Source organism: Poecilia mexicana, unplaced genomic scaffold (genome assembly GCF_051168715.1).
Source record: "Poecilia mexicana isolate PSO_F unplaced genomic scaffold, ASM5116871v1 scaffold_13, whole genome shotgun sequence".
Taxonomy (NCBI): domain Eukaryota; kingdom Metazoa; phylum Chordata; class Actinopteri; order Cyprinodontiformes; family Poeciliidae; genus Poecilia; species Poecilia mexicana.
Genome location: NW_028263382.1, coordinates 16246684 through 16390862, shown reverse-complemented (window position 1 = coordinate 16390862; position 144179 = coordinate 16246684). Strand labels below are relative to the sequence as shown.

The 144179-nt window shown below is 36.7% G+C and overlaps 2 long non-coding RNA genes across 2 annotated transcripts; one reads left to right on the top strand and one right to left on the bottom strand.

The window, feature by feature from the left end:
• The first annotated feature begins 29306 nt into the window (after positions 1 to 29306).
• Positions 29307 to 134063, top strand: LOC148155792 (uncharacterized). Its single transcript, XR_015765150.1, has 2 exons — positions 29307 to 29381; positions 133889 to 134063. It is a non-coding gene; the product is annotated as an uncharacterized LOC148155792 (long non-coding RNA).
• Positions 103298 to 104199, bottom strand: LOC148155793 (uncharacterized). Its single transcript, XR_015765149.1, has 2 exons — positions 103544 to 104199; positions 103298 to 103411 (listed from the first exon to the last, which is right to left on the bottom strand). It is a non-coding gene; the product is annotated as an uncharacterized LOC148155793 (long non-coding RNA).
• Positions 134064 to 144179: the final 10116 nt, after the last annotated feature.

The window sequence follows — 144179 nt, the reverse complement described above, 5'->3', positions numbered from 1 at the left end:
TATATTTTTAAGCCCATTTGTTTAAAACTCAGGTAAATGAAACTAAACGGTCAGAGGTAAATAATCCATACTTAAGAGTTCTATTACTACCTACCCCATGTCTGGGTTAGTCAATTTTTGGCTTATTTTGTAACCTTCCTCTCTCATTAGTTCACATACAAATCCCACCTCTCTCTGCTGAGTTGTGAAAATTTGATTGACCCTACCTTACTTTTTTTTTTTTTTTTTGCTTTATTTTGTCACTGGATTTTTTGATTTTTCAGATTAAGCTAGTGATTTTTCTTTTCAAAACAACTAGTGATGAATCTAGCAACTCTTTTTCTGTGTTATTGGAGACTTTTATGGCGGCAACACTCTGCGTCTCCATGGCAGCATGCAGCGTAACTGTCCTACGAGAGCAGCTGTTAGCTTCTCCTGCTCCCTCAGCACTATAGGCAGTCTCCCACAGAGATCCATCCGTTCAACACCATACCTTCACCAGTAGTCAGAGCAGAGGAGACCCATTTTACTCGGTGTCCACATTGAAAATGCATCGCGGATTTGTAAAGCTGAGTAATGCTTTTGATCAGTGCTTGCCAGTCATGATTAAACACTCGCAATAACTTCTGATTCAGCACTGGGTGGGCAAAGGGAGGGAGAGGTGGGAAGGGAGGGAGCGTAGTGCTTTTGTGCCAGAAGTGATGAAGTTGTACCAAGCTGTACTGCTGCAACCAATATGAAAATTGCCTAAGATCTAAAATAAATAAATAAATAAATAAAATAAAATGAACCAGAAACTTTAAATTTTCTCTTGAGAGCCTGCTCTCCCATATAATTTTGCCCATTGTTATAAACATCAAAACTGAGGTTGTGAGGAAAGCTTTACATTTGTGTACCATGTGCTGTATAGTCAGAATGTGGAAGAAGCTTAGATTTCAGATCTATTAAAATTCATTTTATATTGTATTGATTAATAATTTAACCTTTTCAAATCTACTACAAATTTTTCAGCTGAGTGTGTTATTTTTATTAGTTTAAAAATTAAAGCATACAAGAGACCAAGGCTATGATGGAAAAACAAAAAAAAAAAAATTTATTGTGTGAATAGACTGGTACAAACAAAGTCCTTCCTCTTTCAATAATACAACTCATTAAATGGACATTTTCATCTCTTATCCTTCCCCTAGATACATTTTTAAATGTTTTCTCTTCCTTCTTGGCCCACTGGGCTATCATCCATTATTCTGCTCTGGGTTCTGATGATCCATGCTTGTTTTTGGACTGTTTTTAAAGAGGACCTGCTGCCTTTTATTTGCGTTAAAACATCCTATTCGCAGTAACAAATTCATTCTAGCTAGTCTAGAAGATTGATACTGCACAAATATTAAATAAACCACAATTTGTGAAGAAAAGGCAGAGTTCAGAAGTCTTGATACAAAAGAATGATCACCTTTGTCTACCATGTATATCCTGACTTTTCATGCTAACCCTAGCCCATATGAAATCAGGGTGAGAACCTGAGGCATCTGTTCTTGCCATAGGGAAATATTCATACTTAAACTCATGAAGTAACAGGTAGAATGTATAATGTTTAATTCTTAATGGCTGTTTACAGAATACCATCTGGTCATCCCTTCTGTGATTCAAAAATAGGCAATAATATTTTGTACTTTTAGCCGTGCTTTCTGAAGCAAGTACCTATTTCTCTCCACTGCCAACTGGAACATCTGGAGTATTTATGTTGTTTTTTTTTCTAACTGTGTTTACTATCGATTTATTTAGTCAATGACTTCATCAGAACATATTTTTCAATGCTGACTTGGCTGCCTTCGATCATACATCTTCATGGGTTGCCGCATATGTCTTTATGCTTTCTTTTGTACTTCAGAGTTCAAAACATCAAAGGTGAGACCATGTTATAGGATTAGAGGATTACCACTATTTGCTTCACTTGAATGTTCCCTTAATGTCCATGTACAGAGCTGGTATTAATCCTTCATTCAAACATGTAATCCTGTTTAAAATAATAAATAAATCTTTGATACTCTGCCAGTCCGAGTGATTCACATTGTAGTAAACTTTGTTCAAATAAATAAAGAGTATTTTGGGTAGACTTTGTGTATTTAAATGTCTTACAACTGGGATTTGAGACAAACGGTATAATATTAATGAGTGCAATAAAAAGTGAAATAATAATAACAATAAAAACAACAACTGTTATTGTGGAACTACGTCAGTGAGATGTTTGGTATTAATGCCAGCAGTAGATGTTGCGGGAAATGAATTTCAAATTAGACAAGAGATCTGTGTTTAAATTGTTGCAGAATCTGAGATTTTATAGTGATCATCAAATCCAGATACAGGAATTAGTTTAAAATGGAGTCCTGATATTTATGAGCTACAAAAAAATATATTACATTTGAAGTGCTCTGCCATATAATTATGGGGAGAGGACGGAGATTTTATCACTGCTCGGCCTGGATAAAGATGACACTAGCTGAGGATGTGTCTCTGGAGAAAAACCTTCGACTACGGTTTTAGGAGCAAAGTTAAAGTACTTTACACTATGCTGTGTTAGAATGAGACAGGAGATGGAGAAAATGGTTGAGTCACGCTGTCTGTAAGCAGAGACATCACAGACAGTGTCACAGATGACTAAAAATGGCTGTATGTCTGCTGTGGCATGGTGTGTGCCAGTTAAGATTTCTTTTAGAGCCTTCAGACATTCCCGCTTACCAGATTGATGCTGTCAGGCAGCCTTGTGATGCCTGCTGTGAGACACACACACAGATTTTAGCATGAGACAGATGAGAAGTGAAAGCATTACTGTGGAGAGTTCAGGAGGCCTCTACTACAAATGTACTGAAATCGTGAAATTGTGGATTTTTTTTCATTAATGACAAATCCTTGCTTACACTCGTAAGATGAAACTGAACTTGAATGAATGGCAACATTTCTAAGAACCTCACCTTTGACAGTCTATTAGCTTTTTCACTTAGGATTTTCCTGTTTTAAGAAGTCAGTTTTTGTAGATTACAGTTGGGGTTGAACAATGGAGAAACTCCTCTGTCTTAATATACTGACACAAACATATCATTTCTACAAGAGTTTGGGATGACGTCTGATAATCGCATTTAACTTCAGAGCGGTTTTCTTTACCTACTTAAATTGCTGTTGCGTAACTTGTTCCTGACAGACGCATGGACAAGTTAGAATTAGCAGCAAATATCGTTTTGACATTATACATAATTTAATAAAGACGCATATTTAAAAGAATATTATACTGGCAAAATTCCATTAGCACTTAACTGTTGTGTTAATAAAGACTGGGCCAAAAATCCATTGAAGCCTCGAATAAAAGCACATTTCTTTATATAGAGAAACTTCACAAGTGGCAGCTCGTAAAGTTTGCAAAAAACCTGAAAGCAATCCAACTGAATCAAAGAACTAATATGAAACTGTGTTCAGACTCTGTAATGAAAGTCACAAGAGAACTGTTCACCAAGCTGAACACACAGCTAAGAGCTAATTAGTCAGGGAGAAGGAACAAACTGACAGTAATTAAAAAAAGACCAAACTTAAGATGATTTGCTCAGGGGCTTCTGATAGAAATAACATTTCTTTAAGATCCAAGGTACATGCTAACTGGCTTGGAGAGCAATTAATGGGGAACTACTTAAGCCTTTGTGACCCTGACTACTATTTCTACTGAAATAATAACAAACACAACATCACATGCATATGCTCATCAGATATGCTGAACAAAATAGATCTCTCAATTTATCTCTGTTTAAAGCTGAACATAAAAAGGATATTATACTGTATTTTGGGGGGATGTTTTTAGACATGAGTTTTCTTTGTCTTGGCTTGAACGGGAAGCAGGAAGAAATTGTCTCGTGAATTTCTCTAACACATAACAGATTCAGTATTGATCAGTTCGTGTTTCATGACAGCCAGTTTATGTTCTTAAGGATTAAAAATAGGGGTGTGGTGATTCATCGAATTAATTTGTGTAAGTTGATTATTAAAATTCCTCGAGGCAAATTTAGCTTCATGTGTTCCGGCTGGACAATTTTGTTGTGCAACGCTCTCTTTTCTGCCAATGAGTTGTTGACAAATTCCACATTCTATTAGCATAACATAGGGTGACCAAACATCCCCTATTCCTTGGACTTGTCCAGTTTTCACATTTTGGGTGGTGCAATTTCATTGATTGGTAATATTGTCTGAGTTTTCGTAGTTTTTCAGGGGACCAATAGGCCTCTTTAAATTGACTGGCCCAATGCATCGAATACAACAGTCTTTCTCTCAGAGCTGCTACCTAGTGGGTGATTCGGAGCAAACGGCGGTGAAGTGTGTGGCGGGTGTTTGTTTACAGGTGAAGCAGAGACATATGCAGATGGATGGAACACAGCGCACAGAAGAACCAGAAAACAAATTTCATATCACGGTCTGGTTATTGTTTCTCGGAGTCGTCTGAGTAACAAAGGACTGTTGTCCAGCATGTAAACTGCCAGTGGTACTGAAACAGAGAGATGGCAGCCTCCCTGCCATTTCTCTGTTTATCATCGGCATTATCAAACATTTTTATAATGTTTATGCCCTTAAATCTCAAAGAAATCCCTGGAGACACAACTAATTCTTGTGATGCGTAAAGATCCCCTCAGATCTTTTCATATCAGGTTATTTTGTTTTCTGTTATAAAATAAGCTGTAGCCATGCAACAGAAGTAGGACATCTATATACCAGCAAATGTCTTTTGTATTTAATGAAGTTATTTATTTGAACATCAGATGAGTGTTGTCGCGGTCTGAGCGAAATGAGTTTCTCTAAGAGAACATGCTGTGATTCAATGATATATTATTAGATCCAGTTAATGTAAACACAAACTGTGCAAGATTCTGGTTTGGATTGCTTTGTTTATGAGTCTACCATCTGTTTCAGCGTATCGATCAAAAGCACCTGCAGGGGGCCTTTTGTGGCATTTTGCCAGGCACGGCTCCGTAGGCGTGGGTTTGTGTGTAATTTCAACACCCACGGGTACACCGAACTTCATTTAGCTTCCTCTTTACTCAGTCATGCATTCTCTCTCCATTAAAATCTGTTTCATAGTATTATCTATTAAATTCGAATTGGCAACTCTGTTTACGAATCTCTTCTTCAGGATATGCATATGCTCTGCTCTCCCTTGTACTCCTCTGGTGGAGCCTTATTAATCCTGGCAGCATCTTTCAAACACGGCTTTGATTCATGTAGAACATTCCTAGTGAGCTGTGCTACATCATTCAACCTTTTGTTTTTGTTGTTGTTGTTGTAACTGGTCCAATCTTTTGTGACATGTTCTCCAGGAGGGTTTTTTTTTTTTTCTTCCCTACCTGGGAGATGAACAATGTAAAATACTAAAACACCTTATTGAACATGTTAGTCTGCTATGAATGATTAACAGGTAGCTCATTATTTCGAAATGTTTTGGACTGAGACACTAAAGTAGATTCCACTGATTGATGCGCTCTGTTGCCCAGCCTGAGGAGAGGATAATAAATGACTGTGAGCTGTGGAGAAGTTGTTGTCTCACATTCATCAATTTACTGAGTTATGTCTGAACTCAACACCTTGTAAACATCAGCTAGGCACTAACTGTGCCTATGCCTCTTAATATGACTGGGAGTTAAGTTAGACCTGTTCCATGGCACAGTGAATTAGAGCTCAGTAGGTTGACGGTCTCTTGTTGGCAGGTTTTTAAAAAGGCTGTCAGTCTTCCACCAGGATTTAATCTGTCACTTTTTGCACACTCGATGTTGTCAGTCATCCCTTTCATGCCTTCTCTCACGAGGGCTTAAGGAGTCTTATGCCTGAGTGTGACAGTTTGAAAGCATACAATAATGGCGATATAAGCTGTCAGTGCACAGTTTGATACTTAGCTGTGTACTTTTAAGTCCAACTGTTTACTCTCATGATAGTCTGAAAGCAGGAAATGATTAAAGTCATTACACTAAGAGTGTAATGGTTGTACTTAACACCTGTGGTGCGCTCCCTCTGTTACACACACATTTCTTTATGTTTGATTTCTCAGGGACTTTCACCGTGGGAATACAGCAGCTAAATTAGCATAACAAATTAATATCCAAATGTTTCACTGCTAACACGGCCTAACGGTACCAAAGCTCTTAACAACTCCTCTTTTTAAATACGTCCCCCTGTGGGGGCCTTGATACAGCTGATTGACCACTCAGCACACAGCTAATACACTGAGTAACTTGGGATTTCTATTGTTTGAGGTTGGAGTTTGTCTTTTGGATTTTATGTTTTCATATTTGACGACTTAGTTAAGCCCCTAATGCCACTTACTAACTACAGTATATTTGCAGTTTGGTGGTTTGGGGCTATGTTTACAATTATAGTGTTTTATTCTTTTTTTTTTTTTTTTTTCAGTTGAGCTTGTTGACTTGTTGCTCTTATTTTCTCAGTACTTGATACTTCTTGTAGTCACATTTTTATGTCTGATCCCCTTTCACTTCCTTTGCAGCCACCATGTTCTTAATTCCTGCTATTAGTTTTTGTTGAATGCTTCTTCTTTACCACCTGCAGTGATTTGGCAAAAGCATTTTTGTTCAAAAACTTGGCAAGAAGCATGGCTTGAAATGAGTTTAGGTCCATTAATAATTCTTCATATAATTTCAGGTAAGAAAGCTAGATATTAATTCCTGGTTTGGGGCGTTGAATGAATTTTCAGTGAAAATACTGTGCTTTTCTACAAGGCAGGTTATTGTGTCTTCGCTGACTTTAGCTTTACTTTGGTTTTATTACCAGGAATTTTATCTTTTTTACTGAGTTTATGGTTCTTATTTTCAGACACCAAAAGCATGACTGATGCAAATTCACTGCATCAATCAGTTTAGTTCCTAACCATAATCCAAACCTAGGACTACAACCAGGAACTGTTGAACAACAAAAGTTTTATTCAAATGAAACCTTTTATGGTACTTGTAATGGATCTCTCTAATATCAAACGTATATCTTTGACACAAAAGAACTTAGGATAAACCATATCTGCTTTTTTATATTATGAGTATTTTATTGATTGGCAGAACAGATGCGTAATTTAGTTGTGGTTAGGGCAAACCTTGTCACCATTTTTACTTTGTTTCCCATCCTTTTAAATACTGTCCTTTGTCTTCCTATTTGTTACTTTTTATTGGATTATCAGATGCAGGTTTCAGGGTGGCAGAGTCAAAATAATCATATTATTGTCAATGGTTTCATTTTTATTGACATTTTAGGGAGAAGGCAAATAGACAGACTGACCACTGACACTAGTGGAGATTTCAAATTATATGATACTTTGACCCCTCAAAGCACACTTGCACAGACGTTTTAGGTGGTCTGTTTAACTTGATGCCTTCTTTCAGCATTCTTCTCCTTTTATGTGTTTGCTTGTTGTACAGCGAATTTGCCTTTAGGATATTAATCAGAGCATTGTTCAATAAATGGAGTGAACAGCTGAAGGAAAAACATCTGTGAAAATGTCTCCAATCGAGTTCAGGAAGGCAATTTGAACTGTGCTGCTGCTTCACACTGGATCTGCTTCACACTCCAAAGAACATATCAAATATACCCTTCTAATCTGGGTGGTTTATTTGAATTGCAAAATGCCCCGCTTCATTCAGCATATCAATGATGGTGCAGTTGCTGCCGCTGCTGCTTCCGATTGCTTGCTTCTATTCAGCATCCACGTGTGAGCTTTGTTGTCAACATGTTGCCCCCGACCCTTTAAACATGACTTGTCTGTTTGAAATAGTTGGTTATGGGACAATTCTTTATTGTCAAATACCATTGAAAATCCTAATGTGTAACACAATATCAAAATGAAAAAAAATATATTGTAAAAAGTGTGTAAAATGAAGCCATTTAATCATAAATAATATATTTGGTTTGTTTTTTGCATTAGTTTTATTTTTTTGTAACATTAGCCTCTTTAATTGTTTTCTATAAAACTGATGTAATTATTCTGTTTTGAACAAACGCACCATTACATTACTTTTCTGATTTATTTAAGAAATGTGGGTTCATTAAGCAGGGATAAAATGAACTAAACTAGTTTCATACACTATAAGCAGTCTTCCTCAAGCTTTTCTTGTCTAAAGGCCTCTAAGTAAATAAACAAAAAAACAAAACAAGAACGCATAAAACAGGACAGCCCAATAATTTAATGAAATAAAATAAAATATTATTACTTCTGTCTTTAGTTAGAACTGGGGAGTTTGTCATAGTTTACATTAGAAGTAGTTGCAAATCAAGAAAATGTGCAGACAAGGGTTAATTAATTATTTGCTTGTGAAATCATCACTAAACAAAGAAGCATTAGTATTAATATTCTGCATCCAGTAATATACATTTTCTGTTAGGTTCCCCTTTAGGTGTTTCTACCTGATTCTACATCCAGTGTCAGTTATTCTCCTGTCTGATGCTTTGGCCCAATTGCAAATCAGGGCTATTACTGCCTACCATTTCATTAAACGCTACTATTGATTAGTCAAGTACAGCATCACCTGATCAGATCTGCCAGCTCTCTAATGTGGTGTTAGCCAGGTTAGAAAGAGGAATTGCCACAAGATAGGAGTTCACATTAACAGTTGGGAGTGGGAGAACAACTAACAGCTTAATGAGATATACATTAACAGTCCCATGTTGTGCCTGACTCACCGGCCACTGGCAGTAGCCTCAGGGCGTCATTGCTTCAATATTATGGAATAAAAATGTTTAAACTTTGAAGCTTATAATTTTCCATTTCCTTACCCAGCAGAGGGCTTGGAAAACACACTAACTTCATTAATTCATCCCCATACCTACCTATTTTCTAGTCAAGTATATGCTATGGGTGTTATTTTACTTTGACTGGTAAAAATACAAAATGTATTAGTATTTAATGCTGGTTGGACAACAAAAATGCAAAAATGATGCCCAACCCCAAATTCTACACATACCCATCATGAAGACTAGATTTATGGAAGCATTGCATTGACTGGAAAAGTCAATGCATTCGACAAGTATTCGACAAGTACCGTATTTTCCTCACTATAAGGCGCACCTAAAAACCTTCAATTTCCTCAAAAGCCGACAGTGCGCTTTATAATCCGGTGCGCCTTATGTATGGACCAATATTGAGCCACTTCAGGTCTAGCAACTACGGTAAGCAGCCGGCGACTTCATTAGAAGAAGATGTGCGCGGTGCATGCTGGGATAGTTGTCAGAATGCTGGTTTGTTAATAAAGTTTGACTGACCTATCTACCTACCGACCGTCTAGAATCAGGTCGTCTGCAGGTCATTTAGCACCACGTTCTCCACGAACATGCTGTGCGCGAACGGAGAAGGGTGACCATCGTCCGGCCACGCCCCAGCCCAGTCGCAGAAGGCTCTCCTCGCCGACCGGAGTTGGACTGTTTTGTTGATATTCACTTTAGTGCAGCTCCATCTAGTGGATGAATAACGTAACTCCATCCTCTACTCTAGCGTCCATTCTATGCGGCTTATAATACGGTGTGCCTTATATATGAAAAAAGTTTTAAAATAGGCCATTCATTGAAGGTGCGCCTTATTATCCGGTGCGCCTTACAGTGCGGAAAATACGGTAAGTCATAAAAAAATGGTACCTTGCTGAGTTCAGCTTTCAGAATAAAGGTAATTTGTATTTAGATTTTTCTTTTCCTCCTTACTTCCTTCCTTCAGTAGAGAAGTATATTTAAAGCAGATACAAAGTAAAAAAATAAATAAAAATCTTCTGAAACAAGTCACATTATTTTTTCCTTATCTGTATTAAATGCACAGCTAGAGCGTATTTATTGGCCAGTTAGCAAACAAGTGTACATACATTGTTTTTGTTTCATAATAATGTTTCTACTGTCCATTAATTTGTGTATTATTACTCAGATAGGTAAATTTTGCACCAAGGACAAATAGCTTCCACGCATGGTGTGCCTGCTCTACGGCTGAGCTTCTTGCTGTCCCCTTCTATAGTTAAATTTTAATATATTGCATATACTTAAAAAAAACATGCATCTTGTTCCGGATCAGAAATGAGATCTCCTGTGACAAATACATATGCATACTTTGTCTAATGCCATGCGCCACAATTTTCTTTTGTCTGTCATGAAGGTTCAGGTGAAAATATCCTCACACTTTTTGTCTTTATTTTGATGGCAATTCAGTGACGAACATTTTTTATCCTCCACCATCTTTTTTTGTAGTTTGTGTAACAAATGTGTTACTTGGTGTAAAAATAGTTGTTGTTCTGTTCCAACAGGGACCCATATCTCAGTAATCAATAGCAATCACTGATACTATGCCTCAAGTGCAAATTGAAACTGAAAATAAAAACTTGACATATTTTCAGCAATAGCTGGAGGTCAAAGGACTGTATATTAAGTGAATGTGTCACTGCTGCTCTTTGTAGCACACGGCCGTGTGTTGCATGTAACATGTGGCTTATTTAAATAATTTATTTCTGATCTATTTGCCACTACATTTCATAGATAATAAAAATCATTACATTCTTATTTTTACTTATTTTGACTGAGGTTTTACGTGTGCTAAAACTTGGGAGCAGGATAATACAGTAAAGTGACAATATATTTAGCATCCAGTTTTTCAATTGTCATTACGAAAAATTATATTATTATTATATTAAGTATTTTTTTTCTCTATCCTCATTTCAGTATGAATCATCTTGATGCAAATTGTCAATTCTTCCCTTCTTGGCAATAAATAGTTAAAATTAGCATTTTATATTGCTCAACTCTGCATAGGTGGACAGCCGTGTAAAATAATGTGTTTCGCATATAATTCCAAGCAGAGCAAGACTTATTCATTTCGTCAAATTCAAACTTTGTTGATTTTTACATCTCAAATTTCAAGTTAAACATTTCTTCTGTTGGTTCATTGAAGCAGCTACAATTACTGTCAGTTATCTGCAGACAGGACAAAGTTAGTAAAACAGAAGGGTCAGTGTTTGGGCACCTATAGGCACCTACATGTGTCCATCTCCACAGGGAGATGGACACCAGGGAGATCGTTTTGGGCGAGAGGTGGGATACAGGTTGCCAGTCCATCGCAGGGCAACACAGAGACAGACAGGACAAACAACCATGCACACACACACACACACCCCCCCCCCCACAGACACACACACACACACACACACACGCACACACACACACACTCACACCTAAGGAGAATTTAGAGAAACCAATTAACCTAACAGTCATGTTTTTGAACTGTGGGAGGAATCCGGAGAACCCGGAGAGAAATCACACATGCACAAAACATGCAGAAAATCCCCGGGCCGAGAATCAAACTCAGGACCTTCTTGTTGCCAGGCAACAGTGCTGATTGTACGTGTAATTGAATTTAAATAACTTTTTTGTAAACCGCCTTGAGACAACATTTACTGTAAATTGGCTCTGTATAAGTAAACAGAATTGATTTTTTTTGTTTATTCTGTCTCGAATATGTAGCAATTGTGCAGGAAATGTATTTATTTTACTAAACACAGATAACACCTGTGTTTTTTTAACAACAATATTCCCATTTTCTTTTAACCAACAAACAAGGAGAATAATGGAAAAAATAAAACAAACAAAAAAAAAACAAGAGAAACTTCAGCTTCTCTATGACTTTGGTATGACAAACAATCCTCTCAGGAAAAGCTGTTTGGAAAGACAAGGATACTGAAGAATTAATATTTGGAGCCTTTTTGTGTTTATTTGTGTGTATAGCATGTAAAACTACACACATTTCTTTGAGTTCCTCTAACAGCCAAACCTGTGTGACACATTTATGAGCCTTGTGAGCATGTTAGCCTGAGGATTTAAGTTGTCAGGCTGCAGTAGATCTTGGATGGTTACTTTCTACTGAAACCCCTTAGGCTGAGCCAAGAAATCGAAATAAATAGCCTTTATTGTCCGACAGAGAGGGAATTCAGGTGTAACAGCAACACCAAGATGGTCACACTGAAGTTCCAAAAGTGTTAAAACTAGTGGAACAGGTTGGATATAAAAGCTGCATGGAGTTAATGAGGGCCAATGGCAAAGTAAGAACTGTAAACACAAGGTGTTCTCTCTGGATATGTGAAGGTAAGAAGCTTCATGACTGATTAATATGGTTCAGGTGCTGGGAGTCCTTCAACTGCACAACCCTGAAGCTGCTTTTAGTTAAAGAGAAAAAAATAAATAAATAAATAAATAAATAAATATATATATATATATAAACAATTTCCTTCTCACCCTCCGCGGGTGGTCTCTCTCTTTCATCCTCTGAGCTCGGGTCCTCTACCAGAGGCCTGGGAACTTGAGGGTTCTCCTCCAGTATCTTGGCTGTGCCTAGAACTGCACATTTCTGGACTGAGATGTCTGATGTTGTTCTGTTTGAGCCACTACTCCAGTTTGGGGGTGACTGCCCCGAGGGCCCCGATGACCACAGGCACCACTGTGGTCTTCACCTTCCAGGCCTTCTCCAGTTCCTCTCTGAGGCCCTGGTATTTCTCCAGTTTCTCATGCTCCTTTTTCCTGATGTTGTGGTCACTTGGTATTGCTACATCCACCACAACGGCTTTCCTCTGTTCTTTATCCACCACCACAATGTCCGGTTGGTTCACCATTACCATCTTATCTGTCTGGATCTGGAAGTCCCACAGGATCTTAGCTCGGTCATTCTCCACCACCTTTGGGGGTGTTCCCCACTTTGACCTCGGGGCTTCCAGTCCATATTCTGCACAGATGTTCCTGTACACTATGCCCGCCACTTGGTTATGTCGTTCCATGTACGCTTTCCCTGCCAGCATCTTGCACCCTGCTGTTATGTGCTGGACTGTCTCAGAGGCCTCCTTGCACAACCTACACCTTGGGTCTTGTCTGGTGTGGTAGATCTGAGCCTCTATTGCTCTGGTGTTCAGCTATGCCTTACCAGTAATCAGATACCCTGCCGGAATATATATATATATATATATATATATAAATATATATATATATATATTTACTCTTATTATTTTCTTACTTTTTGTGTTATTACCGTGCAGCATTTTGGTGCTAGATGTAATAAATAAAATTGTATTCAAAATAAAGTTCACACTGGTGATGATTTACTCACAGAAAGGTAGCAGACTTCCTGGATTTATTTGTATCTGTGTTCGCCAAAGAGGACAAAGAGAAACTCTCTTAACTCCTTGTTGACATTCTCCATCTCAGAGTGTTACCTCAGTCTCTCAGCAGGTGTTTGGCTGTAGTCTAGACCCTTCTTGCGCCTTTCAGTCCAGCTGAATCTCCTCCAAAAATAACAAGTCGTGATGGACTAAAAATTCCTCCACGGTTATGGCAGATCTGTTGATTTGCCAGTGAACCGGGCCCAGCAGGCTGCGTTGTTGGATCCAACTGGGAGCTCCAAGGCAGTTTCACAGTGATACAGGATAATTGAGAGAAAAAAAAAAAAAAAAAGCTATGAGGATCTCGGTGTGTGATTTCATTTTGTGGCAAAATAATCTGATAAAAGGTTCTTTGTGAAACTTTGCCTTAGATGTAGAACAGTTTTGTTTGGTATTGGCATTTGTTTACAGAAACATCATAATACATTTAATTTGTGCTTTCAGTTGCAAGTGGATTTTATTTAAAATCTGTCCATCATTTTTGGTTCTCGTGTTTCTTTTTTTAGACGTGTATATTTAAAATATCTTCATTTACAGTGTTAAGTGTTCTTTACAAAAAGTTTGTGTCTCTGAGAGGATGAACTTGCATTATTTTACCATTGTCAATATAATACCTGAAAATGGTCTCAAAGCAACAGAAATATTGTTTATCACAATAACTGCTAGCAAAATGTATTATTTATCCAAATTTGTTAAGACCTGATGTACTGTTGCTCTATTCCAAAGTAAGCCGGGACAGAGGTTACCCTTCCAGGTGATGGCACCTAACCTGTTCCCAAACCCCTAAAGCGCAGACTAGGGTCACTTGGTATTACTGACACTCATGAGCGCTGAACTGTGGAGCATGCCATCGGCCTCTGTAATTGCTGGTGGTGGAGTATAAACTTTATTTCACGTTCTGGTATTCAGTGTTCAGTGCTTGTACCTGGTTACCAAAGTGCATTCTTCCTGCCTTCCTGGAGTGTAGATAAAGTGACAGCATGTCGCATGACTTGGCTTCTTCACCTCCTCTGTTTGTTTGAGAAAATCCTTTTGGACTTTCAACGAATATTCCTACTCGCAATTAGTGTTACAAAGCTAACTTTGATAGTTCCATTCTGAGACCTGGTTTTCGAAAAGCGCTGGTGTCAGAGACTCTGATCACAGGAGATGTGTAAATGACTGGATCGCAACAAAAATGTCATGGTTTCATGAAAGTCTATGTATATTAGCCCTACCAAAGAAAATATCCAGGAAGGTTACCATCTCTATTGTTATCTTGCCATCATTTTTTTTTTTTTACCAATCAAGGAAATTATTTCAAATTAAACAGATGATGATATTTTTTATAGGCTTCTCAGACTGAATAGGCGACCTTTGTTTGGACTGGGGTTTGTGCTCAGAAGGTAAACAGCATAAGAAAACAGCACATAAAGTGCCGTGTCTTAGAGTAGATGTTTGACAGCAAAGCTGCGCAGACTGATGGCGGCAATGGTGGGCGGCTGTGAGATTAAATGTCGTAAGCAGAGCAGAGGAACAATCCGTCTTGTGGTTGTCTATCAAGTTTTTTTCAATCAGTGTGTACTTGAGTAGAGGGATAAGGACAGACTACAGATGTAGATAAACGTTTACAGTTGGCTGTTCTTGGTGATCATGATGCTATTTTATTGTCTTCCACCTCCATTTGAAAACTATGAATATTCTCAAAACACACACTTAAGATTATAAATATTCAGAATAATAAATACCAATGTGTCTAATTGGTGCTACCAGTTACAAATTGTAAGACTATGCATATGTGTAAGACTTGAAAGTGAACACATCGGATACAATGGTCACTATTGCTTTGAATAATGGATTCCCTCTGCATGCCGAGATAGAAATAAGTTATTTCTCAACAAATGAGGGCAGTAGTCATTACATTTTTCACCCTGTTGTAAAACTTTTTTTTTTTTTTTCCCCTGGCAATCAGCAGACTCTTCTGTCCTGCCTTTGATTGAAGAATTCATGTTTTATGGTGATGGGGGTCCATCTAACCTTCATTTCTTTCTACCTTGACAGTGCAGATGGTAGCAAACAAAAATGAACATTTTCTTCTTTTGCTTTGTGCTTTGAATGCTTTCCACTGCTGAAAGATTGAAGATTTCATTGAGAAAAGAAAAACCCGCACTGTCAAAAAGCATGAAATAACTTAGCTGAAGGTTCCATCTTTTCCTTTTTCCCTCCATTATCAGTTTTGCCTTGGATTCATATGCAATAAATCAGAGTGAGCTGAAATGAACAACTAAATCTCTGAATTCTTCTGAGGAAGAGAGTCTGTAGCTTTTTTATGTCATGATATTGAAAGTGTGAGCTGCTACAGCCTCATTTTCACTCTTACTCTCATTAAGCTGAGATAATAACTGTGCATCTGCAGTGTACATAGAACTCTATCTGAATATCCATTTTACCATCTCATTAACAACAAAGCCTTGCTTCTGACATCTTTCACTGTGACCCCAGTATTTTTTTTTTAAATGCATATTAAGAATTGTGTCAGCCTTGCAGCTTTATCGTAGATTATTTTTCTGTCAAATCACTAATCATAACATCCCCGTTGTGTGCAGGTTGTACCACGGTTAGAGCTGCACTCTTCGGTTTGAGATGGAAGTTATCAGATTTTCTTCAGGTCTAAAAATGTCCACTTGGCAAAAAGGGACTCTCCTCCTCATTGTCTTCATTTTTATATGCTTTCTCTTGTGCACATTCTCTATTAGGACTCGGTAATGGGTTCATGACCCAGTCTCCAATGCAAGAGATCTGAATGTGGTTTATCACTGACCTGTGGTACTGATATTTGTAACAGCATAAATTCAGCAAAATAAGACATGCTGATTTTAAGAACAGCGGACATTCTTCTTTTTTATAGATGCTGAGCCTTGTAGCATAAAACTAAATCAATCTTAACAGTTCGCAACGCCTGCATGACAATCCCCTGTCTGAGCTGTGATGCAGGAACTGCCTCAACGACAGTAAATATGGATGTCTTTTATGACTGTGGCCCTCCAGTGCTAATGACTTTGGAAATGTAAGTCTCGATTCTGAAACTATTCTCCCATGACTTTGTCAGCAACACCATTGCAGTAGTTTCCGTCACATCAGCCATCCAGATTAATGGCCATGGGTGTGCAAGGGCTGTAGCTTCTGTGCATGCGGCACATGCTCCAAAACTTGAGCAGCCCAGCACCCCAACATGTATGTGTTGGTGTGTAAAGCTGCAGTACTCAACACTGTGCTTGTTAAAATGTATTTATTGCTGCTGTGATTGTGCCTTTTATTTATCATAGTTATTATCATAACTAAATAAATCAAATGGCACTTTTAATAATACTGAGCAATTTGCCGTGTTTTAAGCAAAATTACCTGCATGTGTGAAAGTTGGGTGTGTAGCAGCTGTTTGAAAAATGATGCCTGCTGTGGCATCTGAATCCCCCAAATGTGTATTGATTACTCATAAATATACTTAATGTCTTGTGGCAAATGATTGGTAGTTGGAAATGAGAATGTAATTTTGATTTTTATACATTTTTGGTAATCTTTCTGAAGATATGCCATGTGATGGACTGGTGACCTGTCCAGGGCGCATTCTGTCTCTGACCTGATGACCGCTGGTGATGGGCACCAGCCCCCCTCACGAACCTGCAAGGTTAAGCATGTTGGATAATAGATATATGATATGCTGAAAATGAAAATACTGAGGATCCTTTGGCTTTCAACCTTCACCTGTACATCTTTGATAAATGTCTTTTTTTGTATATGCTAACATAAAAAAAGGCTTGCGTTTGAAATGTTAGGACCTCACATTTTATGCAGACTGTTATATTTAGACGTTCTAAGTCACAAAACTCGGCATAATAGTTGATTAAGTGATTAGTCCTCTCGGTTTTTGACCAGACTGCCAACATTACTCTTGTTTCAACACGTGTGGAGATTAGAATGGAGAGACTAGATTTATGTTACCCTTTGACAATTTTTTTCCCCGTGTTTTCTTATGCAACTGTGGGAAATGTATTGAAAAGCCATTTGTCAGTTAATCAGGAGGTTTCCTGCTATTGCATAATTGTGTTATTTTAGGTAATTTCACAAGGATTTATGTCATGGGGTTTGGGACTTTTGTCTTGTTTCACTTTATTTTAGGATTTGTCAGTCTTTTAATATTGAGTTCATTCAATAGGTTTAAAATTACTTTTGGTTTACTCTAGTTTTTGAAATGTGTTTTTATTCTTCTCTGAGTTGAAGTCTTTAGATTTCATCACCTTCCTAAAATAATAGCCTAAGCCCTAAGCCATTTTGTTGATCGGATTAACTTTTTTTGTTTATTTTTTTGCATACCTCCCTCTGCCCTACATTTGGGTTCTGCTCTCAAGCCTTATTTCGGTTTCAGTATGTCTTACTTTTCTCTTCTTTTGTTTCTTAACATTCAATGTTACCTTTAGTGCCTTCAGCAGAAGGCACTCAAGAGAGTGTTTGCAAATAATGTCAGTCATATACCATTGACCCTCTACAACAGAAAATGCTGCCTTACACAGAGGTCAGAATTACCCTGTTATGTCTTTGTGCATTTAGTGAGTTTGGTGTGAATGGAAGTAAAACTGCAATGGTCAGAACATTTTAATGCCTAAACATGTATGCTTCTTCTTATGAGTAGTAGCTATTGAAATTTCTGACCAGCAGTTGCGTTGCCTGAATATTTAATGTGTTTGATGTTTTGTTTTTTTTAAAATGGTGATTGGATTTTTTGTGGTTTATAGAGCAAAGCATAATGTGTAAATTCAGACTACTTGTATATTAGCAAAATACATTTAAACTTTTTATACAAGAAGAAAGTCCTTTGACCTCCCTCCTTTCATTGTCGCTTTAACTTTGCTTTGCTAAGCTATCTAAAACTTCATTTCAAAAGTCCGGAGAACTGCATAGGGCTTCTTAACCTTAACTTTTAGCTGTAACTATAGAGAAGAGATGAAATGAAATCTCCACACAGAACCACACCCGGCACTCAGAATGTGCCTTTAATCAGTCAGTCACACTCTGAGCCTGGCTTCTTTAACCTCTCCTTACTTCATTTTCTTTTACTTTGTCTCATTGATTTCTCACTTTATTTTCAAATCTAATTTTTTTGGGGCCAGATTTAGTTTACAGTTTTACTATTTTTTGCAGTCTCACCTTTTCAGTTCTTTCTTTCCTTTATAACTTGTGACACTGTTCTAAACAGAAGTCTTTTATACTTAAAATGTTTCTCCAAAATCTAAACCTGTGCAGCGTCCAACGTAACTAACTCCCTGGAAAATGGGTAAAATGGCAAAGTTCTTTGACACAAAGCAGGACCAACTACAAGAAGAGTGTCAAAGAAAAAAAAAAGATATAGAAAAATAAAAGCAAGAAATATATCAAAAAGCAGTAAAATTATAGTAACTGTGCATTCCATCTCCATATTTAAGGAAGTATTTGATTCATCCCCCTTCAAATGCAGATTTCAGTATCAGCAGCAAACCTTGACTCACATTTTGTTTATGTCAAAGTGATCTGCAATGAAATTGGTGAGCACTGGATTGAGTTTGATGTTTAATAGGATTGCATTTATCTTTTATTTTGCTTGTTTAGTAACAACTAAACAACCTAACAACTTTAGAATGACGAGTGCTGCATAGAACAACTGTCTTGACATTAAAGCATTTGTTAAATGTTTAATACCTTAGAAAGTTTGGGTCTGCTGAACTTAACATACAAACTGCTTCTCAGAACAAAGCTACTAAGACCGGTTGACAATGACATAATGGAAAGACAATGCTGTGAAGATGGTGTCAGAAAGAACTGGGTGTAGTTACTTAATTTGTGCTACAAAATAGAAATATGTTCATGAAAAATACATAACACCACCACTTTAATAAATGGAAGTTGAATATCCATCTCTGTTGTTTTTTTGTTTTTTTTTAGTAAAATCCTAATTGCTTACATTATCAGCCTCTTCTGAAATTGTGTTATTTTACAATTTGCCTTTGTTGGAAATTTCTTCAAGTCCTGACAGATAATGCGATTCTTATGCAAAGCAGGTAATATCGTAATCCCTTTAGCCTTTTAGGGTAGAGTAAAGCTGTGTGTCATCAGCAGGGGGTCATTTCATCTCATTGCCGGTTTATCCCTGTCTCTAAAGATGACTGCTGAGACTGAGTTGAAGTATTCTCCGCTACAGAATAAAACCGTTTTGCAATTCTTTATTTTCCCCACCATCCTCAAGTTGGTGTGATCACTGCAGGAGGGATACCTGTTGTTGATCAAGTTAATCCTGAAGAAGAAGTTGATGTTCTGTCATTGAAACCCTCCATCGGCTCTGATCTAGCAACTGAGACTGAATCGTTGCTGTAAGAATTAATTAATGCAAAATCACAATTAGGGAAATCTCTTCACACTACTATTTCCCTTTATTATTTTATAATTTGAGTTAATAGAATTAGTCTAATTAGAATGGTGTGTTATTCACCCATAATCCAATCATGCCTGCTGTGGCTGGTAGATTCTTTTAGAAAATTTCAATACTGTTCAAGATTTACTGCGACTGTGATCATTGCGTATTGATCCTCTTGTGACTTATTACATGGATATGTCACAGCTTACCATAGATCAAAGCCACTCTCCCACGATTATCCACTCTGCCCTTCAGGAAGGCATTGTGAGCTCCGCATTCACAGCAGTGGCATGAGCATGCACTCCTCAGATCCCATGGAAGCTTCGTTTACTTATTCTATGTGGTGAGGGAGAAAAGAAAAACATCAAACATTTTATTTGATATATGACTGACATTCCAAGCTCTGTGTTCAGTTCAGAACTTGAAGTAGATGTGGTTTGTTAAGGTATAGGCGCAGTATGTTTATATACTTGCTTGTTCACAATTTTTAATTTTTTTTATTTTAATGCATGAGAGAATAACATAATTTTTTATCACTGATGTTTATGTGCTGAGAGACTGTGCCACCAGTAATGTGAGCTTTTGTTTAACTCTCTAACGGAAGAGACATTAGGGGAAAAAACGGCTCACAACTGTATTTTAATTAAATAACAAGGTCAGGTCTTTTCAACTCTGCATTTGATTTAGATACACTTATAGCATGTTTAACACATGTGGAACACACTGAAAAAAAAAAAAAAAAAAAAAAATAACAGGATAGACGACGGTGATATATTTTATAGCTCTTTTCTTGGCATATCGACCATTCAGCAGACTTTTACAGTCGTGTTGCAATCACCAGACAGCTTTCACAAGCGTAGACATTCATACACTGATTGGCAGGCAATTTAGGATTTTGTGCCTTTCCCAAGACATACTGACATGTGGCAAGGGACGAAGCTGGAGTTGAACCTGTAGGTTTCTTGCTCTTTCCACTGAACCACATGTAGTCAGCAAGTAAACAACAAAAAATTGTATCCAGACATTTCAGTAGGTTGTCTGCTGCAGGGTATTCTGAATTACATAAGTTGGTATCGCATAAGTTCCTTCTTTCTGCCTGGGCAGAAATTTTGGCATAAGAAACCTTTTGAAATCGTAGAAAAGACACTTGTTCATGAACAGGATCAGAGGATAATTAAGAACTTGCATAAACCACAAATTTGCTTTTAGAAGATGAAAGAATTGTCATAAATAGATGTAGATGTATAGCTTGGTATGAATTTCTGAAACAATTTATGACAAACGAAGCAGCAAGAAAAGTTACCAATACTGGTACTTGTAGCTCTTGTCATGAAATAGCATTAGAAACTGAATTCAAAGATGCCAAGAACTGTTATGCCATACACTGTTTTACTAGTTGGCAACACTTGATACTCCCAACCAGCTCCACACAATTTGGTCATTTTACCTAAAGAAATGAAGACAAGATGTTAAACAACAAATTATTATTATATGGAAGTAATTAAAACAGTCAGGTGGACACTGGGACCCAGGTGGAAGCCGTTTCCTCTTTCCTTGGGCTTTACAGTTTCTGAGCAGTCGGTCCCAATGAAGTTTTTCAGAGATATCTTTGCAGTAAGGCAGGTAAGCTTAAATTGTATGTCAAAGGCACTTATTTAAAGAATTGGAGCTGTCTGTAATTAGCTATTTCATTTGTCTATGCCATTGAATATCCTTAAATTCCAAACTCAAGAATGCTGTGAGCTAAAATGAGAAACTTAGACAAAGTCAAGGTACAGTCTTGATCATTTTTAGGAAGAAAAAAATCACAATTGAGGAAGTTATTCCTTCTAATCAAATATTACAACATTTTGAAATGAAAACGGGCAAATATCACCGTTATAAGCACATGCAAAATGCAAAATGTCAAATAAAAGTCAAAATTGTTACAAATGTTATGTTTCTCTTTTTGTAGCCTGCTGAGAGAAATTTAAATCGTAGCTATTTCTTCACAAGCTACAAAACAATTATAGTAAAACGTTCCTTCAGTTAAAAATCACACCATTCAAGTCCATGCCTTAGAGTAGCAAGGGGAATGCATTAAAAGCATTCATTAAAGCTCACTTTCCTACACTCTGATCAATTGTGATGCACGCTGGTCCAAACAAGTTACCTGACATCCCTTCCTGTGAGGTCACTTTTGAATGTCAACAGCAAAGGGGAGGCCTCATAGGCCCTGATTAGCGTGCCGGTGCACCAACACAGCACCAAGGGTTTTGTAGTATTAGTAGTCCATGTGCTCTCCACCAACAGGCCAGCTTTAACTGACATTTTAATTACCTTGTGGGGCAAATATAATTACATTGGGAGCTAAGTTTGGCTTGAGTTTTACACCTGTAGCTTTTATAGTTAGGGTTAATACTGTAAATTGCTAATCAAAGATTAAATAGATGCATAGGAGATGCATTTTTCTGCAGACATTATATGGTTTGTTCTGATTATACACTATTGACACCAGTTAAACTTTGTCTCTTTGCAAAACAGATTTTGACAATGTTGTTATAATGTTTAACCAGTTTTTTTTTCCCCCATCACATTTTATATTTGGACATTATTGAAAACTAATGCAATAAATGTTTTTTATTGATCAAAAGTTAAATTAATACAAAAATGACAACTTTTAGTTTTTGGACCCCATCCTCCTTTGGTACAAAACACAGAACATACTCCAAACTTTTTAAAACAAGGGTGAAAACTAGTGTAAATTGACAGAGCTATTAATTAGTATGTAATTTTTACATGTTTTAGATCGTTTTTCTCACATTACTCTATTTGAAAATTATTCCCACTATGAAATTTTAACTCTTAAATGTTTTTTGGTGGTCAAAATGTAAACATTTGATTTCAGTTTTTGTTCAAGCACAGGTAAAGATGGTACTTTGACCAGTAGAACTTAACACATATATTAGAAGTTGACTATTGACGGCTTAAAATCCAAACCGTCACTGACAGCAGAATGACATGAAACACCAAATGAAATGCTGCCTCTCGGACAGATAAAAAACAGAATGCAAAGTGGTTTCAGGTCAGTCTGGTGGACAGATGTGGTTAAGCTACATGAGAGATTTTACCTTGCATGGTTGCACAGAAATACAAACTGTGTGGGTGTGAAGCCACATTCACCTTTTTGTGGCAATTATCCTGCCATTTTCTGTAGAGGTGAATAACAATAACTGGCACTTTTTGAGTAATGATTTGTGCAGAGTATGAATGCCATGCAACGATGGTAGGATAGTTGTCCAACATGGTCACAACAAAGTTTATGGTTTTAATTTTTGTGGTGTTGTTTTGACTAAAGATTTCAAACAAGATACGACACCTAGTGAACTTTGTTCCTGTTGTCAAGCATATTTGAATTTCAAAAAAAGGTTACTGACAAAAGCAACAGGGCTATTGCTAATGTTCTAAAAGTTTTATGATATGTTCAAATGTAATTTTGTTGTATTTTTCTCTCAATTAAGAAATTATACTTACTCAATGTGAAGCAGAAGGTTGTTGTAGTTTATCTATAGTATATTGTTGGTCTGAATATATTCTGGAAAGTTGAAAACTGACAATCACTTGCAGGGACTGGAAGCACAATGGGACCTAAAATTATAGAGCGAGAAAAAATCTCTCGGGATTTGATGTTTCAGGGGGTTCGTTCTGGCAAATAAATGTTTGTTTATTTATTTTTTTCTTTATGAATAATAAACTCTCTGCTGTGTTAACGATGGAAGCAAACATGGAGCAATTTGTGAATCAGCTGAGACTACTGGTGCTAGTTTTGGTGCAGGAAATAGTTGTGAATTGTTCAGATAAGAGCCATGTTCACCTACGCCTTCCCCATTAACATGGTAAAAGCTCTGCCCAGAAATCTGCGCGGGGAGATTAGTGAGAATTCTGACTCAATGAAACTGCCTGTCCCTGATGTGAATATTATCAATATTTGCTCAGCTGTAATTACATTATTCTTGTACCAAACAAATACAAGTTAACTACAGTGAGTTTTTCTTACATTTTTTTTTCTCAGTCACATTATGATTGCTATCAGAGTTTTATTCTGTGTTATGAAAAGGAATCTGAAAAAAATAAATGTTATAGGATAGACCATGACAACTATATTTGTGGCGTTTCCCACTTTATGACTATAGGTTTAAACCCAAAGCCACTTTTTCAACATTGGATGGTATGAAAACTGTTGCTCCAGTTCTTTAAATTTGTTAAATATTTCACTGCAGTCTCCACAGAATAAATTACAACCTTCCTCTGCTTTTAGCTCTTGAAGAAAGAATGACCTGATTAAGCTTTTCTTTTTTTTTCAAGGGACATACATATGGACAGAATGCCATTGTTATAACTCATTCATATTTTGTCTTGCCTACATTATCAAAATATATGAAATCAGCTTTAATTACGTGTCAGTATAATCACATTAACTGAATGAGCCCTGTAAGAAAAATCACAGGCTTGTTTTGGAGCAATAGTTAAGTGGTTGTCAAGTAGGTTTTTTTGTTTCTTTTTGCTGAATTTTGAACAAAAAAAGTAACCATGTTTGGTCCAAAAAAAGAAAAATAATAATTATCCAGTGTTGCAGTGATTCCTTATTATCAAATTATACTTTGTTACCTTGATGCTTAGCATCCCTGAGAAAAAATATCCCCCAGTTGATAAAGAATGTTTTACTGGAGTTGTGACAGGAAACTGCACCTCTTCTGGTTTCACTTCACTGACTCCCCTGTACATTATAAATCTGGAGGCCCTTAAAATCATTGAATACATTTGTGTTTGGCTCCCTTATGCCACATAAAAGTACTTCACTCAAACTCAAGTCAGACATGATACTAATGGGTAATGAAACTGCGGTTCAGAGTGAATTGCTTGCAGGAAACCCAGTTTTAAGAATTTAGAATTTAGCAGATATATTGGTGGAATGACATTTTATACTTTTCATTATTCTTTCTCTCTGTCACTGTGATTCTTTCATTTACAGAAATTATTTTCTATTCTGATTAATAGTTTTATTTTTTGTGACGAGGAATCTAGGAGCAGAAATGCTCCCCTGGACTGTAATACATATTTCTCTTTCGTAGAACTCATCACACTCATCAACATAAACCACAACAAGCAATAAACCTGGAATTTATTTATTTATTTATTTTTATTTTATATTTCGTACAATCCTGTTTCAGTATTTCTACATATATTCACTTTTATTTTTTTGCATATATAGATTTTTATATTGGTTCTGCTCTGTCCTCTGTACTGCTGTAACAACGTAAATTTCCCCACTGCGGGATTAATAAAGGAATATCTTATTTTATCTTATGGAATTTTGCAATCAATACAAACTGAAAAGGGAAAATGTTACTTGGAAAGGAATAGTAGGAAGGGTATAAATCCTGGATAAATAAATCTTCCAAGCTTTTGTCCTCTGGGCTTGTGGCCTGGGATCGCAACAGGAACCAAAAAATGGGTGCTCCTAATATTTGTGCCATTAATAATTAGATCTTTGTTAAAGTAACTTCACAATGTGTGGTACTACAATTGTGGACTTGTCAGTTGTTTGTGATAGTTAAACTAATATAACGCGGTGCGTATGTTTTTTTCCTCCCATGTTGCACCCTGTTTTCTGGAAAGTGTGTTTTGTAAAACTGATCAAACTGATGAGGAAAATGGAGAAATTGTGGGTAAATGAGGTGTGGAGGTGAAAACTTGTCATGCAGAGTTCATGATGAACTCTCCATGACATTGAGTGATTCTCAAAGATAATCACTGAAAGTATTTTGTCCAAATAACACTGAAAGCATTCAGATTTGGTCTGTGTTTAATAAGGATTCAATTACTGTTATTCTTATAATAATTATATATATATATATATATATATATATAGATATATATATATATATATATATATATATATATATATATATATATAGATATATATAGATATATATATATATATAGATATATATATCTATATATATATATATATATAGATATATATATATATATATATATCTATATCTATATATATATATAGATATAGATATATATATATATATATATATCTATATCTATATATATATATAGATATATATATATATATATATATATATATATATATATATATATATCTATATATATATATATATATATAGATATATATATATATATATATATATATATATATATATAAGGGCATTACTTTTAAGCAGATTTTATGCTGTTTAATTACCTCTTGAGTGGTGCCCATCTATTTATTTTTGTCACAAACAAACTGAAAGTTTTCCACAAGACAACAGTGCTGGTTATGTTGGTAGTGGGCAAGATGTTAAAGTATTAATTAATGAGCATAGCTGTAAACCAGTTGTTCATTAGAATGATTAAGTTTCTTAAGAATGTGATTTGTAGTTTGTGGAAGAACCCGCTGTGTGAACAGTGTGATGTAAATGGATAACTTTAAATGCCCAATCTTCTGAGCTTTGTGTATATCGTGCTATACTTTTTTTCTTTTTTTAACACCTTGAACTGAAGCCTCCATACATCAGATAAAGACAGAATGATTGACAGTCTTGATCCAGGAAGTTATACATTTATTGTCACATCAGTCATTTAATTTAAAAGGCAGGTGGATTATTGATGAGACAATCAATGTCATGTCAACTGAAACAGTATTTTTGTCTCTGGAATTTGAGACACCTGTGTAAATCATCAGAAATAATGGTCTTCCTCTGGTATGTAATAAATGTACAAAGCCCTCTCTGGCACTTTAAATCTGTTGGCAAATCACCTATCAATCACTATTTGTATGGTTGAAGAGGCACTCTGACTTTGTGGTTGTCGTATTAAATGAAGGTGAGGAGGACTGGTGTAGGGAATCATGAATTACTCTTTATATGTCATATCGAATCTAAGCGTCTGAGTGTCTTTTAGCAGACCACCAGCCTGAAAGTAGCAATGCTTTCATGCTTATCACTTAAATTCTTTTTACCCTTTATTTAAACCCTCTCTGCCTTTTGCCTTTTTTTTGGTTTACTAAAGCAGTTTGAAATCAATAGAAAATGTTTTGCTTCACAGCTTTTCCCGTGATTTGTTATTGCACACTTAGGTGAGAAATGCATTATGTAGAACTGTGCACTTAAGGTAATGAGATATTTTACAGTTTCGTTCCCAGCAGAAAGGCCAAACATTAAACAAATTAATGCTTGATGCCAAGTGATGATGTTGGATTTCTAAGATGTTATGATGATAGCCGTGACCTAAGCATCAGTAAATAAGGTACCCGACGTATTTTATACACACTTTAGTATGAATACAAATAATTAGAATGGAATTTAAGACCAGTGGATATAGCATTTTGGTAATAGAGGTAACTTTTTCTATTTTAAGCAAATTTCTCAATGTGTCATGAATTGTAGTAAAGATATCAGTTATGAACATGGAGAAGTCTTTATGGATGTTTATGACAGTTGTCATGAAGTGTCATTTGGTAAATAATGACACTTTTAATGCAAAGTTGCTCTAAAAGTTGCATTGAAAGACCATTAAAAATGCCAACTTTGCATTAAATTATCATAATTTACAAAATCATACAAGGTTGGCATTTTTAATGCAAATTTTAGAGCAACTTTCCATTAAAAGTGCCATTATTTACCAAATGACACTTCATGACAACTGTCATAAACATTCATAAAGACTTCTTTATGTTCATGACGGGTATGTCATGTTTATGACAGTGTCATGTCAGTCTTATGCACACCCCTTCAAATAAAGTGTTACCCTGGCTTCAAACAATAACATCTTTATTTGATGAACAAAGCTATCTAAACAAACCTGACCCAATGTACAACTTACAGATGCATGTCAGTAAAGTAGAATATCCATTCCAGTCAGAATAGATATTTATCAGTTTAAAAACACTTATAGACATCCTTTTCAATAAGCCCACATTTCTGTATTGATCTCTATTTCTTTTGGCCTAAAATAATATACTTATCTCCTAAAAATAAAATCCATTTTCATTAGTTGAGGTTGATAAAATTCAGTTTTACCTTAAATCTTAATTCAATTTCAAAAATACTTAATTAATCCCAAAGGGAAATGAAATAAGTGATTCAATTTACTGTTTTGCTTTCTCCTATTTTGATTGTAATCTCAGGTTGACATATTTAAAACAATCTGCCTCGTGTCGACGCTTGTTGACATGCTTGGTTCCTGAGGAGCGACCACATGTCAGCCCAGTGAAAATCCTATGCGTCACCATTCTTCTTCTGGAGAAAGTCCAGGAGAAAATCTTTGAGACTAAATTACTGTGTGGCTTTTCTCCTTTTCCCTTGTCTAAAGAAAACACTCTGAACATTCTGTGATCTATTTTAAGGGGTCAGCTTTGTTTTGTGCTGGTTATTTAGTCACGTCAATGAGCCCACTCCCTTCTCACCAGGTAATTTCTCTGAAATTGTTGGTGTGGCTGCTAAGGCTAAGCCAGTGTGCAACACTTTGTTAGAGAACGGTAAAGAGGCCTTGTGAGGAGTGTTTGTCTGCTTGCTGATGGTGAGAACACTTGCAGTGTGTCCTTTCCCTCCAATCTATATCACATTCTCACTCACTCAAACTTCAACATGGGACTTTAAAATGCAGCGCTTCAAGTGGAACAGAGCTTCATTGGGCTGTGTTTTGTTGAATGGCTTTGGTATAGTCACTGGTGCTGTGCCTGTTTACTGAGCTCGTTAGCAACATCCAGTATTGTTTGCTCCTCTGATGCAATTATTGTCATAATCTGTACCGACAAAACTCCAGCTTGGATAAATAGCCTAACTTATCAGTTTTACAAACAGGCCAGACAAAAATGCCACTAAGCAACTACTTTCCAAAAAAATATGTCACTATGACTGAAATGTTTGATGCTTTGTTAGTAATATGATGGAAATGATAGTTGATCAAAGCTCAATTTATTCCATTTTAGAATAAACTCATTTCCATTCCTCCAACCATTTTGTCCTTGAATTTATTTACATAAAATATATTTACAGCATAATACCATTTCATGTTCTGTTATGTGTGTGCAACGTGATCTAATCTGCCCTTTCAAAAACTGAGATCTTCCCACCACTCTGTTTTGACATAAAATCTACTTTTAGTACCATAAGTTTGGGTGACGGCTCATGTTCTCACACGCTATACATTTTGATATGTATATGAGAGATCAGATTTAATCAAAAAAATGACTTTTAAATAACATTTGGTATGTTTTATATGCAAATATGTGTAAACTGTAACGGCAACAAAAATGAGAATAAGAGATGGAGGCATATGTTTTTCCAAAAAGTCTCAGTGAAAGATATTTTTTATCAGATAATAATGTTGTTCATTACTATACTTTCTCATTTATTTTTCATGACATTTACCTGACAAACTGCTATATGTGCAGCAATCATCAGCACTAAATCTTAATCCCCACCTAGATGGTACATATTTTATTGATTCTTGGAAGCACCTGTCATATAGTATGCACATCGGAGTCGTATTAAAGAGCGAAGTAAATATGGCAAATTAAAGTGATAAGAGCTGAAATTACACCCAATAATTCAATCAAGATTGAGGCCATCTTTAACTCAGTTGGGCAGCTTACTGGTTCATGTGTGTGACAGGAGTTCATCATATGTTGTTATAAAAATGCCATTCCAGAGGGTGGGTATTGTTAAGGAAGAAATTCCTAAAAATAGGTTAACTTTGAAAAAAAGTTTGGCTCTCTCTTCCTCTGATCCCAGGTCCTCTCGGCGGGCCACGTGTAGGCACAAGGAAAGGTCAATAGGCCAGAATAAGTTACTGATTTAAAACCACAATTTAGGCCATTTGAATCAAGACATATTAAGTTTTAAAACTAGCTTATTTTAAATTTATTTTCTCAACAGTATACACTAACTCCATCTGTTTATGTCATACAACAATCTGACACAAATAATTACTTAGATGGACCTCTCTCATTCTTTTCTCTTTTTTTTTCGAATAAGCTTATTTTTCTTTTCTGTCGAGATAGTGAGACATAAATTCAAGTCCCATTAGCCTTGTTATCACTGCTCTGATCTGCTTTTTTCCTTCTCTAATATATGAAGCAAAATCTGAATTAAGCACTCAACACAACTTAAGCTTACAGAGTAGGGTTCTTTCTCTTAAATCCCATTTACACTTGAGGATGAATCTTTAACTATTTTTCTAAAGTGTTGGAGTAGACGGTTTATTATTATTATTATTATTATTATTATTATTATTATTATAGTTCTTTTTATTGATTTCATTTTTACATGCCGTTCAAGACCCATTTTTTCTTTCTATTGTCCTTTCTATTAATCGCCGTTCCTCAACCGGACCGAAGCCAGATGTTTATCACGGTTATGCAGTTGGTGTGTTTGCTTGTGGATGTCCTCTGATCCGTATAAATATGTTTTTTTCTAAACACGTTTTACTCTGCAGACGATATGACAAGTAAAAGCTTTGGCTCTTTGTACCATTTAATAGTCACCAATTTACAAAAAAAAAAAGAAATGTGAACATTCCCATGTCTTGTTACTCCATCCTGCATAAAGATGAGCACCTGTCAGGTAAAGAGGAGGACCTGGAAGCCTAGAGATTCTCACTTAAGAATGGTTTCTTGGCTTTTGACAGGTTGCATTGTGAAAATTCTGGCTAGTCTCTCTAAACTAAACTGCCAGGGGGTGTTTATTCTGCTCTGACTTCTGCGTGGAACAGTCTTTGTTAGACACATTCTAGTTTTTGTTTGTTTTCTGGTATTAAGGCTCAGCGAATGCAGCCAGTGGGTTTGATGCTGGTCCTTATCCTTCTCTGTACTTGCCAGGCTTCTCCAGCAGTGTTACTTTTTAATAGACACAACCAGACTTCAGAATTTGTATTCCACTTTTCTTTAAAAGAGGCATCCGTGGTATTTATTTCAGTCATTTGAGCATTCAAGGGTGTTAACACTTCACAATATAATAATTTTAATCAAAAACAAATCAGGGTGCAATTTGTAGTTAACTATTTGTCTCATAATGAGTTGGGAGTCAAGAGCCTGTTTAATGTTGATTGCATCACATTGTCAGGAAAGCCTCCTTTATGCATGTGACCAGTAAATGGGCTTAAAGTCTTGTGATACAAACATGTTTCCTCCACAGCTTACTACTGTGAGAATCAACCATATTGAAACGTGAAGTTGACCTTATAAATTGTAATGAGGAAGTCTGTGTGTTCAAGTTGATTTCTCCTTCCACAAGGTGTGTTTTTTTTTTTTTATCCCAATTGAGCCCCCGCGCCCCAAAATGTCTGCGCACCCCACTGAAGCTGAGTCATGCCTGACTATATTCTTTGAATTCAAAGTTTTTGCAGTGTAGATGAACTTTGCTCTCTGGATTGTTTCTGCTGAGACATTTCAGCTGCCAAGATTGAAGTTTGTGTTCGTTTTGATTGCTTGTCATTGCGCTGAAATATATAGAGTGAGTTCATTTTCAAAAAACTGAAACACTGGAAAAGAGTATATACCTGTGTTATTAATAATCAGTTGCTAAGTTTCTTTGAAATGTCTGTCTATCTATTTGAGCACTTATATCGCACTTAGATTAAAGCAGTGCGATGTGGCTGAATGCTATCTAACCTCATTATGTCTTGAGAAATGAGAAAACATTTCCACCATCAGACTTGGAGCACTGTGGATTGGGAATTTACTTATGTCTTAATGACTAGCAAAGTCATTTATCATCCTTTCATCCTCCAGCAAATTAAAAGCTAAGTTCATAAGCAGTGGCTTAAATTCAAGCTCCTTCACAGAGTATGCAAATAAAATCATTTTGGTCTACAGAAATTGTATAATGGAAGCATATACAAAAGACATCTTACTTGAATACATCTGACTTAAATGACACATGGTCTAATTAGTTCTGATTCACCTTATTGCAGAGTGACGGGATGTGAGAGTGAGAAAACTAGAGGCTCTGATAGATTAAACACAGATAAGGAAATTTACTCAGTGGCCATTTATTTTAATTGGTATATTTATCATTTTATTCTGCCACCTTTCAATATCAATATGACAGTGTAATAGTTTACTGGGTGCAACATTTGAAGGATTGGTTTAGGTAATAGTGTGCCTTATTCTGTTTTAGTTTTTATCCGTTTAAAACTTTAGTCTGATTTTCGTAGCCATCTCCAGAAATCAAACAGTAGGTCAGAAGACTCTGGGTCTTTAAACACATAGAATACAAGCACAGACATAAAGCTGAAATTCCTGTGTGATTCTAGCATTACAGTTTTCAATAACAGAACATCAAACAGACAGGAGTAATTTCTTTGAAATCATAATTGTAGTAATAAAGCTCTGGGGTGTTATTGAACTTAATGAACCTCTTAGGGCACAAAACACTGATTAATTAGTTTGAAAAAAAAAAAAAAAAAGAAAAGACACACAATTCTTATTTAGATATTACAAAGCCCCCAGGCTTCTTGTTGAATGAGACAGTGAGAGTGCTTTTAGTCTGCAATGGTGCAATGGATATGACATATTCATGGCACTTTGTCAAGACATCACAGGAAAATTCAGTGTCGTGTCTGCATTCATGGGGCACATGTTTACTTTATGAATCAGAAGATAAAAAAAAAAAAGATATGTAATTATAAACATTATAGCAATACAGAGAAATCATGTATATAAAATGCTCAGGTTTCCATATAAGGATTATTAAAAACAGTATGGCTAAGAATTATTTTTGGAAGTTTGGTGAAATAAAAGTTTTGTGAAAATGTATGAATAAATTATTCCAGTTTTGACATACTCGGTCGTTAATGTGCTTGCTATTTAAAAAAATTACATCCACACTGATAATTTTAATGTCTTCTATATGGCTCTAATATTAAGTCGGAGAGAGATAAGAAGGTGTCTCAATGGTAATGTTGACTATTTTAAGACAATTATACACATATTTGTTGCACATATTTTATTAGTGCCAATATTACTAAAGTAGAGCTGGGGTTTTAGGGATGAATTCCAAAATTATTTTATCTTGCAGTATTTACAACTGTTTTTTTTTGTTTGTTTGTTGTTTTTTTACTCTAAAATGTGTATCTTGTTTATTGAACCTATTTAAAATTAAACTACATTTTGAACACTTGATGACAAAAGTTGAAAAACTTTGTACAAGTGGTTGTTATCAAAATAATCTCATTTTAATAACAAAATAATTTTATTCTGACATCGGGCTATTCTCTGAGATCCCTGCAGAGAGTAGACTTTAAAATACTCCCGGTAGTTTAAACATCAGTGAATGGTTCAACACCAAAATACATTGAAGACCTCCTGTCGCATCAACCTTCCTGGCAACTCTGGCAACTTCTGGATCAAGTCTACTCTGCAACCCCAGAGTCAGAACCAAACATGAAGAAGAAGCAAATCTAGAACAAACGTCCGTAAAACTGCAAATCCACTGTTAAGCTAAGTCCCTTTAAATCGAGGCTAAAATCCCACCTGACTAAAAACGGCTGGAAGATAAACATGATTGATGTGTTTTGTTGACAAAGGTTATTCTTGATGATTTTGACAAAATGTAATATCTGTTTCTTGTTTCATAATTGTTTTTGGTGTCATGTGTTTGTCATGTAAACTGCTTTCAGCTACCTTGTTCCTGAAATGTGTTATAGAAATAAACTTGATTTATAAAAAAAGATGAAAGAAAATTATCAATGCTAACTTGGTAATTTAAGCTTAAGGACAAACTGTTGAGGGTTTGATTTCTAACCTCCAGCAAAGCAATGCTAGAGGTGCTCTTTGATTTCATCCTTTTGTAGAGACACCGTTTTTAAATCTTGACTTTGATTGAAAGACTTGACATTGCTTGGACTTTCCCCTCAAGGAGCGTTAGACTTGGGAATAAATGACTTGTGAACATCTTTGATTTGAAGCTCTCTTACTCTCGTCATGTTACCATAAAATAGACTTCTTTCATATTTAATATGTGTATATTGCAGTGATGTCTGGCACAGCCTATTTCCTTTTGGAGCAGAGCATGTCAGCTGACGCACCATTTAGCATCAACCCACATCACAACTATTTTTGGCGATTTATTCCTGAGCAAGTGAAATGCATCCCCTTGCAGTGTTTGCCTGTCCACGAGTGGCATTTTGCGTTTTAAATCCTAATCACGTTTCTTCATTTTCCACTTTTTGAATTTCTCATTATCACTTCTTGGTTATGTCCTGAATGAAATACAAGGTACTTTTATGACAAGGGTCATATTTTTAACGTCTTTCTGTGCTTCCAAGGAAAGTGTTTCTCGGCACTAAAAAGACATTACATTAGCCATGTTCTTCAGTGACAGATCTTTTTCTTATACTTTACATTTTAATCACTTTAAACTTCACAATATTTCGAACAGCTTTACATGACATTTCTGCCAAATATAGGAGGGCGCGAATGCTCCTACTAATGCTTTCTTCAGTTATTAACACAGAGGATCCACCTGGGAGAAATCAGTTGTCCGTTTCTGCATGCATGGACAAAAGAACCATGCGTGTATACACTTATACCTATGGGCAATTTGGAGATGCCTTAGGAAGTTTGACTTGCAGAAAACTCCATTCAGAATAACCACAGGATGGGATTTGAATCCAATCCTTTGTGTTCTGAGGCAAAAGTGCCAAAATCTCTACCATCATGCAGCCCATGGCAACAACTTCTGGTGTTACTTATGATGTTAAAATTGCAATTAGTGTCAACCTTATGATAAAACCAAATCAACATGTGAAACGGTCGTAACAAAAAAAAACATTAAAATGAACAAATTTCCCTTGGCTATATATAAGTAATTATTTCTTAAATGTCTGGAGATGTTTGTTGCATTTGATTTGTTATTGCCTAAATTAATACAGCTTGTACAGATTATGGTCTTCACAACAAAGATTGTACTTGGTATTTAACCCCTGCTTTTTAGTGGTGCAAACATCTCTCTTAGTCCAGTTGACATCAGCACGAGTTTCCAGATAGACATATCACAGTGGATTTTAGGTCAATCTCCCCGTTCACCAATTTTAGCTCCGATCTCATTGCCGTTTTTGTGGTAGTCTTAAATTTTATTCTTGACTTAGTTCAGGACATTCTCTGGCCATCTTTTTCAGCTATAAAGACAAACTCTCATGAAGGTTAAGTACTAAATGAAACTCCATTTTTCAATTGTTTGAAAGAAAAAGCACAACTATTCAATGTTTGCTTAAGAACACTGAAACTCTTTTCATGGTTATATGTAAAATTCAAACCAGGAAATCAATATTTCAACCCTTCACGCATTGAAGCAAGGTTTCCCATTTAAATGGTGTATGTCTTTTTAAGTATAATAAAATATGGAGACACATGTACATTTCATTTGAATTCAGCTGTATACATTTGTTTTTTTTTTTTGTTTTTTTCATTTATTCTTATCAAGTGGCTCCCACTTTTGGGTTCAGTCAAAGCTTTTAACCACTTGAAATTGGACTCGGATACCAAGAATCAATGTGTTTCTCTTTTTATTTTGAAAGTAAAAAGGAAGAATCTAAACAAAGTAACCAAGAACAAAAGGATGCACATGCAGGAGGACTTATCAGGAGATGAGGAACAGCTGGATTCAACGAAGCCAAGGGACAGTTGAGAGACGGATGAGAGCAACTGTGGTGAGGAGAGGATGAAAGGAAAGAGAAAGAAATGAGAAATAAACCTGAATTTAATGAACAGAAATTAGCACTAAAGAAACAATTAATGGAATTAAAGTGAGCTTACACAAGGGATAAAAGGAACACTGGTTAGATCAGGAAATGCACAAAGAATTGATCAAAACAGAAAATAACTGAAGCTAAATGTCCAAACTATCACATGTCAAATTTAAGGCACCCAAAATCACTTGGGCACATTTAATGCATGATTCAGTGATCATTTTAACCTTGTACGTTTGGAGCTCTGATTTCCTTCAAATACACAGCATCACATTTAGAAAATTACTGTTAGCTTTATTACCTTTTTAAAAACACACATTTTAACTGCACTTTAAAACGAACCACTTGCAATGTGAATTTTAATCGCATGGTTTTAACAAATTAAATATTTGCGTCATGCTGCCCTGTGCACAAATCCTTCCAACCTCCTCTGATCTGATTTCCACCTGGAACAAACAGTTTGCTGCTTCCCGGTTGGCAGACACAGCCTGACCTGCGCTCAGCCACAGACGAGTGTGGCCTGAAATTCAGCTCGACAATTGTGATCCTGACACTCATTTTTTTTTTTTTTTTCCATTGACTCTTGAAATATGACGGATTCAAAGCCCTGATCAAACTGTAATAAGATTGCACTTAGTGTTTTGTTCCCCTCACCCCCCAATTTTACATTGTAAAACTCTAAAGTTAATTGCAAAAACATGACTGAAATTATCTTTCAAAGTGGTTAAAACATTTTCTGTCAAAGGAAACCAAGCAGATGGCCTCTTTCTAGACAAGCATGTTCAGTGGGCAGTGGATTGTTGCTGCAGTCTGTCACACTTAATATGTATGGCACAACAGCAGAAAGAAAAACTCTCCTTTAACAGTAGGAGACCTCCAGCAGACCTGGCTCACAGAGGGCAGCCAACTGACATGACCGACTAGAAACAAGACAAAAATAAAAAGAAATACAGAGGCTCCAGTTTTTCTTCTGTTGAAGAAAAGCAAAATGTTAATATAAGAAGTAGCTGCTTAGATTGATTCATAGAGGAGAGAAACACAGCTAAGAAGATAATCTCCATGTAAGACGTCAAGCCTGGGATTATTTTGGCAACGTTCCACAGATGAAAGGACACCAGTAGCATTGAAAGGGGGGGGAAACAGAACCGTTAGGTATCCTTCAAAACCTTACTACACAATCTGTTTGGTTTTGTTTTCAACTTAAATGTAGAAACTCCTATAGATAGAATTTTGCTTCTCGGGAACGTGAAAAATATCCGAGGAGCAGTCATGAGGGTGTTTCATTTTCACCTGCAGTGGAAGGGTTTTGATTATAATCGGCTGTAATTACGGACTCAGTTGGGATTGTGCATTTTCCCTTTGACTTGCATCAAGACGTATTCTTTTGATTTTAACTTCTGATCTGTATATGAAAAAAAAATCCTCAGAAAAAAACCCCTGTATCTTATTTTACCAATAATCACAGTAAATGTCGTTTTCTATTAAAGTTGTACTCTTTTAATGCTCCATCTCTCACTAACTCTACACACACCTCATTCCAAAGAACAGTAATAAGTTTTATGTCCTGTCTTAATTAGGTTATTTGACATGGTTAAATAACTGCATGGTGACGCAGCACTGTTTCCTTGCTGCAAGACGGTCCTGAGTTAAAATTTCTTCTTGGAGTTTCCATGTTCTGTGTTTTTGAGTTAGTTATGGTTGTCTGCTTTTATCACTTAGGGTGTAGTCAATTTCTTCTGTTCCAGCATCCTTTCTTATTTTCTACTCTCTCGTATTTTGAATAATTTAAGTGTAGGTCATTTTGTCTTTGTTTAGGAGATCCTGTCTTGTTTTTATTCAGCCCTTCCTTGCTGTCCTTTTACTCTCACCCTGATTTCTTGTATGCCTTGTGTCAGATTTGTAAGCTCCTTATGTACTTACTAGTTGTTAAAACGTCTCGCCAACATGCCCCAACCCAGGCATTTGGGTTCTGTTAATCCACCAAACAGACCACCTCGGGGTTTAGACCCCCAAGGTCTTTGTTTCGTCGTGTTGACCTTGTAACATAAGCAAACCACAACATCACACTCAAACTGATTAAAATCAAACCACTGACACCGAGATATGTTTCTGAATACTAAATATCTTAGAAGTTAGATTCACTCGTAGTTATGGTCATTTTAAATATCCCCACTTGGAAATAGGGCATTAAAATAATATTTCCACTTGTAAATCAGAAGTGAGAAGTAAAAGAACATTTTCTTTTAACTTTTTTGTTAAACGGTGTCCTCTGGCTGCAGTTGCAAACAAGACAAGAGGTGTCAGGGATTTGCGTTACTGAATCAGACATCCTTTAACTGTGCGGCTCCAGCCTTAATAAGAAAGGTGAAATGAAGATATACAGGGCAGTTCAGAGACTGATTTTTATTGGAAATCTGTTTGTGTCAATCTTTTTTTCCAAGAGTAAAGCGGAAAGCAGCTATACTCTTCTTCCACAATATAGAAACCAAAGACCTTCGCCAAACATTACCGCCAATATTGTGTTTGCTTTCATCAAAATCCCTGCAGAGGGTGTTTGTTTCTATTCTAATTTCACAACATATTGCAAGACGTTTCCCTCAGTTTTTCTGATGTATTTTTATTTATTTATTTTTTTCTTTTTTGGATTTTTGTAAAAATCAAGCAGCACAGAAGTTTCCTGTGCAGTGGAGCCAGTTAACTGTAGTAAAGCTGAAGTAAAGCACATACATTCAAATAGCCACACCACGACTCCACGGAAGTATTCCTTAATCCCTAAAAATGAAAGGCGATCCACTCTGTGGAAGAGTAATTTGTCTTGCAATCTGAAAGTTGATGGTTTAATTTGCAGGCCTATCAGTCTAATATTGGTGTGTGTGTCTGCGTGTTTGTGAGTGTGATTAAATATTAGCTATACAGCTCTGGAGTAGTGATGTGTAACATCCAGCACCTTGAAATCATCATCAAGAATTGTGCAAACATCATCATTTTGTATCCACACGGCCTCTATATCTGACTCAAGCTTAAGCTTTTACAATTATTTTATCTCATAAATCCGTATCATAATTATTTAGGAGCTCTGAAAATTTTTTTTGCTTTGAGAGGAAGAGGTAAAAGTAACCATAATTCTTAGTTTATACTTCAACTGACTCACAATACAATCATTTTACTGTGTTCCTTGTAATAGAAGTGAGCAGACGTCGTTCTCCAGGAAAACTGCCAAAAACCCCTTTTTATGGCCCAAATCTCAAATAACATCGTTCAATAAAGCAGGTATAACTTTGATGAAATGTTTATCTATGTCCAGCAGTCAATGAGAAGTAGTGAAGAGCCAAAACGGATTATCTGTCAATCACAAGGCCGCACAGAGAATAGAGTTTTTCACATAATCCCAAAGTCCATCTTAACTTCTTGACATGCATTTTTGTTTTTGTTGTTTTAAGCTTTTTCCGGGCTACAAAGGAAAATCGTGTGTGATACTCCAGGTGGTATCCCAAATTTGCAGCAGTCCAACCACATCTGAAGTGGACGAGATGCTGCGTTTTAGAACTTAATAAAAAAAGTCTTCGATGTAATGATTTCTTTAAAATGGGTTTCATTTTCTGTATTATTCCCTTTTGTGCCAAATGCTGACTTTGCCTCATTTGCTTGGATAACCAAGCTGTCAGTGTGAAAAATAATGTAATAAAGCTAAAAGATCAAATGTTAAGATTATCCTCACTGCCTCCTAAATCTGCTCACCGTGGGTTGTTGTCTTTTCAACCCCAGCCTAACTTCCTTTTCATCTCTTAGCCATAAAGTGTTTTGTTCATCTGCTACTTGAAGATATTCACTCATTTGACCTTTGATATATATTTGAGTTTTGCATCACCCTCCAACAATGTATTTAGCTACGACGAGTTTTAATTGTTACACCACGGAATCACTTGCTAAGTTGTTGTGTCAAATAACTGATGAGCATTTGATTCCTCTGCACAGTTTCAGGCTGGATCTGGTCAGGGACTCACCAGGGACTCATGTCTGATTATGAGTCACTATAATCAGATACATGATGATCATGGTCTACAGGTGCTGATCATGTAATGTCATCTTATAGAAATATTGTAGAAATTGTACATTTTTACAGTAAAACAGTGAGAAGCAGTTTGCTTTCAATGTAAGAGGTTTTTTTTTTCCCTCTCTGAAAGATGCGTATAGCTATTCTGATCTTACTCACTCAGCCTTAAATTTTAACACATAAAAAGTGTAAAAGCTATGCCTCAGTGATTCTGACAACTTCCAATGCTTGTGAACTGGAGGTTGTTGATGAGAAACCCATGCAAACATCAGTGTGTTTGCTTTGGTATCAAAGGACTTCATGGGTGGCTAAGTGCAAGAAAAATGTCTGTCACTGGTGCTGAAGAATATATATATATATATATATATATATATATATATATATATATATATCACCTTCCTGATGGTTTTGTTGTCAGGGTCTACAACATATTGGTGATTTCTTGTTTCAGAAAATGCTTTCTTGCCATATTTGAATTGAACTTAAGTGCTCCTAACTTTTATTTTTGGACCTTTGTTTGTTACTTTGTTTGGCTGAGAACCTTGGAAGCCGATTCACAGCTTTCCTCTTTACTATTTTCCATTAACCTTGCTCTGCTCTTTATTATTCAAGCTACAAGCCAAGTCCACATAAACTCTAGCAAGTTTTTATTTTTTACATCACCCATCCGCATTTAGGCTTCCAGCTATGGAAATTGTCCAGTTAAATTGCTGCAATATATATCTATATATTTTTTACCATATTATCCAGCCAGTGTAAACTCAGAACAACAGACATCCAGCCAAACTTCTAATGCATCCCCTGTGATTAGCATTAGGAGTGACGGCCACACTGAACGTCTAATGATTCATCTTGTTTTTACGTTGGGCAACAAACTATTCTAACAGTAACAAATATTTTCTAGTTCAGTTAATGCAAGAGTATCTCATGCCAAGAGATACAAGTGCAGAAAATATCAATTAAGATATATTGCAACTGCTAATTGGATGGAAGGTTGCACCATTTTTTAACATTTTGGTTTTCATATTTTTGGAAATGTGTTTCAATAAACCCATCCTCCAAACATTTTTAACTGCTTCGACGGATTTGGAGGTAGGCAGTCTGTTGACCAGTTGGTCTACTGGTAAATCTAAGCTAAGTTGGGAGATAGCAATGACATGTTCCCTCAGAGATCTCAATCTATCTCTCTTTCTCTCTCTCTCTCTCTCTCTCTCTCTCTCTCTCTCTCTCTCTCTCTCTCTCTCTCTCTATATATATATATATATATATATATATATATATATATATATATATATATATATATATATATCTTTCTGGATTACTCTCTCATTCTGTCTCACTTTCTTTTTCTTTCATTCTCGTTTTCTCTCTTGCATTCTTACCCAAAATAATAATAATTTTAATAAAAAAGTCTGGAGTTTTAAAAACTGGCTGTTATTTGTACTTGACTGAACTGAATCTATATCCATACGCTCATCGTGTTTGAGTGTAAAATGTGGACCCTCTAATCTAATGATCGCAGGCTTTGTACAGAGCTCTTTCCTAATTCAGAGTCACTTATATTCCCACTGATCTCATTTTAAATGATCAACTTCTCCCAGTTGTGTCTCCTTCCTTTTTTCCCTCTGGTAATATGCACTCTGCAGGCCAGCTGGAGTTAATCAAATCAATTTTTACGTTACAGATTCCATAGATCAAATGTGCTGCCAGACACCTCAAAATATTCAGCTAGCAAAGACGATTAAAGGGAATATTAAATCTCTTTTACCGTAGACCAGTTCCTTGTTGTTGTTTATATATTCAGAAATTAAAATGATCCACTCTGTTATTTATTGCTTTAACATTTTCAGGAGTGCTGAATATGATTATTCAACTTTATGAAAAATAATCTGTATCCCATTTTAAGCAACATTTTGTTAAATTCTGTTCTATTCTGTCATATCTACCATTTGAGAAAAAGCAAGCCAATCTGCCGCTACTTGCAGTACACACAGCACGCCATACTGTGAGTGCAGGGAAAAATAACGCATGCTATAATTTCTACTGAAGACTTTTGACATTTTTGGCAAATCTCCAAGACTGAGGCAGTATTTCAGAAATCTGAAATTGACTGTCTCATGCCATAGTTCAGAAGAACCTGTGAAATACGTTCAGCTTCTCTCTGATTATCAACATGTTAAGACAGAAGAATGAGTGATTAGAGAGTCTGCTCACATCCTACAGCGCAGGGGAGGGAGTCAGTAGAAGGAGAACTTCCATCTACTTATGAGAAAGATCTGAAACAGGCATCTGTGTGAGAAATGAGATCTATCCCGTGTTTGATTTAATAAGATTTGTGGCTTTTTAAATGGGAACCGATGATGGTGGAAGATGTTTGATGTGTGAAATGTGCTTAATCTAAGTGGTATTTATGTTAAAGACTTTATAGCCAAACCTCGGTCTACAGGTGCTGAAAATGTATAATATCTGCAATTGGTCAGTTTACTTTTAATGTGTTTTACTGTTGGATTAATAAAGCACATTAATGAAAATATATAGTTATCTTTTTTTTAACCTCTGCTTATCTTTCTTGTACTAAGTGATCACAAAGGATTCTTCATCCCAACTACAATCGTACATGCTGTATTGTCATTTATCAGTGAAAAATAAAACCTCAACCTCCACATATTGAACACATCGTCTCCATTTGTCACCAGAAGAAAATACACAATTGTCTCATTGATTGCAAATACCTTGAAGTTTTAGATGTGTTGTTGGTAATTGGTCGGACACTGGAGTGTACATAGAAACTTCTATTTCAAAGTAGTTTTATGGTGACAAGCACGTAAAACAACAAAGTGGAACGTTCTATTTGAGTCATAACACAAGGGCATGACCAACCACTCTCATCCTCCTGTCATTGTTATCTCTCTTACTCTTCTTCTATCACTTTACTTCCACCCTCGTATGAATTCCCTAGTGATACTACTCCTGACATTGCCTTAAACTATGTTTACTTGTGTTAACACTGCACATAAATAGTTCTGAGACGATGACAGAAAAATCGAATTCTGATAGGATGGAGGGGAAATAGGCTTTCGCAATATTGTCTGATAAGACTCTTTTGCTTTTTCTTTCTCCATTTGCAAGTTTTATAACGACCCCTGGTTTGCTTCATCACTTATTTGTATGGTAATTCAGCATTGAAACCCATCACACATTAGAACACGCCGAATTGGAGATTGGGGTTTTCTTTGAGGAGACAGAAATTGAGGCTTCCAGCACCTTGACGCGCACCTTTGTGCAAACATGTCCTCACAAAGGTCAGTTTATTACAAGTCTGTATGTGTACTCAGCGATGCACCGAGTCACACAGGAGACTGTGAAAGGCTCCATGGTGCAAAACTTACAATTGCGCTTGTATATACTTTCACACAAACACAACCATTCCCTTGCAAACTCCCTCACAGACACTACTATGATCACAGTGTCTCACACAGACTCTTATCAAATTCTCTCACATGTACACATTTTTACCAATAGTGATGTCAGCCTTAATACTACAACGGTTATCGAGTCAAAACATTGCCAACAAATAGTTGGCACGAAATCATGCAAAACAAACTAATGTTAACGCTAACGGACGTGCTATGAATTTTTGTTTATATTCGATGCAAAATGTCCAGTCAGCAGATTGGCGGTTAATATCCAGTTTGCATGAAGAAACCAGCTGAAGCGCCAGGGTGACATGGCCGCAATGCAGTGTATGACCCAGAATAATTGGGTAAACCAGCACTCCTAACTAAAGGCAGGACACTATGTATTTCTTATTCTGCCTCTGATTCTCTGTTCTGTTCTACTTGCTGTCTTGTTCACACAGTTAGAAGAGCTGTGAGACTTACTGTCCCACTTCTCACGTTCTCTGATCAACATGTTCTCACTTTTGATTTGTGAATTACTGACAGCTGGTCCATATTGATTCCAGAAAACACATGTGCTTTGTCTGACAGGCAAAGCACATGTGTGGTGTCAGTGTTACGCCACTACAGAGGACGACTTCACAGAACTGTGGCAAATTGAAAATTTCAGTTGTCATTTATTTTATGCAAGTTATGACAGTCTGTGAGATTCTCATCGAGACTTGTGATGTGAGTTGTTCTTTTCTTGTGTTTAAGATAAAAAAAAATAAAAAAAATTGTGCCCCTTTATACTTTGTCGTGTTTACATTGTTACAACACCCCTTTTCACACACTTTGTTGCTACCTATTTGTTTACTGTTACTTATCACCGCCTCCACCAGTTTTTTATTTTTTATTCTGCACAGTTTCATTTCCTGCAAATCCCTGCAGCTCCTTGTGTTTTGAAGGATTTTTATTGCAGCATGAATGTGTAGGCTTTGGTTTGCTTTTTAACCATGTGATGCTAAACATGTTTTTGGTAATGATCCTGTTTTATTTTTAGCTGCTCAGACTTGTTCCATATCATTAATAACTTAAGTCATTAACTGAAACACAAACAAGCCCATCTATCTGTTCTGTGTATAAACATGTCTGCACTATTTTTGTGTGCAGCTTGTTGTGGAAAGAAACTTGACTAAAATAATTTGCAGGTTATTTATTTTTTTATTTTTTTAGAATGTGAAAGCAAGATATACTTTTGATCAGATGATGCTTGTACATGAATTACTGTGTGTTTGCCAAATAGTGAACGGTTTCCACCATGACTGCTTAGCTCTGTGGTTTGTCTTCCTGCATTGGACTTAGCAATATATGTCTGTCAAATGAAACAGACTGTCAGTGTTCCAACAAAGGGGCTCAAACTGGCAGCGCCGGAATTGGGAAGACGTGTCTGGATTTATATAAACACAATCACAAAGCAGTGTCCTGCAACCTCCCTCTGCCTCAGTTTAACTGAGTCACTCTGAGAGCCGTCATGTTAAAGACACTGCCTCACTACAGCTGTGTAAGAGTCTGCATTGTAGTTTCAATTTACCACAGCAGGGATGTGCCAGCTGCACAGGCCCCCCTGTTCCAATCTGAGAGCACACAGGAAGACCGTGGGATTTTGTCTTCATTGTGTAAGATGGAGACAAAATGTTGGATTATTTTATACCCAACTACTTCTCTTTCATCCATTTTGGTTTATTAGATACAAGTTTTATTCATTCAAAATCAATGTGCAAAACAAGGAGCTTTGTTTCATTGTTAAACATAACAATGCTTTTTTTGAAGTGAGACTGAAAGAGTATTTCTGAGTTTGTACCACGTTTTATTTTGGAAAAAAAATGGAAAATGTGTTATTGGAAAGCCAGGCACTAATGCCAAGAACTCGTTCATGGGAACAAAACCTGAACATCCTGTTTCCGCATTTCTATAAGGTTATCTTTAAGCAATTCCTTCTTGATGATCTTACACTAAAATCCATCCATCCATCATCTTACATACTTATCCCTAGTCTGGTCTCTAGGGGTGCTTGTGCCTATTTCCAGTGGTCAGCGGGCGACAGGCGGGGTACGCCCTGGACAGCTCACCAATTCATCACAGGGCGTCTTACAGTAAAACTGAAGAATATAATCTGCAAATGATGCATTTGAACACTAATTTCCTATCACAGCAATTCAATTCTATCTTCTGCAAATATATTTTTTTCTCAGTTTGGGATTTTCTTTGGTATTTTAGCAGCTGTTTCTTCAGTTGCAAGTTAGCAGAAAACTGCCTTCACCTAATTTGAGAAATGTACTTAGGATAGAAAGAATTGCTACTTTTCCCGAAAGTAGTTATCGTCTTCAGCAATTTGGCACCGGGTCATTGTGATCAATGGGCATCCATACTCTGTTTAACACTGAAAGCAATCTTTAAAGTACTGCATCACAAAGTGGTTCATCCAAGTACTTTATGCAAGTCAGTACCCTGCAGGTTTCATCTATAATTGAGGCCACATCCTCACATGAGATGAACTTTCTACCTCTGTAAAGACAAACTTTGTTCTCTGTGGCTGGAGGGGCCATAGGCTCTCCTCAGTGACCAGTCCTTTGTCACATCCACTCGTGTTGCTTCTTGTTTTTTCCCCCTCACCTTATCTAAAGTTAGACAGCTGTCCTCCCTTCCAGTCTGGCTTCGGTTAGAGCCAGAAGGATGCCGTCGGGTGGCCTCACAGAAAGTAACCACACACAGTCTCACTCCCTCCTTTAAACCCTTTAGGTGGGACAAAACTCAGTCATTAGAAAGGTACCCTTCAGACCCTATGTTCTGTTTACTCGGTGACCTTGAGGAAACAAACAAAACAGCAATTACAAAATGGTGCTGATTTAAAATGTCGATCCTTTCTGTGGGGCTATCTGGAGAGCTTGTGTGATCCATTAGCTTTGACTTTGTTTCGGTGGTAAGTTGTGATTTGTCCAGTTTAGCTGGGTGCTCTCAGTTTGTTACTGAATTAAAATGTGTCTTTTATAGTTTGTACTTAGAAAATAAGAGATTCCCTAGGTTTGAAAATATGTGTTGCATTTTGACAAAACCAGAAATGAGTCGCTAGAGCAGAAAGGGGGAGAAAACAAAACATAAAACCATCAATTTCTGAGAAATGTGTATTTCTTTTTTTTGTTGTTTTTTTGCTAAATATAGTCGTTTAGAAACCACCCCATGCTTTAAACAGCAGTTTCAGAAGTTTTAAAACTCTAAACTTTGTGTTTGAATTCCGCTTGTTCAGTAAATCTGAGCTCTTTCGAGAAAACTCGTAGCTGATCAACATACTGAGATTTTTTTATATAGCTATTCTCACTTTTTTTTTTTTTTTGTTGGTTTTGGCAATAAAAGTAAAACAGGAATGCATGGGTAGTTTGTATCACCAACACATTATCATACCCCATCAGTCACTGGAAACAGAGACCCCAGGCAAGGTCTGAAGACTTTTGTGTTCTGTGGGAAAGTAAAAAAACCTAAACCCAGGAGATTTTTGTAGAAATAGACCATCTACATATTTATATTAGTATAAATAAACCTGTCATACAAGCAGGAGATGTGCATAAGCCCTGAAATATAATATTTTTAGCACCAGTTTAGGAGAACAGGGATATGTGGAAGGGTTTGTGGCTTAGACAAAAGCAGCTGGCACAGACCGGACAGGACTTCAGCAAATAACTGGAGTGCCTGGTGGGAGGCAAATCAGCACCCCCCCTCCACCTTCATTATCAATGCATACTGGTAATGAAGTGTCGATGAAGTACCTATTTAGAACACCCACTATGAGTAATGCTATGTATGCTATCAGCGATGTATCTATGAAGGGTACGTTGAACTGTTAGCTAGTATTCTTTCTCTTTTTAATACATAATTTGATTTATATATCCATGTATTTGATTATTTATCATCCTCTTGGTGAAATGCATGTTGATTCTGTTCTCTGTATCTCGGAAATATTGTGACTTTTGATGAACAACTGCTGCATATTAAATGTGGCCTGATGCTGAAGATGACGTTGGCTGCTGGTTTTTGATGAAAAGAAGCGTCCATGCTGTGTTATAAGGGAAAACACTTTATCCTTTTATAAAAAGAACCTATCTTCTAAAATCACCTTTCTTTTATACCTGTATGTCATCATTTCTGTTTCTTTTTCCATGGTACTTATAGTATTATCAACAGTAGCCACTCAACAGGAGCTTTTCAAAATTTCTACTTTTCGGCTTTTAGCTCCAACGAGCTGCATCACTTCTGTCTCTCCGAGAACTTATAAAGTTATGTAATTTTATGTTAAAATCAACTAACAGTTTGAAACTATTTTACCTCTGAAGGTTAAAGTCTTGGCTGTCAAAACACACATCTAAGCCAGACTTATATGTACCATCTTAAAGAATGACCTTGGAAGCAGAGCACTGAATTAAATTCAGAGGTGAAGCATAAAAGGGGGGGAAAAAATGTCTTTCTCAATTTTGATGCATAAAAATTCTCATTATTCCAATACTCTCACAGAGTCACTTGACACAAAGGAAATGTTTTCTGCAAAAACATAGCCACGGCTGTATTTGTGTATTTAACTTGTATTTTAATAGCCTTTTCTCCTTTCTCCTCTCTTTCCCACATCTTTCTGTCTTGACTTCTTTCTTGTTGGAACTCCTTGGACGGATTTTTAAATTCAGGTAAAAACAAACATTGTGTTGTGATGATTTGCATGTGTGTGTGTGTGTATACATTGTGTGTTACAAGTAGCTCATTTTTTATGTGATTACACTCTCATAAATACAGAAAGAAATTACTTTTGGAGGTGTTAGTACGCTTCCCTGGAATATATATTGTACACAAAATTTTGGCTTTTGAGATGGATATATCTATGGTTACACACACAGTTAGTGTGTGTGTAACCATAGATACATGTGTATACATAGATACATAACCATAGATATATTTCAGACATTGTTGTAAATTGTTGCACGATGTGATGAGGTTGGCAGCAGTTTACATAGTATTTGTTTTTGTTTAATATCTCAATGTGGTTGACTCTTAGTTGCAGCTTTTAGTTTCACAACTTGATTACCTGTTGAAATAACAGTTTTTTGATATTGTTTTTTTATTATTATTATTATTATTGGGATTCGGTCAGTTATATGACTCACCCCTCCAAAAAAAACTTCAAAGGAAAATAATGCCACCAGCTGTGCACCCTTCTCCTTATACATATATATTTTTTTGTTTACTTAAATCATTCATTCAGTCACTAATAAGCCTGAACATATTTTCTACTTAATAAACACTGCAGGGGCCTTATTTCTGCATTTGCTTAGGGAACTGATAATTTTGTAACACTGTGATTTATTAATTTAGAAGGATGTTCTTCTTTGTCTTGCTGTATTACCTTTTTCCATTGAATTGAGCCCCCCCAAAAAATCTAAACCATCTGCGCTGACTCCTTCAATCAAGGAGCTTTTACTTTGTCAGTAAATAAATTTAAATCTAAATTAAACATGTTATTTCCACCCTGTTAAAAAAAGTGAAAACAATCACTGCACACTCTGTGTATTCGCTCAGTGATGTATGTCACTCTCAGAATTGATTTCAAACCCGACATGAGCCACAGACTTTAACTAAGATTAATAAATAGATCTTAGTCCTTTTATCTTTCCGTTTTGTCTTCATATATAGTACATGTGATGAATTATGTTTTACTTCGTAAATATACATGACACGTCGTTCTCACAATGACACTACTCAGCTAATCTTTGTGGTTCCTGCTCAAACTTGGGAGCTGGTTCCATAAAACATGACTCTGAAATTGAACTTCCTCTCAAATTAAATAGGGAGTGTAACTTCTCCAAATTTTAGCTTGGGGGAGAAACACAGTGAGGTGAACAATAATTAAAAATCCTGACACTTAAAGGTCAGGGTCCTGTTGCTTTATGTTAAGAGTAAAGACAGCGGAGTTGGTGAACTCTGTGAAAGGAATGTGACCTTTAACAGGTGATTGTATAAAGTGAGCTGAACTTGTTTTCCCCACACTCAGATTCTGAATTGTAAACGAGTAATTGTCCATGATTAAAGTTTTAATTGCTGTCTGTTTGACATATTTTACCTTCATATGCAAATTGCTTCATATGCTTTGCTGAACATTTCCATATGTCTGCTTTATTGATAAAATATATTACTATTGAAGTTATGTTTTACTTTTTAGATCCAAATTGTTTTAAGAAATAATATGAAAGTCTGGAGTGGAAATGATCACTTTTTCTATTTCTATGTCAGTCTAGACTCTGTCATTAACTTCAGGCCTGATTGCTTTAATGTGAGGGTCAGAGGTGGTTTGTGATACAACAGTCATTTCTGAGTAAACAGAAGCTGATGATGCGTCCTTGGCTATCTGTGCGACATCATCGCCTGTGTCTTGAAATACTCTGCAGGTCAAATCTGAGGCAAACTGATGGTTTTGAAAATAAATTAAAAGTAGTCTGTCTGAGTTCAAAATCATGAAGGCCATCAGGAGAATGCAGATATAGACTGGAGAAAAATACTGGCCATGCAGAGAGGAGAGCAATATTTATTTTGAAGAGGAATTTAAGTGCACTTGTATCTATGCATGTGGCCAAGAAAGACAATGACGGTTCCTTCGATGTGTGTTTCAACCCATTCAGATTCAATATCAGTCCCATCTTTCAGATAGATGCTTTCAAACAGCTCAGTGATGTTTGTCTTTTTTTTCTCTATTTCTCATTTATATAACATAAACACTCACTTAATTTAACTTTAGGATTAATCTTACTCAAGCTACTTTCATAACTTTGAGCTTAAAGGCCGTGAATACACAGGAACGTGTTTTTTTTTTTTCTAAAATGGATATTCTGTTTCAAAAACACCTGCATCAACACGGAGACATTTCCGGAAATGTTTTCATCCTCACAGAAACACGGAGGATGGCTCAAAATCTGAGATATGTTAAATGCATTTCATGCTTTTATCCAAAGAGACTTACAAATATGGATGTAACAATTCAGTGGTTATCAAAATTAACAAAAAACTGCATGAAAGGAGGACCACTAGTCAGGTTCCGACCGAAGTGGAAGGGGTGAGTGTGATGGACAGCAGACATAGAGGGAAGTACAAAGTAGGAATTCAGTGGAAAAAGGAAGTAGATGTTGGTGTAGGAGATTCTCTCTGAATAGCCGGTCTTTAACTTTCTTGAATATGGACAGGGATCTCTGATAGCACTAAGTAAGTTATTCCAGCTTTGTGGAACAATTTATCAAAAGAGTCAGTATGATGTAGGCACTGCTAGCAGACAATGACTTGACAACCAGAGTTGTGACATAAGCCTTAGCAAGAGCATTATAGGTGGATGGGAGCCGTTCCATTTAGCACTTACGAGGTTAACACCAGTGACTTGAAATTGATACGGGCTGCTAAAGGTAGCCAGTGGAACTGCATGAGCAGAAGGGGGATTTATGCTCTTTTAGGCTGATTGAAGAGCAAATGCACTAGCAGATGTTGGACCATTTGCAAAGGTTTCACAGCGCAACTGTGAGATACATAGTTAATCTTCCGCTCTTTATGAAAAGAAAAAAAAATATAGCTTTCCTTTCGGATCAGATAACAAGTTTTTACTTTATGCTCATAATATAGGATGTCCAGGAAATTGTAGAATATTAATCTTTAACTTACTGATGTATGAGCAGGTTAACGACTCATCTGATGAGTTCCATATTCATTTAAATCATGAAACAAATTAATTCAACCAGTGTTAAAAATATGAATAAAAAATATATATTATTTGCAATTACTCAACTAGCCATTGTTTTTTAGTACTCAGGTTTTTTTTTTCCAACTGACTTGTTCTGCACAGAGGCCACTTGAGCGTTTTTTTAAATAACAGGACTCACACAGACCTACCATTGGATTTCCTTGACCCTGGCTGACAGCTTAATTAAGAATAACTTGGGGTTTAAACACTGTGCAAGTTGGACTTTATCTAATGCTTAAAGCTAATTAAAATAACTTGACTTTTTTTTCCCCTCTATTTCCAAACTTTCCACTCAGGACATTTTTCCAGACTGTGATCCATTTCTAAGAAAGCGCTGTGAGACAGAATCTCTGCAGGAAATACGCTGTTTGAGTAAAGTCTGCAGACCATGTAATAAGGAAATGTACAGAAGTCAAACATTAAATCATGCATATTTAATTTCCCCTGAAGCTGTTTCAGAGTGAACTAGGGTAAAAAGAACAAGGTGTACTTTCACAGCCACAAACTAAACTTAAGCTACATTGAGTTATAGACCTCCACTGTATGTAATACAATGCATTGTAAAAATATAAAGGTATTATAACATTTCTAATACTTTTTCCCATTATGACTACATTGCTTATAATAAACTAACACAATTTGGTTGTGTTAGTTAATTAATTTTATTTTATTTTTGTTCAGAAATAATAATAACAATAAATAAAAAACAGAAGCATGTGCCTTATTTCGTAGCAGTGTTGAAACTAGCCATTTGGGTGTCCTTCACATGCTCTATTTGTTGAAAGCAAACCCATAAAAACAACAAGAACATCTAACTGAGCCATATAATCGCAACAAGCTTTGTTTTCCTGAGGAGGATTCATTAGGAGAAGCTTATAAATGCCAGTTAGTTTTTTGTTTTTTTTTCTTTTGCCATACCTAGCAGTTTGAAAGTAGGGCAGACATCTCAGTTTTAGTCTCATATGATCCCAGGAGCTTTTTTTTTAAGTGTTTGTCATGTCCCTGAAATGGTCCATGGCAAACTGCAGGTGAAAGTTCTTGTGCCTTCCTTACCACCTTTCCATAGTTTATATATGATTGCTACTTTTCCATAGAACCAGGATTTGTGGGGCAAATAACTGATAGATAACCTCCCTGTTGCTTGAAGGGCTTCTTCCTTCAGGCGCCATCTTCCTGATGCATTCTTGGAGCTTGGATATTTCTTCTTGGAAGGTGGCTTTGATCCTCACTTGACTTGTGCCTCCTTCTGTACATTAAGTGGTCTGAATGTCCTCCTTTGGACAACTTATTACCCCAGGAGGGTATCTGATTACTGACGAGGCGTAGCTGTTGATTGCCTGCACCTTGACCTTGCCATTGAGCAGACTTCTCAGAACTTGCCTTACTCGCTGCAGGTAATTGGCTTCTTTCTGAGACCCGCTGTCATGCGTGTTTCATATGACTCACTGATTTAAATGTCTGTCTCTTCTGAATTTGATAATCTGCTGAGGAATTATTTCACCCATTTAATGAGGTATATTGCAAATATGAGCCAAGTAGACCAATCAAACCAAATAAATGCATTTAAGCACATTAAAAGGGTTTATTAAATGTCTACTATATACTGCTTGCTTGCCATGTGTGTTTTCAGAAGACTGTTTTATGTTGAAAGTATTTTTTATTTTTATTTTATATGGGAATCGGTATATTTTAGTGATAAATTTTACTCTCGATACTTAAAATTCATTGCATGCTAGTTTTATTTGATATAACTGAACATATGTAATAAATGAACTATGAAGGATTTTAAAAAATAGAGCCTCATATGCGTAATTTCATTTTGTATTGTTGACCCTGCACTAAAGGGGAATATAAACCTTTGTTTGCCTCCCAGCAGGCAGCAGATCACACATGGTGAGGGTTGAAACCATTGATTTTTGTGGATGTTATAATTACTGAGGATAGGGAATATATCTTGTGTCTTGAGGGGAGGGAAGCCATTAGTATGGTGTTTTATTTAATACTCTCACTCACCCCTGAGTGCATAGTTCCCCTTATCAACAACATTCCCCTTTCAAGGCAGCGGAATTCAAATTTTTGGTTTATCAGGGGACTCGTGAACTATAAGTGCTGCTCTTTTCGATCTCATCTAATGGCCTAATAATTCTTATTTGTTTCAGTCCTACATGACATTTTGTGTCTGATTAGGAGACTTATTTCCACATAGAGGGGAAGCACTTGTGGTTGACATTGTTGGAAAAACTTTTCAAGACATGTTTTTGTTCAGCTAGCAAATATGTTGCTATGAACTCATTTCAGCCTGGTGGCCCATACAGTGTAACTTTAACAGAAAAGTAAAGATTCGCACTAAACTTTTGAATGAGTCAGCAAAGAGTTTGAACTGGGCAGCTCATTTATAATGCTCTTGATTTTGAGGACAATGTCTCAATAGCCATTGTTAGTTATATTTTTGTGAGCTTTTTTTTTTAACAGAAAATTATAATTTAGTAAAAATTTACAACTCTTCATATGGCTTTGCAGATAAGAAACCATAAATATATCAAAGATTCATCTCTTTTTTTAACTTTAGTTTTCCATTGAGCTGAATCACGGTTCCTCTTTGTAACAACACACTGTTCATGTTGTGTTTCACAAAAAAACTGGTTAGTCTCGGATCGAGCGATTTACAGGTTTTATCTTAGGAATCACATAAGGATCAGGATCGTCTCTGTTTCGGTTACTGATCACAAATCCTGAATCTCAGCAGTGGAAAATGTTTTAGTCTGCTTTACTTGACGCTTCAAATGATAATTATATGGACAGACCCTTTGCAGTGGTTGGATTCAGTGAGGCAAATCTGCCTGAAAGAACAATGCAATAAAGCACATGGCTTTTACATAATTTTGACCTCTCTATCTGCAGTCAGAACCACTTTGTTTAATTCCAGCTCACATATCATCGTATAGATCAGCTAACCGGCTTCATTCACATCATGTCAAGCATCATGAAAGGTCAAACAGTAATTGTTTGTTGCTGTTGGGGAATTAACCTTTTTTTTTTTTTTTTTTTCTTGTAAATTTTCTTCTTTGGTGAATGAGCTGACTAAATATATATATGCTATATTATATATTTTAAATATATATCATAATTTATTCATTTATATGTATGTACTTCCATCCACAGATTCAACAGTGCAAAGACTGACAAAAAAAAACAAACAATGTCACATTTATTTTCTAAGCAGAACAGGGCATGACTCTTAAGATTACAAGGGTTAAAGAAAGGTTTAATCTGTTAGCTGTTTGATTTAAAATATCAAATTTTAATTTATGACAAGGTACCTATACAGTCTGTCTAAATAGATGGACAATGTTTACGCTCTTTCTCTTCCACTCTCCAGTTCAAAAGTTGGGTTTTAATTCCAGTCTCACATGAAGAAAGTCAAACATGCTTCCATCTCCGATGAATAAAATTTAAATATAAATCTTTATATTTGTAAACATATAAATATGTTTTCTAAGGAGCCTCTTATTATGTACTTTTTTTATAATCTGTCACCCTGTAGCGTCGGCTCAGTCCTCCACTTTGCAGCTGATTAACTGTGTAGCGTCAATTAGTTTGCAGTGGCAGAGATGCCTTGTTGTCCTTTTAGCTTCAAATCAAATCTCTCTGCACGATGGGAATCATCACTGTGACAATGTTTATGTTCCATTCGGTGTACACTTCTTTGTGTTCGTCTCTGTGAGAGCTGTTGTTTTCTCATTAGTTCACTCTCCATGCAGTGAGGATTAAATGAGCTCTGGAATATGGTCTACACACATGCGCAGGGCTCACAAAGAACACACACACACACACACACACACACATTTAACACAAAAAGAGAGCTGATGTTACAATTCATTATCAAAACAGAGAGCTTTGACGGATAAAATCATACAAGTATATCAACTGAATGTTGTTTCTTATTGATCAATCAGCGTTGCATATCAATCCAGAATGGAGGTCTATATTTTTGATGACATAGACACCAGTTTCCTTATTATTGTTTTTACATCATCTTTGCTAAGAATTAGTTACCTGTGATCATCTAATAAGATCATTGAACTTTAACCCGACATATTTCATTGTATTACTGGACTCTTGTTTGTGAGAAAGAGAAATGTTCTGATTTGTCAATCTTTTTTCTGATATTCAGCTCTACAGAGTTGCTGTTGTTCAGAGACATGCATTTACCGAAGCAAAGGGCCTTTGAAGACACCCTTCATCACTTAAATCTTTATTACCAGAAACTGTTTGGAGTCACAAATGACACAACTCGACACACATCACACAAATCCAACCATAGTTCAGTCAGTTGTTCGTATTTATGTATGTGTATAATAATCTTGGTGACATCACACGGAGATATCCAGTAGGTCGTGTTCTGTAATACAGACCTCAGGTCTCTCAGGTCTCTTCGTGCTGCTGTAGCGATTAAAATGTTGGCCAGCCAGGTATGACAGATATACTGTCCATGAAAATTATTTTCCGCAGCAGACTGTGATATTTCTTTAGAAGGTTGTAATTCTTGGTTATAATTGTGCCAACACCCCTGACAGAGTGGCCTTGGTTTGCACCTGTAGCTGGCTGAGCACTTTTTCTTAAACAATTGCAGTCAGAAGTTGCTTTGACAGGGTAAAACTTTCTGCCAGCAGAGAAGAAACCTAATCTAATGGAATAATGAGGTTTACTTATGAAATGCCTTTTCTCTTGCTATAGCTATTTGCAAACACAGGAGCAAACCATGTTAACTAAACCTCTGATGGAACAAACACCAATAGATGAATAAGTGTCTTTTATTCCCCAGGTTCTCTATTTTTATTTTTATTTTTTTTCTCAGGGTCCAAAGATATGCATACTAAGTGAATTAGAGAATATAATTTACTCCGAGGTGTAAGTGGATGTCAATGAATGCTTGTGGAGTATGACTCAGGGTTCTCAGAGTTTTCTTGGACTCTACTGGATTTGTTAAGCTTTCTGTGGTGTATTTGATCCTCACTTATACATTTGAACAGACGTATTTTATCAACTTGTTTTAGTTTAGCGCATAGAGACAGAATTCAAAAGAAACAAACAAACAAAAAAATCATAAAAGCTAAATATGTATTTGCATCTGTGAGTGAATTAAATCTTTCATACTTTCCCAACAACATATTTTAGTTAATTCTGGTGGATAAACTGCTGAAGATTTAAACACTGAGGATGAAATTTCTGCTGATCTTGGCTTGTCACCTTTGCTTTCTTCTAACTAACTGTAGAGTCTTGAAATATTCATATTATTAAAACCCAAAACCAGGTGATTTTGTAACTGTTTATTTTTCTAAACCAAACACAAATAGATTTTTATAAAAAAAAAAAAGAATAATTGTTTGTTGACTTCTTATCTCAAACAGTCTAAGATAAGATTAATGTGAATGCACATGCTGTGATACTTTCATAACCAGTCAAGTGTTGATGAATAAAGCAGATTAAAGTTCTGAAGCCTTATTTTGATCATGACAGCTTTCAGTTTTTAGTTCACCCTCCTCTTTGCCCCCTGAGGCTCTACAGCCTCCCTCAGGTGTCCAACAGGCAGCTTTGTTCTGTCTCTTTCACACAGGAACAGAACATAAAAGTGTGTTTTTTTATGTATGTCAGTACAAGTACTGTATGACAGTACAGTACTGACATACTGTCCTGATATACAAGTAGTGTATGTCAGTACAGCACTTGTACTGAAATACAGAAAGGATACACTGACTTTTTTTTTCTGTACGCAAGAAAGCTACTAAAACCAGCAAGTAATGATGATGATTTTTTTTTTAAATATGTAAATTTGGTAAATTTGAGGTCTTTCTTTCATCCAACATCTGTGTCAAAAGGGCTGTTCTGATGCATACACAAATACACATTGTGGCAACGCTAACCCTGTTTACATGTTTGCAATAAACGGCCAATCTGAATAAAAATGAATCGCGTAAACGCCCCAAACAGAAATTTGAAATTGAAAGTCTGAATAAGACTTTCAATCTGAATAAGATGCTGATTGACAATCTGAATGGCATGCATGTTCTGATCTTGTCTTTGAATGTGGCAAACTGACTGGACTGCGCATGCATGCCCTATGTCAATGTAACTAATGTGTCATGGTCAGAACTTTAAAGGATTATTATTTCCGCCTGCTCTCTCAACTTGAAGACCAAAGAGAAGTGTTGCTTAGCCTGACGCTTCATTAAAGGAGGTCTGTTATGCTTCATTGAGCAGGTTTGAGCTACACAAAACATGTTCATTAAATGTTTTGCACAAATCATTCAAGTCAGTCAGACAGCGCCCAGTGAGAGCAAGTGTTTAAGTCGTACCTGAATAACTTTCACGGGAGAATCAAGGATTTCTCAGTAGTGCATGAAAGTATCAAAGCAAGGCTTCTATAATAATAATACATTTATACAAATCTAAAAAAACCCAATACTTTCCACTATAATTGTTTTTTTAATTATTATTATTTGTCTGAAAGCATTTTCAAAAATACGTAACAATAGTCTCACACGTAAACTGAAATATAGTTGAATGTATTCTGCATCTCTGTCGAGAGTCTTGAAATATTTCTCTTTAAGCAGATACTGATCACATTTCACGAGCTCTCTTTCACCTTCTCAGGGGAGCTGAATCCATTTTCCTTATCAGACAGACAATAAGTCAAGTGACCTGAAAGAAGTGAATGAATGAAAGCAGCATGAATTAAAGATGAGGTAATGGTTGTAATGGATTGAGCAAGTGCTTTGTTGCCAAAGACTAAATGGTCTTCCTGAACAAGCTGTGAAAAAATGGTGGAGACGAGGTCTGAGCTAATAAAGAGATGAAGATTGATGTGGTTTTTGGGGTAGATTGGATAGAGAAAGAAAGAGAAAGACGGATAAAAGGATAGATGGAAGTATGAAAAAAGTATCTATAGGGAAATTACTAAGGATTGTGTTGGTGTGTATGGTTGTGAGGATTAGCCCCTTCCAACTCAAAAATGATAATTTTGGTCTTTCTGATTAAATACTTTGATTTTAGTTCTATAGACAACAGAACATGCTTCCAAAAATAGTCTCCTCATTTCTGCATTTGAAAAATTTAATCTGACTTTTTCTATTTATTTTGAATTCTTTCTTCGCCTGCACCAACATGACCTTTCATCTCACGTTGGTGCAAATTTCTCAGCAGTATAAGATCTTATATGCAACATAGACTTAATATCTTATGTTTTTGTTTATATACACGTTTGGCAACAAAACAATTTATTGGGCAAATAACTTGTTTTTATATCACATTCTTTATTTCTGGCCATATTTCTTTAGGCAAGGCAAGTTTATTGACACAGAACCATTTATGCACAAGGCTTTTATGAGACCGATCATAAACTTTCCAACTCATAAAAACTTCATATAGGTTTAAAACAAATATATTATATATAAGGACTTCCTGTTTGAATTGTTAAATCAATTATTGTAGATTTAAAAGGACTGGCTCTCATCACTGCATTCTATCTCTTTCAGGTATGAGAACACATGACATAAACTATTGAATCAATGTAAGTTAGTCAAGCTTATCCATATTTAAGAGTATTAGCTGACTAGAAATTTAAGTAACAAACCGAACTACCAAAAAATATACTGACACAAATACATTCTCCATTTCTACTGAAGAAGTTTTGGCTGGAATGACGCATAAACCTTGAGCTTCTCTGTATTCAGCCAATTCATTCTCTGAGTTTTTCATATTTGCTCAAATATGCATAGAAGAGACATGTCATCGTTTCATATCATCTGTCTTAAAAGATAAGGAAGAGGAGAAAGAAAACAAGCCCAGAAATCCTTGACCATTAATCTGAGAGTAGTTACTTGTCCCACAGAATTCAGTAATATAACCAAATCCCACTAGGCAGAAGCTTCGTTGTCTGTTGCCAAGGGGTCACATGCTGGGAGGGTGCCCCAGTATCGGACCACTTTTTGAAAAGCGATAGGACGATGTTCTTCCCCTAGATCCAGGGTCATTCCACTGAGGGCCAGTCACAGTGTTATATCTATAGGTGTTCAAACTGTAGGAAATATTTGGGTTGATCCCTGTTGACACACACTGATGTTTCCTCTAGCTTAAAATCTGCTGATGAAATCTATGTCTCATCATGAGATGCAAACCAGCACCAGTACATACATCATGCCGTTCAACAGCTATAAGTTTTTTTTTTTTGTTTGTTTTTTTTTTAATTCAGTGACAAAAATAGTTATGTGATATTGGCTAAGTAATAAAGTACATTTGTTCTTCACTTACAACATAATGTGAGAACTAAATGTAATCAGAATGGACTTGATCAAGTTTTTCCACCATATATTTATGCAAATTAAACACTTTTCATTTTTGCTTTTCTGGTTAACCTGGAATTGCATTTAAACATTTATTAGTTAAACGAGACCCAAATGAAATATGAATTAGTTAATTTCCCAATTTCCCTTCATATATATATATATATATATATATATATATATATATATATATATATATATATATATATATATATATATATATATATATATATATATATATATATATACTGTATACACTGAATTGTCACTCATTAATCTGACAGCAGCTTCTAATCTGATATCTCACTGTTTACCAGGTTTACCAATTAGTGTTTTTGTTTGTTTTGTTTCATCATTTTCTAGACATTTTCCATCTGTAACGTCTCTCTTTACTCTTGTTACAATTCGTCATCATCTTATTCACACATCCTTGACACCACAATTATATATTATTTACTGCTGTGTGGCACAAAAATTGGACATAATGTTGGTCTTGTTGGGATGTGATTGATATTTAAAATATACTGTCATGTCATGGCAATATAAATCAATTATATTAGGATAAGTTACTATAGAGAGCAAAATGGCCATTCTGATGTCCAAATCTAGACATCCAGAGATGGGCATACATATAACATATTTATTACTATAAAATGCAAACTCTAAACACACACACACAGAGGGATTAGTCGAACTTTAGAAGTTGTTACAGAGAAATAAGATGTCCTTAATCTGAATTGATTATCATAAATTATCTGGTAATTTTTTTTATTAAATAAGAACGTCATAAAAATTAGAAAGCCAGTTGCGGTCAATATTTGGTCAAGTGTTAGATTCTAGGTTATTGGATTTTTTTCCGTTGACATGATCAAAACAAACTGAGATCATGAACGTTTCTGCATTATCTGAAACATTTTTAATTTGGTGAAATATTAGTGAGGAGGAAACAATGCATTGAAAAATGACCATCAAAATAACATACACTGACAGACAAAACAAGATCGAGTGAGAGAGGGAGAGAAGACAAAGTAGGCAAAGTAAAAGTAACATCATTTACCATTTATTCACAACTCGGTCTCCTGTCAAACTTTTGTAAATTGAATGTCAGCGTTAATGATGCTTTCAGATTGTAAGTAGCTAAGCTCTAAAAGGTGTTCTGGTAATGGAGTAGTAAAGATCGATCAGCAGAGAGAGGGAAGCTGTCAGCACAGATCTGTTTCCATTAGGTCTGCTGGAAACAGAACCGATCCAGTACTCTGCCAGAGAAAATAACTTGCATTAAAGTCCGGAGGTTTATTACTTCATTCAGGATTAACAAGCAGAGGTTTAAATAAAGATTTGCAGTAATGAAGGACACAGAAGTAGTACTAAAGTGCTTTTAACCATACATTTGAAAGTACTGACACCCTCAGACAACATATGGATATGGGTAAATTTTTGTATTGTATTTGTGCAAAGTTTTATTGTTTTAACATGATTTCTGAACAACAGAATCAAACATGTGAAAAAGAAGGCTTGTATGAAGGTTTGAAGAACCGACACGGGCGCTTTGAACGATGGCCTTGAGGCCAGGAGAACTCGCATGGGCCTCTTGACCTCTGCAGAAGTCAGCTTTAGAGTTCACTTGATGACTGGCAGACAAGAGCCAGAGAGCAAGGCAGGTTTCCCTTGTTGTAGAGAACAGGAACTTGATAATGAAGCAAGATCAACTTGACCCCGTTGTCATGGAACTTGAGGACAGGAGCATGAGACACATCCCCCTGTGCCCCCTTGGAAAACCTGAAAACAGACTAAGGCAAGTTCTCCTTGATCCCCTTGGAGATCTCAGGAACAGGAACATAAGACTAACCTCTGCTGCTACTTACTCAACACCTCATCTCTATAAAAAGTCTTATCAGCCTCTCTCAAAAAAAAAAAAAAAAAACTACACAAAAGTAATCTGTTCTTCCTCAGCTGGCTCCAGTGTTGGCTGCATCATTCTCTCATAATGGTGTATATGTGCAGGACCCAAGAGGCAGGTAGAGGCGAATTAACGGGAGATATTTGATAACTCAAGGAAGTTACAAAAACAAGGTACAAAATCTAAACCCGTTTAAAAAAAAAAAAAAAAAAAGAATGAAACGCAGGAAGTCGATTGGGCAGAATTGAGCATATTAGCCAGCAATGACTGAAGAACTAACAGAGAATACATACTGAGAAGTGATTAGTGGGAAAAGAAACAAATTAGAGCACTTAGCAGTGAGAGCAAATAAGGGAGAAACCAGAGAACAGTAACTGTATTTCTATTGACCATATATTTGCACTATTTGACATTTTGAGATTAATCAGTTTAAAGGAAGCTTTCTTTATGTTTTCTTCAATAAAAGTTTTGGCATTTTTATCCAAAAAGTGCCACAAGGATGAGGTGTTTTTTTTTTTTTTTTGGCTGAATGAAAATTGTTTTATTCCGTAAAACTGTAAAGGAAACGCATCATATGTGTCACGATCAACAACCAGATGTTGCCACTGGCATAAACTATGAATAATTAGAAGACAGGATCATGGATCATGTTTTTTAATGATTTATCACATCAACAGACTTCTAGGTGTGATTTAAATAATATTTCTTATTTAATGAAAACACTGCAATTATGAAATAGCTTTTTTTTTTTCTTTTTTTTTTTTTTTCTTTTTCTTAGGTACTAGTAAACAGTACCCAAGCAGAACAGAACTGCACATGAGTAAGACTGAAAGTCAAAAGGAGACTGGGCAACAGGAAGAAAGTACAAAGTAGAGAGAGCACAGAACAGAAAGACCCAGACGAAGCAGAATAAAACAGGAAACTACCATTAATTATTTCAGAAACTAAAGAAAACTCTAAATGTACAAAACCTAACTACACACCGTCTATTCCAAATAGTAACCTCTGCTATTGTATCTATTCCATCGGTCTCATTTTATGTAAGGTACGTGGTAGTTAAATTGGGAATAATCTGCACTGCTGTAATAGTTAGGTCCACTGTGAATCCCCCCCATGTGTATTACATGCTGACTGACAGGAGCCTCACAGCCCTGCAGGTAGAGGTTATGTTTCTAATTCCCTGTGATGGGGTAATGGCTTCACCTGCCAGTTAAGGAAGTCACTGAAATCTTTAGATGAGACATGAGAGCAGCGTTCTGTAGGAGACGGCACCTCCCTCAAAGCGTTAAATGGATCTTTTGGAAAATGGTGCATGAATACAGATTTTATGTGAATGGCACTGCTTTATTATCTGTTGAATGAATGCTTAATTTTACAAGGCCAAAAGGACATTTTGAATTCTAAAGGAAAAACATCTAAATGCAAATGAAAATTGCCTTTAGGCTCACCTTACAGTCAGAATAGTCAGATACTTTGCTGCAAGACAAAATTATATTATTTGCACTGTCGCAACAATTGTGCTTTTTCTTTATTTATTTAAAAAGACACACAAAAATGTCTGCAAATACATTTTCATATTGATTAACATTATTTTAGTTCCTTTAAACTTTTTATGTTCATATTTCGTATGTGAGTGATTGTTTCATATAGAAAGCAGCTGTTGCTAATAGCTTTCCATTGATTTTAATTACAGACAGTTGCGAGATTTATAATTTGACCTTTGACTTCACTGTACACATTATTGGTGGAAAATTGGTTATCTCACCCTTCACCAATTACCTGAGGAAGGTGGGTAATTGAGCATGTGGAAGGATAACTTGGCGTTGACGGAGGGACGGACAGATCGACGCATGGACTGAAGGATGCCACTTATTTCTAGACAGCAAATATTCCTGCTGTGTCATTCAGGCACAGGTGATCTGCGATTTACCATTTCCTTATGTTTATACTGTGAATGACATTGGCAAAGAGACATTTGTCACAAACCAAATCAAGGACGCTTTATCAGCAAGCCTGCTTTTAACAACTCCGATAACTTTTGACCTAACCGCATCAGACACAAACCCAGTCAGAGCAGAGAGAATGTCCTCACAGTCAGACACACAGATGAAGATAACAATTTGTCTGATGTTTAAGCAACAAAGACATGCTGCTCGAGCTCACAGGGTGTCCTCTACTGTTGGCATGTTGCTACCAGGACAGCAATCCCAGCTGGATGGTAAATGGAAACATAAAGTAAAAAAAATAAATAAATAACATAACGCATTTTAAATCCTCATGTTGGGATAAACGCACTCTCTGGTTCACTCTGTGTTCTTTGTTACAGTGGAGACTTGTCATACAAGAATCCATCTTCAACTCTGAAATAGTTTATTAAGTTTAAAAAAAAATAGATATATGGCTGTGCAGAGATCCCAAAGTGCCAGAGGCACTTTGTGGCACTTCTCTCCTCTGCATGTGATATAATGCTAATGTAGTAAAAACAGATCCAATACACACACAAGGTGTTACGATTCTTAGACGTGTTCTGCACAGTCTGCTCTCTCTGTAGGTGCTGCATTTTAAATGTAGAAGATGAAATGGTTTGTGGATCCAAGAATATTTTACTAGCGCCATACACAAAGCATACAAAGTTTGTACTGCTAAGGATTACCTGTATCATTGAGGTTTTGCAATAAACTGCAAAGACCACAAATAGCAAAGCTGCTTAAGACAAAAAATATTCCTTTGGGGATGTTTGTTCAACTGCACAGGAGGTAAAGTGACTGTTTCATCTAGAATAAATAACCATTTTTTGTGCAAGTCATGAACTATGACTTTATCTTTAATTGAGCAATGTGACCGTTATTGAACTGATTGCTAGTTTAAACTCAGGGAAGGACATTTTAGGATTTAAAAATGAAGTTTATCGAAATAGAAAAAAAAATCCATAATTTTTTTGTCTGCACATGCAGTTTTCTACTAAAGCAAATCCATTTTCACAAAAGCTTTTGAATATCCTTGTAAGTCTATGTATGATGCCACAAGAAATAACGTATTAATTAACCACCAAAGGAAGCTTTCAGAAGTTTACATTGTCAGTGCTGCCTTTGCGTGGTGTATGTTTCTGACTTTCAGAGAGACTGCTAACATATTCTGGTATTTTCCACCTGCATCACATGGAAGCACTTTGCACTGAATTAAACTTTAATTAGACTCATACTGGGAACACAAACAAACAACACTGACACTTGGTCTCCCCAACTTTCTCTCCCTCAGCACTGTGCCTGAGTGTGGACAGGGTTGGTGCTGTGATCATAAAGGTCAGGCTTGCTGTTTTGGTGGTTTGGCCACGCTGTCATGGGAGGCTTCTGAAAGGCTCTGAGAGGTTAACAGAGGCACAAGCCAGAAAGTTTGGAGAAAGAAACAAAAATGCATTACCTGCTGACTGACTGCCCGCAAGGCTGTGCTTCTATTTGTGTGCCTCTGCTTTCATAAATGCTATGAAATAATTAGCGTATGATTTGAAAACAATTATTTAATAAAGTTTCAAGACATAGTTTTATAGAACAGCTTCACACAACGTTTGTTGTCCTGTGCCCCTTGTTTTTGTCAAATTCACTTTAATGCAGGTAAAAACCAGTCAAGCAACAAACGGAGATGACACTGACTTTCTCCTTTTACTATAACATCACATTCCTCTATTAGCACACATTCATACTGGATGTATTAACGGGTCTGTAGCATGAATTTTGCTACAGGAATAAAAAGTACATAAAGTGTGCCCAGAAAGGATGAAGCTAAAACCATAAAAAAATAAAATAAAAACACATTCTAGTGTGCGGTTCATATCAGGCAAAAAGAAAAAAAAAATGCAAATGCAAACAACTTAACTAATTTCAAGTGAATAGCATGTGTTAGCAACTGCAGAAAAAAAATATGTTTAAAAAAAAAAAAAACAACAAAAACAAATGCTAATGTTTATCTTGTAAGGCCTGAAACGCAGGTCCCGATGTGCACAGAGTATGTGTTTAGTGGAAGTAAAAAAAAACCCAAACAAACTATAAATTAGTGAAGAAAATCCTCTGACACACAACCCAGGTCTCTGCTCATTAGTGAGAAAATCTGATATGGAAACTTAATCAGGAGTTCCCAGGAAGTCGTAGCTGTATCCATTCTTATCAGATGTGCCAGAGAACAGAGAGTGACACACACACGCGCACACACATCCACAATATAAATTAATGTATCAGAAAGTAGGATGGAGGAGAAAATCTTCATTCACTCTTTTTATAGTTCACATCAATTCATATATATATATATATATATATATATATATATATATATATATATATATATATATATATATATATTAGATCTTTTTATCTCAAAATATGCATGATCACTTTTGTAGGTAATGAGCTCTAGACGTCTTCAAGCAGATACCAAGTGAGTCCAGAACGCTTGAGCTACAGTATATCTGAACCGGGAAATGATGTTCTGCTCCACTGCCCTTTGTCTCTCAGGTGGAGTTAAAGTTATACTTTCTTTCAAAGTCTCAGCTGGGCTATCCAGACCAGCTGAGAGTACAGAAGTCATTAAATTGTTTCAGCAGAGGTGTGGATGTTATGCTGTGGGTCTGCTGTGATGGGGACCACTGGGATGGACTAATCAGACATAGACAGAGGAACTTTTTATTCAGCACACAGAGCAACAGCAAAGTAAACCAGAAAATAGAGCTCAAGGTCATTACCAGCAGAGGCTGAGCACCTTAGAGTTTTGTTTTTTTTTGTCACACGTTTTCTATTTGTTTCTTACCTCCCTCCAAGATGTTTTTTGTTGATTTCCTGAACATTTGGACATCCTTACTCTCCCACGGTATCAAAGCATCTGACGCAACCCACTCTATCGCTGAGCATGTTACACATGATCTGGTGCTTTTACCAACATTCGTCATAACCCTAGCTGCAACTAGCACTTTGTCTCAGTGAGGTGGAGGCTGAAGTGGTGGTTTACACACACTTTGCAGTTCTGAATCCAGAGTGCAGCGTTACTTTAAACATCTCTGTCTCGCTGTGTAAAGTAGATCATACGCATGCAAAAATCTGCTGTGGCTGGCGTTTTTTTTTTTTTTTTTTTTTGGTGAGCTCTTCAGCATGGGTTGCTAGCGTTATTGTGAAATAAGGAGTAAAAGAAGAGATCGGGTCTCCAGTTCTTATCAGATCCTTTCAGACTGGGGTTGCTTCCTGCACTTTGTTTCATCTCCTGCACTCTCTTTTTCTGGAAACTTCCACATAGAGACAGAGCTTCATCTGGAAGAGTGCAGAGCTTTTCACCTGTTGTCCAAACACCATGCTTTTCTTTTACATAAAAGTGGTTTGGATCACTGGCATCCCTTTCCTCTTTGAATTTCAAGGCAAGGAATTATTTCATTATTTTCTTGCACTGGGTCTTTTTTTGGGGGGGGGATCAAACTTAAGAGGAAAGTAACACCTAATGTGGACATTTGATTTGAAGTCTGACTAATCCTCACTGGAGCTCTGGAGGTATTTGTGGAGTCTTTGTCTTCCCTGATAAAGCATAGACGTACACAGCCTGCACAGCGAAGCCCCAGATTTTATCCCGTCTAACAGAAGTACCTTGTTCCGTCTGAAGGAAGTTGCTAAGTGTATGAGACGAGCTGACAGCAGTCTCTGTATACAGTAGCAGAGTGTGACACAGAGGGTGCAGTTGGCTGCTTCATCAGAGTAGGAGAGTTAAACGATGGGGGGAAAGAGCTTCTTTCAATTTTAGGCTTACAACGTGGAGACGAAAATCCAGATTTCTTTGAATCTCTTGACCATCTGGCACTTTCACACTGAGCTTTGGAGTCGCGCGCTTCGGAGTTTGTATTGTATCGATTTCCTTTTGACCTGCAGGACTCTCTTTGTGGTACAGCCTTCATGTTGGCAAGGAGCCAGTAAATGTTGACTGCTTTCTATGTGGATGTGATTCATGAGGCTGTTTGAAGATGACAAAGATGTGCCACAGGAAACGGGAATGCAACCTGTGTGAGCCAGGAAACATGATGGAGATAGGAAAAGGGAATTCTTTTTTATTGTATTTCTCCTGCCTACCTTTGTAATTACATGTCAACAGAAAATAACGACTCTCTGTTGACTGTGTGGGTACTCTGAACGGAAATGTAATTGTTCGTTAAGGAGACGCTTAGTTTCAGGTGAAGAGTTTGAAAACACTATTGAACACTCGAGTGTTGCAGTAAGAAGTGAGTCTGACTTCTCTGCGGTTTCATTTAAGGATATTGTACAATGGGAGTGAACCACACTTATTCAATTTACTAATGGGGGTCTGTTCAGACAGGTATGCACATGGGTATATTAGACTCGGATTTTTGTAAATAATAAGTAATAACATAACGCAGTTAAAAGGGAACAGAGTATGATTGGAGGCTGTAAAGGGACTTGGGTGTTTGAAATCTGATTGAAACCTTTGTGATAGTGATTTGCTTATTTTTTTCATTTTTTTCTGTTTTTTGTTTCATTTTTCTTCTTTTCTCTGGATTTAATTGTTGATTTTGTGTATTCTGTTAATATTTGTTATGATAAAGCTGCAAATGTGGAAGTGGTTTATTTGTAATGGAGACATAAGAAACATTATAAACCTTTTCAGTTTATATAACATTTCTGAATTATTTTAATTTGAATTTCTTTTGAATTTTTTTTGACTGTAGTTGGAATTTTGAGTGACTGACAACTATTGTTGTTTTGTGTATATTTGTGTGTTTAGATAAATAAATAAATAAATAAATAAATAAAGTATATGGCTGCAATGAAGTAACTGGTGACGATTTTAAGGGGGAAGCAAGATAAAAACTGGGATCAAGACCATGCCAACTTTCCTAAGGGATAAACCACTCACTCACTAACCCTTTGACCCACCAGGGAAAATCCCAGCCACTCTGCTCCTAGATTTCTGTGTCAGATGTGAACACTACATTTGTTTTAAAAGGGTCTGACAAAACATAATCTGAAATAAACACATTGATTGTATGTTTGTATTTTTATGGTAGAGGTTGCACTGAGCAACCTAGTCACGGGAAACCATAACTTAAGGCAAAACACGAGTTTTGACCATATGTGTGCATTGTAGGGGAATAAACTGCAGCATTACTTGTTGAATTTTCAGAGATTTTTTCCCCCCTTTTTATTATTGAAACCTTTCTTCAAGCAATGTGACTACATATGTATGCCCATGCCTCTAAGCTGCAGCATTTTGAACTACTACTTCTTGGCAAAAATGCTAGAAAGGAAGTTTTTGTCCCCTGTCTTGATTTCTCCCATTGATTTTATGCTGCTTAATTAACATGTATGCTAAAGATTTCCCCCAAAATTGAGAAAATGATCTCTACACCAGTCAGAAAAACTTTTTTGTGTTCAGAGGAAGGTTGGCAGCTCCTACTGTTCACAAATCTTTGACACAAACCACCTAAATCAAAGATCAAATATGTCGCTGTGTTCAGACTGTAATGAAAGTCACAGGAGAACTGTTCACCAAGCTAAACACCGAACTTAGAGCTAATTAGTCAGAGAGGAAAAGCAAATCGACAGCAATTAAAACCAGGTCAAATTTAAGATGATTTGCTTCAGGGCTCTTGATGGAAATAAAATTTCTCTAAGATAAATTGTACATTTTAACTGGTTCAGAGAGCAATTACTAGGGAAGCTCTTCAGAGCTTTGACCATAACTAGCTGATTAAAAATAGCACACATAGTGTCGCACACAGACATTGTGTAATATTAACATTGTGACCTACATGCATTTGAGGACGTATGAGGACAAATGTTTGTTACTGTTTTGTCTGTTTGTCCAAACAGGAAAAAAAAAGAAAAAAGAGTCCACTTTTTGCACTTTGAAAATATATTTCCACTCCCCTTCTCTCTGTTATTTTGTTGACTGCTCGGTCAATAAGACCTTAATATGTGAGATTATGATGGTCATACAAAATAGAGCAGAATAAAATGTACGCCTAAGTACTAGTTAGTTCACATTTCTTTTAATACGAAAACAACTTACGTCTGATGTTACATTGCACATTACATCAAGCAATTAAATATAAGCCCACACACAAGATGCAGGGAGAATGTTTAGCTGCTAGATTTTGTGTTTTCCTAACCCTTTAGCTTTTTCTTGCAAAATGTGACAGCAGAACATCTACACTTATTCACGTGATTAATAGAGCAATGAAAACAAATAACAAATGTGATACAATCTCCACAATCCAATATTTGGAAATGTCTAATGATCCAATAAACACTTTAGATGCGTGAAGGCTTGGTGCTGCTAGTCACAGCCATGCAACAGAAACAGGATATTTATGCAGCAGGAAGTAGCACCTCTGTTTAATTAATAAAGTTATGTGTTTATGAGAACATCACATTGTTATTTTCATGGTGAAGGTCAAAATACATTTCTATAAAACAGCATGCTGTGCTTCAACCTTGTTTAATCAGATTCAATTAATGTGAGATGAATCTCCTCTCTTGGTTTCAGTAAATGATGTACTCTCGGCACTCGTCATTTCTGTGTAGGCATCCAGCATCTGCTTTGTGGCATTGCTCAGGTTGGTGTAGAAAATGCTGGGCTTAATGGGGATTTCCCAACGCAGCTTTTCTCTCTTTATCCTGCAACTCATGGAAACTTAACTGCTTTGTCAATGTTCTTATTTTAATTTATAATATATAATATAATTTGAGCTCCCCCTCTTGCACCTCCAAAACACTTTCAGGCATTAAGTCTCACCGTAGCAAACCCAGTCTGCAGTCAGGGCAGAGAGGCCTGGAGAGCAGACTAACTCCACAATGCAGCTGAATCGCACATCCACCAAGTTGTCATTAATTCTACTCTGAATCACAAAAAAATTGAATATAATTTCATGTTTTTTTTTTTTTTTGTTTTGTTTTGCTTTTTTGCCACTGTCACAATAAATTAAACCTATGGATTTGATTTACTGCCACAGTTGAGGATAAATGGGCAGTGGATGGGGGAACACCCTTGACCGGTCACGAGTCCATCACAAGCAACAAACCACCACGCAGCTACACACTCGTCTCTAAAAAAAAACGTGTTTAGACTGTGGGCGTTCAGAGAGAACCTACTCATGCACATGTAGACAACACAAACTCTCTGGAGAAAGACCCCAGGCCGGGACCCAGGAGCTTCTATCCATGAAATGTTTGTGTTCTGTTCTCCCATGTATGCCTCCAACTGAAACGTATTGCTCAGTGTTTAAAAGACGCTGGCTTTTAAACACCGTCTCGATTCATGCTGAATGTAGCTGCTGAACCGTGTTTAATCAGACGCACGCAGCTGTGCGTGTTCTTTTCTAAAAATGAATGGTCCAGTCCCCTGAGACATGCTTCTCCAAGTGAGATTTTATTAGTAACAGGAGAAAAATAAAAAAAATATCTCATGTAATGACAAATTAGTTTGTCATAAATGATCAACAGACACACAGGAAAATAGTTTGAGGCCAGCTCCATTTCCCAGCTTTACTTCCAGACTTCGGCAGTTTTACTGAGCAAATGTCTTTCTCAGAACCAAATCACAGCTTGCAGACATTCGGAATGTGACATTTATCTCAGTTTAAGTAATGGTTCATAAAATTAGGGAAGCTTGCCTGTGAAAAGTTATTTCACAATTATGAATTCACTGAATCATTTAGTGAGCTGGACAAGATCTTAATACCAGCTTTGCTTGTGCCATTTTAGCATGACCTGGTTCAAGGCACAGTGTCTTAGGGCTCAGTGGTTTAAATGTTTTGTTGTCAGACAGGTTTTAAATAAGATGTCAGTTTTCTGCCCAGGTTTCCTCTGTCAGATCCCTCTAGCCTCCATTTTCTTAGTCATTCGTTTCACGCCTTCTCTCATGAGGATTCGTGCTTCAGCAGTTTAGTAATCAGGTCTGACTGATAGAAAAGCTTACAGTAAGGTGATAGTGGTCACTTCACAGTCAGACATTCACTCGTTTTACTTTTAACTTCACACTGTTATTCTGTGAAAAAGAAAGTAATTAAAGTCATTACACTAACAGTTCAGTGTGAACACCTAGATCTGCAGTGCTCACACACACACACGCACACACGCACTTCACATCTGACTTCACTGGGACTTTCACTTTGGGAATACAGCAGCTAAATTAGCATAACAAATTAATTTCCAAGACTTTTCATTGCAAGCACAGCCCCACAGCAACAAAGCTGAGAAAATCCCATCTTAAATACGTCCCCTGCTATACTTAAGAATGCAGATGACCTCTGAAAACAACTTGATTCGTCTTGGTACGCATTTTAACCACACGTGAAACAGATTATAAATTATAATCGTAAGGCAAATGACAGCAGGCCGCAGTGCAGCAATGAGCTCAGTTTAAAACCTGACGTTTTGCTTTATTTGAGTTGGAGTTGGCCTTTTTTGCTTTTGTGTTTTCTTATTCCGCCTTATTCCTTTTACGCTTGATTATCATCTGTGGAGATGATGACTGACTAAAGGGGAACCTCTCTACACACATGCTGCCTCCTTTCATCATCCACAACAACACTCTGTCGACTGTCACAGGAACTACCCATCTCACGACCTGAGATGATCCTCAGATATTTATTCTGTCCAAAAAAAAAAAAAAGGCCCAGCAGAGAGACTATGCTTCCTGTTGCAACTTTCGAAGTTCAGCCTTCTGCACCTTCTGCACTGCCATCATACGATCTGACATTATGCTGATCCATCTCTGTGGGGTGTGGTTCATCCACAGAACAGGACAGGTTAAAACTGCAACAAACATCTCTGTCCTCAGAGAGGCTCATTAGGACTGACCCTCCCTCTACTCATGACCTGCACTGATCTAGAGCCAGCTAAAGGACGGCCTGCGACCAGGACGCCAAACTTAAAAAGAAATTTGGCTTTGCATCTCTCTGTCGGTTTAATGTATCCAGAGGGAAAGAAAACATACTGCCTCCTGGAGCCAGCTGAGATATTATTTTGTAGAACACTTTGATCCTACAGGACACAGTTGCACAAAAGGTCAGGTGGACTGTCCCACCCGATGCCCTCTGCCAGCACTCTGTTGCTTTTAAGGTAATATTTGTTCTACAGTGATTCTGCCCTCCCATGTAGTTAAATAAATGGACTGAGCAAAAAAAAAAAAAAAAAATAAAAAAAAATGAAGCAACATCTGATAGCTACCTCTGGAAGGCAACTCTAGCTGTTCCCAGCTGATCTACATATCAAACACGTGTTTCTATAATGGGCAGTTTATTTATGCCGTAATTTTATTTATGCTGTAAAACAAACTGCTTTAATCTGTTCCTCACTGCTACTTGCTTGCTTCGTTCCTACCAGCATCTGCTTGCGGACTCCGATATCTGAGACACCCTGAGTGTCACGCTGAGCAACATGGTCAATGCAGTGACTGATTTAAAATCTAGACACAAAACTCGGAAATATACTCTGTAGCAGAGATGTACACTTTAATAATTATGCATGACTGAAATATAACTTCTTAGCAAATAAGATGCTGACGACTCATCACTTTTCTTCTTTCAGTATTGCAGCCAATGAGTCGGATTTCCATTTAGCAATGGAAAACAAAAATTGGTTGATGTCCATGGTGAGGGTTATGATTTGAAGTTCATCTACAGTTCATGCTGCGATTCAGCTGTGGTTGTTTCTCCAGTCAGAACCTGTAATATTGAATTTGATGTTTTTAACATCGCCGTAGGAAATTTCATCCATGCAAAAAGTTGTCTAATTGTGATAAATTGTGCCTAATATGAACACTTTTCTGTTTTGTAGCACAAATCTGTCAACGGTAGATGCAGTTTTGTCTTAAATTAATCTACTCTACTACCGTCTGGGTAATCATACTCTATATTTCATTTCAGTCAATAAATCAACGAAACAGGGAAATAGAAAAGAGTTTATGAAACATAAAGACAGGGAAACTATCTCTTTTAAGAAATATACTTGATCTAAAGTTTACACTTACAAAAGAGAAGGGTGCTTGAAAATGCACATTCTGGGAACTAAAATGAACTAAAATTGACCCAGTTATATGAGTATATGTTTCATACTTTCTCATTTTTTACTGTATCTTTAAGTAAAATAATAGTATGCAGGTAACTGCCATATTCGATGAATTGAAATACTTTTATATGCAGCTTTTCTGGTGGCAAATGAGAATTTACACAACCAGACTCAAACCTTTTGTTCTGGTAGAAAACCTATCATTCAGAGGAAAGCCCAGATATGAATACTTTTCTAAAGTGCTTGTTTAAGATGAAAGAAATATGTGAATAATAAGCTGCGACCCAGATAAATACAGCCAGCTGGGTGAGATCTGACAGGTCGGGCCATTCAGGAGAAAAGGTAGCAGCCACCTTATCTGTTTCTGTTCTCACACAGGCAGATTGTTTTAATCTGATGTTTTTTTCTTACCGTTTATCACAAATATCTCTATATAAAATATCGGTTGGTTCTCTCTAATTTTTTTCTTAGGTGCGAGTTTGTCTGTGCACAGTTGTTTGTCTCTTGTGTCTCTCTGCTGCCCTGTGATGACCTGATGACCTGTCCAGAGAGTATCCCACTTCAATGACCGCTAGAGGCAGGCAACATCCGGCAACATCCCTCTGTGATACTGCAAGGATAAATCAAATACTATCAATTGCTTAGTTACTGTTAAGTGCTTAGTTAGACTTTCTTCATAAGACATTTTATTCATGAATAATGATTTTTTTTAAAAAATCAGCACAAAATTCGTTTTATGAATTTTCAAAAGGAAAACACGTTTTGAGTTGACAATGTATAATGAAAAAAACAAAATTAAAAAGGAATTACAAAACAAACAAAAAATATGCGATTGAGTTTTACTGCTTAAAAATGATTGAATACATAATTTTTTTTTTCTCCTCTTTTTTTGCTTCAAGCCAGAGTGATTCCACAGTGGTGTTTGGGTTATCCAAACTTACCAATTAATGTTCAGATTTAGCAGAGTGCAAATTAGGTAAAGAGTATTTCTTTATCGCTTGGGATGAGAAGCCAAGCAAATCAGTATTTATCCATGAGTGGAAACAGCAGCTGCTGTGGTTGGCAGTTGTCTTTTCGACCGAAGTTTTCCCTGTTGGTCCCTGGTCCCTCAGTAAGATCTAAAAACATAGATTGCTTGTCACTATGAGAAAGCAATAAAAATAAAAAATAAATGTATCACTTTAATGCTCTGACGCTGAAGCTAATGTTCTTCATCATCCTAAAGTCATTACTGTAGGAAAGATGAGTGAACACAAACCCTTGATGATCTGCTGCACTGGCTCTTTTCTCTAAAGCTATTTAGAATTTATTAATCTTTTTTTTTTTTTTTTTATAAAAACAACCAAAGACTGTGTGTCTGTTTTTGAGTAGAATGGGTGGACGCCCTTTGCATGAAAACAGGGGAGTATAAGCAAGATGAAACCCTTAATGTTTTTTTTTTCTTCTACTTTAAGGAGGCAGTAAAACTCTGCTGCATCTAAAATTGGAAGCTTATTTCTAGTATCCTACACTCACAAAAGCATGTTGTAAATGAGACATTCAAGGCTTTCTAGTTCTGAAGATTGGTTTTAGGAATGAACACAACAGTGACTTAATCATTGTTGTGTCCTGCACGGCTCAACCATGAGTCAGTTTGACTGAAATTAATTTCAAACCTGTGCTTAACAGGCTTGCTCCTCTCGCTGTGCCCCTTTTGATAAAAAAACAACAACAAAAAAATAAAAATAAGTCAATGACTACTACTGTACTGTTATGTGAGGCTTTCATAACAATACATGGCAACACATCTGTTGTTGCCATATCTGTGCTGCTCTCTGCGCCGCACGATTCTAAGTTTCATCTATAACCTCACCGGTTGAGCTTATTCCAGAAGGCGGTCACTTGTATCAAGATGAATCAAAACTGGCTTCACATTTCACAATCGGTATTTTGATTCAACAGATATGAATCAATCTGCTGATGCCGTGTCCTACATAACTAGAGGTATTATAGTAGGTAATTCATGTGTAGTTACTATAGTAGCCATATCTATTTGGGTCAGATTTCTGTTTAACATGAGCCATCTGAGTGGAGTCTATGCACTTTCAAGTTAGAGTATTAAAGAAAACATTAGAAGAGGGTTGTTCAAAATGCGGCCCGGGGACTTTTTGCGTCCCGAGCTCTTTCATATTGCTCAGCCCCTCACCACAGTTTGAGCAAATCTGTTTTATGGTACAGGCTGTAAAATATATAAATACGTTTTCTTAAAAAAAAAAAAGAAAAAAAAAGAAAGAAATACCACTTTATTTTATTAAATGCTGCATGTCTAGAATATACTTGAGAAGATAAAACTCAAAAATATCACAAGTATATTTTTGTTTTCATGTCATGTCAAGTTATTTTGTGACACTGTCGTGCTCTCATCCTTACAATTTTGGCTTCCATGGCAAAACAAATTTGACACGACTGCATTAAGAGACTGCATTTGTAGTTTGATTAAGAACTGTCCATGACTGCATCCTGATGTGAAGAAATAGACTTTCTCTAATTGTAATAACATTACTTATTTCAGATTTTTTTTATTTTGCCATCTTCCTTACAGCAGAACCTGTTGGATGGATATAAAGTAGATTTTGTACTTGAGCCCCTCACACTGAAATAGTGGAACAGATTGAGATTAAAAGCCACACATGGTTAATTAAAACCACAGGCAATGTAAAACTACAACCACAGGATGTACTCACTAGCTGAGGCTTGGCTGAATAAAATAAACAGGCTAATGGTTTCATGGTCTTCCAGCCATGCTTACTAAAGCACATTTGCCACAAAGAAACAATAAAAAACCAACTTGAAAGTAAAAGAATCTGAAAATAAAAGAACTTGCAAGAATATTTGGACGCGTTATTCAGATTAACTTTCTATAAGGAAAAAATGTTGCAGTAGCTTTCATAATTCACTCATAATTAATTTATAAACAAGCCTCAGACATGTGAGCTCTGATGTGGCTCAGCTCTCACAACATAGATAACTTAACTTAAATATCTGTTTACTCTCCCACGTCTCAGTGTACTATGTCAGTTTCTCACAAGATGTTTAGCTGCAGGGAAGAGTCAAATACATCTTTTAGTCCAACTGAATCTCCTCCAATTTAAAGTTGTGATGAATTTGAAATGTTGCCTCTAGTTATTGTCAGCATGGAAGATTTGTTGGTTTGAATGCGAGCTGGTACCCGCAGGCTTTGTTGTGGTGTCCTACTGGGATCTCTGGAAAGTTCCAAGGTAGTTTCAAAGAGATGGAGGCTAATTTAGACGAAACACCTATGGGAATCTCTGTGTGTCATTGCATGTAGGAGAACTAATGAACAAAGCTACTTTTTTAAGGCTGTTTTTTTCCGTTCCCAACTCTTTGGCACTGATACAAATGCTGGATGTCACTCACCATTTTCCAAATTGTGATTTTTTTTAAATTTTATTTCTTGAAAGTGTGCTGGGACCGTGAGTCAGTGATTGAAATGTTATACAGTATCTGTTAAATTCAAACTCCATACTGCACTGACAGTGCTGCTTTATAAAATGTAAAATATGTTATTTTAAAATGTCAAAGAGAGGTGAAGGGGGTGCGTTGGGATTCATGTTGCTGCCAGTGTTGTAGTTTCTCTCAATCTGAACCCTGACTCTGTGGGATCCTCTGTGGCCAGTGTGTCCTCTAATCTTTCGACGGTATGCATCCGTACACTAGCAATCACAGAGTTTTAGCATCTCACCATCACATCAACTTCTGACGATATCTGCTAATAAAGCATTCAGTTAATTCTAATGTATTTAGGAAGGAAATATTGAAAACATTCATTGAAAAAGACCACTGCTCGATATATTTAAATGAAAAAACTCTTCTGAAGTATTACAATGATGTGTTTTGTGACTGTCTGATTGTAATTGTCTTTTTTTTCTATTTGTTTTTTGTTCATCTTTTTCTTCTGTATTCCCTGGATGCTGATTTCTGACCTGCACTAACTCCATCTGTCGTTCTTCAAATGCAGGTAATGCAATTTATTTTTTTACACAACATATGCGGTTTTGCGGGGGTCAGAGGCGCCCCACGTGCAGTATGCAGTTTTCTTCTGCATAATGTTGTCCCTGCATTGAATCCCATCACCCTCCTTCTGCACTGGAATGTTTTGACTTTGACCAGTCAGTGCTTACTTGTGTTTTTTTTTTTTTTTTTTTTTTTTTTTTTCCATGTCATGTGATGACAGTGATCTTGTTGGTTTGTGTTTGTGTGATGAACTACAGTCATGCACTTCACTTGTCCCGGTGACGGAGCAACTGCAAGCTTAAACTCAATCACTGCAAATCAGGCTGTGTAGATATTGTTTTCAGATTTCTGTGTAGTGTGGTGGTGCAATAGATGGTCCAAAATTAGGATAGACGTTGGCATCACTGCTGAAGCAGCTTGCTATTATTCATGAAAAGCACTCAGATCTTTTTTTTTTTATTTATTTTTTTTTTTTTTTTATTTTCTCTCTGCAATGATTTTTTTCAATGTTGATCAAATTGCCAATTTAACCCTGTGGAGCAATGTGTTCATACATAAAAAAATGATATAAAAATACTAAACGTATTTCAGGAACAGCAATAGGACAATATGAAAAAAATATGTATTGTTACATCCATGTTGCTGTTTGTTTTTCATTTTCCAGTTTTAATAAATGGATTTATTTCCTTAGCTAAACCCATACACAGGAATTGTGTGGCAGTACAATAACAGCACACACTGGCACACACTGGCCTTGTTGGACTTAAGTGAGGCTCTGATTCTCGTAAATTATCGTAAATTTTGCTTAGCTTAAAGAGGCTCATTTGAAATCCTGTGGTTCTCTAAAGCCATGCTTCAAATCTGTTTGTGCATCAGCTATTGTATCTTGAACAGCCTGCTGGGACGGGCTGAGATGAAGAGACATCCTTTATTAACATAAACAGATCAGGAAGGCCAGCTGTGCTTTTTATACCTCCTTTGATTCAGTGTAGGTCACTAGAAAAAGAAGCTTGCATGACAAGCTATTATGACTCCTGTGCTATTTATCCAGCCCCAGGCACGACACTGTGTTGGTTCTCAGGCAGACTGACAGAATTCGTAAAGGATAATTGTCATGTGTATCACAGATATTGAAACGTAGCAGTTTTTAACATCAAAACTGATAAATTCTGCTTTCAACAGAAAGTTAGAATTAACCGCTGCTTGGATCACCATTTGGAACATATTATCCATGGTTTCCATCTAAATTGCAATACATGTTTGCCATTGCATCTGTGGTGCCGAAATATCTTGTTCAGATGTACTGATTAGATGTTAATTTATTGTGAATTTATAAGGTGCGTTGCAGTTAAATCAATGCAGGATAGCGTTTCTTCTGTACTCCCTCAGTGATCTTGATGTAATTTCATATTTAGCAGTTCCGGTAAGAGAAATTAAGCTGCAAATTAAACACATATAACAACACCAGCATGTTTCGGAAAAGAGATGCTTGCACAAAAACCTTACACAAATATGGCAAAGTTCTTCAAGCTTCATCCTTCACCTTCTTATACTCCTGAAATTCCCTGGTGCTCAGGAGGAAATGTGATACAAGCTTTTCAGCAGTCAGCTTGTGGCAAAATGACTGAGGATCCACAATAAAAGAACACCTCAGACTTCCATGGCCAAACAAAGATAAACGGATAAGGATTTGAAGTGGCACCCTGCTTGACTCCACTTGGCTCTCTCCTTTCGTCTTTTAAGCCAAACACAAAATTTGGCCACGGATCAAATTTATTCCTTCAGCAAGCTGACTATACCTTACCCAACAGCAATAACATGTAATTAGTTGGGGAGGTGGCTTTATTTTCCTGCAGTGTTATGCAGATTAAAAGCCAAATGCACAATTGAGAATTCAGCCTTAGCAGTGTTGTTTTCTACAGGCTCCTCAGCAGCCTTTGCTACGGTTGAGGAAACAACCATTGTTAATAAACCAGAGGAAGATTATGGGCAAGTGTCTTTGCTCTGCCTCATTTTTATCAGATAAACAAACAGCCTGAGGCAAGAGGACAAAAAAAAAAAAAAACACAAAAAACTGTTCAGTCTTTGAGTAGACATTTATTGACAGTAAAGTAGAGCAGACTGATGGCAGCAATGGTGGGTGGTTGTGAGATTAAATGCCGTCAGCAGAGCAGAGAAACAATCTGTCTTGAGGTTGTCTAACAAGTCCCTCCAAAGAGGGTGTATCAGTCGTCTTATGAGGACAGACTGACAGGATTACAGATGCAGCTTAGGGTGTACAGTTGGTTATCCCACTTCTCAGGGTTCTGTTTATCTCAGTTTATATATATATATGTATATATATATAAACACACCAGACAAGACCCAAGGTGTAGGTTGTGCAAGGAGGCCTCTGAGACAGTCCAGCACATAACAGCAGGGTGCAAGATGCTGGCAGGGAAAGCGTACATGGAACGACATAACCAAGTGGCGGGCATAGTGTACAGGAACATCTGTGCCGAATATGGACTGGAAGCCCCAAGGTCAAAGTGGGGAACACCCCCAAAGGTGGTGGAGAATGACCGAGCTAAGATCCTGTGGGACTTCCAGATCCAGACAGACAAGATGGTAATGGCGAACCAACCGGACATTGTGGTGGTGGATAAAGAACAGAGGAAAGCCGTTGTGGTGGATGTAGCAATACCAAGTGACCACAACATCAGGAAAAAGGAGCATGAGAAACTGGAGAAATACCAGGACCTCAGAGAGGAACTGGAGAAGGCCTGGAAGGTGAAGACCACAGTGGTGCCTGTGGTCATCGGGGCCCTTGGGGCAGTCACCCCCAAACTGGAGCAGTGGCTCAAACAGATCCCAGGAACAACATCAGACATCTCAGTCCAGAAATGTGCAGTTCTAGGCACAGCCAAGATACTGCGCAGAACCCTCAAGCTCCCAGGCCTCTGGTAGAGGACCCGAGCTCAGAGGATGAAAGAGACCACCTGCGGAGGGTGAACCCTAGGGAAACCATTGTGACATTATTTTTATCTGTCCTTCTTGTAAAAACTTTCTTTCTGCATGTGGTGAGAACAAAGCCGCCTCAAAATGCTTCCTTGCAGAGTTGTAAATAGACTATTGTAACCATTGTATATCTACAATAAACAGTGCTCCTTGGTGGTTGAAATTTTCTGATATGCTTTTGCTACCTTTACCTTGAAGCTGGAGTGACAGATCTGAGACGAGTTTGATGGATAATCAAAAAGCTTGGAGTTAATCAGTAGTGCTCCAGATACATATGCTGATGACTGCAAGTTTATTTTTAAGCAACAATAATTTAACTGTGCCAAAGATCAGTAACATTTTCAGTTCAGAGCCATACCTAAATTATCAAGTTGAAGAAAGTAGAATGTATTCTATAAGCATTCCCGCAATCTCTATGGTGCAGCAGATCATAAACATCTCATTTATGACATTATAACTTCACATTTGCCATCTTTATGTGTTCCTTACGTCCAGTTTTTTTAAAGTTTTTCTCTCTTTTTTGACTCTTCAACATTTTTTTTCACCATATTAGTTAAATGGGATTCCATCAAGTCTTTGATTTGTTTCAGAAAATGTTCTTCCTTTGCTTTGCGCTTGAAATATAAATGTGATGGAAAATGGGATGAGTGAGAATACCAAACACATTTTATCTCTTTGAAAACCCAGGAGGAACTAGAAAAAAAGGCATATTTTTTCTAGGCACATAACGTAGTTTATTTTGCGATGTTTGTAACCTGTTCCTTTCATATGCTGACCTTGAATGCTTAGGATTCTACCAAGGAAGATTAAAGAATTTGCAAATCCTTTCATCCTTCTATCATTTGTGTAAGAATCCAAGGTGCTGCATTATAGACAGCGTGTGAAGAGAAGGGTCTCTCAGCCTCAGAGTTCTTCAGTTGGCAGCTTTTAGTGTGAAGACAGTGAGAAAAGCAGGTGATGTCGTAATTATTTTATCATCATGTGAAAAAAACCTGAAAAAAAGTAAACCTTTAGCATTGATTGTTTTTGTGCAGTGGGGGGAAAACAACCTTTTTAAGAGTCATTTTATAAGTCTGCTACCTCGCAAAGAAAATAACAGTCTTTGATTCTTATGGTACCTTCATTTTAATATGGAGACTGAATACCAGTCAAGAATCCTGTAAAAACAAATAAAAAAGGAGCACATGAAATGTGAAAATTGCAACCCTGAATCAGCTCAGCAGGTATTATTTGTTTGTTATGGGCCATTAGTAACAAAGTCAAAGAAGGCAAAGGTTCTTTTCATAATCTGAGGCTGTTTACTTTTACTTCAAGCAATGTAGATCCATTTTCTAAAACTCTGCATGGGGATAAGGTCGTTATAATATTATTCTCATTGCATTTAAAAGAGGAACTCTTTTTGTTTTTTCTGGGTGTCGTTAGTTGGTTGGAAGAGGAGGAGGTAGTTCACACTGGTATGAATTCATTTTCACACAGGATTTAATGCAAAAAGCAGCGATTAGCTCAACTGACTTCTACAGTATTGTCACCTTAAATTGTGCACAAAGTAAATCATTCCACTTTAAAAGTTAAAAGCTTGGTACACATATGAGAAAACTGTTATGAACTCAGATAGGGATTAATGTTAGTTTGTCCTATCTATTTTGGAGTGAAGTAAAGTTTTAAATGATTTAAATATTCAAATAATTTAAAAATGTTAACTGTAATGTTAATTTAATAGTTTGATGTTGTAATCTCATTTTTCATTAATAAACACAAAAATATCGCATTGAGTTTTTAAAGAAGGTAAAACAAAGGCTTGCATTATTCATCATCCGAACTAAATGCAGTGTGCATATTTACAAATTAGTCTCTTGCATGCTTTGTATACTCATTTTATGCAGGAAATGAGCCATTCTGAATCCAGCTGTCGAAAGAAAATCTCCATCTGTTGAGGTGCATCCAAAAACTAACAGAGGTTCAAAGCTAGAAGGAAAGCCTGAAAGAGAGATTTTGTATTTCTCCACACAGCTGCAAAAAAATGGAGTAAAAAAAAAAAAAAAAAATGAGCAGAATGACAGTTCTTAAAAGTAAGTGGTGAAGTTTTCATGTTTTTGCTGAAATCTGTTGGAGCCTTGTTGTTACTGAATGTATCAATACATCTCAGCGTTGCATTACAAGATGTGTGTAAGCCATTACGGACTTCAATTTTCTGCAGCAACAGTAGTTGCTGCTGGTAAACAACAACCCTCTTTATTATTAGTACTTCAGCCAACAGATTATCCAAAGGGGGAAGGAGCAAACACATCAAAACTCATACTTGATCTAGGTCTTGTCAGACAAGAGTTGCTGTTCAAACACTGTATAAAAGCCACTGTGAGTCAGCCATCTTGTTTCCTTTGACCTTACAGTATTAAGAACTTAGCTTTAATGTGACTACAAACTTCTTTTTATACCTGGTAAAAATGCTGAATGCTTAAACAAATGTATGAACTATAAGAATTTTCTGTTTGTTTATAAAATGTAATAGAATAGTAATAGAATGCATTAACTTGCTTTATATCATGTTGTAATGTTATTCCCTCGTCAAAAACATACATGGAGTGTTGCTTTGAGACTTCCATGTATGTATGAGGAAATCTGGAGTCTTCTGTGGCAGACATGTTGGGATACCGAAACACTTGCTCACTCAAAGCGCTGCCTATTTACCCAAAGCTCCTCCTTGGAGCTTCACTACCTTGCCAAGCTTCCGCCTCACTGTGCACTCCTCCCATGTACCTTCCCCACATTTCTACCAGACTATTCAGTGATCCTAAGAATATTTGCAAAGGGCATAATGGAGGAGCATTGGTGTGATGATGTGCAGAAGGCGGAGTCCTGGAAACAATAGTTTAAAGAGGCAGAAGTAAATTTCTCTTTAGAAAGTATGTTTGATGTATACAGCATTTTTTAAACAACTGAAGGCAACCTGGTTACTTGATTGTGCTATAAAATCACACTATGCCTGGCACATACATAATGCCACCCCTTTAACTGATACATCATTGTGTTTCTGATTGCCATGTCTAGCCTCAATTAATGTTAATTGATCCTTAATTGATGACCAGTGCTCACAACACCTGACTGCTGATTTGAGCTGCTGTCACCTTCTGACTATGGGTAGAACAAAATGAAAGAAATGGATGACTAGCTTGTACAGTGACCTTACTTGATCTTTTTTTCCCCAGTTTTTTATTTTATTTTTTTTTTATTTATTTATTTCCTCTTGCCACTTTTAGAGTTGCACTTTTGTGTAGAGCACATAAAGTAATCTTGTCAGGTCTGACTATACTTTGTGGTCTTTGGAAGAGGTAAAAAAATAAAAATAAAAAATCAAGTCCATCCACTCCTCCTCATTGTTTCCTCTCTTTGTATGCGCTCTCTCTGTTCATCCTTCTCAATTAGGACTCAGGTAATGGGTTCATGGCCTAATCTTCATGGCTACAGATCCATGTCTCTAGTTTATTACTGACCTCTGGCTTTAGAGAAAAGCTTTTGCTTCAGTAGGAATTAGATTCAAGTTATTACTCCTCTTTGTTTATGATTGCAGAGCATCATGCCTGTGCATCATGTATGAAGAAAAAATATAAATTAGAACTAAACTCATCCTCCAGTTCACCACAGCTACACAGCAGTCCTCCTATTAAATCAGCATGTTGAACTACTTCAACTACAGTAAATGTAGCCAGATTGTGGAACTGTTGAACTCCTACAATGACCTTGAACCTCAGCTTTTTCCAAGCAGTCAGTTATTGTCCTATGAATATGATAAGGCTGCACTGAGATAAAGAAAAAAACAACAACAATGTTTTGTGTGCATGTCAAAGACTAGCACATTTCAGTCCATTACATCCCATAATTATAGGTGGCTTTTGCCAGGCAGTGTAATGACAACAAGTCTATATGCAGGGCAGGATGAATAAGGTGAATTCAGTCAGGAGCAAACTGTTTGTAGAAATACATGCATATGCTCACTTTTGGGTCCATTAATTGCATTTCATTAATGCATGGGTGCATAGTTTATATTCTCCTCATAAGAGTATTGGAATTATTTTATGTTGTAAAGGCAGTACTCTTTTTTTCATTCCTTCAATCTTCTCTGCTCCATAATTATTGAAAATACAAAGGATGATTGAGTCTCATTGTTTATTTTGGCCTACCTTGGTCAATGTTCCCTATTGTGTTCCCTATTTATTTTATGGCTCCGTTTTACATGTTTATGTTGTACAGGAATAACATCTGAACTGTCAATCAACATCAGAATCATCCACATTAGAGTTCAATTGTGCTTTCATTAGTGGGAAGTCTGTTATAACTATAAACTATTGTTCAATTAAAGCAGACTAAACAGAGCTGGTGTGAATGCAACCTAAATATATCTTCATTAGTCATGAAGATGGAGCAGTAATAGCAAATAAAAAAAAAATATTGATATCACAGAAAATTTGAACGATAAAGAAAAGAAAGCCGTCCAGGAAAGTACAGTAACACAAGTAAAAACTCCTGACGTGTTTGGTGATTCTTCGTTTAGTTCTGGGTCTGCATAGCCGGATCCAACCATGGACACAGAAACTCCCCAGAGACCTGACAGAGCCAGGTCTCGCCAAGCAGTCACCAGGAGTGAGCCGGCACCTAACCAAATACCCAGTCCTGGACACCGAGAACTACCAACTTACCAGCGGGCAGAGGCACCTGCAGGGAGCTTTGTTTTATTTTTCTAACTTTACAATGGTTTTGTTTTTATGGCTGTTGCATATTATTTGCATCCCCCTTTACAAATCAACAACAGTTTCTTGCATAGACTGTGGATGATGACAACCCAGGTGAAGCAACAGACAGCCAGAACGCTCACATGTTGCAGCTTTATAGTTAGATTACATGAAATATTTTACTTTACAGGCTACGTATGTAAAGTATGTATACATAGTGTTCCTGTAAACTATATTTTATGGTTTAATGTAACCATAAAAACAATTACATTAGCAAAGTAACTATGTGTTTGTCGGCCTAGGTTTCTCATTAAAATTTCAACCAAGCAGTTGAAGGTGGGCCAGTCTCTCAGGAATTCCCGGACCATCCCCCCCTCCCAGTCTGCCTCTGGAAAGGAATGATATGGTAAATGAACAGACTGTGTGGAAAAGGCTGATGGAAAACTTTGAGCAGCTGATAACTGAGTACAATGAGAGAGAGAGGAGGACAGATGGAGCATCAGGAAGTATGAAGGAAGATGAAGGAAGATGAAGTCGGGGCAGCTTTGGGGAGGGCAGTTTGTTCTGGACAGTGAGAGATGATGTATGATTGGAGGAGTGTGCTACTCATTTTCAAGAACAAGGAGCATGAACAGAGTTGTAACTTTAAATTGATAAAATTGATGAACTACCCGATAAAGCTTTGGAAAAGCAAGGCTAAGACAAGAGGTTCAGATCAGTACAATTGAATTAATTTTATTATTAGAGATGACAAGTGTAATGGGCCTAATCCCGTTCAACTGGAAGTTAAAACTGCACTATTTTTTTTCTATTTTTCTTTCTTCGTTAAGTTCAGCTTACTGTAACTGTAATTCTGTAATAAGAAATCTTCTAAGATAGCTTTTGTAACCAAATTTAAACTGAAAGCTCCAAATGCGTCCATCAGATCTCTGTACAAATTATTCATGATCAACAGATGTTTCTTTTTTTGACAAAAATTATATGCATTTCAAAGTGAAACTTGAATTTTGCAAAAATAATGACAATTTAACAAAAATGTTTAACATAAGATGAATGAGTGCATACATATTCACCCATATTAAACATTTATTTAGGATGACATAGTCATGGCTACAAACGTAAAATTGACCCAGAGATCAAAAAGACTTAACCGGGTTATATTATACTAATCAATCATTAACATTTTAACAGCAGCAAAAACTCAAAATGGCAACATGAGCTTCACCGTTATTAGTAATGAAATTAGATAATTACCTTTCCAAAAATAAGTTCAGGAACGTGACATTTCTCGTTCTCGGTAGGGTTGTTTCACTCCTGTGGGTTGTAAAAAAAAATAAAAAAAAATTCTGATATATTTTCTGCATATTAGGAAAACAGGTTTTATGCATGTGGAGAAGCAAACATCTGGATGTCTAGCATGTATAGGGACTTATTGTGATCTGGCATCATGTAACCTTTTCTTAATGAGTTTTTTGGACCTAAACAGAGTCGATCACTCTACCATCAGGGATGTCATTGTCTCCTTGTTTCTCTCACAGGTTTAAAAGAGCAAAGAGGAGCTTTTTAGGCTGTCTACATGGGAGTCAAAGCTGGCCAGCAACAAAGTAAATCAATACAATTTGTTGATTCAACCCACTTTGCTAAATGAATGACCTCCTATAGACTGAAAGTGAAAGTGTGGGGTGCATGTATATTCAGCTCTCTCCTCCAGAATATATATATATATATATATATATATATATATAAGAAACAGTTTGTAAAAAAAAGCTGCACAATTTTGGGGTACCTGTCCACCAACCAGAGACTGAGGTTTTTGTCTGTCCTACAAAATAAATCCAAATCACTTAGATGGGATGAGAGCATTCGTAAATATAGAGCAGTGACTTAAATATGTTAGCGGAGGCCACCGAGATGTTGGATTTGATTTTTGGTTCTGGAACTTGGTGTGTACTTTGACGAACGCCGTACGCTGGCTTCTGTTACTGTCCGTTGGCACGGTCACTGTTTGCTTGTGATTCTGAAAGTAAGCAATGCTGACCGCCAGCTCCTCTCTGTGGCCAAATGTTACGTTTAAGCAGTTTTTTTTTTTTTTTTTTTGTTTTGTTTTCAAATACAGCATATGTTAAAAAGAAAAACAATAAAAAAAATTAAAAAAACAACTCTGACATTAAATGAGACTCATGTTAATACTAAGTGTTTGCTTGTGATTCTGAAGGCGAAGCCCCGGCCAAGTCAGCCGAATAAACATAACCAAAATCTCTACCGCTGTGTGTGTGTCCGATTCCTGCCTCAAACTTCTTTCCGATGACAACCCTAAAAAAACACAACGTGGCGTCTTCGGAAGTAGCGAGGTGTCATCTCTCACGGACAGGGTTACATGAACATTATTGAAATGCATTTGTAACTCGCAGATTAGAATTGAAATGTTCTTTCTTGGTGGCTAAATAATTAAGGACTTTCAAGAATAAAATGAGTTCTGTTCATTAAACTGAACTGAAATAAATGTTAGAGCTCAGATGCAAGCTATGTTTCAGCATAGCTATTTCACCTTCGTCGGCATATATTTACAGATATTTCCTTTCTAATCTACAACCAAAAATGTGAAGTTATAAAAAAAAGTCTCTGCTCCTTTATAGAGGCATTAGCAACAACTTATTTGGAACAGTTTTCCAGTGCATGCTTTAATAAATCTGTGAAAAGTTACTATTAGATATTACTATTAGAAAGATATGCTAGTGATCTATTTGAAGCCTAAACAAGAGAAAAATGTAATGTCATCCAAGCAATACATCTGCTTTTTAAAACCTAAAACTTTTACCCAAAACTTGTTTCAGCTCCGCAGATAATTTTTCAAACAACGTTGGCAAATACATGTTATCTGATTTTGCACATGACTTACCAGAACCAATAGTCTAGCCTGGTGACATTTAAAAGCTTTAGCTGTTTAAATGCCAACAAATTTACATGAGACAAAACGTGATCTTTCAGAGACTACTGGACCCAAGGCTTTACTTAACTCAAGGTATTTATCTCATATTTGCTGGAAAAGCAACCTATAACAGTATACACCTTACATAATTTTAATATCCCCTCTATCCCCTGAAGTGACTGAATTGCTTGGCAAAAAATTGTATGAGAACTACATTTTCTATTTTACAGGGGCCTTTAAGTAAAAGTGGTAACTTTGGTAAAAGAGTAAATTTATGTAAAAACAGATTTTGACACCGACTCTGAAATATCCAGCACATTATTACTATTATTAATGCAAAAGCACACAACTCGTGGTACATGAAGATGTACGACATTTTCTTTGAAGACCATATTTACATTTTTATACATAAATGTGTGGAGTAGAGAAATGGGATACTAACAAGCTTTTGAAATGTGGTACGATAACAATTGTCAGTTAAACCGGGTTCGAAGGGTTTAAAATGGAGCTTATAAATTTGGGCAGCGACAATAAAAATGTACCCTCTTTTCTGTACCTGTCATAGCGACTTTCATTTACAGCAAATAATTGCTATTCAGATGTTGCACTAAATAATTTCCATGACCAGCAAAGGCAGAGCAGAAAGCCTCGCCTGGCCTCTAACACATATTTGCCTCATTTTACTCTTAGAAGTCGGCATAAATATTTATGACAGTATTTGAATAATGTGAAATGAAATGACAAAATGTCATTTGGAAAGGAGAGAAGTAGAATAGGAGGAAGGTTAGAAAGTGGAAGCAGCTGAAGTGAGGGAGTCTTCGAAACATTCAACACGGGACCTCGGGGGTTGAGTTGTTAGTGCAAAGCAGTAAAAAAAATGAGTTATCCTCATACTTTGAACTCTCACGCATGAAGATAAAGAATCTTGGATGTAGCATTTCTGCAATGTTTTGTGTAGTTGATGTGGCATTTGCATTTTGGTTCATCAACAATTTGTGGTATTTGAAATGGAATAAACATGCTTGCTCTGTTTTTCCAAATGATGTTACACTCTGATCTCTAAATGTTTTCACCTGAGCAGAGGAGACTGCTGAATATAAAACTGATGGCAAAAACATAAAAACTGTTGGCAAATGAGGCATGGAAGAGCAAAAGACATGGAAAACGAGATGAGGTGTTTGTATAGGAATAGGATTGTAGTTTTCAAAGCAAGAGGGCTTCATGGAAAACGTCTTATTCTGTGTCTGTACTTACCTCTGCACTTTGGAAGGCTTTTGGGAAGGTGTATCAAGCACTTTTTTTTTTCTTTTTATGTTGAATTAACCAGGGTTTAAAACAGCAATCATTTGATCTGGATAAATTAGGATTGGTGTCTATAAGAGATGTGTGATGAAAATTGTAGATTAAAGCAGCTGCAGATGTTGTACGAGTTATGATTAATCCAGACAAAATTTCTTCGTCCTTTCCGGGAGTATAGTTAACAGACATTTTAATTGTTCATTCACCCAAATCTCATTAATAATTACTTTTTTTTTTTTTGGTCGGCAGTATTTGTATTATGCTTGGATTTGTTTTGTAATTAGTAAAAACTAATTTAGGAGTGACTGTTAAAACAGTCAAACTGTAAACTGATGGGCAAAATGAGCTGAAATGGAAGTCGGTGTATTAATTGTGGAAATTAATTAATTAGCAACAAGTGTAAATAAATTTTTTATTGCAGCAGTTTGAATGTTTATTTGGATTTTTTATTATTTTTTTTTAATTAACCAGCTGTTGCTATGCTTCTGAACAGCATAAGAACAGCCTTAGTTTAAAATAAGTCTTATTTGAAAGGGAGCCATTCAAGGCTTTCAGGCCTTCAGGGGTCAGATTATTTACACAGCATATCCTATACATCCTTCACCAGGGGTAGACAATATTGGCTCCAGTACTGTTTTTCTTCGTGTTTGTCTTTTTCATTTTGTCCCACCTTTTGAAAGTCCTGCATAATCTGCTCCCGCAACAGATAGTGGAAATTTCCATGTTAACAAAAGCTTTGATTTCACAAAAGGTCTGCATCTGAGAAAATAACCTGTGTAAATAAGAAATGAGGTGGGGATGTGCTTTAAATTGGATAAAATAATGCCAGAGTATGGGTAGGCACACACACATAAATTAGGGTAATTCAGAGAACTTAGTTATGTTTACTACGTAGGAGGAAGCCAGAGTATACAGAGAGAGCCAATGAATGCATAAGCAGACCATACAAAATACATGCAGAAGGATTTGAACCTATGATCTACTTGCTTCAAGACAACAGTGCTACCAACCATGCCACTGAGCAGTAGAAATATATATATATATCTCTAAAATAGGCTGTTCCTTTTTTCAGCTATGAACACGGTCTGATTTCAAAAGCTACTGTCCAAACTACAGACGAATCTTATGAATGAACCCATGAGCAATAATAGGATACATAATAGTACAGTGTCTTATGAAAGGGTAGTCCTGCAAGCAAGTTTTTTTTTTCTTTTTCCTTTCTTGTCCTTGTTAATTTAAATAGGGCCATTGTGCTTCTCTTCTGGAAGGGATAAAATTAGCTGCTGACTTTAACTTCTTCAGAAAAGAGATAACAATAAAAGCGCTCAGAAAGAGCACCTCCTGTGATAAGGCTAACAGCTGCTGAGACGGTGGCCAAAGTCAAAGTGGAATTCTTCTACAGGGCTCCTAATCTGAAAAAAGTGAGGAGCAGTAAGGAGGTGAACTATTTTCAGTTCCAGATAAGCAAGTCAAAAAAGCAGGATATGGAGAATGTTTGTATTTCAAGACCTTATTCCCTGCCCATTGTCTCTTTATCAGTTCATTAGTCCTATGTGTCCATTAGTGACTTCATTCGTCAATACATTCTATCTTATGGGGAACTACAGTACTATGGCTATGTACATTGCTCTCAAACAGTGAACAGTCTAAATGGTCCAAAGCATCATTGGAATCTCAAGAAGAGTTTTCAGATGTGTGTGCGTGTGCGTGTGTGAGTGTGTGTGTACTTGTCTAGCTATGCTATTTAGGACCATTCCTGGCATATTTTTACTATCCCTCTGAAAAGTGGTGGATCTTATGGGAACCAAAGACAGCCTGGTCCTAATATGATGGTACATTTTGTTTAGGCCAGGTGTTATGTTTAGAGATATGATGTGAATTAGGCTTCGCTTGACGTTGGGGACTTTACAGATTTCCAGATTCCTCTTGTTCCGAATAATGCCCTTACATTGAGATTACTGTTGCATAATGGTGATGTTCTGCATCATGACTTGAGTGCCTTTGAATGGTCAAGCAAGTACCAGAGAGTAAATAATGTCTTCAGTTTCACTTTTATTTCCAAGCATCTAGCCTCTTGAGGTGAGCGAATGACCTGCATAGCATAGTGTTAGATTTAAGGATGAGTCATTGTAAAGACATCGGGGAGGACTAGACTGGAAAAAATGCCTATGATCTATTTTAGTGTGTTGACATTCTACAGCAGGGGCCCCCAAACTTTTTCCTGTGAGGGCCACACGCTCAGCCTGCCAGAGCGTCACCTGCTGTTGCATATGGTGCTGAGCGCCTCCGATGGCGAAACCCAAACATTGTTAAATCTAATAAATTCTAACGCTAGTTTCTGGCTGTGAGTGATCATCACAAAAACAAAATGGGGGGGCTACTAGTTTCATGACTCACTTTCATAGTGCCACAAATGACTACTGTCTTGTAGTCAGTACTCAGACATTGAGTATGCCAGCCTGATTGCAATGTGTGATACTCAGTCAATCAAGTCATGAAAATGGGTTGCCACTGATGATCATGGGTGTTTTTGAATCATTTCATGCTGTTTTCAATTAAACTTATTGCTATATCTGCTCTTGTCAGGAAATTGAAACTTTTTCTTCTATATTTAGCATTTACATAACAGATGTGATCCATGTGTATTTGCCGAAGTGGGGATTAACTTCAAGTCGCATCCACTCATGTCACTTTCTTTGCTGTGCTTTGTGCTTGTTCTTTATTCTGACATGCAAAGTAAGATTTCTTTTTCTTATCCTTATCAGTCATTAGAGTTTTTTTTTCTAAACTGAGTGAGCAGATGGCTTATTGTGATTCTAGTTGCCTAAAATAATTAGATTTCAGTTATACTGCAACATCCCACCAGGCTGAATAAAGTGTTGACCGTTGTTGATGGGGATGCTGTCCATCTGCTTTTGTGCATCTTCTGACCTGCCTTCTGCAGGACAAAGACGCATTTTTTCACTGTTTTTTGTTGCATTCTAGGATACAAAGGTACCTTGCTGATGACTTGTCTTCGGAGTCTTCATACTTTATGTTTATGTTCTTCCATTAATGCCATTACATAATTAGTAAACACAAACATAACCCTTTAGAGCAGGGGTGCCCAAAGTCGGTCCTCGAGGGCCGGCATCCTGCATGTTTTAGTTCTCTCCCTGGTTTAACCCACTTGGATCAAATGATGACTCGTTAGAAGCCCTAAGAGGAACATTGACTTGCTGAAAAGGTTGTTACTACCACCAGGGAGAGAACTAAAACATGCAGGATGCCGGCCCTCGAGGACCGACTTTGGACACCCCTGCTTTAGAGGATAACATAGACTTAATTAATAACCCCAAATTTACAGCAAAGGAATGTGAAGATACTGATGCATTACAGCATGCTGTGTACAAATGTCCATCTGCAAATGCTTACTAAAGCAGAATACTAAAAGCTTTAACTTCAAAGTGGTTTCTCAACTTTTGACAGTAAAACTGGTTGATGCTCCCTCTACTTCTGAACTGCCAGTAGGTGTTAATTGTTCTCATTTATCTTTAAACAGTCTGTGAATTCACTTTTTTTTTCATGTGTGTTGTTTTTTTCTTTTTTTCAAGGGTCAAAACATGTAAAGTCCCCAGTGGTTTTGATATTAGACCTTTTCTCTCCATCTTTTTGCCTGAGTCCTCAAAGAGTCTCTCTTTTTCAACGCCAACATAAAGTCAGTCTCCAGAGCTTTTCTTCACTTTCCCTTTGAAAGAGATCTGGGTATATTTCTCCTTTTTCAGCCTCTGTAATTAATGGTGGGTGTTAACACGTATTAGTACGGGTTACAAAATTGGTAGCAATTTAGATTTCACTATCATCTCATGATTAACCACAACAGTCATGTGAATGAAAAAGGACATTTCATTAGACATTTTGTTGAAAAAAAAAAAAAAATCTGTGGCTAATTATATTTCTATTTATGTCTGTACTGGACTGACTGAATTACAGATAGCATCAAATTAACCATCCTTAACTCATCAAAGCTATAGCATGTAATTAATCTGAAAAAAATCAAGCTCATCCACCTCCTCCCGGTGCTCCTATTGCCATCTGCAGAAATGCACTGCTCTCTGTCAGTTGTAATATTGTGCTGGACAGGAAGTAGGTGTAGCGAAGCAGAGAGATTTTAAATTACTTTGTGCCCATACTAGATTAATTAGTCCTTACAGTGTTTTGTCTCAAGGCCTCAGCCCGCTTTATCGATATCACAATGACGTCCACTCATAGGTCAACATTTGGGATCACAGCTAACTAAACTTATGAGGTTTAAATAGGGCAAACCTTCAAAATGCAGGTCAATAATGTGTTAATTGCATGCATGTAATATGGTATGATTGTGTGTAATTGTAGCCATTTTAAGGCGGAATAAACATACATGTGTCCCAACCTATTTCTCACTTGAAATTGTGTTGGATTATTAAATTTTACAGACTATTTCCCTTTTTGCAGTTTATTTTATGCTACTGGAATCTCTATCTTTAAATGTCCAAATGAAAAACAAACAAATATTTGTTTTCTCATATGACTGCACCTCATTAACTCCTAGCAACTTTTTGACCAGTTAAGAATTAAGTAAATATCAGTTATTGGCTAATTATGGATTAAATGCAAAACAAGTAATTTAGGAATAAACTTCTAATGACCCATTTAATAATTAGGATCTCCCAAATGATATGATAAATGTAGCAGAACTTATTGCTATAGTTAAGTTACTCAGTGTCTTAATAATTAATCATTGGCAGACATCTTGCTGGGTTGTTTTTTTTCGTAGGTCAGCCAGGGAGCTTGAAATTATTATGATCGTAGCTAATACAGTTCTATATAATCATGAATAATTCAGTTGGATAACTTGAGAAGGGTATCTATCAACTCCTCCTGCAGTCTGTCTTGTCTTGGTTTCGCTGTCATTTATAAAATCATCAGACACCCATTGTAACCACAATTGCCTACTAACAAACAATATTTAGTTCCTACCACAAAGTTGAGTTAAATTAATAAAACACTGTTTGCTTCCCTATGTGACATGTTAATTAGAGTTTCTAAATATGGATGATCTTACCAAATGCAGTAAATTCTCTCCAGTACTGCTCTGATGCTGCTCAGCAGCCTGAAAAGAGTAGCACATTATTTTGCCGTACAAAGAGAGAATGACGGGGAGACACAAAAAGGGAGAAAACTCATGACTGGATTAAAATATGTGCATTAAATATATTGTAATTCTTTGCTTCCATTTGCTGTTTCACAGTTATTTCACTCCACTGCTCTAAGCAAGCCACCACACATTTTAATGGTTTATTAAAACAGATGTTTATTTCCGTAAATTAAATATTCAAGAGACATGAGATAATGAATTATCACCTTATTTTTAATTTTAATATAACTACTAAATTTTACCAAGAAAAGGTCTGCCTTTTCCTTGGTATTTCTCTTTCCCTTACCCACACATCCTCTTTAATTCAGCTGGTGTAGAGCTGGCTGCCTGTCCTGAATGTAAAAGACTACTGAGCTATTTCTTCTCAGAGCTCAAACACAAGAAGAGTCTTTTTTTTTTTACTTTGTAATGCAATCAGTGGCGTCCCCAGTAAATCTTCATAGGGATAACCAAATGGGGCCAGTGAACATTTTAGGGAGACACACGCATAGTTTTTATGAACTTATCATTCATTATAAGAGGTCATGGTATTCTCTGGGGGGCAGTGGCCACAGCTCTCCCTGCCCACTGACTCCACTGAATATCGATTTTTGTTGTACATACCTTTAGCAAATTATTAGTGAACATTTGCCATTTTAACCAATAAGTACACAAGCAGTGGTTACAGTGATCTAAGTGATGAAATGCCTTCTTGCCCGTAGAGCCAGCAACATCTCTTCCGCACGCAGACACTGATTGTGTGTCTGTGTAGGACTGGCACACTGCTGTTTCAAGGAGCTCTTTGGGAACAATTATCTCACACAAACAGAGATTGCCTCATTCTATATAAAATAACACAAAGTGTGCATTGAATAATGTCCAAAAAGTTTTTGTTCTGTTTTATTGTGGTTGTCAATCACTACAAGTACAGAATTATATTGATATCTTTTTGTTCATTTTTATTAAAATGTAAAAATTTGCAAATACTAGGAATAAAATCAAAAGATTTATACACACACACACACACACACGCACGCATACACACACACACACAGGTGTGTGAAACTTGGATCTGTTGAGTTTATAAGTGCAATAAATATTATATAATTTCAGTCATCTATAGAATCTTTGAAGAAATGTTACCTCTTCGGGCCTCTTTTAATTACAATTTTAACAAGCTGAATGTTATTATTGTTATGTTATTGTTCTGACTCTTATTACTTTCAGAGCAATAAGAATGGTAAAATAGAAAAACCCCCTCTTATTTTACTCTCAGACTTTGCTCAATTTACATTTTGCTGTTAAGATGTTTTTGTAAGTTTTCAGCTTTCAAGGTTTTAAAAGATGTGTCTCACTGACGCGTCTTTTAAGGTAAATATGCTGTAATAATGTGTTTCCCTTTCAGAGTGTAAATTAACACAATATAGAAGTAAAGAGTGCTATTTATCTGTGATGTTTCATATTAAAGGGATCAACAAGCACTTAAATCGCAAGTCATTATGCTCAGGTAGTAAATTGCACTTATATTGAATAATAATTTGCTAAATTAAAGTAAAGCTCAAGGAGCTGAAGCAGTATATAATTGCTTGGTAATCAATCTTTTTAGAAATTTTACTGGAACAGTCATTGATGAATGGACTAGATTTATTTTTGTATGCATTTTTTTTCATACTTCAGTCATTCAGATCATGAGGCAAACTATAATATTGGACACAGATGACCTAACAAATGACATGACAAACTAATGCCATTTTTTTTTATAAAGTTCAGTACAATTTCACTTGATACCCCTAGACTTAATTACTATCTCACAAAAGAGTCAATAAATCACTTAAGTTGACATGTAGAGTACCTGACAACATGAAGCAGGCTGAAAGGTTTCAAAAAACGCACTTAACGTATGACCGAAGAAAATTCAAGAACAAAACAGCCATTGACTTCTGAACAGGCTTGCATAGCCATTTTAAGGCTTTTGATTCTAAAGACATTTTGAAAATATTGACTGAATCGACATGAGAAAAGAAAATGCACCTAACTATCTTTCAGAAAGCTGTTATGTCATGTTTATGACAGTGTAATATCAGCCTTATGCACATCTCTTCAACTAAAGTATTACCAAAAATATAAACTGGACTATTATCATCAACTTGAAATGAAGGTGGTATGTGCCATATTCAACTTAAAAGCAGAATTATAACCATGACCAGGACATTTTATTAAACCAGCACATTTTAAAAACTTATTGTAGTAGTAATTTGATAAAGGTAAAGTTTTTTTTTTTGTTTTTTGTCTCCCTAGGGGATCCAGTTCAATGATAACATGTACATTTGATGTGTATGAAACTCCAGGGTGCTGACATGTTGGAGTAACTCTGTCAAACTGAGTAAAATAATTGGTCCCTCAGAAATCAGACTGTTGCCAACCCCTTAATAAATCACATACAACCTTTTGTGGTATTTTTTTGAGTTTACTATCACACACAGATGTCCCTTTACATCACACGTATTGTACTGGGTGTAATAACATAGTGGTATTGCATGTTTTTTTCTTTTATCATACTCTAATAGAGACTGATGACAGTTCATAATAAAGTTGTTCTTCAGTAAACATAAAAGCTAAGAGTAATGAACCACATAGTGTTTTTATAATGATTTATGGCTCACAGTAACTATTAATGTTTTTTGCATGAAAGATCCCTTAAGACTTGTTCATACAGAAGCTTTGTAACACACACACACACACACACACAAAAAAACTTTATCCTGAACAGCTGTCTTTTGTGTAAAATAATGGCCTACAAATTATGGCCTGCCATGTTTAAAACTTAGTCTATCACAATTGTTTATTTGAAGGCTTTTATATTTCATGGGAGTGTGTCTGAAATAAAAATACATTCATCAAAATTAAATTATTAGCAGGTTGTACAAAGTGTAAAATGAATTATTTTCTGCAAAGTGCAGGCACTGTAATTAAGCTAAATTAAAATGTTTGAGGACAAATCTTTAAGATATAGCAAGGTGCATCTCCTGTAAACAGTCATATGTCAAACCATGAAAAAGTCCTGAGGGCTGTATTCAAAGTACTAAATCACTATGTGCCACTAAATGCCTTGCTGCTGAAATGTGCTATACAAATAAAATTTGATTGATTTGTTTGATTGACTGATATATATCCTCGTGGTTAACTATTTAGCTAGTCGGGACAGGTGTTTTTGTAGTGGCTGGATATCTGTTCTGTTTAAGTGAATTTGTTCAAGTGTTTTGACAAGACTGTCAGCTTGACTACTGCTCTATTTAAGAATAACCATCAAAATAAAGTGAGAAAATAAGAGATAATTAACAATAAGCTTTTGAGTTGTATTGAGTGGGCAGAGGAGAAAAGCAACGAGTCACTAAATCATACTGTTATGTTCTGATACCTCTTTTCCAAAACATGTTTTTGACCAAGTTTGCCTTATAAACCTGATAAAATGCATCAAATTTCTGATAAACGTTGACACCTGAATAAGGCTTCCTGGAGCACTGCAAAACTAGTTTAACCATTTTTAGCATTGTTTGAAACTATTATTTCTGGAAGTTATGTGTATGAAACCTCATTATGTGCCTCGTGACGAGCCTGCTCTCTGACTGTGAATGGTAGATCTTGATCGCTTCTCTATGGAGAAGGTTCCTTGAAGAAGAGAAACAATGTGGTATCTGTGACTTCCAGTCAAAAAAATCATATTCCTTTTTGATTGTTTAGTTTTGATGACTCAAACTTACCCATCAAATCTAACATAGTTTTAATGAGTTTATCATGAAGGAGGAGCCATTTGTGAAATCTCTTGGCAGACACTGTGGGTAGTAGTATGAGGAAAATAACACATGGGCATCCTATGTGTGCAAATGCATGTTGAATTCATTTCCATAAATGACAAATGCAAGAGCACCTGTTCCAAAACTAATAAGCAGATATGTTTTTTTATTATATATATATATATATATATATATATATATATATATATATATATATATATATATATATAATTATTTATTTATTCCTTATTCTAGGTGATCAACACTACAAAGTGGTGTTAATTTTGAACAGATGAGCATCTGTATTATGGGCTGATTTCAAATATGCATGAGTCATTCACAATGAGTTTAGGATCATTAAACATGAGTCATACCAAGATGTTGGGTGTACTTAGCTTGCATCGCCTCAGATTTATAGATATAAATCAAGATAAATGGCTGATCCTCCCACATTCATCTGCTAAAGGCGCATTTAAATCGATGCTTATATAAAACGTATCAGGATATTGAAAAAAAAGTTGCATATGAAAGCAAAAATTTTTGTACTGTCTTTTTTGTTAACGTTAAGCAGCAAGATTTTGTTTAAGATCTTATGTTTCGCACAGAGCAGTTGGATTTTCCGATCTTTTTATTTAGTAAAATCAGTTGAAATGCATGAAATAAACAATGTTCTGTGGTGTGCCTGTCAAATGTTGTGCAATATCACAGCTGATTAACAAAGGTTGATTCAAAAACAGCGGACCTTTAATGTTTTTTTGTTTCTAAGCCGTTCAGTTGATCCAGAACGTGAGTAGCAGTGTTCTGGATGAGCTCTGTCTAATTTTTAAGTCTAATCTGTTGCTGTAATCAATTCAGATCCATGAATGAGATCTTGCTGAGACATTAGTCCTTTAATTCTGGAAATGTTCTTCAGATTATAGAAAGCTGTCTTTTTAACTGTGTCAATGTGGCTCTGAAGGTTCAGATCTGAGTTCATCATCACATCCGGATACTGGGCCTGATCGCTAGTTTCTAGCTATAATAACTGAAGCTGAAGCTCTAGATTGTTCCTCTTTAGGTCCAAAGAGAATAGCTTGAGGTTGTTTTTTTTTTCTGTTCAGCTGGAGAAAGGTATGGTACATTCACACATTGATTTGGATGGATGGAGCTGTAAACAAATGAAATGTAGGGATTCAGCTACAAGTCAAGTGATTGACTAGGCTATTTGAAGCAGTTTTACTTTCCTTCTCTGAAGCCAATCAAGACTGTCCTTGGCTTTGTTTGGGTCTACTATGTATCTTGGAAAATCAGACTTGATTCACTTCAGAGTATGGTCAAAAATCTCATGGTACATTCGTCCACACATCCTTCCTCCTTTCATATAAAATCTGGTAGAAGCATATGCTGTAAGACCTCCCACATCCCCCGATAGAGGATATGTCCAATAAAGTTGCTGGGCAATTGAATCTGTGCTCTGTGGTGAGCCTTATTTCTCCTGGGACTCTTCTGCGCTTGTCTTCTGATTACTTGGCTTTAGGTTTATATCAATACACTAAAATCTCTGACACAACCAAGGTTATCAGAACTGCTGAAGTGTTCAAATTAGTTTTAATGATGACATGCTTTTGAAATTAGAGCGTTTTTGCATGTATGTTTGTTGTTTTGATCTAATACTTTCCGATATATCTTGCTACAAAGTAATATGGGTAGCAAATTCCTTCAAGTGGCCCAGTGACCTTTTCGCTTCATGTTGCTAGTTTTCATTCTCAGCTGAAAGTTCAAATATTCGTTAGGCTGAAATTGAAAGAGTATATGGAATACATCAAATATAGGGACTTTTTTTAAAAAACTTTGGCTTTGTAACTTTTGAATTGTGGTCAAATTTATATATCTGTTAAGGTTTCCTGGGAAAAAAAAAGAGTTGGGTAAATGTAATCTATTGTCTCGAGAAGTGACAGTTTACTTTTTTTTATTAGATTTTTTTTGTAGTGGTCAAAAATCTAATAATGCAGCTCTTGGGTACTGTTAACCTTAATGAGCTACATATTCCAAAACATTGATAAATTTGTTTGACTGCAGTATAAAATAAATTAGGACACACAGTTCCTATTTAGACGTTGCAAAGCTCACAGGCAACTTGATGAATAATACAGTAAAAAGAAAAAAAACAACATTTGGCCTTTGACAAAAAAAGAAAACATATTCATCCAAATTAAACAGTTACATGGTATGGCTTGTGTTAATCTACATAACAAAAAAACAAAAAAGTACTGTTTTGACCTGATTGCGAATGACTCGTCTGTACAGCTAATCTGTACAGATCATGTCCACTTGTGGATTCAAACACACTACATAATAGAGATTCAAATTCCAGGATAGGATTTAAATGCTTTTTCACACACCTGATATGTTGTCAAAATCAAATAAAATTGTAATTAAAAGTACTGTGAAAATGTACAAATTATGTTCCTGTTATCTTTTATATAATGTATATTTAATGTGCTATGCATTTCCTATCTATATTTGATCAAACAACGTCTTTAATATCTTCTTAAGGATTAGAGGAGGAGGAATCCTCTGTGGTTTCTGCAGGATTCACAACAAAACACATTTTGAGAAGTGCAGCTAGTTTAAAGCTTTTCAAAAAATGTATATAAAAAGAGACAGGCTAGTTTTTCTGTGGAAAAGTAATGAACAACCTCTTAACAGAGATGATTACTAGGTGTTACATCTTGAATTTATTTCTCTAAAGTCTGATGTCTAAAATCTATTGGTTGTACTTCAAATCTTTTTTTTTAAATCCACATTTAAGCTATATTGAAACAGTTATTTCCAAACAATTATAAATGTTTTGCCATGTAATTACATTTCTTCTGTTCCTTTATTTAAAGGAACAGAAACCTCATGTACTTCGTCCTTTATTGCTCTCTCTGTGCCATTAAATATTAGGTGAAAACTATCTTGTTCTAATGATAATGAAGAGTGACAGTTTATTACAAGTTTGTCACTGGAATGTCTTAATGCTGTCAATCACCATCTTGTACATGCTGCTCACATCCTCTCCTTTGCTCTCTGCAAGGCTACATAGAGTTCCCACACCAGAACCTGTCATGAAAGCTCAGGTTAGTTAGCATAGCCACATATGACAGCAGATAAAAAGTCTTCCTGAAACAACAAGTTCTTTCTCTCCCATTCGCACATTGAGCAACATGTACACGTGCCTAATTGACAGCACCAAGACTCACTTTCTGGCTCTGATTGGTTGTTTCTGACTGGATATGAGGTTGATGCCCCTGTTAACATGATTATTAGATGTCTGCCTTGTTCAAATTTTGGGTAGCACATAATGACTAACTTGGATCTTTCTGATTAATGACAAATGTAAGATCAACAGATGTGCAACAACTTGACGCTTAATGTTACAGTAACCAAGATTGTTTTAAAACAAGAAGCCATAAGACTGCTATGTGTTAATTTACTTTTACACTCAGCGGTGGTGTTTGTCTAGCAAACCAAAAAATATCAAATATAATTTATTTGTAATGGCTATACTGGCACACAATGCGGTGATCACAGCTGAGAGGACAGATGGATGGTCTGATGCTCCCATCATAACACAGAGAGGGACATCATTTATGAAGATTCAGCTAAGCGATAAACAGCCCATAGATAACACTAGCTTCCATAGTTCCCACTTTTCCATTTAATAACTGCACATTTACTGTCTCCGTTATCCCTTTTGCAAGCATTTTGCAGTTGTTTTGAAAACAGCTGTGGTCTACAAATAAAATTTACTGTTACTGTAATCACTGCATGCAAGTAAGCATCACGACGTTTTGCTTACACCGAGCTAACATATTGTGGTGTGTAAAGTCAGACAGTCAGCAATGCACGTTTTGCTTAAATGATCTGCTTGCCGGGGCAAATTTATGTTCTGTAGGAGGAAGTTCACCATGTTCTAATCTATTTGATGTTGCACAGCGAGAACAATGTGGCCATATGTTTCCCATACTAGATAACTATTTGGTCATAATCAGGGTATTTGCACTCTAATACTGAGAACTATTATTAGATTCTCAAATAGCCTAATGCCAGAAATGAAAAGAGGAAATACTCATGGCTGAACTTCAGCATATTTGTTTAAGTTGGGACTAAAACACATCACTTCTTTTTCATTTTCTTGCATGTCTCTTTTTATTTTCTCAATTTGTAACTTGCATAGTTTTCCACACTCTCAGCTACTGAGTCTGCAGTCATAAATCTCAGAGATTTTTTGCAATTGCTTTATGTTTGTTCTTTTATTTGAATGGTAAGGTAAGGTAGTTTTATTTATACAGCACATTCACAGCAACAAGCTGAGCTTACCTCACCTTACCTTTTTTATTACAGAAGGGAGGAAAAAAAATTGGAATGAGGTATGGAAGAGGTCAAATAATAAAACAACAGAATGACAAAGAAGCACAAAGATTAGATCTAAAGTATTAAATTAGTCAGGCAGAAATTTATTTTCTTGTCTTTTCCACTGCAATGTTGCCTGTGTTCACCTATAAAGCAGATGTTTTTGGGAGAAGTTATGGCTCAGTGGGAATAGTATTCATATTGCAATCCAAAAATGATGGGTTTGATTCCAGCTTTTCTTCTGCCAGGGGCACATCGTGTTGATGTGCCCTTGGGCAAGGCAATTAACCCCCAAGTTGTTTACCAATCTGTGTATGAATGTGTGTTTGTGAGTGCAACTGGGAGAAGTGAGCTCTCCAGTAAAACACTTTACGTGGTCAGTATAACTTTAAAGTGCCATATTAATCCAAGTGTGACAATTAACCGAGTTACACTGTTTTCGATCCTTGTTTGGTTTGTGTTTAGCTGGTTCTCTTTAACGTTTATTAGTCTATCTTCATTGCAGTGTTTGGATATAGGTGTCATCACACACAGTCCAGGCGATATGCAGCTCCGTGACGTTTGGATACAACATTGAGCAACATTGTAAGACTGATACAATTACGTAACCGGAAAATAACAGTTAACAAACCATGTGCTTTTAAACACAGATGATCTGTGAACCTTGAGTTGAATTGTAGGAACAAGTCTGTTATGAAATATAATATATTTCATCAAAAATATTGTTAAAATCTTGGTTCTCATTTTTTAAAATCTAGAATTGAGTTCTGTGTCTTTTGTTTGCTTTTGACCCCCAGACGTCCTGTTTCAACTTGTTTATCATTATGTTAAAGCCAGACTTGTCCAAACTGATCAGATACCAGTGAAATGTTTCTGAATTAAAATGACTCCGGATTGTGGCCAATCCACAGACCTCCAGGTTGTGTAACAGCAAGGGCGTAGGTTTGGTCTAAGTTTTGGTGGGGACCTTGACCCCCCCCCCCCGCAGCACAGTGAAATGCCGAAGAGCACCGAACATTTTTGAGAACGGGGGAAACCACATTGGCTTAATAACCCCCTCCCCCCAACCATAACCATATCATACATCTTGTGTATACAACCAGATACAGTCATACTCAGCAGATCAGTTCAAGAACACTTTACTTTTTCCTTTACAAAATTCAGCAAACGTTACAAGTAAGATCAAAAGAAATCCTCTGGATACTCCCTGGTCACTGGCACTCACACTGACAGCCTCCTATAGAGCAAACAAAGCGTAACCTGGTTTGTATTCACACTAGCTTAACTTAATTTAAGACTAACACTTCAAATGCCATATTTACTGAGATAATTTCACAGTATATTTCATATCTGAGAACTAACACCTCACCTGGAGCCCTGAAGCTCCAGCCACCTCTCCATCGTTCTGCTCTGCCCCTTGCTCTGCTGTCTGAGCATCCTATGTGAAAAAATATTACATAATTAACAGACCTATTCTACCTCACATTCAGTGCTGACCTTACTAAACACCGGACTTTACAACAAATGCGTTGCGTGATAGATATCTAACTTATGGGTCCACTCACTGTACTTACAGCCGACGTAGCGAAATAACTTCTAATGTCTGTCCTTTTCTTTTTTGGTGGCGACATGGTCTCGGAGAGTCAGAAGGAGACGCGTGTGCCCAGCTAGCCGCCGCCTTTTGCAGCTAATCAAAGAACGTCCGACGATTCAACTGACTCCCCCCACCCCCACAGCACCGTTCCGACACGGTCTCGGAGGCTCATAATAAATGTCAAACTAAGGAGCTTCCGTTCCGCGCACCGCCTGTTGCTGCTAATCAAAGATCGTAGATCCACGTTCTTTGAGCCAATATGGCAAAAATTGGTCGGGACTTTTTCATATCCCGTGAATATTGGTCGGGACATGTCCCTACCGTCCCTACCCAAACCTACGCCCATGTGTAACAGGTTATGATGTTCCTTATTGTGTCTAAAGAATTATGATGCAATGACAACTGAGAAGTAATATTACATTTTAGTTTGATTTTTATTCCCTCCCTTTTACTTTTGTTCTATCCTCAGAGGAAGAAGAAGAAAAAAAAAAGAAATGGGCCTACGTGTGACTCTAGTTTTAAACAAGAGAAGAGATGTAAGGGATTTGCCTCACTGAGTCTGACATCCTTTGACTGTGAGGGATCCAGCCTCAATAACATAGGTGAAGTAAAGACATGGAGGGCAGTTCAGCCATCCTGGGTATTGGTGGGCGTCAATCCTTTTCTGCCATAAAGCAGAAAGCAGCAATTTTCTTCTTCCATGAGGCACAGACTATACTGCAAATTGCAGAGCCCTTTGTCAAACATTTCTGCCAATGCGCTGCGTGCCAAGGGCAAATTTGCTGCAGACTTTGTTGGTTTCTATTAAACCCTGACAACACATTGCTTTTAAATGGATGGATAGGGTTTGTTTCATTATCATTTTATATATTGTAAAGTATTACTTACCAAAGACACTCACGTATAAGCCTTTTTTTTAATTTTATTTCTTCTTGTCTTTGTTTCAAGAAATGGCACATAAGTGCACATGTATGGTAATGTATGGGATACATTTGGGGAACAGGTTTTATTGTCTTGTAATGTTGTTTAGGTCCATGAAACCCCAATCTAGAAAATGCTGGTATTTTCAGATGTTTGGGGGAAGGTTCCACCTTTAAGATGAGACCATACAAATATCTTGAATCTGCCGCAGTTGTTATGGCAGAAAACTAGTGCAGTGAATTGTTTATTGTACTTTTAGTTTGATACTTGGAGAAGCATGACAAAGATAAATGGATGGGGACAGGTTGAGAACTCTTCCACTGAAAACACCAGTGAGAAAATATTTCACAGATACATACATTATACATTTGTTTAGCTGCCTCTGTGTGTTCATGAAGACATGAAATGAAATACCAATCCTTCAGCAGAGCTGTCCATACACCTGCCTTACTGGATTAGCATCAGACCACATCTATTGAGCTAAATAGCGTTCCAAATTTGAAAATGATGAACTGATAAATGCTTAGATTGGGATGAATGAAAAACTAAATTACTTGTAATAGTAATTAGATGGCTGCTCAACAATGCATGCAATTTTATTCAGGTGTTACTCACTGTAACTTAGAGCCCAAAATCTGGATGATAAGTAACTTGGTAAAAAAAAAAACAAAAAAAAAGAGATCTAACAACTTATTCTGTCACATGTTTCTCATGTAGTTGGCATGATCATGACATCATGAACGTGGCCTGATTATTACATGGCGTCTTTTCTGTTTTTTGTCTTTTTTTTTATTGATGTTGCCTTGAAGTCTCTATTCTACACATCTTTGATTGCCAAACACTTCTGAACTTTTGACAAGTTAAACCACAAACCTTTGATCAGAAAAGGCAGCCAGTGAGTCTTCCTCCAATATTAGAGGACATGGCTTTCTGTCTCTGATGCTAATAGTCTTCCCACATACGAGACACACACACACACGCACACGCACACAAACACAGAAAAATGGTGCAGTATGTTAGACTGTCTGATCATCGGTCCACAGCAGGCCCATGCTTCTTTCTACTCCCGCACTTTTTTACATACAGATGATTTTCCTGGATGTGGTGGAAGAGCATCATTCTCTTCCACCACTGGACTACCAGTGGCAGTGTTACTGAAGGCACCTTTGCTTGTTGGAAGGTGCTGCTGTTTCTAGCAGAGTCAAGCTTCAGAGGACAGTGGTAAACACCTGATTGCTGGTGAACAAGTCTTCTTTTTTTAATTACTTCTGGCTCATCAAGTTGGATTTTATGTTCTTGCCCTAAACTTGTCTTTGGCTTGATAGGGCCCCTTGTTTCTCTGAACTCCTTCACTGTGGCTGCTCTTTCTAGCTCTTGCAGGGCTTTAGAAAGGGTGGTGGGAGAGTGGAAGATTATAAGTACCAGAAAGAAAGGCTCACAGACATCCATCTGTGTATAATTGCTCTATAAATCATGTTTCACTTAGTGATAAATTTCCTCAGATTAATTGACGTTTCCATATCCTAATTTTGCTGAGTGGGTCACTAAGTTTAATCTGTGCTAAACTCTTCTTCCCTAATCACCTGTGCAGTGACGTACCAGCCACCAAAATGTGTGAAAGATTTTGAGAGTGGGGTTGCTGATTTATTGGAGAGAGTTGTTGTTCTTGATCACAGCCCGGGTGAAAGATGTTTTTGCTCTGTCTCTTTTCATGTCTGGGCTGCTTTCAAACATTCAGTTAAGCAACTTCTTATCAAAAAGAACAATTTTGATCAAAATTACCTCTCTAGCAGTTAATACGTCTTGAAAGAGAAGGTACATGTCTGCAGTTGCTTTCATTCAAAACTCAAGGTTATCATTTCAGGGCATCATAATTTAATTAAGAATCTACACCAACTTATGCATTTTTCTTTCTTTTTTGTCTAAGCCAACTAAAGTTTTTGCATGGAAACTCTTGTGGTAGGTTGATGCAACTTCCATTGCAGCAGAGAGCTCAACTCTAATAGGAGCAAAACAGCCATAAATCAAACCCACTCATTAGAGTTGTAGGTAATCAGCTGTGGGCCTGCTGTGATTGAAACCACTGGGATAGAGTCACCAGAAATAGACAGAAGAACCATTTATTCAGGACAGAGAGCAACAACAGAGCAAAGAAGAAACTGGAGCACCAACAGCCATTAACATCAGACTGTGAGAAGGAGCTTCTATGTCTGCAGTGCATCTGACACACCTTTGCAGCTCATGCCAGAGATTAGGGAATCAATCTAGCCATAGAGGAGTACACTGAAATGTGATTTGTGACAAGTGGCTAGTAACCAACCAAACATATTTTAAAGTGCTCTGACTAAAATGTGGTTAAACGCGTGTAGTTCATCGTTGATTTACTTCACAATCACTACGTGCCCTCGTCATGAAGCTCTTCGGTAAAGGTTGCTATGAAATGTGGGTCATTCTAGAAATCAGGCCCTCTTTATGAGGAACTCTTAAGAAAATGCTTATTCAGACATTGTTTCAGAAAATCTATTTTCATTTGGACACATGCGAGAAACTGACGTCTGCATAGCTATCAATCCAATATTTTGCAGCCGTTAACTTGTGTGGGTAGAACATAAAAACTGCCTCAAGCCAAGGAGTGAACATTTTCCTATTGTTTTCTTTTTTTTTTTTTTTTTAATCAGTGGGAGGGGGATCATTTCAAATGCAATGGATACAAAGACAAAAAAGAAAGATGAAAAGAGACAAAAAAGAAATGAAGGGGAGCAAAATCTTAAAAGGGGACAAGGGAGGTAAGAATAGAAGAAGAATAGAGACTATAAAAAAACAGAAGTCTGCATCATTACCTGTAGGCCAACCCCCAATTCCCCACCTTAAAAAAACCCAGGAGAGTGTATCTGTAAACACATCAGTCCAAACACCTTTGTGCGTGCTTGTGCATGTATGAATGTTCAACAGCGGGTGTGAGGAGCCCCACAGCACTGACCCCCAGAACCCAATGCAGACATCCAAAGGACCCCCACAACATTTGAGCCCTGAGCGGACCGTCACAGGATTAAACTCCCTGGAAACAGACCAGCAGCCACATCGCAGAAGCCCAAAGGGACTGGAATGATGAGAAGGCCACCGGCAGGAAGTGTGGTGGGGGAGGAGAGGGTAGGAGATGGCAGGGGGCTGTCTGTGCGCACAGAGACACCCACACACACAACATGAGGCACATGCGTGCACCCACCATGCACCTACACGCACTCACTGTACTCACGCTATACTCCCAGGCTCAGGTATATAAATCATCAGGGTTATAAAACCATTTTGAGAAAACTAATAATCTAAGCAAGCAGAGAGCTACGGTGCCATGAGGTCATCTAGCACAAGAAATCATAAATGGAAGCTAACCAGAAAAAAAGAAGAAGAAAAAAACACTGACACAGTATTTGAATGATAATAAATGATAACGATAAGGCGATGTCTTAGTTTGCTGGGTAAGGTCAGAGATAATGCATGTAATTTCTCTTTATGAAGGCAGAGGCAGAAAGATAGTGGGATAAATTTTAAATAGTTGGCTACATGTTTTTAGACTGATGGGTGGGGTTCAGGGTTCACAGCAGATTTAGGAATGTTCTGTGAAAAAAAAAAAAATGTGTTTCTGGTCTGTAGATTCCAGGGCAGTAGTGATGCAGTAAAGCCTTCCTGGGATTCAAAAAAGGAGGGAAGGACACAAGAACACTAAAGTGTCAGATTGCCTTCACTATCCTATGTAAAGAGAAACTAACAGATAGAGCTCTTCTTTTAAGCATTAGACATTTCCATGGAAATTTGCTCTAATTATGTCTATTTAGAACAAGATAAATTATTCTTGTTCCCTGAAAATTTGTTTAAATTTTGCTCTTCTGGCTTTGCCGTCCTTGTTGAGAGAACCGAGCTGCCAGGAAGAGAAATGATGCAATGTTGAAAGTTAAAAGGGAACATTAAGATTCTCCTCACTGACTCTAAAACTAAATCCATTCTCAGTGGGTTGTTAAGTCTCTTCAGTCCGTCTTTAAATTCTCTCCTATTGTTTTCATCCATAAACTGTTCTTTAGTTCTCCTGTCTATACATTCTTCTGTTTCTCTTCTGGTTGCTGTTTTCATTCTGGCTCATGGGATAGCAGAGTTTTTTTTTTGTTTGTTTGTTTTTGTTTTTTTTGTAGGGCACCAATTAACACAATTCTTTGTTCCCTCTATGACCTAATCTACAAAAGGCTCATGTTTTTTTTTTTTTTTCTCACTGTCAGCCATACTTCTGTATTCAAGTTTGAAAGAAGGCACATAAAATAATCTTAAAAAGTCTTTTTAAGGGAGAACTGTTGTGAAGGACACTATCATCTTCAGTCGAGTGCATTAACTTTCTGTCAATAAAAGAGGTTTCCCTCTTCTTTCCTCAGTCCCAAGTTGTTGCACCTCAAGTAGTGTTAAGGCTGTGCATCAATGATTCTAACATTCTCTGATGATTGTGAGCTGGGAGTCACTAACAACAGGATCATGCAAAGAACAGCGTGTTTACTTTTGCTGCAAAGGACTTCATGGTTGACTAAATGGAAATGCATCTGTTGGTGGTTTTGAAATACAAACGTCTCACTCCAAATGTCGGTTCATTGTTGAATTTGTCATGACTGCAGAGTTTGTGCCTCCTCTGACTTTATCTTTACTTATACAATTTCAAGAGGAAAACAAAAATTGCAAAACCATTGACCATATCCTTTCTTACAGAAGACATGGAAGTGCAGTAAAACTTGTTTTTAAATGTGGCAAAAGGTAATTGAAATGTTTGTAACACTGAGCATCTGGAACCAATATTAAAAAAAAAAAAAGACGAAAGGGTTTGTTGGTCAGAGGTAAGTATGGCTAATGAAGTTTTACCATGATGAATTACATGGCTCACACACTTTAATGACCATCAGCTGAGTAACCGTGCTTTTGGTTATTTCTGTGAAAGTACATCATTAATCAGAAAACTTAATTAGTGATGGAGATTCAGTGGGACTGGGATTTATTTTTGTATGCACACGCTCATTTTAATTTTATCAATCTATTTTTGCTACTTCCAAGTTCCTAGCTTTGTTATGGACACTCTCATCAATTAGTGAAAAGCCTTTTGTGATTATGAGACACTTTGAACATATACATTAATGAGAACATTAGCTACCCAGCTAACTCTGTGAAGCCTTACTGTTTTCTTCATAGTTTAAATTCACACTCATACGCATTTTCACATAACAACCACTCATTATGTTTCAGCTGTGGGAATATTGGAGCCAAATTAATATAATTTGGCTCCAAATTATATTAATTTGGCTGTGTGAATATGTATTCAAGAATACATATTCACACAGTGTAACCTCATGTCAACAAATATCCAACCAAACACCTAATGCATATTTTACTTTCATATTGTCTTTAACTCAACTGAGGATAATCACCAGTGTTATCATGCAGCATTCTTTTGAATGAAGCATGTTGGAAGGGGTGGAGGGAGTTGTTAGAGATAATTCAACTTGACCTATTGTAAAAGATATATCCTACATTGACCTATTCAATGAATTAGACTACTGTTCCAAAGCTCATTTATGTCATTAAACCACAAATTACATGCCACTAATTACACACAGACTGATTTTAAGCTTTTATTAAAGTTACTTGCAGAGATCTTTGCATTACAGCTAATGGCATGTATGAGTAGAGTATCACACAAGACCAATAAAAACATGTGTAATTAAAAAGATGTGCTAGAAGCACAAACTAAAAGATATCCAAAGACACAAATTTGAGTCACGAAAACATTTGAACTTAATATTAAAGTAAATAAGCAACAACGACTAACTTGCTTCTGGCATTTTATCATACATATAATGAACAAATACATGAACTTGATAAAGGAACAAACTTATGCTTGGTGTTACCTTAACAATATTACTACTCGGATTAAGTTGCACATTTGATCAATGACTTCTTTTAAAGACCAACTCAACTCACATCTTTCATGCCTAGTTTTGGGACTTGTTTGGAAAGACATGAGCTTTACGACGACTTTGTCCCACGTCTGGTTTTCAGTACTCAAGGTTTTTGATGTTCCTGTGTACTTGTCTGCCACAGCATTGATTTGTGCACAATACCTGTATTTTCCTTTTTTTTTCAAATACTAAAAAAAGAAGTTAAACATTTTTTTGCACAATGTGTTATGAACCTTTTGTTTGTATAAAAACAGAATGGTTTGTTATCCCAGTCTTAACATGACTGGGATAACATGATTTAATTTATGTTTCTAATAAGTTCTCATTTTCTCTGTCTGTTCTCCCAATGCTGCCTCCCAAATGTCACCTTTGGATGTGAAAAATGCAGGTATAATACAACTTTTTACATAAGTAAAAAGTTGTATTATATAAGATATGTTAAAAGGCATGTATGTTTGAGGATCTTGTGTTTAGCTACCTTCAGTGCAGTTTTGTTTAGGCAACAGAAAATGATTTAAAAAAAATCATGTTGCTTATTCATCTTTCTGCTTTGCTAAATTTTCTTCTTTATGTTATCAACAGCACTGCTATCAAAGGTCTATGTTTAGCAACCTGCATGTAGAGAGACACTCAGTTTGCTTGTATATGATTTGTTTACATTTTGAGGAAAGTTCATATTTGTCTTGTAGTGACCTCTTGAATGTGGACCAAGCTGTTGTAAACAGTGAGGGTGTTGACATTTAGAGGTGGTGTACGCACATAGAAGAGTGTGACTCAGTCAGTTTGCTTGAGCGGATTTGAACTGATCTTCAGGGGTTAAGCAGATTTTTGTTATTCATGGGACACGCAGCTGCTTAGCGTTTGGGATTTGCACACTGCACTGAGTTGTGAAATGAAACAGACATTCCCTCATTGCCTTGAGTTAAAGTGAGGTTTTCTTTTCTGCTGATTGATCTGATTCATCTTCTGTCTCTATTTTATGGCGTTATTTCCACTTGAGGAAACAACATAATTGAACAAATACTGCTAATATATTATTTAATTTCTAAATTAGCAAATGTGCATTTGGAATAGATTTATTTTGCTGTGCTTCTTTTTTGACAGCCTGTATCTTAGAAATGTAAATCTATTTATTTAAAGAAATTAATTAAAAGCTAAATATTCATTAATGTGAGTCTGATCATAGTAGCGTGTGGTGTGAAAAAAGTAGAAAGAAGACGAAAGATGAAGTTTTATATTTGTTTTGTGATTAACGTAGTAAGTGAAGCTTTTATCTTAATTTTCTAAAAAGATTAGTTGATGTTTTATTTAGAATAGGTCCTGTGTATTATGTGTAACATTATTATTTCACATTATAGATGCCTTCTCCTTTCTGAAGTCTCTGCTTGTTGAACTTTATACCTCTCTATTTTTTTATCTTTGCTCACCCATATATCTATTTTTTTTATGCAGCACGTGTAGCTTCATCCCAGCCCCAAATGTGTGCTGATGCTGCAAAATAGTCTCAGACAGCAGCATTAATAACATTTTAATTTTTCATATTGAATCCCATTTAATGTAAGATGCTACAGTAATTTCAACTACCTGACTTATGAAGATTGTTCATACTCTAAAGAAAATCATGATACAGACTGCAGTAATCAACTCTGACTTCTTTTAATTGCCTCACTGCTAGAATCATCTGAAAGAGTGAAAGGACATGCAATAGGTGCACCTTTTGTCTATCACTGTATTTCTTCAAATCTGATATTCAGTGAATGATTCTAAATATATATATATTTTATTTCTAAATAAAATTTATTAGTATTCAAAGTCCTTCAGACAAATCAGATAGTGCTTCATTCACATGGCAAAATTTGTATGCCAAATGTCCTGGTTTTCCACCTTCAACAATCATAAGTATAGAGAGATATTCCTCCAGTTTGTGGTATGTTAAGAGTGATCCGGTCAGCTCAGGAGGACGTCAGGACCCTCAGATCTAAAACTGGGGATAAATGGTAAATGGACTGAATTTATTCTGAATTTACTGAATAAATGGTAAATGGACTCTTATAGCGCCTTTATAGTCATTTTGACCACACAAAGAGCTTTACACTAGAGCCATATTCACCCATTCACTCTCACAAAAACACACACATTTATACACCAGATTGGTAGGCAATAAAATGATATTCATTATGGTCCGATATTGCATATTGTGCAGTGTCCCCCAAGGACAAACAACACTGCAGTCTGTTCAGTGGTTTTGAAAAGTCAGCTGACAATTTTAAAATGTTGCTGTTTAAACCAGGGATAATCGTTTAAAATCTAAAATGTTCTGGAGGAGTGTCAAACTTATTTTAAACTCAAATTTCTAACTTGAGAGTGGCTATGCTTTTGATTCTTGATTTTTTTTTATTAAGGTCACTGCTGAGGTTTATCTCCACTTCTTTAATAAAACAGTAGAGTGAGTGATGTGGTTTTGTTTATTTATTTTTTCTTCTATGCTCAAAGCCAAAAAGATAAAATCTGACCAATTCAAAATTTATTTGGTACAGCCTCCTGTCAGCACCACACAACAAATATCCCACTATCGCCACCCAGGACTCTTATTGATCCAGTATGCAGTCTAGTTCTTTTTTTCCTTTGTTCCACTGATTAATTTTTTTCTTCTTGTCACCTCCTTCGCTTCATTTTATGATTTATTCCTGATGTAATTCTGGGGAGAAAAAGACTTGTGTGGGTGAATTTATATGTCTGGTAATTCTTTGATTTATTTGAGAATGCAAAATCAAAGCATTGATTCTGTAAATGATCTCTTTGCCCTTGTTCATCCTAATTTGTCATTAGAATGTTTAGCATGCAGGACACAGTCTGTGTCTTAGAATAAGATGCTTCATTGATTAAGAAAATGTGAGCAAAGTTGTTTTTTTTCCATCTATTTTTGGTGTGTATTATAAGATCAGACTCTTCTAACTTTACCAAGTATAAGTATAGTTCAAATTTCTTTAATGCTTTGTTCCATAAAATACATAGCGGCACAAAGGCGCATGAAGAGAGATGTAAAGAAATAGTCTGCATTGATGCTGTCTGAAGACTCTTAGCTACTGCTTACACACAGATTTTTTTTAAAAAGAACCCTGATATGCTGCAACACTTATGTAGATGGTAATTCACCAAAGAAAAACATCGCACATTGGACGCAACCTGCTTTAATAGAATCAAGACGGGAGGTTCTTTGAAGGGAAAAGAAGTCGGGGCTTTTAGCACTTTAAAGTCAGACATGCAATACCAACGCAGACCTAATTTTTTGAATCTGTCCTTATTTACATTCTGCACCATAACTGGTGTATCGTTTTCTCAACAAATTAACCTTATTTAAAAAAGGTAATTTTTAATTAATAATTTCAAAGTATAAAGTCAGATATTAATTTGATTTTGATTATGTCTTTTGACAAAATGTAATGTTTATTTCATGTTTTATAATTGGTTGCTGCTTTATGTTTTTATTGAGTAAAGCATTTTGAAATGCCATTTTACAGAAATGTGCGATAGAAATAGACTCGACTTAATTTGGTTCAATTTGTGCTGCTGACTTCTTGCTGCTGTTCTGCAGAGCACGGTCTCTGAGCTGTCCATGGTGCTGAGCATCAATAAACTTGTTTCTGTGGTTTTAATATCATGTTTCATGATGTCAGGAGAGGTTTTATGATGAATGCAACTCACACTGATGGTCAGGCTTAGACACTAGACGAGCTACAAGTAACACATGTGAGCAACATGATTCACTGCCAAGGTTAGGCACCTGCATAAATACAGACACATGAGTATACTCTAATATAGTGTCAGCTGATGGAGACCAAACAGCATATAAAAACCCAAACAACCTGTTGGCACTGAAAGTCTTTAACCGTGGCGAAAGAACAAGGCTGCCAATGGAAAGAAACACGATGTATTTTATATATATAAAAACTAGCAGAAGTATTTTAAAATAGATTCTGTTATCTTCAAGGAGACGATATAAAGACTTGACCTGCATATGACATGCTGTTTTCCTAGTTTTAATGATAAGGTGAGCAGAAGCGTTCTGGATCAGTTAGGCAGACCTGTGAAAATACTGTTTCCATCATCAATTTGACTAAAGGCTAACATAAAATAGATTTACATAACATGCATTTTCCACCCCATTTTTGACTCCTTTTGGACCATTTGAGTTTCCCTTTCTAGGATGCCTCTGCCATCTTTATTTCTGTGTCAACTGGCTCTGCTTAAAGATGACCAGAGATACCCTCAGTATTGTAACAAATGCTACAAACCAGAATGTGAAATCAGACATTGTCAGTTAATCGAGTGGCACATATTTCTAATCTAATAAATAATGAATCGACAATCGTAAGTCGATTAATTGAATGAAGTTATATTTCTAAACTAATTCAAATGAGAAATACTTGATGTAAGATAAGTGTAAAATTCAACAGTGCATTTTAAAGTGCATAAAGGAATTTTTTTGCTATTTTCAGTAAAAAAAAAGTTTGTACAACTAAGAGCATAATTTAGTTGAGCATAAGCAACATATATCAGATGTGTTGGGTCAGTCGTGCAGCTCGTCGGTGGTCACTGTCATGCAACATGCTCTTCTGATTCTCTCTATCTTTCTAGTTTTATGGGGCTTCAACATCTATAGCTTTTTAGGTACTGTGTGAACTGAGCCCTCAACCAAAACATGATACCCACTGCATGAGAAGCCAACTGTAGAGAGTATGCCTGTCTCAAAAGCCAATATGGCTCTGGCCTTCAGATGTTCAAAAGGATGGGTGAGCTACCAGACTGTGAAGATTACAAACTGGGTGTAAGGTTTTCTGCTGCTCAGTCTTTCTTTTTGCCCTTTTCACACAGTCACAGTGAGCTGTGTGGCAAACTGTTCCGCTTCACAAGTTCTCTCAACGTATTCTCTCTCCCAACTCATCGCATACTGACACTTGGTCACGTGTCCCAAATTTTATTTCTTAAAAACAAGCTCTGACAGATGGAAAAAATAAGTTATTGTGGCCAAAGGTTCTGTAAGTCTAACCGAGCTTGGAGGGTATATGAAAGGAACTGGCTTGTAAACTACTGAAAAAGTGAACAATTTTAAAGGCAAGACGTGTTGAAGGAGAAACTGATGCAATTCCTATCCAGTTACATGGAGTCCAAATCAAATTCAAATCATTCTAATTCGTTCTACAACACTACCACATTGACTGTATATTGTCCTATACAGTCAATGGAAGATAGGACAATGACCACTACCTCATAAAACCCCAACAAATGAGCAGCGCTTCAAGTGAAAAAAAAGTGTTTTTAAATATAAATCATCAGTTATGAACATTTCTCATCAGTTTGGGTTCTATGTTTGAAAATTCAAGCTACAGTTTCCTTATCTGTTTAGTTACTACTGCTATGTCCCCATCTCCTGAGAGAGACTTATCACTAATGTATGCTATATCGACAAATATGTTATCTTGGTTAACTTGACACAAATTCATTATAGTCAAAGGGTCTGAATCCTTTCATTTAACATGGATTGCTTTCTTTAAAGTACTGAAATCAACACAGTCTAAAATGTGTTTTATGGAGGTCAGTACCCCGAGGCTCTGTTTAAATTGAGGCCACATCCTCATATGATGTGAACTTTGCACTTCTGTAATGATAAAGTTTGTTCTCCTCGGTCAGAAGGATAATGAGAGCCCCCTTGGTGAACAGTCCTTGGTCACATCCTCTCATGTTGTCCATTGTTTTTGCCTTCAGCTTATATAGAGTTAGACAGTTGGTCTCTTTCCTAGAGTCTGTGACATCCAGAGGGAATCGGTATTGAAGTTTTAAATTTCTAGTTTTGAAATAACAGGTAAAAGGATGTAAAAACTGCTTTAAACATCAAAAATGTACTCTGGAAATGTCAAAACTAAATAAACAAAATTAGAAATAACAGGGGAGGAGCATAACATCGCCAGTGCCCGAGTTTTAAAACCACAACACAAATTCTCTGTCCTTTAATAGTGAGCGGAGGCAGTGAGCAACTCACTGTGAGGCAGCAGCCCAGCTTCTCTAGAAAACTACAGTTTTAGATGTTCCGCCACTCCAGCACAGCTGATTTAAATGATTGCATTACCTGCTTTGCATGCCTCCAGTTGCCGTAAAAGCTTGTTAATCACATACTCACTTAATTTAGGTGTGCAGCAGCAGGTTAACACCTAAAACATGCAGGACTGTGGGTCCCGAAGATCAGGCTTTGACATAGAAAACCATCTGCGTGCTGACTTTTAGTTTAATTTCTCCATCCTGGTAGAAGGAAATATTTGCTCTGCTATCTAAGTGCTTATTTTTATCATGCATTTCATGTCCCATCACTGTTTCTGTTTCAAGGTTTTTTTTGTGTGTTTTTTTTTCCTTTGTTTTCTCCTGAAATGTATTAACCTGAAGCTACTCATCAATGTGTGAGCAAGAGTATAGATCTTAATCTAAAAAAAAGCCTTTTACTGAAGTGATTTGGATGAGTGCCTTGCCTGGAGGCACATCATTTGGAATCTCAATTTTAAAACCATCAGTTAAATATGCTCATATCTGATGAAGGGGAATGACCAGCAGCTCAAGATTAGCTCATGCAGTAGGACAATGAGAAGAAGCACACAAGCAAGTGCACTGCTGGATTATTTAAAGAAAAAAAAAAGAAAGAAAAAATAATAATAATAAAAGAAAGATAATTTTCATGTGGTCTAGTCAATGTCTAGATGATATTGCAAGTCATAATGCCAGCTTTTTTTTTTTTTTTAGCTAATTTTAACTTTTATTTGTTGTTTGTTTTATATACACTCAAACGACATGAAATATATTCAACTATTGGAGACAATATATTAATGGTTATTCTGTTTCCACAATAAACTTACCTCCATATATTTCAAGTCTGGCTGAGTTGGCCAGGAACAAACATCCAGACCTCGCATACTGGTATTCACTGCTATGGAAAACCAAGCAGGAAGCAGGCATGATGAAGTGTAGGTAAATAGGTGATTAAAATGTTTTAATTATGCTAAAAGGCTCCATGTTGCGCTCACCACTCTTGTAAGCTCCGTCAAAACAGCATGTTGGACACAGTCCACATTGGTCAGCCGCCCATCACCGTAGAAACGCATGGCAAGACAGAACTGGCAACAACACACACACATTCAGACCGTGTATAAGTATAGATTGGCTAGTTATCTATCACACATGTCAGTGGTCAGTTTAAGAAAGAAAGTCCAGAGGAACTTCAGTACTGGCAGCATCAAGACAGTTAGATGTGACCTTTTAAATGTGCGGGGATGTAATGTAAGAAGGAGGTCAGAGGAGAGGCGTGACACATAAGACTGGACATTCACATTAAACACTCTGCTCCTGCATGAGTAGCTATATCCTAGAAAGCATCTATTGGACAAAAAAAAACATTAAAATGCCAAAAAATGAAAAACTTTGTGTGTATATATTTACTCATAAACAAGACTCTAAAACAGAGAACGCAATACACTCAAAACTGACCATCGTACATGTACAGACATGCTTCTTCTCTGGTGCTTTCAAAGGGACTCTGTGGCATCTCCATAGAAACAAAATCGATGTTGGCTGTGACCATTAATCCATTGGCTGAAGAGAATTTGGAGCACCAGGAAGCTGTTCCCATGTTTCCTCTTGGATGGTCATTGACTTAGCATTTAAAAACCAGATCTTTGGAGAAATGACAAAGCCATTTTAGACTTTACTTACTGTACTGTATATGATGAATTACTACAGAATAATAGCTGACACATTCCTGCTTCACGTGACTTGTTTCTACTGTAAGTAAGCAGTGTTCATTATTGTCTGCTAAAACCGAGTTTGTGATACAGAATGAGTAATGACTGCTGACACTTAACCATAGTTATGATCTACTTCAGTGGATGGAAAATTGCTGAGGGTCAGACATTTATCAGACATGTTCCTTTGTGGAAGTATCTTTCTCTTCAGCGCAGATTGTGACCTCTGTTTCTGAATGAGTGGCTTTGTTACATGATTCTTCAGATGCTCATCTTTTCTTTGAGATCCCTGAGGATGGTTTATTCTATTGCTGTGTCTCCATAATTGCTGTCTGCTTATCTCCTTTATCTGCCTTATTGTCCACCTTTATTGGGGCATGCCATAGCAATGCATAGGGAGAGCAGTGACTGACCTGCGAAGCAGGTCAGTCACTGCCTCCATGCATTGCATGGCAGGCACCTATTAATCTACACCCAATAGAACGCCTGGATATTATTATTATTATAACAACTTCTTCCATTACCGTTAATGCGGCTCGTACCGCTGCGTGCCCACCCACAAAAGTGGTATCAAAACGTGTGTCTCGATCCCGGCATTGGAGCTATTATTTTTATTGGGGATCGGAGTTACGACGGCGACGTAAAAAGCGAAAAACGAGCGAAATTTCCAACTGCCGAAACCTTAGAGTGTAACTGAAACCAACTGCCGCTTTTTAGAGTGAGAAAAAGAGTGGAATTTTGACCCCAAAATAATTTTGAAATTGCTCTCATGGGTGCAAAAATTGCTCTATTGGTATGAAAGTTGGTCATGACATTGATACGTATGCCTGCTCCGGTAAAATGTTTTCAAAATTTCCCTAGGGCTTACGGTTTTCGGTCCAGGTGCTTCAGAGCAAAGTTTTGGGACAGGGTAACTGACGTTCCTCCCCAGTGTTTTACATATATTTCTGAAAAATCTCTGAGCTCAACGCACACCATTTTTCTCTCATCACTGCAATTACTGTGATTGAGCTACAGATATGAATCGCGGTACTAAATGAGACGAAAAATAGCCCTCTCATATGCTTCAAACGGTTTTTGGATCGGGCTTACGGATCCCGAACGGGAAGCAGTTGTTCGGACTGCTTTTTTCATTAAAACTGACTGGGTGTCTCATAAAGATAGATAAAGTCTCTGACACACACGCAGGGCAGTTTCATCACCATAGCAACAGAATGCAGAGATAGGGAGAACTGCTGGTTGGACTACAAAGACTCTGTAGTTCTAAATATGGCGGAACACTTTAATACAGAGGGCAGAGCAGAAGGTCAGAACTACAACATGGCGGAACACTCAATTATTACAGAGGAGGCCTCAGCTGGCAGTTCGAACTACTTCCTGTTTTGGGCATTATACAGGTAGATTAACCAAACCACTGTTACACATTGGATTAGTGTGGTTATGAAAATTAAGTTTACTGAAAGTTTCAAAATAAAACTCTGAAAATTGCACTGACAAAAGTGCATCGCCGTAGGCGATGCAAAAATGAAAATCTTTTTTTTAATGTTTTTTTTTCTCAGGATAGTGAACTGCCTTGCGCAGCAAGGCAGTTCATTAACATTAGCATTTCATGGTTGTCTCAAAGATAGAAATCCTTCCCCAGCTTTCTGTCTCACACACAGCAGTTGGCTGAGGGCCAATCGCTATAGCAACAGAATCCAGAGAAAGGAACTGCCATAACTGTAGTTCTATCTATGGCAAAGACTCAGTTAAAACAGAGGCCTGAGCAGCATGTCAGAACTACAACATGGCGGAACACTCAATTATTACAGAGGAGGAGTTGGCTGGTATTCTGAACTACTTGTGCTTTGAGCATCATATAACTGATTTAACCTGATCACTATTACACATGAAATTAGTGTGACCATTTCAAATGAAGCTTATTGAAAATTTTCAAAATAAAAGCCTTGACAATTTTTACATCATGTAATTGCTCTTTTTTGTGTTAGAAAACCGTTTTAACCAAACCACTGTTACACATGGGATTAGTGTTGCCATTTCAAATGAAGCTTACTGAAAGTTTCAAAATAAAAGCCTGCATACTCCCCTCACGTCAGTGCACCGACGCAGGCGGTGCAAAAATATTCTTCTTCTTTTATGTTTGCAGCAAGGCAGTTCATTAACATCAGCACAAACATTAGCATTTCACTGCCACCCACTAGTGCACTTCCTTGCACGCATTAGCATTTTAACTAAAATAAGCTTTTAGCCAATTTATTTACTTATTAGCCATGTTTAGAATACTGATTGGACTGAGTCAATGGGTGACAACATGGTGGTGATACCCCACATTCTGCTGATACCATTCATGCTATTATTAGCATTTTGGCTAATTTTACCGTATGCAACATACTGAATGGTACAAGTACAGCTTAGTCCACATGCTTCTGACTCTCCACAGGTTATTGACTACATTGAAGCTTTCTTTAGCATTAATGCTAATTTTTTGCATCAGAACGCTTGATTAAAAACCGACGGGCACACTTTGGCATGCCCCTTAAAATTTCTGCGGAATTTTCTAGTATTATTTATTATTCTTCCGTCACCGTTAATGCGGCTCGTACCGCTGCGTGCCCACCCACAAAAGTGGTATCAAAACGTGCGGCTCGGTGCCGAGATGTGAGCTATTATTTTTATTGGGGATCGGAGTTACGATGGCGACGTAAAAAGCGAAAAACGAGCAAAATTTCCAACTGCCAATCTTCGATGAATCTTAGAGTGTAACTGACACCAACTGCCGCTTTTTTAGAGTGAGAAAAAGAGTGGATTTTTGACCCCAAAATAATTTTGAAATCGCTCTCATGGGTGCAAAAATTGGTCTATCGGTATGAAAGTCGGTCATGACATTGATACGAATGCCTGCTCCGGTAAAATGTCTTCAAAATTTCTCTAGGGCTGACGGTTTTCTGTCAAGGTGCTTCAGAGCAAAATCAAGTGACAGGGTACCTTCAGGCACTCCACCATTCATTTTCAGACTTTTCTGAAAAATTTCTGAGCTCAACGCACACCATTTTTCTCTCATCACTGCAATTACTGTGATTGAGCTACAGATATGAATCGGGGTAATAGATGAGATGAGAAATAGCCCTCTCATATGCTTCAAACGGTTTTTGGATCGGACTTACGGAACCCGAACGGGAAGCAGTCGTTCGGACTGCTTTTTCCATTAAAACTGACTGGGTGTCTCATAAAGATAGATAAGTCTGACACACACAGGGCACTTTCATCACTATAGCAACAGAATGCAGAGAGGGAGAACTGCTGGGGTTTGGACTACAAAGACTCTGTAGTTCTAAATATGGCGGAACACTTTAATACAGAGGGCAGAGCAGGAGGTCAGAACTACAACATGGCGGAACACTCAATTATTACAGAGGAGGGCTGAGCTGGCAGTTAGAACTGCTTCCTGTTTTGGGCATTATACAGGTGGATTAACCAAACCACTGTTACACATTGGATTAGTGTGGTTATGAAAATTAAGTTTACTGAAAGTTTCAAAATAAAACTCTGAAAATTGCACTGACAAAAGTGCATCGCCGTAGGCGATGCAAAAATGAAAATCTTTTTTTTATGTTGTTTTTCTCAGGATAGTGAACTGCCTTGCGCAGCAAGGCAGTTCATTAACATTAGCATTTCATGGTTGTCTCAAAGATTGAAGTCCTTCCCCAGCTTTCTGTCTCACACACACAGCAGTTGGCTGAGGGCCAATCGCTATAGCAACAGAATCCAGAGAAAGGCTGCTGGTTTGGACTACAAACTATGGACTATGGCTGCTGGTTTGTAGTTTGGACTACAAACCAGCAGCCATAACTGCCATAACTGTAGTTCTATCTATGGCCAAGACTCAGTTAAAACAGAGGCCTGAGCAGCATGTCAGAACTACAACATGGCGGAACACTCAATTATTACAGAGGAGGAGTTGGCTGGTATTATAAACAACTTGTGCTTTGAGCATTATATAACTGATTTAACCTGATCACTATTACACATGAAATTAGTGTGGCAATTTCAAATGAAGCTTATTGAAAATTTTCAAAATAAAAGCCTTGACAATTTTTACATCATGTAATTGCTCTTTTTACATACATTTCTGCAAAAAGTTCTGAGCTCAGCGCACACCATTTTTCTCTCATCACTGCAATTACTGTGAATGAGCTACAGATATGAATCGCGGTACTAAATGAGACGACAAATAGCCCTCTCATATGCTTCAAACGGTTTTCGAATACGTATCACGGTTCCCGAATGGAAAGGAGTTGTTCGGACAGCTTTTTGGAGTGAAACTGGCTGGCTCAAACAGATAGAATTGTTTCTCCCCCTGTCTGGAGAAACACAGGGGGAGGCTTGGTCACTATAGCAACAGAACACAGACAAAAGCCAAACTGCTCCTTAGGACTACAAAAACGCCATCTTTGTAGTTCTAAACACGATGGAACACTTTACTACAAAGGCCTGAGCAGAAGGTCGGAAGGTCAACATGGTGGAACCCTCAATCATTACAAAGGAGGGCTGAGCTGGCAGTTAAGAAGTACATAATGGTGGAACTCTGACTTATTACAGAAAGAATGTGAGCAGAATGTTATAACTACAGACAGGGCAGAATGTTCTGGGCTTTATATATAAACTGGTTTAACCAAACCACTGTTAGACATGGGATTAGTGTGGCCATTTAAAATGAAGCTTACTGAAAATTTCAAAATAAAAGCCTGAATATTCCTCTCAGGCCTTTATTATGTTTTTCTCTCAGGTTAGTGCAGAGAGAACTACAGATTTAAATCGTGGTTCCATCGGAGACAAGAAATTGCCCTCTTATATGCTTCAAAAAGTTTTCGGATTGCTCTTATGGATGCTGAACAGTAAGCCGCTTTGATCAGAAAAACTAACTGCTTCAAAGAGTTGCTGCACTCCTCTCATGCTAGTGCAACGCCGTAGGCGTTGCAATAATATTAAGCTTTTTTCGCATTTTTTTTCCTCAGGATAGTGAACTGCCTTGCGCAGCAAGGCAGTTCATTAACATTAGCACAAGATTGTGCACAACATTAGCACAAACTTTAGCATTTTACTGCCCCCACTAGTGCACTGCCTTGCGCAGCAAGGCAGTGCACATCCTAACATCCTAACATCCTACATGAATATTAGTCTTCACGCTAATATTAGCATTTTGGCTTATGCATTAATTTCAACATACTGAATGGTACAGGTGCAGTTTAGTCAACATGTTTCTGACTCACCACAGGTTATTGACTACATTGAAGCTTTCTTTAGCATTAATGCTAATTTTTTGCATTAGAACGCTTGATTAAAAACCGACGGGCACACTTTGGCATGCCCCTTAAAATTTCTGCGGAATTTTCTAGTTCTTTTCTTGCTGTTCTTTTTTTATATCCACCCACAACTCTCTTAAAGATAGTATCGCACTATTCTTGAATAATTCACATTCAATCTCAGGGTTATTGGCATTATCTGAGTGACTATACTTCATCATAATGAATAACAGAAATACCCACAAAAAAGTACATAAAACCTTTACCAGGCTAATTTTTCTTTGTCTCTTTTTACAAGATTCCTTCACATCACAACTAACTTTGATTTTAACTTTGGGAATCACTGATTCTGAGTTTTAAAAAGCTAAGCGAATTTCTTCAACTCAACTGAACGGGATTTTTATCAACAGGTTAACAAATGATATTGATTAACACACAAGTAATTGCAGTAATTCAACTTGAAATAAAACGAGGAATAACTTTTTCAAAGCTTTAAGACTTCACTGTGGCTGAAGATTTTACCTGAAAAAAAGAGTAATTTGACAACTAATCTCAAATGTGTATCAATTTCAAAAGAGCTGTCAGAGATCCTTCCAAGGTGTGGTGATGAGAGATGTCAAGCGCGAGAAGACCTTCCACTCTGCTGCTAGGAATACCAGATTTTCTTTTATGTTTCAGGTTTAATCTGTAAATTTGACCTCAAACTCAGATGACATTTTTTAAGCCAATGATGTAAAGATACAAAGATGTCGCCGCATGATGTGTTTTGACAATATCTCTTCTTGTGCCTGCGGCAGTTTGAGAAGAGCACTGCTGCTTGGAGTTTGATCTGCTTGGTCATCTTTTCATTTTGTCTTGTTTGCATGTTAAAGCTACCACCTGCATAACTCACTTCCCTTTCGCTACACGTTGCATCTTTTAATTTTGTTGGTCTACATTTCATCTGTAGATGACCAGAACAAATTAAAATAATGTGTTTGCAATCAGTACAAACTAAGATAGCAACAACATAAACATTGCATTAAAGTCCAACACAGGCAAACCGATAATTTACAGAAAATAGCTGTAAATTTATATTACAGCTATATTATTATTATATACTGCCTGTAAAAAAGTGTTCACTGCATTGGATTTTTGTTAAAATCATTTTTATTGATTTTACAAATCAATCATGATCAACAAGGTGTAACTTTTTGTGAGACTGGAAGAGCGCTTTGGGTGAACATTAATTATAAATTTAGGCACGTTACGTTCAGGGCCTTGCAGCTTTGTGTTGAGGGGAAAGAAAAGAGTGGATGAACTAAATAATTGTCTATAATAAAAAGTTTCATTAGAATAAACCTTGTCTTCTGTCATCTAATATAAACTGGTTGCTTTGCTTTTCATAACATTCACACACTCCATACAAAACCCCAACAATACTCTAAAGCTACGTGAACAAAGGTGGATGTAAACACTTCTCATCAACTGTTGCCAAAGTAACTGCACATCATTAAGATGCAAGCAGGATGTTAAAGGGCTAATTAGGTTATGTCTCATGACATTTCTAACAGAAGACTTTGTTAAATTCTGCCCATGTTCAAAAAGCATTACCACTATCCAGACTGAAGGTCCACACAGTAATTTAATGTCTCTGAAAGGTATTTGAAATAGTTAAGTAAATGTCCATTCATACACCAAAAAGCATTAGTGAAGCCTAAGGTACTTTACAATTGGAGATTGAGTTTTCTTAAATAAATATAGAAATCCAGACATTTGATTATAAATGGATTTTATAGAAGAAATTGGGAAACATTTTGATTTGTGATGTTGACACTCACTTTTTGTATTGGCATACACCGTGTACATAACCTTTTTTTTTTTTTTTGCTTACATTTGCATAAACTTTGCCTGCATATTAGTTATGCTAACATTATTGAACAAAAAGTATGAACAAATTTTCCTCTTTCCCAAATACCAGTGAATCTATCCACTGACATTAGTTTATACAATAAACAGAAAGGCAATCAAAAACTGCAAATTTTTGGTAACTCACCACATTTTTGGCATTTTGCTGAAGGGGGATTTTGTTTGTTTCAATGAGCATATCTCTGCTTAATGGATGACTGCATGTTACTAATAAGTAATAAATATTTAAAATTATTTAAATGACTGAAAACATTACATTTATCTCTTTCCCTCAGATATGTTTGTCATCCATAGTGTTTACTTTATTGCATAAATTATGGATATCTGTCTTATAGAGGCAAAAAGCTTGCAGAACAGAAAATAATTGACTGGCTGTGAGAGACATCAGCTGAAAATGACTGGGAAGAAGAAGAAGAAGAAGAAAAAAATGATATTTAATTTTTCTTGAACCTTCCAGAGATATACCTCTGCATGAATTTAGCGATAAACAACCAAATTTATGAAAATGAGGAATATATTAAACTAATCAGCTGTGAGTATGTTTGCTCATCTTTTTTTTTTTAAACAAGTTCAGTGTATTTAAAATCAGATACGTCATTTTTTTTTTCTTTGGGAGAGTTGCACAATAATCCAGTTTCTACAAGAGACTAAATATGTAAAAACTGTAGCAACAATATTCAAATTTGAAGAAGATGTTTGTTCCACATCTTTGTACAATTCACATTTTAAAGTTTTTTTTTTGATTGAACCAGCAAAAGTTAGTAAAATGCTGAAGAATTCTAGTAATTTGTGTGTACAAAAAAGTATGTTAGTCTTTTTTGTATGAAAAAGGACAGATTTAATATTTTGTTCTGTTTCTTTTTGCCTTTGTGACAAAGTACATCTGCAGTTTCAGAATATTCTGTTTTGCTCATTAGCTCCGAGGAGATCTAGCTGTAAGTGGGAGATTCCTCCTCCTTCACTTGTTGACATTCTTCACCTTACTGATCTTACTCAAAGTTATGCTTTGTTTCACAAAATGAAATTATTGAAATGCCTTCATAAATATTTATGGAGGAATATGACAGAGACTGGTGGGCATTTTCTTTACACAACTGAATATGATGGAAACCCAGGGAAAATGTAGGATTGTCAAGAATGACAGGCGCATAATGACATGCATAACGTACATTTTTGAAAAAGAATTTTTTCTGGCTTATATGATTTGATTTTATCTTTAGTGGTGATTGGTTCTTCTTTGAAGATAAGCACTGCTTTGTAAAACGCAAATGAAAAATGTAAATGGAACTTTAAATTATAACTACTTGTATGAAAAGTTTAAATAAATATTTTCTGCAGCCCTATTCAGGCCAAGCCTTTACAACTATTTCGTCAGCCGTGGAAGCTACCGAAAGGCTTTACCGAAGTGTATGGCTTATAAAGTTTTTACATCTTCCAAAACCTTGCAGACGATATGAAAACTGAGGTCAGACAAAAACACATGGAGCCTAAAACTGGGGAAAAATATAATCACACAGTATGTGTGCACTGCAGGCACACAGAACACTAAATCCTTTGTCATATAGCCAGAAGCACATCTTTGGGTTCTCATTTTAAACATAATCATTAAGCCATGGCAAGTCTGAAATAGTACTGTTGGGCACTATAAGTCTAATTGAAATACGTTTGGGTACTATGAGGCTGGACCTATTATTGCTCCTGGATGCCTCGGTTTTCCCAGCTTTGCCTTTACGCCAATAGAAAGCAATAATTTTCTTCTTGACTGAGGTTAGCAGGAACCCTTTACTTGACAGACTTGTTTTCATCTTCTTTTGTGTGAGTACTCAAAAGAAGAATATATTGTTTTCCTCAAACTCGGTTCTAATATTGGAAGTGCTAAATCAGAACAGAGGAATTTAGCTGGAGGGGGCAAAAACGTATTTTTGGGGGGACACAGTCACTTGATATAAATACACAAGCAAACATTTATGTAACCTTTAAATTAAATAAACATGTTTTATTAATGCAATACAAATAATGCTAATGATAAGTGTCATGTAGAAAATGCTTAGTGATTATGCTGAGATTAGCAGAAACATTAGCTCATATGTTGCAGAAATCTTGGCGTCTAATGTTTACAATCTCTGTTCATTTCCTTAAATGCAAAATCAACGTACTCAAGTAAGAGTAGCAATAGTTCATATTACTCAAGCAAAAGTGAAAAATGCAGTTCAGTAAGACTGTGAAAAGTACCTTTTCTTCCAAAAAGTTATTTATTTAAGTAAATGTAACCAGCATTTCCCACCTCTGTCTGAAAAAAGATAATAAAATTAGTAGCTTACTCTTGTTATCTAACTATATATAATATATTGTCATGGATTGGGTCGTCATCTTTTAGTTAACATTATGTGCATCCAACAGTATCACTCAACACACTTGGTTTGCTTACAAGAAAAGAAAACTGCAAAAGTTTTTTGCTTTTCACTGGTTTGCTGACATGATTCTAACACGCACAGGTGTAGAACAAGCATGAACACCTTAACGTGCATGTTGCATTTACGGGCGACTCGGAAAAACACAACATGTGTTTCTAATTGTTCAAAAAAAAAGTGTGAGGGGCAGAGGGCAGAGGCAGAAGTGTGGAAGAGCCATTTCTGTGTCAAATCGATGTAGGAATAATAGAAATTTGTCCATTCTGAGATAAAAGTAAGAAGCAACTAAGTTCAGGGAGGCCATGGCTGACTCTGTAGATAGGCAATATCCCCAATGTTTTGGAGAAACTGATAATAGTGTAGATTTTTTTTAATGTGCATTTCAAAACTGCTCTGTACTTTAGCAATTTGTTTTTTCTTAGTGTTTGTCTTTGTTGCAGCACTGGGACAATAAAACAGACTGATTTCGGATCGCATTTGTGAAGTACACAGTTATTATTGATAAAATAACCGTTAAGTTGATATAACTTTCAACTAAGCTGTTGTCACCTCGGCAAACTATCTTGTCAAATACCTTCCTCAGTTAAGAGACTTTACATGCTTGCCACCCATTTGTGTGCTGGATTGTAGCTTATTATGTTCAATTAAAATTAATTAGACTCTTTGCAAAAATAATGAGGGGCCTGTGCACAGTAAAAATGAAAACAGTGTGTGGTGGTCTGAAAACTATTACCGAGTGCTCACTTTTCCTTCTGGCTTCTTACCAGTTTCATTTAATTTAACTAAATAATATCCAGACTCCGTGCAGCTTTCTGAAAACACAGTAATGTAAATCTGTCTATGTTTTTATTTCTGTCTTATCGTTTTAAAAAAGAAATGTCTTGTATTTTTTTTTCCTTCCACAATTCATTAAACTTTGCTCAATATTTCTGTTCTGTTATTTAAAGTTGATTAAAATAGTTTAACAAAAAGAAACCAACAAGTCTACATTTAAGCAAATATTCTGTATTTTCTAACTTCTCTGCTTGAGGAATCCTGCTTGGCAGAAGTCTACAGACGATATTATAGGGAAATTTGCAGAGATTAAGCATAAGATAAAATGTCACAGAAAGAACAGTTCTGCCCTTTTTTCTCACAACTTTAAATTAAGCACAAACTGCAAAGCATTATGGATGTTCCACAAAGCTGCTAATATATCATTAGAGAAGTACACGTTCATATTCAATTTGTAAATGTATTAGTTTTAAAAGTTATATTTTGGCTCTATCGTTGCTAATATTCAAATAGTAACTCTAATACTGTATTTTATAGTCCACTCATATTTTCCAATATTTGACAGCCAGTGTACGGAAGAGCAAACATTTGCTAATTGGGTGTAATTATTTTGAAGAGGGTATGAGGTGAAAATATGACCACTAATGTTATCAGGTTATCCCAAGATGAAACCTCCTTGTTCTGTCTCCTACTTGGTTTCTGACCCTCATTACACAGTTCATTTAGTTCAGGAGAGAAAATCTCTTGGTGATTTACTGGAGGGTGGCTGCACAGACAGAGCCATAATGTCAACAGTTCTTTCTAAATGCAAATTAACAGATTAAACTGACAAAAAAGTTAGAGCAGGAGAAACCTTTTTTTTTCACTTTAAATGTAGACTTGGTTTCTTTTTGTTAATTTAGTACATGACGTTTTTTTTTAAACAAGTAAGTGAAAAAAAAAAAATTTTCAAGATCATCTTTCACAGCATAGAAAAATTTGTATGCAGTAGTTTTAATTGTGCAACCTTCTACATAGGCCACTTTTTATGTCTGTCTTCATATGATGCAAAGTTTAGAGGATGCAGAATAGTTTGCTGATCATACACAGTCACAAAACTAGACAAGTTCATTGTAACATCAATTGCAGCAAATTGTCGAGGTCCTCAAGCTGCCCGAGACCCTTACGCTACCTCATTCTCCATCTTTGTCTATACATGCAATGTTAAACTCCAAGAATGCTATGTTAGTTTTATGCCAGATGTTAAATTTAGCAAAAAAAAGTTCCACTTTTCTCAATCATGCACAACACTGAAGTAGTGTTTGACATTCAGCTATTTGGATCAGTATGTGTGAGTGTGGATGATGGTGCATTTGTGTGCAGAGTAGGTCTTTGTGAGGTGCAAAGTTGTTTGAATAGAGTCCAAGAGTCCCTGTGCCTCTGTTCAAGAGAGGCAGAGGGAAAGAGGATGGTCATCCAACCTCCCGGCTCACAGTGCAGGCCAGGCACATACACAAGATCCCAGGAGCCGTTGACCAGAACTCGGGAGGACCAAGGGAAGGAAGGCACAGTGTCAACCCATCTAATTAGATAGCCCAGTTGCAGTGGCCCACAACTGGCCTGACTAATCACCATTAGCCCCAGGTCACCAGCATGTGACCTGCCGTAGTGGCTCTCACTGTGGTTCAGGAATAACCCTTTACAGCCAGACGGATGTCAGTTACCTACTTCATGCTGTTTTTTTTTTTTTTTCTGCATTATTTATAAATTAAGGTCAGCAAATCCTACTCCACAATCTCTCTTGCAGAACAAGCCTCTTGTCATGACTTCTCTGAGGACTTGTCAGCGATTGCTGAAGTCTACAAGTCATTTTGTTTTAGTGTGTATTTGTATAATTAGATTTTGAACACTAAAACTGATCTCCAGTCTTTAAAGTGATACTTTCAAAGACATCAAATCTATGTAAAGTGCATCATGTAGGTAAGAGGTGTACTTTCCTTGGCCTTCAGGTTATTTGTTGCTTATTGGGTCTGATAAATGTCACTGTGCATTTATCAGACCCAATTTATAGTGAGTCATGTGCAAATAACCAAGCAAATGCATTATTGGATTAAAAGTTTTATGTGGCTTAGTCTGCTTTTCAATGCAGGTGAATGTGTGGTGATATGTGGTCTCCTGGTCGTATTTTGGGGGCTCAATGCAGGATATAATTCAAGCACTATAATTTGTGAAAACACCACAAAATATCAAGTCTGAAGAGCTGAACGCTGTGAAAGCAAAATATAATCTGGTTTGTTTATTTCAAGCAGTTAGCTAAACTGAAATGTATTTTTTTTTTCATCAGTTGCTTATGTTTTAAAAGAGCAATGCTTTCCAGAAAGCCTTCCTGAAACTGCATTCACAGAGCTGCATCTTCATACTCCCAGAATGCACCCCACCTCTCGTCCAATGACAAATGGAAACAAGAAACGGTGCCACAGCGGTCCTGCAAGGATAATCAGGTATAGACAATGGAATGATGAACAGATGGATGGATAGATGTAAATCACACAGGAAATTGGCTTTCAGACAGATCTGACTCTCCTTGTTGAGAGCTATGATAGCTAGTCTCCCATTGTTCACAGCTATGAGAGAATAGTTTCTATCAGAAATACATGTGTTTCTGTCCCCTTCCACTAAATAGTGAATGTTTCTCTTTCATTCTGAAGCAGTGTTGATGACAATGACAAACATACATGGTGGTTTGGGCAAACTAGCAGCACGGGTTATATTTTGCAAGGTAAATCTGACAGAACAATGTAGTAAATTGGATGGCATGAATATAATTCTCATCTCACGTTCGGCATTGGAAACCACTTGCTGTTTAATTCCAGCATTGATCATCCTATAGATTGGCTAACTGACTGCACTTGCATCATGTCAAGCCTCATCAAATGTTAAACAGTAATTGCTCTTTGCTGTTGGGAGAGATTATTCTTTGCTCCGGGTGACTTTATTTTTCCTTTTAATGGGTTTGGTAGGAAGCAACCGTCAGTCCTCAGACACAGTGGACAATTCTGAATTTATTTCTGTCAACTAGATTAACCAAAATTAATATTTCTTAGGCTTAGACATTTGTCTTTATGCCTTATGTTTCAAAATTTAAAATCCATTTCAGTCATTTTAGAACTGAAATATCTATGGGGTTGTTACGAACAACTGATTTACCTAAAATCTTATAGACCCTGCAGCAAAACAACTAATATAACAACAGTTTGCAGGACACAAATCGAACAAAAACAATTTCAAAATTTTATTACAAATAAACTCACAAGTAATTTCACCAAAAAATCTGAAAATTAAACATTTCTCAACATTATTCATCCAAAATCAGTGAGGTGTCCTGCTTGAAGGTCCAAAAGACCCAGTTGGGTTTTCACCAAGAATTTTGCTGGTACTCGGTTTAATCGTCCTCACTTTCAATAAGCAGCAGGTTTCCAGTATCAAAGAAAGCAAAACCGCTCCAGAGCTTCACTAACCATGTGTGAGATCTAAACCCACACACACAAATTGTTTTAATTATTGTAAAATTCCACCAAAGCATCATTTTGAACGAACTATTGAAGCCACACTAATGTGCTTTGAGCAAATAAAAATCATGACAAATGATAAACACAAAAGCAAAGACATGAGAAATCATCCCATTTTCAGGACAGTTTTTGAAGCAAGTTTCCTGCTTCAAAAATATTTTACTTTTTGAAGCAGCAGGGTTACAATCTGTTGATCTGAAAAAAAAAAAAAAAAAAAAAAAAACTGTCATCAGAACTGTGAAGACGTTCTGCTGACTGAGGAATTTGGTTTTACATTTTTGTTTTCATTTTGGTGCATTTCTCACATCACTACTACCACTAAAAGATGTAGTGCATTTCTTTTAATTACTACAAACTGCCAAATCCACCTAAAGAAGTGTCACTTGCTAAAAATGCATATTCCATTCCTCAAAGGTAAGTGTTTTTGTCAGTGATAGTGTCTACTTCAGTATACACTAACTAGTAGACGACTTTCTGTTGCTGGAGTTGACACCTGAAGTGTACAAACTTCTTTATATAGCAATAAAAAAAATTTAATAAAAACTGTCTTTAAAATATACTGTACTTCTCTCGTTATTCTGACATTTAGCAAATAGAAAAAAAAAAAAGGTAATCCTAATTGACCTAAAACCGGAAAAAATATTCAAATTTCATATCTGACAGAATGAAAAAAATGCATTTGTGTCTGTTCTTGTTGCTGTAGTGATTAAACTGTTGAGCAGTCTGGTGTGATGGGCCAGATATATTGTAGCCATCCCTGAAAATTATTTTCTGCAGTCAACTGTGAAATTTCTTGAGGAGGTTGTAATTCGCGGTGATAATTGTGCTAGCAGCTGTGAGAGTGGCCTTGGCTTGCTGTTGCAGTGGTCTGAGCACTTTGTCAGATGGTCTTGAACAATTGGACTCTGTAGCTCTGAGGATCTACAGCTGCCTTCTGGCAGCAGATAAATTGCAACATTCTTTTGTTGTCTAGTTATGTTTGTTTCCAAAATCTCTTCTTTACATGCTGCCATTTGTAAGACATATAATAGAGGTTTTGTCTAAACCTTTATTCTGAGGAATCTACTGTAAATGTTCACTGTCGGTGGCACAGAACTTGTATGACAATTGGACTCCACCTGTATGATGTTTACATCATACAGGTGGACATACTGGGTGATCAGGCTACTGTTTTTTGAGGCAGCATGTCGGTGCTTTCTCATTTTATCTTCAGGCTTTCATTTGAATTTCTTTGTAATTTGTTCTTTAACCACTGCAAAAGTGTGGGTAAATTACAAGGTTTTGATTTCACAGTTTTATTGATTTGACTTGTTATAAATGATTGAAAGGTTAATTAATTTTAATATGGAAGTGGACCGTTAACAATTAAGACAAAATAAACAAAATATCTCTGTTCTTGATGATGACAGGTGGTGTTAAGGAAGAAAATTCTAAAATAGGTTAACTTTGGAAAAAAGTTTGGCTCTCTCTCTTCCTCTGGATCCCAGGTCCTCTCGGCGGGCCACGTGTAGCCACAAGGAAAACAACAATGCATGTTGACGTCACAGAATTACAGAGTTTAATCCAATATAAGACAATGCATAAACTTAGAAGTAAGACAATGCACAAACTTACACCAGAAACTGCAGAACAACGGAGACATACATTCATTTACCTCACAAACTTGGAAAAGAAGGAAAGAAAGCAAAGACGTGCAAAGACATCTTTGGAGAGTTGCAAGAGCAAATCTAATGTGTTACTTCTGTGTAGAAAGTTTTATCTTCTTTTCTTTAATTTATTCAAATAAGGCGTATCTTTGCTCATCCAATCCAGGAGCTATCTCTGACCCTCTATCTGAAGCCTAAAACCCCTGCCGTGTTTACGGCCTTTCACAGATGAGTGTGAAAAGCTGGAACTTCCACTGTATTGTTTTCCCACAGACAAAAGGCAGTTCAAACGATCCTAGCAAACCATCTGCTGTAACTACAGGTGAATTAAAGGTCAAAAAGTCAGAATACATTACTAATTTCAAAACCACAATTAGGCCATTTGAATCAAGACATGTTAAGTTTTAAAACTAGCTTATTTCAAATTTATTTTCTCAACAGTGGCGATTTTTCTTATTTATTTTACCAAACTGTGTCTTTTTTGTTTTTTTCTGTGAAACCTTGCAACATAAAAACATGTGAGGTAGAGCTGTAAATAAATGTATTTAAGCATTGTTAATAGAAGTAGTGAGCCAGATAAGACTCATAAATAACAGTAGCAATCACAAAGTCAGCAAAATTGTCATTTTATGTCATCTTGTTCAGTGTCTTTCCATTCTGGTTTCCTAACAAATCAAGATAAGCAGCGGAAGTTATTTATATGGTAATACACTAAGACACACAGCACATGTAGTCTAGATTCAGCAGAATATAAATGAAACTTGCTTTGAGAATTAGACTATGTCCATATTTATACATGTACATTATTATTTTTCAGACCTATTTACATTGCAGATTTTTTTTTGTCATCCTATGCTTCCAGGTTTCAAAAGTACATTGTATACCTGTAACGTTAAAGTATTGTATGAAATTACGCCCCTTCTCCTCACTGCATTCAGTCAGTCACTAGTTTACGACTTTACATGTTGTCTTACAGACAGTGAGATATGAGCTCCATTCACCCCTCAACAAGCTGCAGTAACGGCTACAGAGGACCTTGACAGCGGTAACAGTGTGTATGCATACTTGCTTCATATTTTCTCAGCATTGAACAGTCTATGAAACTGAAATCCACATAGACAAGGGAGCCATTATAGACAGTAATACATGTCACATTACCATCAGCTGGAGTAAAACACTGAAAATGAAATCCAGCTCTGCAAAGTTTTACTCACCAATATAATCTAAAATAACTCCTAAATTTCTCACATAGGTATAGAAAATATATTCTATCAAACTTCCTCTTAAAAAAGAGGAACAATACAACACATTTCTTGTGCAATCTCTACATAAATGTTGTTACAACAGAAGGAGATCGGTGGAACAATAGTGTCCCATGAGCCCAGCATAATACAGTCAAGTATATTCAGCCTCCGAGTCAAGAGCCTAGAAATACAGGTTGTCTCTCTTAGCAGATACTGATCACATTTCGCCATCTCTCTTTCACCTTCTCATGGGAGCTGAGTCTATTTTCCTTATCAGACAGACAATAAGTCAAAAGACTTGAAAGAAATGAATAAATGGAAAGAGACATGCATAAAAGATGAGGACATTGTTGCAATGGATTTGAGCAAGTGCTTTGCAGACATAGACTAAATGGACTTCCTGAATAAACAGGGCGAAAATAGTGGAGACATAGTTTGACCAGATAAGGGATGACGTTGAGAGATGTGGATTTGAGGAGAGAGGAAAAGATAAAGATGGAAAAAAAAAGATGTAGAGAAAAGTTAAGAAGGAAAAAAAGAATAATGAAAAAATAGAGCAACAATGATAATGTGTTTCAGAACTAACAACTTTTTGTAAAACAATTCTGTTTCCTCACCTCGTCGCTACATTCACCGAGTTAATTTACGTGGTGGTGGTGGTGGGGGAGAGGAGTCATTTTGTATCTTTCAGGCACATTGTGCTATTTAAATGCGCCATCAAATAACTGTGTTACCTTTCATTGATATGAAAATGCTGCATGAGTCACTTAACCTAAATTTACTTATAAACATAGCTCTACCTCAACCCGTTACCCTGACTGACACTCTTCCTTCACCACTTCATCACAACAGTGCTTCATGCCGTTCACCGATGCCAATCGCAACCGTTCTTAGGAGGCTCGTAGTTCCACCAGGTGCTCAATAGTTGCTGCTGCCACTAGTCTGGGAACTGAAGCTTCACACCAGAGCTTTGTAGAAAGAGGCAGGGATTTGTAAGAGCATGGAATTCAAGGATTCCTCAGACATGCACGGAAGAATCAAATTTCTTCCATGCATTAATATTTTAATTAGTAAATAACATCATAATATGACATGAAGCTCAAGAAAGTTTATTTTACCTGCCCCTTTAAGTGATTTGATTGTACAGATTGACCATGCAGAGGCTTGATCGGATAAGTGAAGTTTAGGACAGCTTTTCAAAAAGTGATAAAACACAGATAAGTGAGTTGGCAATGAGGGCAGTTAGGGTTTTACATGGGGCCAAGTTTGTTGTTTTTATAATAGGCTAACAACAATTTGTTTGATGTTCTGAAACAGTTTGTGAGACAAAAAATAAAAAAAAAGACTAAACTCAAAAAAAGAATGTAATGGAGTACTGTAGTTGTTTTATTTGGACTTTCCACCAGTTTGTATTGAAAGGACACATTAGAGGATGTTCAGTAGTTGACACCACTCCTAAACAGACAAGAGAAAACGTAGGGAAAAGAGTCAGTCACTGTGGAAGGATGTGTGCATTTTTATTTTTATTTTTTTTCTGTTTACCTTCCTGGCTACTTTTGTAATTAAATGTCACCAGTAAGTAATGATGCTCTCCAGACTGTAAGTGCATTGGCTCTAAAAGGAAATGTCGATGTTTGCTAATGGAATGCAGACAGAGGCAATGCTATGATTGATCAGTTGAGCAGCATGACTTAAGGAAACAGGTTGAGCTGATTGCTCAGTGAAATGAGAGTGTTGTCATATTATTAGCTCTATGCTGAATTTTCCCCTCTATTACTGATCTCAGATTAACACATTTTCAAGTTGCTTTTTGATATTTAGTGAAATTGACCTCAAATGGTTACCTTTAATGTTGCTGGTAAAATGTCAAGTGACTTGTCTCGGTTTTTAATGCTTTGCTGCCAGTCCCCACTCTGACAGCAGCTTGTGATATCTCACAGCTCGTCATAAGAACATGGAGGGCTTTTTCTGCAGGGGTTGTCCAATTTCTCAGGTCCAATTATTTCTGCAGTGTTAGTTAGTGATTTGTTTATTTTAGAGAGCAAAGATAATATCATTACTCAGTCTCCGAAATCTTGTTAGCACTCTTTATCTTCTCCTTAATCACTCAACCTCAAAGCACTAATGAAATATTCTGACTGCTCTGCAGCACTGACATGTTGCTTTTGTTGAGAAGTGATTCAATCTATTAGGGAAAAGATAATCACTACCTGTCATGGTTGTAGGCAATTATCTGACCCACATGTACAAATACTCTCAGGAGGCAAAGTAAGCCGTAAAAGGTTTATTTTACAATTATTTGATTAATGACTTGTTGCTGCTCCAGTGGGGTTGCTGGAGACCTGGGAGCAGAGACAATGTGTGGATAAGGCGATAGGTAAATGACCTGTACTAGTATAGCGCTTTGTCTAGTCCAGAGGACCCCAAAGCGCTTTAAACCACATTCAGTCATTCACATGCACGCTGATGCTGATGGTGGTAAGCAACATTGTAGCTGCATTTCCCCTGGGGAAGATTTTACAGCAGTGAGGCTGCCATACACCGGCTCCGCAGGGCCCTCTGACTAACACCAGCAGGCAAGGTGGGTGAAGTGTCTCGCCCAAGGACAGAACGACAGAGCCACTGTCGGCCCTCCTGAGCAAAACGGAAGAGTGAATGTGAATAAGTGGAGGGGATAAAAGGAAGGAGCTTACTGAAGGGTGAAGCACACCAGGGAGGAGTGAGTGGAATCCAGGCTTGTTGGTGTGTGTGGTGGTTTTAGCCAGAGGTTTGATGGAGACTTGGAGCTGGATGATAAGGAGAGTGCAGGAGCTGGGAATGAGGAGCTGACGCTGAGGGCTTCAGCAGGTGGAACAGAGTGAGCGTCGGAGAGCAGACAAGTTGGCTCGAAGGAGGATGATGATGAGGAAGGTGCACAAAGATTGCTGGAAGGGAAAGAGATCCAGAGCTTTTATTGGTAAAGAAGTGCACCTTTTACCAGGATATCTATAGAGAGCTGAGATAGTGAGACACCACGGAAGCTACCACAAAGATTATTGCTGCTGAGCTTCGTCCGCCGAACAAAAAACAGCAGCTCTAGATCTCCACTGCGTCCTCTAGCCAGGCCAGCTAGTGGAAACATGGAGCTCCGCAACTGAGAAAATCCACCAATCAACACAGCAACCCAAAATTCCTGATATTATCTGTAATATGCTGAGAGTGATTGCATCTTCTAAATTGAGAGTCTGCAAACTGTGGCTCCCAACTTGCCTGTGATTCTTTAGGCCCTTTACACTGGCCTCATGATATTATTAGTCAATAATAATAATAATAATAATAATAATAATAATAATAATAATAGTAGTAATAATGATATCGGTAATATAAAACAGAACAGTGTTTAATCATTTGGAGGTGTTAAAGGTTTCAAAATGTGCAAAAGGTCAGGCTCTTCTCTGTGGAACATTAAACTCAAAGTGTGTTTTTTTCTTAGTGTTCATCAAAGTACATTGCAGAGATAACGTCTTTTTGTATACACATACCATCTAGTACACATAAATATTTGATTGTGTCATATTGGGGATAAAATCATTTGAAGTGGAATATGCTGCATTGGGTCAGTAATATTGGTAATTTCCTTGAAGTGACTTTTTTAGAGCATAGCTCAAGTCTGCCATCTTGCACATATTTAGAAAGCTACTGGGTCATTGTTTGATAACACAACGCTCACCTACCCAACACAAAACAATTACCCTAATGTTTATTATGTCCAACACTAATTAGCTTCAACATGGCCTGCTAAATTCCGATGTGTAAGACATCATTAATACTGCTTACTAATTTATAACACAGATTATCTTGATTAGAACATCATCACGTATCGGACCTTTGGAATATCTGCATGTGTATTTGTATGTCTAATTTGTCTGAGAAAGTATGGAATTATCAGCGGACAGGATATGTATTGACAAGACCCCGGCGTATAAAGGCAAAGCCAGCAATACATAAAAATGATAATAAAAAATATTATGGAAGAAGAAGGGTAAAAGACATCAGAGCCTCTGTGAAGAATCAGATAACAAAAAAAAACTTCCATCTCAAAAGTTTTCATTCGGTAAAACAAAAGACAAGGTTTCTCATTTGTGTTTGTATAAATGAGCAGCTGAAGTCGTAACTTACTTTTATTAAAGACCCTCTATAAAAGGTATATAAAAGGTGATTTTGATTTATGCTTCATCTATGAGCTCACTACACAGCCTGTGAAGCAGATGAATGAGTAAAGCATAAAATCATAAATGATGAATGTTCTAATGTCCAAGGCAAACTCCACCACCTTCTGTGAACCATTTGTTCTTGGGTGGTTCACAGAAGGTGGTAGACAAATTTCCGTAATTTGATATAAACGTATACTTTCGCTGATTGTAAATGTATGTTGGTGTACAACAAACTGACTGAAACTGACTAACAGGGACAAGTCGTACAGAGAAAGGGAGAGAAGAGAATATAAAAGTAACAACACAGTGGGAAACATCTGTTTAATTCACTCTCTGCCTGCTGTCAACCTTTGTAAATTGAATGTCAGCATTGATGATGCTTTCCAGATTGTAAGTAGCTCAACTCCAAAAGGTGTGTTGGTAATGGAGTGGTAACGATCGATCAGCAGAGAGGAGAGAGCTGTCACTACAAGTGCAGCGGCAGATCTCAACTCTCAGCCAGAGAAAATGAAGCTTTTCCACCTCCAGTCAAAGTCTGGAGTTACATCACTTTCTTCAAGATGACAAAAAAAAGAATGATTCCCAATAATTAAATCTGAATCAAAATATTTGTGGTGCTTTAAAGTGTAAACTCGTAAAAATATGATGAAAGAAAAAACAAAAGATCAAGGGATGTCTAGGAAAAACTTTATACAACAGTTAGTCTTCTTATCGGCTTATTAATATGAATGTGCAGAGGCCCACTTGGGGAACTGATCCCCAGCAGGGGCTTCATGTTACTGCCTTAGTGCCCATTTCTTCCCCACTAAAATATCTTCACCTTCCTGAAATAATGGCCTAAGTCGTTTGTTTTTCCAAAAGTGATTTTGACAAAAAAACACACAAAAAAAGAATAAAAAAATCATCAACCCGTTTTTGCTAAAAAAAAACAAAAAAACAAAATGACTTAAGCCATTATTTTAGGAAGGCGGCGATATGCAACATGACACAAAAAATTGGATCTCGAGTTTGGGATACTGGATCTTGCTTGCATAGGAGAGACCGACTGTGCCTCCCCCTCACTTTGTCCCGATGTATACTACATGCCAATTTGAAAGCACTATTCCACTCACATTTCTGGAAACATATGTACATGCACAAGGACTGAGGACAGGGGGTAGTGTGGTGTGGGTCTGTGCTGCGACTGCCTTACATCTCTGCTGCCTCGGTGGGGAGTGCTGGTGTTAGTACAATATTGAAATGTCTAGTAGGTAGTATGCCGGTGAACTAGGGAAGGGCGCTCCTCTTGTGTCATGAGTCTCGCAGCTCTGCAGATAATGCTTGAGTTTCTGATTCCATGTGATAGGATAAGCCTTAACTTGCCAGTGAATGAAGTCACTGCAGATATGTTTTGATTATATATTATGTGAGCTACATTGTGTCAGAGACAGCACTTCTCTCAGAACATTAACTGGGTCTTTTGGAAAATGGTGCGTGATTAATGATTTTCACTTGAACGGCACAGCTTTATTAACTGTGGAATGGATGTTTTATTTTGCAAGGCCAAAAGGACATTTCAGTTCTTTCTTCAGACATGGAGGGAAAATTAAATGACAACATAGGCTTGACTTTGTATCTTATGAAAAGATGGGCTGAATGTTCTGAATGCAGTTTTTCTTCAGATTATTTGAAAATGATCAGTGATTTTTTTTTTTCTCAAGGCCTTGGCTTTTTGCTGACATCTGGGAAATTGATTTTTTTTTTTTCCCCATCAAGGTATCATTTATCTGTAAATAATCAACAGATTTCAGACCCAGCTGTGTTATTCACTGCTACGTCTAATTGGAAATTTCTATGCGATTAGTGGTCATGTATCGTGGGCATACACTATTTTACTTTCAGTCTAAAGTTAGTTCTGATTATGCTCTGTTATGTTACATTTTCAGTCATACCTGTCTGTTACAGCTTCATCTTAATTTATTTCAGTCAAATTTGAATAAGAGTGTATATGATTTACTGGAGAAAAAGAAGAAATGATCATGTACCAAAGCACTGGTTAAATAATAATCAGATGTTGGTCATCATATGAATTAAACAACTCTCAAAATATTTACTCTGTTTCATATCGATAACAATTGGAAGAGAAATTAAGCAAAAATGTTTTCTTTGTCTATTCAACAAAATGTTTTCATAGATTTACCTCAATTTCTGAATGTGTTGTGCAAAAATCTGACTGTAGTGAAATCTTCTTTCGTGTGTATGTGAGCAGATGGAACTGTCGACTCCAAACTGGTAAAAATTATGACCTTCAGCAAACACTAAGGATTCCTCCTACTGTCCTTTGCTGTGCAAGTATCCACTTTCTTCATCTACTTCATCGTGAATGCTATTTTCTTTTTACTAATTGTAACGGCTAAAACCCTCAGATAGACCTGAGTCGAAGAGCAGGCACTCATTTTTCAAAACAGCAGTCAGCCATTGATTAAAACAGGAAGTTACTATGGCAACAATAATTTAGGGCTTCCTCTTTTCCACAGTTCATGTTCACTTGTATGTAGCTGAGGCCCACATTACTGACAAACACATTTTTTCTCTCTCATTTAGGATATGTCTAAGCTTTTACCAGCTGAAAAGTGAAATATATGTTTACATAGAATTTTCCGTTAGAGTTAGGAGAACCCAGAACGTTCATCACAAATCTACATTAGTTTTGATTTCGATGTTTTATCATTCAAATTACAAATTACAAGGAAGGGAGAGAGTCAAACACAGTTGAAGCCTGAGAAAAAAAAAAAGATTACATTGGTAGTTGGTACAATATTTACAAAAAACAAGCCTTTGGTTTTTGCATCTGGTTGTATTTCACATGTTTTTTTCATATCGCTAGCACACTAAATGATGATGGCAAGACACTATTAAATAAGGAGTGGATAATAAATGTGCCAATCTAAATACTAAAAATCATCCACAGCAAATTGTGATCAAGATTATGTGGTTGTTTGCCCTGTGTGTCTCTGTGTTGCCCTGTGATGGACTTGTGACTTGTCCAGGGTGTATCTTGCCTTTTGTTCAATGATTGCTCAAATAGACACAAGTAAGGTTGCAGGGGGTGCAGACAGTGGGTGGGTGGCTGGGTGCATGGATGGATCTTTTTCATGTCCATCATGTCTGTGGTTTATCAGATCATCTTTAGCTGTTTGAGATTTAGTTCAGTGGTGTGTTTGATATTATGCTTTCATCTAAAAGACAAATATATTTCAGGCTCTGACCTTATGGTACACACTGAAGTGGATGAGCATGAGTGACCCTGCCTCTCATCCACCGACGGCTTGAGACTAGTTTCAACTCCTGCTCCTGGATGGATAGATAAATAAGCCTCTTATTTATATCTGAAAACAAATATTGTAGGTTGTCCACTGTTTAACCTTTCCTCTTGTCTCCACTGTGCCTGGTTTGACAAAAACACATTTGTCACAAATAACATGAAGGAGAGTTTATCAGAAGGCCTGGTTTTAACAATTCCGATAACTTCTGACCTCCAAACTACAAACGCAAACTCAGACAGTATTTCATAGCTGGCAGAGTTAAATAATAAAGATAATAGTTTGTCTCATGTTGGAGCAACAAAGACATGCAGGCTGAGTTCATATGGTGTCCTCTACTGTTTGCCTTGTTGCCTCAAAGGCAGCAGACACAGCTGGATGATAAATGGAAACTTAAAACAAGAAAAGGACTCAAAGTGGAATTCTTTCATTTAGACCACACAGGCTTAGTAAGACTGACACTGAAAGATGAAAATGTTTTTCAGTAGGGAGGGTTTGCATTGAAGCATTTATGTAAACAAACGTGTTCTTTGATTTTTGAAGCAGTTCATTGTATAGTGTGCTAAAATGCTGTGCACTTTGTGGCTATTAGTGTTTCCTCTGTAACACATTCAATGTCATTTTGTTGAGATAAACACACCATCTAATTCTCTGCTTTTTGTCTCTCAGTTACGGTGATATTTTCTCTGACTAGAATCTTATTTCAATTTTTGTATTGGTTCGAGCAATTTGAAGCAACACATACCTTCACAGTCACCTATGGCTTTATTGTAAAGCAGGACAAGTGAGATCTATTTAAAGGAAGATGTGCTCATGTACCTCTTCCTTTAAGTAGGAAGAGCTACATTAAATGGGAACAAATTGTTTTGTTCCCATTTAATGTAAAAAAACAGAGGGGCCAAACAAACATTGTAATTTAAGGAGGTGCATGCAGGTTCACAGTTCATATCAAACAAAGGGTTTAATTATTAGTTGTTGGATCAGACTGCTCTAAACACCTATTCAGTAAACTGGTCCAGCCTTTTGTTTGCCTTTATAGTAATTGTTGTGATGAATAAGTGACAGTTTGATAACTTTAGTAAGGATTGATATCAGTAAGACCTGCTAGCGATGATTGTTTCAAATTTTTTGACACATTAGATTTGTATACATTTTTAAAACTTTAATTCAGAATGGTTTGATGAGGCAGGAGGTATTTTATTCAAGACCATTTAACCCTAAAAGACATTTCAAGGTTAAGAAAGAGATTCACTACAAAAAAAGTCATATCTAATTTCAGATTTAAAAAGTTTTTTTTTTTTGTTGTTTGTTTTTTTTTTATTTAAGCAAGTGCATTTCAAAGTGGGATATTATGTAAAAAAAATGACTTCTTTAATTATGTTGTAGTGTTATT